At 41.0% G+C, this 144,179-nt stretch overlaps 1 protein-coding gene across 1 annotated transcript; it reads left to right on the top strand.

The window, feature by feature from the left end:
- Nucleotides 1-33,051: 33,051 nt before the first annotated feature.
- iglon5 (IgLON family member 5) lies at nucleotides 33,052-136,380 on the top strand. The gene is made up of 8 exons (XM_063485755.1): nucleotides 33,052-33,662; nucleotides 117,168-117,246; nucleotides 122,965-123,197; nucleotides 124,896-125,015; nucleotides 130,614-130,745; nucleotides 130,980-131,100; nucleotides 132,477-132,628; nucleotides 136,069-136,380. The coding sequence occupies exons 1-8, from the start codon at nucleotides 33,602-33,604 to the stop codon at nucleotides 136,170-136,172; spliced, it is 1,002 nt and encodes a 333-aa protein (XP_063341825.1). The 5' UTR covers nucleotides 33,052-33,601; the 3' UTR covers nucleotides 136,173-136,380.
- The last annotated feature ends 7,799 nt before the right edge of the window (nucleotides 136,381-144,179 follow it).

Raw genomic sequence — 144,179 nt, 5'->3', positions numbered from 1 at the left:
CAGGGATTCTACAAGGAAGGTACATGACTTGGGTGTGAGCAGGTCTGCAAGTGCCCTGTCTTTGTCTTGTGTGTGCTTTTCTATTTTTGTGTGTGCAAAGAAAGAAAAGCGGTGAGAAATACATCAAACACCATCAGCATGCTGCTGTGATGGAGCCTGCATTCAGTTTGCTTGGCCACCTGCAGTTAAGTGCATTGGTCTCGCTTTGGTTTCCGCAGCCTCTTGGAATGGAAATCACCACAACTTCTGTTTACCCAACGCTGCTGTTAGATGAGAAATCATCAGCCCTAATAGATAATCTGCAGGAAGAGATACAGGCTGTATTTCAGTCAGAAACACTTACCTACAAAAGAACTGAAATGGTTATGTAATTTTGTTGTTGGAAACCAGCTCATGGTTTTGAGGATGCTCTTGATGAATATGAGCAAAAAAGATTAATCAAGAAGAGAGCTGATCAGCTAATAAAAACATTCACTAACATATTATCAAACAAACAAAATGCAATTTATGAAACGGTTTTCAGTGGTTGAATGTTATGTTAGGTGACTAAAACTGATTGAAGGGTTAAAGAAAGCTAACCCAACACATGCTGGTCTTGGATATTATCTGGATCTTGAAAGTACGTCTAATCACCAAAGTGACCTCTTATTTTTTTTTTTTAATCTGGTCCTCACTGAAGCAAGGAAAAGAAAAAAATGCAGGGTTGTGATGGATTGGATGTAAAGGAAAGCTTGAAATTTGGGAGACATGTAACTTATAGGTGTTTGAGCACAGGCCTCTTCTGAGCCATAAAACATGTATCATTTTCAAACCAGAGGCTCAAATAAACCAGAACACAATGCAGTGCTGTGGTATGGAGGTCATTTTTGGATGTGTGATTTGTTTTCCTGTGCTACCTGAGATCAAATTCTTTTTTTTTCCCAGATTGTGACAAATTTGCTTTTGGCTATTGTTGTTACTCTTTACACCCACTTGTTCAGATGTGGGTTTTATGTACAGTGTGTATCTCTGGCTCTAGTACCTTTCTGTTTGCATACCTGAGGGGTGTGTGTATGTGTGTGCGTGCATGTGTGTACATGTGTGTCTGAGTGAGTATGTGAGCCTCATGAGTGTACTGTATAAATGTCACTAGATCATCTCTTTGTGGATGCGGCTGAGTAAGTATAGCTCAGAAAAATCAATTTTGTGGCCCATAGGGGAAACATAAAACCACATTTTTTCATCATTTCAAGGCATGTTAGATAAGCTTTAGTCTTAAAGCGTGGCCCCTAAATCATGTGGCCATTTTTTTTAGAATAACGCTGTTGATATAAAAATAAAAATCCATGTACACTGCATTTTTTAGATTTTGAGCAGGTGACTGCTAAGTTAATTTAGGAAATTTGACAGATGGTGCCACTCTCGCTCCTCCCAGCTACTTTAATCAACTTTCCTTTTACATGTCATATGATTTGTGTTGGGATGCTGTATTTATAGCAAACAATCTCTTGCTTGGGGACATGTGGGGCCTCTTGAGCTTTCCAACTTCCAGTAATTATGTTTTTCTGATGTGCAGTCCAACATAGAGCCTCCTTATTTCATCAGCCCACACTTCACCCCTGTGCCTTTCACTTTTGCTCTTAACTTATTTCCCTCTCCTCTCTCTTCCACCATGCCCGCACCCCCTTGTTCAATCTCTGCACTGTCAGTTTGTGGCTCTCGCCTCTCCTTCAGTCATTGATCATGGTGGCAATAGTGTAGTGTTTGCTGGTCTGGAAATGTGTGGCTCAGCAGGGAAGGAAAGGAGATCAAACACTTTAATTACAGCAGACTTGTAGGTGGTGCCAGCTACAGGCAGCAGTCATGTAACAAGGACAGGTAGAAGAGAAACGCCTGGGAAAACATGGCAGCATCAGAGCAAATACCTCCTTAATCCAGATGCACTCACTCTCGCGCCTGCACACATACATTGACAAACATCATAAATACTTTGCCATTCTTGTGCTCATATATCGTGCTGACATTGATGTGCCCTGAATATGTATCAAATATGAATGCTAGTGAAAGCTCTGCTGAACATATTTATAGGAGAGGGGATCAGTCACTCATGTGTGCAAACACCGCAAGTGCATTAGCATACATCAAGAGTCAAAAACCAGCATGTGCATAGCGTACAATACATAAACATTCATGCAGTTCATCCATAGCTCACCTACTAATCAAACTAACAAGCTTCATTAGCCAGTCTTCCACTAAAGATTCATCATCCTGTAAGACCTAAAAACCTATTGTCATCCAGCTTTTATCGCACCGCTGATTCATTTGTACGACCTGCGTCGATTCTGCAGAGAACTACATAGAACGGAGAGAAAGCCTGACACACACTGGCACTGTGATTGATGTCCTGTCTCGCTCATCCCAATGCTGATTCAGAGCTCCAGGCACTGTGGGAACCAACTCTCTACTTGACTGGTTTTTATTCCTACCAGGTAGTGCCTCGCTGTCACTCAGGACCCAGTCATGACTGCACACGGTGTCAACCAGCTGATCGGGCGGGTTGAGACACCAGGACGTGTCAGTAATACAGTGCTTTGAAGACAGGCTCAAATGGTTGAATGAGGTCAAGAGATGGGGCTGTGTGACCTAAAGGTTAAGAAATCAATATGGAATTGTAATCAGCTTTGGCAATGTGGTAACAGAGTGGGAGAGAGGAATAAGTAAGAGACTGATGAAATATAACAGATAGGATCAAAGAATAGGTAAATCATGAAAAGTCAACGGAGAAAGAGCGAGATAAAGAATGGGCACTCTAATTAAGATAGCTACACAAAGCCTTTTGCTGTTAGGATTAGGTTATAATTGTTTGGGCTGCTTTGTGGGTGTCTGCCTTAGAAAGCAAATTAACTCAATACTGATTTTAGTTCAGCCTGAGCAAAGTGTTTTCATTTTTCCTTGTGAAAAAAAGAAGTGCAATAAAACAAGTTGGCACAATGTAATCAAGAAGCCCAATCCTGCGTTATTGTTTGTGAACATAATTGATATTTTAATTCAGATTCTCCACATATGTATTGCCCCTGACAAAGACATTGAGGACAAATTTAGAAAGATATGTGAAATAATACATGACAACTGACGGTTGTATTAATTTTGGTGTTTCATCATTTCACATTCTGCAATATTACTTTTTATCTGCTTAAATGTAGTGTTTCAACCATTCCCACAGAGACTGCCGAACACATATCAGCTTTATGGTTGTTTGGTCTGGCTTGCACCACAGAAATTGATTTTTTTTTTTCATAAAGAAGCGAGGTCTTTGATATGGAGGATCAATTTTTCAGAAGTGTTTTTCTTTGATAAACAAGGGCCTTTTCCTCACCGGCTGAACACAGGCGCAGGTTTGGACCTAACCCAGCGCAGGCTGGAACGAGAGCAGTCAAAGAAATTATGGAGAAAATAGAGAGAGTGAGACAGAAAGATGGAGGAAGGGGGGTCTTGGAGGGGAACAGCTGAAGATGGAGGCAGCAGCGATGAAGAGTAGAGAATAAATATTTATTTCCTGTAATGTTTTTGCATGACAGATTCTATATTATATTTCAATGTGGTGCTGCACCTCAACCATGAGAAATGTGCTGGCAATGAATTGCACACGCCAATAAAGCACATTGGGGGATTTGGAAAGAAAGAGGAAGGGTAAACAGATAGTAGAGCTGTGCAAGAGGGAGAAAGCTGTAAAAGATAAGTGAGAGAGGAAGCGAAGGAATAGGAAAGAAAGAAGAAAATAACTGATATGAAAGGAGGAGCCGAGGGAGGAGATACAAACAAAGCGCCGACATCAGAAATTGACATCACGGGCACGGCAAATGGGACAACGTACATCAAGCAGATCACGATAGTGTACACAGGGAAAGATGGCAAAAGAATGAAAGAGAGATTTGTGGCCTGCGGAGTGAAGGGCATGAAATGAATTGATCCAGGGGCCCACTGGAGTGTGCCCTGGAGGATATGTGCGGCTGGGTCATGGAGAGGAGTGGGCTGTGGGAGCAGGGACGGTTTGGGGCTCTATAGAGCCAGCTAAAAGAAAGAAGAAGGAACAGACAAGGCCCATTAACTTGGGAATAGTAAGATCACCCAGGGAGGGGTGGCAATTTACATCTGCACTGACATGGGGAGGGGAATGAGGATGTTTTAAATGGGAATCTGTAAAATCTTCTGTTTTCTGTATTTATGCCGTATCGCTTTTGGTGAGCTGCACAGTTTTGCACCATACTTACACCAACTTTAAGACACAATCTAGAGTTTCTTTTTAATATATGTAATTATAACAATATTTACTTTACACTTTGAGCCATGCTTAACAACTAAACTACAGAAATATATAAAGAAAGAGAGGGCAGAAAGATTTTTAACAGTATCTGACTGAATGTAGTGTAAAGCGCTTTGGGGTCCTTAGGGACTGAGTAAAGCGCTATACAAATGCAGGCCATTTACCATTTATTTACCATTTAACAGTATCTCATCATGTGAAACTAAGGATTGTTGGAATATTTTGCCATTGTTGGGGATTGTGTTCATTCATTTATGGTTTAATGACATTATTTAGCATCGTAACGTTGGTCTGCTGGCGGAAAAAAACATAGAAAACAGGAAATAAATGTATGGAAACTACATGTGCAAATTTGGGGAAGAGTGAAGGGGTGGTCAAGGGCAGCAGTATGCAAATACTCATATAGAACTGTAGTGGCCATGATTTTCACACCAGCAAATTTTAACAGCATAGCCAAACCTGCACAGTTTAACAAACTTATGTGCTTTAGCAACGATTAAAAGAAATGATCATATACAACCTTTAAAACCTACATTACAGTAAAGGCATAAAATCAGCCATGTGGGGCCACAAACCAGAGTATTCCTGTGGTAGGTACATAGGGTTACGTAAAAGAGTGGAGGAAAATGTACACTGCTGGATTTATCCTCTAGAAAAGTTGCCATCTGAAGGAGAGAAGAGAGTGCAAGGTGGTCTCAGGGGAGAGTATAGCAAGGCAGTATCGAACGCTAGTCTGTAGGATGACTTTGGAAATCAAGAAGGAAGAGGGTGAAGGCAGAGGCAAGGATTTAGTGGTGAAAGTTGAAGAAGAAGAAGAACGTTGTGCTGAATTCAGAGAAGAGTTGAGGAAGACTGTGTGGTAGGGAAGAGTTACCAGACGACTGCGAAGGTACAGCTGTACTGCTTAGGGTAACTGCCAAGAAGGCGTTTGGTGCCTTTGAAAAAAGACAAGAAGAGTCAGTGGTGAAATGAGGAAATACAGGAAAGTATTCAAAGAAAGAGGTTAACAAAGAAAAATGAGATAGTCAGGGAAATGACGAAAGTAGACAAGAGTGCTAGAAGGCTAGGTGTACAGCAAAGAGAGAAGTGGCAAAGGAAAAGGCTTGCAGTGAAGAAAGGAGAAAAGCGTGACCTCTTCTGTACATGCTGAATTTAAGTCAAACTGACTCCATAAGACCTCTTGTCACTGATTTTCAGTCCAGTTTTTTATAATACGACGTAGCTCAATCTTTTCCATTTTTCCATGCCTAAGAATAGCTTCAACAGCAAACTATAAAGTAGTGAGTGGCGGCTCGATACTTGTACCAGCACTGTATGTTCCACCATTGTTTGTTTGTTTTTGTTTGTTTTAATAAATCATCTGAATGGTCTCAGCTTGGCTACTCCTCTAAACAGCATACAAAGCAACAGTTTAATTTGTTATTTTGCTTTGTTTTTTGTTCAATACATGGATTGGTCCTGTGGCTGCAACGATGCGGATGCTATACCCAACCTTTGTGGTGAAAAGAGAGCTGAGTGTAAAAGCAACGCTCTCGATATACCAGTCACAGTTTCAAGTGGCCTCTCCCTTAGAAATAGGATGAGGAGCTCAGAGTAGAGCCGCTACTCCTCCACATCGAAAGGAGCCAGTCGAGGTGATTCGGGCATCTGACAAGGATGCCTCTTGGGTGAGTTGTTCTGGGCATGTCCCACCGGGAGGAAGCCCCGGGGCAGACCCAGGACACGCTAGAGAGATTATATCTCTCTGCTGGCCTGGGAACACAGACAAGTGGAGGAGGGGAGAGGGAGGTCTGGTTTTCTCTTCTTAGGCTGCTGGCCCCACGACTCGGCCCCGGATAAACAAAGGAAAATGGATGGTTAGCTGGATGGATGCTTTTTTTGTTGATTTTTGTTTAAATATCTGTAAATCAGTTTGTATTAAAATCATAACAAATCTTATATTTTCAATACAAAAAAAACATACATTCAGATACACAGTGTGTTTTTTTTTTGTTTTTGTTTTTTACATGGACATCATATATTTTATCTGTCTGTATTTTACATATAGCTGGGACCTTACACCAGATTGTGTTCACTCATCAATTAATAGAACATAACATTTGTGTGCAGTTATCAGCTGGTAATAGGTTCTCTAGTGTGTGAGATAAACTGTGAGTAATAACACATACATTTGTATTTTTACATAATTATATTAACATAATATTGCCAGAGTTTAGCGATTTAAGACTTTGGCTGGTTCCTAGCTTCAGACTTTTAATGCAGACAGAAAATATGTGGATGGTACACCACAAGGAGCACATGTTTCAAACTGAGTTACAAATGTGATAATGCATGAATAATAAGAAATAATGAAATATATAACAAAGACAGACTGGAATAGGGGAAAAAATCCAATTCACAAAAGATTAATTTAACTGGGGTGTATCAAGTGGTTTGTAATAATTGCAGTGCTCGATTTTAGTTTAATCCACAGGGAATCTGTCACGTCTACTCTTTCAATATTCCTTGTGCCAGGAAAAGTGGTGGCAAATGGTGGTGAAATCAGTGAAGGCATTTGTGTTTTGCTGAATCAGACAGATGTGAACCTGCAGAAACCTGCATTCAGACTTACAGTTAAAGAGAAAGAGTTATAACTGTGGCGTTATCGCCAATATACGATAACTACAGTTTTAGATTCCTTTTAGCCACTTCTACTTACTGTTTTAGTTTGCTGTTCTATATTGTTAAGTCACTTCAGACTCAACAACTCCATGTTTAACTGTGGGCAGCCACACTCATGCACACACAATCTGATTGTAGGCTTCCTGCCCAGTGTGAAATGATGGCAAGCCAAATTATTTGAGTGGCTAGTGAACACATCCGAACACCCAGGAAGCCAGAGGGAGGCAGCTGTTTTACTGAGGAGTTGGCTGACTAAAGTGTGGCAAAAGTGCCAGTGAATATTGGACTTCATTCAACAGGTGGTGAGAAAGAGACATCCAACTGAATGCTTATGTTGCTCTGTTTCTTCTGTATGTGTAAGCAATGCTTGCTAAATGTTTTCTAACACATTAACACTTTGATAAATGAACTCTTTATGAGGACTGTTGCTCTGAGCTTGATTTAGAGTCTGATTTCTGTGTACTACCCATCAAACTAATTCGCACACCATTAATTTTGCCATCCAAGTTGAAGGTGTCTAACAAAATGCACTGATTAGAATGTAATAGTAATAGCAAGGACAAACTCAGTCCAAAGCCTTTGCAGTTTGTTCACATTTCAGCCTTGCACTATATATGCACACGAGTTTGCCCATGCACTTTAATGCCGTACAACACTGAGAGGAAGCACTGATGTGTGACAGACTTGCCTGATGGCTGGCAATGTGCTTTGCAGGCCATATCAATGGAAGTGTCTTCCTTGCTTCCCCTAAATGCACTCAGACAGTGACAAAGACAGAGGCTGCAGTCTGAATCACTGAAATGGACAGCCTTAGGACGCTGAGTGAAAGTCAGACAGTTTAGTGGAAAGTAGTTAGAGACTGAAGCCCAGTCTCCCGGATCCTGGTGAAACAGGTGAGTGTTGCAGTGGTGCAGAGGCTGACATATGCCAAGGTGGAGGAATGAGACCTCCTGGCTTCAATGTCATCTGTCACCATTGGAAAATATGTGCCCATCAAAAGAAAGAAAAATTATAGAGAAAGAAAAGGGCAGAAAACCTAGGGAAGAAGGAAATGCAGCTCTGTATTCAGAAAGATAGGCTGGTATATTTCATAATCCAGAGCTGACAATCTAAACTATCAGTAGTACTCAACATAAAAGTGAAAACTTACTTAAAAATCCAGCTTGACATTTAAAATTGGCTTTATAGCTGTGGATGTTGGATCTATTTATCAGAAAAACTAAAGAGACTCAATGTTATTTAATTTCAAAGTCTTAAAAGGTCTCAACCACTGTGCAGTGTCAAGGTACATTATTGTGAGGTCAAGCTGGCACTTAATTGATATATATATTTGATAGAAATGCTGCCTATTCCTTCCCTACCAAGATTAAAAATAAGCCATGCATTAAAGAAACTTGATTCATTAGACATTTGTACTAACAAAGACACAGATATTTTACCAGACTGCAGTTATATTCAATATACCCAATTCTCTATGTCCCTTCAACTTTGCTGTTTTGGTACACTCTCACTGCTGTGATATAAATTTCAGATGGTGCACTCAACTGTAGTCTAAAAACAACTGGCCCTTATCTGCCCACTATCAAATGTCCAGCAAACACGATTAGGAACTGGCAGGTGAATATAGCGGTGCATTCAGCAGCTAAGTGGCTAGGTATTTCCCTCAGCACCTGGTGGCAACCAAAACCAGGAGTAAATGAGAACTATTACTTCATGCTCACGAGACCTCTGTATCAAATTATAAATATTGTTGTGTTCAAAGGTTGTTCTCCTGTCCCCAAATGTCCCCAGAATCAGTTCAATAAGGACAGATCATTCAAAAGAATTGAACATGATTTATAGAAGAACAGAGTTTGAGTAAAAAGTTGTTTGGTGATTACACCAAGTTACACAGCAGAGTGGAGTCCAAAGTGGTAGAAGTAGGTCAGGACCCCCCGGAATCTCGACACTGGTTGTAGTGGAAGAAATGAGGCAGGTGGAGACTTGGATGAGGATCTCTAACTGGCCAGAATGAGCTGGAGGCGGGAAGGATACAGGTTGCACGAATGAGACCTGACAGGGGGAATGACACTGCCTCTGAGGTGTGGAAAATGCAATTAGAAAGACAGTAACGATAGCTGGTAACTTGGTGGGAATTGCATTACCAAGCTTAGAAAACATTTATAGGGACCAGGCAAATAACATTGTGAGTGATTCGAGACACCCATTTGCCTCCTCCTTTGAATTTCTACCATCTGCACAGTGCTATTGCTCACCCATTGTTCACCAAAAACAGGTCCAAACGGTCTTTTATTCCTCAAGCCATCAAACTTCTGAACACGAGCAACACATAGGCTGCCAAGCTGGCCAAAATCGTCCTTAAAATACAAGGAGAGTGAAAGCCTCAGTACATCATGTGCTTTATGTTTTTTGTTGATTCATTTTTTTCTTTTCTTTTTTTCCTGTCCTGTCCATGTAGCAATCAGAATTCTTGCCTGAAGGCCAAAAAATTCCCAACAGATTAACTTTTCCAAGTGGACCATTATGGCATTTGCTATAATGGTCCACTTGATAGTTATTAGATCTTTATTAGGAGTTTTTTATTTTGAGTTTTTACAATTACAACGGACAAGACTGGGAGATGGAAAAGAAAAAGAATAATGAAAGAGAAGTTGGAGAGAAAGTTAACAGAAGGGGAGGGAGAGGGAAAATGGAGAAGAAGATGGATGGGGGGGGAGCAAGAAAAAAAAGCAGAATCTGCATCAATACCTGCTAAAAACAACAACAACAACAAGACAGTTGACAAACCACAGCAACAACCAACATATGCATAAGTAACAGTAAATAATAAATATTAAATGTTACTGAACAGAATACTTGTTTTACTCATTTAGTGAGTAAATGAGCCTCAGTCATTTGGCATTGTAACAGATGAGGTTCCTCTTGCTAAACACCTTGGCCAGCATAGACTATGAAAAAGTCAGTTTCTTCTATAGTAGATTAACAAGAAATGGCGTAACCATGATGGAGAGGAGACAGCAGCTCTGACCATGTCCGGTCTAATAAAACAGGCAAGTTGAGCAGGTGCAGGCTCACCAGCACTTTCAGGTTAGCATCTATGAGAATGTCTGAATCTAGCAAATGTTGACAGTTAACCATGTCACCCAATGCGCAAGCCTTTTTAATTCAGTTCGTTTTTTGTTATTGTTATATTTTAATATACTTAAAAAAAAATCCATTTGTAGATCAGTGTTTCTGAGCTCATAAGCAACAATTTTTTTCAGGACAGCCGCTATAAACGTATGATTTATAGGATATGATGCTGGACATTAAACAGAATATAAAGCACTTAAAATGAGATTAATCTTAAACATATACTGAAGCAGTAATGCTAATCCATTTAACACCGATTTAAGTCTTCAGCCAGGATGGAGTGCAGAAAGGTGAAGACGTCCTGGTGGGGTACTGACAGGCAGCACAACGGGGGTCGTTTCTGCTTGCCTTTGTGTAAAAGTCACTGCACGCCACTGACATGGTGTATACAAATGTGTAATGATTTCCGCTGTAATCAAATTTCTTGACGGGAACAAATAAACTGATCTAGCTATCATTAGAAACACATGAAACAGAGACTGATTGGTTCACAGAACACAGGCCAGAAAATGATTGGGCCAGAGTGATGACGACAGAATTACGTTGTTATTATTATTGTAGATAATAAAGAGTTAGACTTCTGCTAATTAAATCAAAATGTATTTCAACATTTGGTAGATTTAAAATATTCCACAAATTACAGAGCAAGCTTAGCTTCAACTTTACAGATGCAATATGTAAACTTTTTTGTGTGTGTTTTTCCATCCTTTGGGGGCCTATGCAACGTTCTTCAGTGGCTTAAAAAAGTAATTTTCACTAAATCTAAAATATTCTGTCATCAGCAAAGACTTCCCTTGCAGAGCCTGAAATAAAGCTGGATGAGTAAAAGAAAAAGTTCATTCAGCAGAGCCAAACTTCAAGAAATCACACACACTTGAACACATAGGCACCATACTTTATCATTCAAGTAATACAAGCAATTTCTCATTTTATTTGTACTCCCCCCCCTTTTTGATGACAAGCTGCAAACCCAGGCCCTTACATGACACACTTTCTTTTTGAGCCTATAACACCTTATAACCCCTCTTGAGTTCCAATTTATTATCAGGCAGCCGAATGAATAGTAGTTGAGGGACTTACAACCTATGATGTTCCCTTTCTTCCTTTTGTAGTCAAGGTAAAAAGGACACAGCTCAGCAATAAAGCTGTAAAGCTAATCACAGCTCAATGTGTGCCCAGCATGCATTTAATACTTTAATACATTTACTGCGCAATCTACATTGTGCCTCTACCCATCCATGCACTTTTATAGGTGGACTTAATAATTAAAACAAATTTGAGGACGTTGTTCTTTAGTATAACACAATTTAATTTACTGACTAGAATTTCCAATTAACTTCACCCACATCAAAACAAAATGTTTAATCATTTGTGAATTAAATAACATGTTTAGTCTTCTTTTCTTTTATACCACAATATGTATCTGTTTGGAGAGTTTGGCCTGTCAAAAATGCTACTTAATCCACCTCCCTCTCGATTTAGCAAAGACCTCGCTTCACCTCCATCACTGCACTGTGAAACATTTTGTTCTGAATACAGAGCCTTCTGCTTCTGCCCAATGTCTGCCTATTTTTCTTTTTTCATTTACTTCTTTTCTTCTCTTTTGCCGCAGGGCACAGCATGTCATTGTGCATAGCCGGTATTGCTGACAGAGTGTGACGTTTAGGTGAGAATGCACAATGGCCTTGCAGGTCACTTTTATTCATTATCAAACTTAGATCACAGTGAAATATTCAGCACAGCTCTTAATACGCGTCACCTGCATTGTCACTGTTGAGCTTGAGTCAAATCTCCTGAGTGTAATATCTGCCAATAGCCAGATGAGCTGATCACTTATTCTGAAATTACTTTCCACCTTCCCCAGAGCTCTCCTGTTGTGCTTTGAAATTATCTCTCTGGGTTCTAATATGCTGCTTTCAGAGGTAATCTAACAACATTACAATGTTAAATTGCTTTTGCTTAAGACTTGTGGAAGTGGTCACTATAATAAATCATTTTCTTTATGCAATGAAGTCAAATGGATGCTTTTGTTGTTAGCACAGTTACTTTACAATCACTGCTGAGAAGGTGCAGGTGTTTGCTTTGACTTATTTATTCCGTATGAATATATGAAATGTAATCACTCAAAATAAATATTCTGTTTGTTGACAGCCACTGCGTCTCCTACATTAATATTCTCGAATGTGACCAAATTTAGATCCAAATAGTCAGCAATTTGATTGGTGCAAAAATTCAGTGGGCGTGGCTTTTCGCCGTGCTGGGTTAGGTGGCAGTTTTAGTGGTGTAGCTATATCCTATTAATTATTTTGCTCATCACATGGATTACATTGGAGCAATATATATATATATATATATATATATATATATATATATATATATATATATTTGAGTGTTTTCATTTACAGAATTTGATCCATTCAGTTCATTAGGACTAGAAGACTGTTTTCTCCTATTCATGTGTGTGCAGGAGGCTTGGTTACAAATGAAGGACACTAATGCGTATGCTCTACAGGCCTTAAATTGAAGAGTCCAGCATCCGGTATTCATTTCTGCATAATACATTAATAATGAGTCCTTGCAGGCAGTGAGGGTGATGGTGTTAGCTTTTGGTTAGACCAATCTATAATGTAGCTACTCCTTATATTATTCTGATTTGATCTGAATCACTAGGTGTGTGAGCATTGAGAATGACTCAGGAGGTTTTGAAATAACAAAAATGAATAGGCCTAATAATGTTATACATGAGATGATTAAGTTTAGATGTTATTAAATACAAACTGTAATTTAGGCTGATGATAAGCATTTGAGTTTATTTTAAATCCATGTGATTTGAAATTTTATTGTTTTTAAGAATCTGTTCTGTACACATGTACTTTTGAATATAAGAATATGAAGGACGGATGTGACCACCATGACATTTGTGATCTTTAAAACTTTTCAGTTGAGACTTATGGCATTGAGAGACCATATTTAAATGAGAGGATGGAGTGCTAAGTTATCAACTATTACTATCGAGTCCGGTTAGCAAGCTGCAGCTATAAAGTGTATTATGGGTACAATGCAGACTATTAAAATTTCATTTTCACACACCAAAACATGACCACAGTCACTCTTTGTGAGAGTATACTTCACAGCAAGTTGCATTACTTCCATTAAAAAGCCATCAGCACCACAAACACAGTGGAGAGGTCCAGCTCAATTGCTTAAATTAGAGGACTTAGAGCTCAGCAGACAGCTGTTGGCTACATTTACTCGTGTCAGCACACCTGACATTTTAACACACCTAACTATAAACCTTGAAAAATTCCAAATATAGGGATTTACAGAAAAAAAATTAACTCACCCACTATACATTTGTTGTGAAGGGCCAAACCAGCTATAGATGAAGTTCTTCCCTGGAGTTGGACTTTTTAGAGGCAGTATCAAATCATCATTTCATGTTGAATTGCTGCTTTTGGGACTTCTGCACTGGCTTCATATTCATTCATTCAGCCATCCAGTCATCCATTACTGTCTGCCACTGGTCTATCTGTGTTTTGATCCTCTGTGTTGGAAGTGCAGAAGCTCTCCACCCCTTTAGGGTGGAATTGGAGCCTTTTCCACTCCCTGGCTGGACCACCTGTGCCTCATCAGTTTAATCAGCTGCAGTGCAAAGGGACGAGCTCAGCCACTCAGACCTTGTCAGATTATCACTTAACTCAGTGTGCTAAACAGGCCAGTCTCTTTGCTGATCCTTTTGTAAAAATTTCCTTTAAGAACAAACAATGTGTTCATTATCTCTAGTGTCTGCCTCTGCCGGTGGTTTAGCCATCATACTCACCTTTCTCCACAGAACGTTGGTTATCTCTCTTTCCTTAACCAATCGGACACTCAACTGTTGGCTTCCTTCACTGATCGTCCTCCTCAAACTAACACTTGCCTGCTTACTCTCTGATGGCTCCTTCTTTTTCACCGATGACAGTACTCCTCGCTGGCGCGCTGGCGATGCACTTTGCTTGGCGCAGTGGAAACCGTTATTGCGTGGCGCAAGCAATCGACCCTTATCCCCTCTCCACCATAAGACCCATGTTTGTGTGTTTGTGTGTGTGTGTGAACCACAAGGACCACACTGCTGTCCTTGTGCGGTTCTTGCGCTTGAGTCCATTAGCCTCCGGTTTAGCCGGTCATGACACCATCCATCCATCTTCTTCCGCTTATCTATGACCTACCCCAGCTGTCATAGAGCGTGAGATAAGGTAGACTCTGGACAGGTCGACAGTCTATTGCAGGGCTAACACAGGGAGATAGACAACCACTCATACTTATAGCCAGCTAAATGCCTTCTTACTGTACCAGAGAGAAGCCACACAGACACAAGGACAACATTGACCCCATATTGCTAATATGAGGAATTTGGAGATATAATAACTAAATTTGTTTAATTCAGTTTGATTTATTTTACAGTTGCATTAAGACAACTGAAAAGAGCCACATTTTGTGAACAGCCTTTGACCTCTGATGGGTGAGTATGTCTGATGAATGAATAATAAGCACACCCGAATTGGTCAGATGTCTTTTTGAGTTTGCCTTTGAACTCATTTGTGTAACAATAGCTAGAAGATATGTTCCTGCTTTATGACTTCTGTATTTCAAACCTATAATTACTTGATATCTTTTTCTCTTGTGTATGAAGACGTTGCCTGTGATTCTATAGTTTGTGGTTCAAGTCAGACCCTAACTTGTATCAGATCCCTTGTGACCTCATATTAATTTGAACTCCTTCCTAAGGTTACTTACAGCTAGTTAAAAATACTTATTATAAAAAAAAGAAACTAAAATATTTATTCAGCTGACAGTTAGATTGTGCAACTGGACCTCATAGTCAAGCTAATTTTGCCACATGGATGTTAATGAGTTAAACATATTTTTCTCTGGCAGTAAATTATAAGGGTTCAAGACTGTGTGACTCACAAACCATTTGGAGCAGACTGAAGCCACACTCTTAGTCAGAAATATGAGGGAACTGAGTTCAGCGGGGAAATGCATCCTACTTGGATGGAAGACCAGCAGTGCATCTTGAAGCTAAGCTTTTGGAAGCAGCCACCCAGAAGTGGTGCCTGAAGCTAGAATTATACTGCTCCACTCGCAGAGTCAATCTTTGCTGTGGGGAAATTGGCACTTTTGGCCTCCTTAAGCAGGCTCAGCATCCAACACCTGCTGCAGTCTTGGGTTACAGGTGCATTTCTGTCCCTTTAGGGCACTAGTTAGCAGCTCAGACCATCTTCCCAAGACAGGAATGATGCAAACTGATGTCAAATGTTATCTGAAAGACAACAGAATCCATATCATGAGATTAGTGATTATTTGAAAATGCATTTGACATGTACAAGCATGCAAGCTCTTGAGAATATAATGAGCTATTTTGCATATAAAATACTTTTTGTCACCCACATTTTTCATTTAGTGTATCCTGGGAGTATATCCCCATTTGAATTTTGTGATTTTTATCACAACGCAATCAGCAGAGCAATGTGCTTATGCAACTGCCTTAAAAAAAACATCTCTATCTGGAAAACCTTGAGAGAAATGTTTTTTTCAAGGCAGCTTTTTCATTGCCTTCACAGTGAGAAACCTTTCACAGCAAGCCTTAAATGCTTGGGCCTGAACATGAGGGCCATCACTCACTGACGCCTTCTGCCAAAGCCACTTTCTACCGATGAAGCTTGGCACATCTTCTTTTTTTAAAAAGTCAAATTCTAAGCAGTGTTTTTAGAGTGTCAAGACCTCGTGTCACGTCGGTTCAAAGACAAAGGACCAGAGGAGTCCCGGAGAATCAGATTCTCCACTTTTATTCTGTCACTCACAAGACAGCGTCACAAGCATTTCTGCTGTGGAAGGATTTTTTTGAAGGCACTGGAGGGAAGAAAAAGGGGACACAGAACGAGATCAGTGAACACTTCTCCACTTTCCCAGGGAGGACTTCTCCAAAGGTCACAGTGCCCATTCACACACCAATTTACATTGAGTAGCACTCTCCACAGTTCTTCTGCGCCAAGAGTTTTGCCCAGAAAGCCCGCCATAAATCAGTCATGGACTGAATCCAGCATCAAGTAAAATCTAAAATCTCTTCTTCCATATAGGCAGTAGCTGCAAAGGAAGGATTTTTTTCTTGAGATATTTCTTTGTGATGTTAGATATCGTTTGGTTTTTCTTCCCTAAGTTTAGTTTGCAATTGATGTAGATCAAAGCACAGAACATTTCACGAAGAATCAGGCTGTGAATCCCAGCGGTCACTTGAAAGCACTGACAAAATCAGTAAATAAAGAGTAATGATAAATTCTCCTGACATTTATTCAGTTAATCTGTGTTTCAACATTGTTGAGCTGTTTGTATGATTAATATATCACTACACGCTTGTCTTAATTAAGGTAAAGTGAACAATTATTATGATGATCAAGTCAGAGTTAACCCTCTATTTTGCTGTGTCTTCTTTTTGTTGCTCTGCACCTTCAGTTGTTTTCCCAGGACACCAGATATTAGACTTGCATGTGCATCTCAGCCAGCTGAATATATGCATACTACAACACATGCAAGCCCATGAATATGAAAACTGAGCACACCAGGTGGTGAGAGCCTAACAGCGACGTATGATTTTTCTTGGTATATATGTAACAAATGTGTAGTCATGTGGAACTCAGCACCAGAGCAACTGCTTCAGCATCACCACACAGACAAGCAGCATACAGAAAAGCCATTATCGCCTGTCATCACTCTCATAGTTATTGTTTAGACGTTTTTGTTGCCAATCCAGAAGGTGTGTTATCTTGCTGTGATAAACAGAAAACAACAAGTATGTAGTACACTTCAACCTTTTCAAGTGAATAAGTCAGTGAAGAGTTTCTGTGTAGTTATTAAATGCTATCCTTGAAAATGTTTGTAGAATGAAGTTGATATTGTGAAAAGCTGATGTTTTTCCAACTCCAATCAAGTCATTGTTAGTACTTATTAAGTACCTTAGTACTTATTTAGTACCTTATTAAGTAGTTCTGTTCTCCAAACCTAACCAAAAGACTGACATTGTGAAACATTCATTTTAAAATCAGGTGTCAAAGTCATGTCACTGTCATTATACTGATTAGTTGTGGTAGAGGTTTTCGTCTAACTAGAGCTATAGAAGTAATATCAACTGATAATAGCTATATGACACAAAAAGCTATAGGCCGATACAGTTAGCAATTTATGAGATTATTTAATAGGAAAACAACAAATACATGTGTTATCACAAGTTCATATACTTTTATGTATGTAGATAGAGAGTAGCAACATACTTACCTTATGTCACTTCTAATGTAAAAATCACAGACAACTCTTTCAAGCTATAAATGCCCATATAACATGTCTTTCTTGTACTGCTCTCTCCCTCTTCCCTTTCCACCTCATCATCTTCCTCCTCTTCTCAAGCCTCACTTCCTGAGCTGAAGTCAGGGCTCTAACACATGAAAACGTGTATAAACACTTTAATTTATTCTTGATATTATCGCAGTTACTTACTGTCAGCAGATTAGACACGCGACTCTCCCGCCTCCCGTCAGCAGGCTAGCTACAGAACAACAGTTGATTATAAGCTAACTCATGCCAAGCAATGTAAGGCTTGAGTGTCTTATAAATTCGCATTTTTCCTCTAATAAACAGTTCAATTACATTCTCACATCATATGAGTTTATTTGCTAACCATCCAAGCAATTTTAAATCTACTCTGAAGAAAGTTTGACTAATGCTGACTAACAGCAGCTAATAGCGGCAAAAACAACAGCACTTACTGACAGACAGCCGCCTCCAGAGTTAATGGACATCAACACCAGACATATTGCTAAGGTAAATGGTGGGCTGGCAGTCTACACTCACTACAGATGAATGGTCTCCATAGCTAGGATAATACACTTGATTTAGGAAGGGTAAAGTCGGCTGGTTTCAGTCATTATGCAAATGTACTGTTTATAAGATTGGGGAAACCTTGGTCACTTGAGTGAGTGACAAAATGTTTCTCCCACTGAAAACGCTACGTCCAGATGAACACAATCAACATTTGGAGATTTACTTACCTGGATGATTGAGCATGCATCAAGACAGTATCCAATAGATTGAAGTATACAATCTATTGATATCTAGTGTTGACATTTTACACACCATACCTTTAAAAAATCATCTGATACAGCCTAATTTTGATTAATATGATGAACTGACAAAAAATATATAACTAAACTAAACTAAAGACAAACTGTGAGAGCAGGATCGCAAAGGAGAGAACCAGGAGAACACAGGAGGTAGACTCAGGAAGGCGAGCAGACAATCTGACAAAGACAGAGTGAAAGACAAAACTAAAGGCTTTTCTCATATCTCTAATTTGTGCCTTATTGTCTCCTCTGTCCTCTGTCCTGTGACCCAGAAATCAATCTCAGTGTGCCATGCTGAAGAGTGTCTCAGTGATATTGCAATTCCTAAAATGCATCTGGAGGACAGAGGAGATTTGAGAGAGCAGGCTTGCTAGTTGTAATCGAGGATGCACAGGTGTGTCCTTTGCAGAAATGTTCTTACCTTTGATGACAGCATGACACACAGCTGCAATAAACACAACACAGTGGGAGGAGGAGTCTTCTGAAAATCAGTCCTGTGTATTTATAGCTCGTTTCAGTTAGTTGATCAACTGCATGACTGAAATGACTGAACTGCATTTCACTGTACGTCTGTGTGGGTGATTAAAATTGGCCTCATATCGTGTCATATTATACCGTATTGGGAACTTAATCAGAAGTAGTCCCATATATAAAAAATGTCATGAATGCTCTGAGATCATAAAATACAGCAGTAGTTTATTGATTTGTTGGGCTAGAACAATTTATGATGCAGCTGAGCCTACGGTCATATTTAATTGACATGGCTTTAAAATGACAGCTCAGAAGCAAAGATGTCTCATTCAGTTAAACAACGCTGTTGCCACAGCTTCTCTCTCCTCGTGTATATTCCTCACCTCCCCCTCTTGCATCTTTGGTGAGAGACACTAAGGATGTGCTCACAAATTTCCCTCAGAAAGTTCTTAACTGAGTGAAGTAACCCAGAAGTTTCTGCTTAGCCGACTATTTGGAAAGGTGCTTCAGTGCTTTCTTATCTTAGCACAGGATACACTGGCACATCCTTTATGAAAGGAAAAGCGATAAGGCCATCCCATAATTCTTAGCAACACATCATCAAACAAATCAACTTGTGGCAGTAATGGCATGTGAGTGTTCATTTTTATTTGATGCCATAAGCTGCTGATATGTTTTTGCCTTGTGGTGTTTTCAGTCGAGGTCAAGGAAAAGCGATTAGGAAATGGAGGCAGGGAGTGATTTTTTTTTGTGAAAGAAACAAGGAGATAAATCTAGGATATATAACTGAGAAAGAGGTTAAATATCCACAGAGGGTTGATTGAGATAGAGGTGGGAACAAATCACATGTGAAAGCACTTAAGGTGGGGCAGATGGTCAGTAAACGAGGGAAAGGAACAAAGGCACAAAGTAAACACCATAACAAGAAACAGGGAAACCTTGTAGCACAAAAACAAGTAAAAGTATTAAAGGGACATGTCAAAACCATCATATAATAACATTTGAAGCAGGTGAATAAGACCTTGATTTCCCCCACTTATTCTATATTGCATTATAGTCATGAAAATAACAAAACTGATATTTTAGAGCCAAAGCCTTTAGCATCTTTATCTGCCATTGTCCATGAACACGTAAGTAAGCCACACCTTCCGCTGCAATTCTTAAATTGTTATAAGTAAAAGTATCAAGATGGCATATCTGATATGTTAACATGTAACACGTTTATATGTTACTTGTCTAGGTATGCTCTGCTTGTTTTTATATATATTGCTGGCCTTTTATGACTACTGCACTAAACACTCTGTCTCCCTCCTATAGCACAAATGCATGCTTTTTAATATGCAATTCAAAATTGGCTGTAGGTGTTAATGCGTGGGTTGATAATTGTCTATTTTCAGTGTTATCCCAGCTCTCACCTTATGACAGCTCCATCTGCTACACAACCCTAAGCTGGATAAATGGTTCAATAGGTGGATGGATGCATGGATGGATGGACTACTTTGATTGTGGCTGCTGTTTGTAAATTGTTCCTTAGAAGTCCCATTCTAACTATTTGTTTAACTTTCCTACAGTGTGCGAGTAGTATGGGTGCTGTGTTGGTGTGGCTTAAAAAACACTTCAGTATTCTGTAATGAGCCGTGCACTGGCACTTTACGCTACACATCATATTTGCACCAAAATGTCTCCTTCAGATGCCTCAGGACATTTCAGTAGAACCTGAGGAATTCTACTTGAACTGGCTATTAGTGTGCAAAAAAAGATGACCAAGCAAATGTTTGTGCTCCCGCTGCCTGATGCCTCACCTCGTAGTTATATTCTGCAGCGTCATCCAATGAAAACTGCTGTTTGGTCTCTGGGAAATAGCCGGAAGCCCCCTGGTGATGATCCTTGACAAGAACACTCAGACAGTTATACACAGAAGTTGATGTTTGCTTTCTCTGCAAGTCTGAGGTCCATTGTGAAATGTCATACATGGAGGTGACCAAAATAGGACATCTAGGGGTCTAAAAATAGTAACTGGTCTGGGAAGAGGTCAACATAACATGACCTGAAGAAGATCAAGAAGAAATCTGTCAGTTATAAATCAGGTATGTTTATGATTTTTCATGACCTGCCTTGTAACATCTTTACAGTATATAGCACACTTATGTTTACGCATTAACACAAAGTGTGGACATGTAATTATTCTGGTATTTGGCCATAAACAAGTGTGAACTATGGGAAAACAAGATAACGTTATAATTTAATGTGAGTTCTTTCAACAGTTGCTCTTTTCAGTCTGAGTCAGCATGGTTGACAAACCAGCTAATATTCCCATTCTAAGAATCACACAAGTCATTAGCATGGCTGCAGAGCAAAGTGCCCATCTATTTTAGAAAATTGAATTATATATTTGGATGCATTTTTAAAGATTTATACTTGGAGCTGAGTGGCAGACACAATATTGCTTTTAGACTTTATAAGACAAATGTAATAGTAACACCTCCATTATCCTTTTATTCAATAATTTTGTCTCATAAAAAATGATTTTCAGAGTTGGTGGCCTCCTAACAGGTGGCGTGCTGCCATGGTCTCAATGCCAAAATAGATTATCCTAAAGGTGATGCTATTTTGCAAATGCATGATAATGAGATTCTCACTGAGTTGCAAATCTGTTAGCTTCAGAAATTTCAGCGAACGGCATTATAGCAACATCTGCCGTCCTGTCATGACAACTCTATCAAAGAAGACAAAGCATTCAGTCTCAGTGTTCATTTCCACTCCAAATTGTCCTGTATCATTTCACTAAGAACATTACAGTTCAAAAATAACACCCAAAACTTGGACACGACATCTGGTTAAACTTGATCAATGTGAATCCAGAAAAGAGATTTTGAGGGAGGTCAAAAGCAATGGAAGAAAAAGTTGCAGGGGCTGAGAGATAGATGGATATCAGCTGGGTGATTGAAATGCAGAGCAACACGGACGGACAAGTTGAGAAGCCGGTGATGCATCATTGATTGGCACCGTCTCAGAGCCAGGACAGATAGTGCATCACCGCTGAGGTGTTCGATTCAAATTGACAAATGTTCAATCATGTTTTGGAAGGGTAGAATGTGTTTAATTATTGGGTGAAATGAGGGGTATATGTGACCAGTAAGCAGGGCAGAGGGGAAGGGCAAAACTGTAACTCCTTTACACAAACTGCAGAGAAGCTTGGCGCTGTCTACAATCAATACATTAATTACGGTAGTGTGTGATAATCAAGGAGCAATGCTGATGACAGTCCTACTTTGATTAATGATTTCACTGGGAATCGGTCCAAGCTCAAAGCAAATGTGCCAGAACCGTAACATTAACAGTATAGCATATCCGGTATACGACTGTTTAAATGTCTCTTGATAGACCATGGTAAATGGGTTAAGGCACAGCCAAGAAATGAATGGCAGCACCATAAACAATCAAACATTTAATGGCACATTCCATTCCACTTAGCGTATTCAGTTCTGTGCAGTAATTGATTTTAAAAGCCAACTAGTTTGGTATCAAGAGTGCTGAATCTGTGTCTGGATAGAATTGAATGCACTGTAGGCATATCAAAGTCATGTTGAAACCTTTAATACTTCAGCTCACACAGTGCTTTATCTTCCTTCATCTCACAATTCCAGCCCTTGTTTTTTTTCCTCTCTTCCTCTAAATCTTTTTTCTTTGCAAGCATTACAAACACAGCAGAAACCTTCTGAGAAAATACAGCGTGGCACAGATTGATTATAGGTCTCTGTTAATACATTGGAGACCATCACAGTGTGGGGATGCTGCCGAGTTTTCAGGGGAAATGAATAAATCTAGCAGTAAATGCTTGTCTGATTGAACTGCACAAACAGCTGACTTTAGCTTCTTTTAGAATTTCGGTAAGTCTACAAACTGATGAGAAGTTTATAGTGATGATGAGAGTAAATACTTTTGTATACATTTCTGTTTGTCAGTTGAAACCTGCTTATCAATTCTCTTTCATTTCCCCCCATCAATCACACGTCCCACACTGCGGTACTTCTCGAGGCAAAAAAAAAAAAATGTTTCCAAGCAACTGCTGAACAGCTGAGACACAACTATCAAAGACAAGAATAAAAACACAGCACAGTCGTGTGCAAGGCCATTTAGCTGCTTCTTCAAAATAGTTTGGGGGTTAAGCTGAAAGAATCGATAGCTGCCCTCTCTGGTTCTTGTAAAAACATTTGTTATACTATGAGGCAGCACTGAAGTTAATACTACAAAACAACTTGCATGTTTAGCATGCTTTTGTAGGTTTAAGGGTCTCATTCATCATTCAGTGGATTATTTTTTTTTTATCTGACTTCCACAGTTGCATTTATTTTTCAGTGTCAGAAATCATCTCTTTGGTTTGTTTAAACACAGGCAGGAGGCATATTTAAAATCCAGGCACTCATTATTTTGAAAGGCAACGAGACATAGCTGTATATTGCTTCTGAGAGGAATGTACTGGATTTTTCATTAAGCCATGAACAGAAGTCAATATGGTACTTACATGTTTGGCAATTTTTCCTTCTGCTTTGAAAACTTGCTCCATGTGTTGCTGCTAAAGGCTTGGCAAATGATGGATTCACTCTGTCGCTTCACTTGAGCATCTCTTATTATCAGTATACAGACTTTGAAACAAACATTCTCACTTGGTAATCTTTCTTGCAAAACTGTACGGCAGCCACATCAGCACTCTGCTGATAATGAACTAATGGCTGCCAACATATTGCATGCGCAGCACCAGTTCTGCAGCACAGAATGCTTAGCAATGCCAGCCACATCCAATCAAGACATTGCTCCAGAACTCTGTGGAGGTTACCAAGTAAGAGGACAGAGCAAAGGAAGCACATATGTAATGAGTTGCAGTGGAAACTGGAGCAGGGAATATAGAGAATGCGATAGAGGAGTAGAAAAAGAGTGAAACATATAAGGCGAATGGACTGGATGAGCTGGCGAGAGCGGATTGCAGAATTGTGTCAATGATAAGAAATGGTGAAATCAATTCTGCACAAATTGAGGCAGATTGATTTGTGAGTGAAAAAAAGGAAATAGTGATGAGAGAAGTTACGGGAGAAAGGAGGGAGCGATGGAAGGATGGTAGCGAAATGGATGTCACCCTATAGGTGACTAGACGCCAGTGGAGAAGTTTATTTTTAGGTTAGTTTAATGTTCTTACTTTGGACTAATTTGTACTTTGATAAAAGCATCATCAATAACACCATCATCATTTATTAACTCTTTTGTTTATTTATTCTCTTTTATTCATAATTCATTTCCTCTCTTCATTAAAGCCATGGTAATATCAGTCCCTAGTGATCTTTAAGATAAATGAGAATATCTACAGTACCATTATTCTTTCACCTCGTCTTGGCAGAGTTGCTGGACTGTGTGGGTTGCCTTGTGTGTCTGACAGCGTGTATCATCATTCGATTTTTACTTTTCTTAACTAGGGGAACCTTGGAGAAGCAATTAACAGATAATAATAAATCTGATGATTCCCAGTGGCTTAATTGTTTATTGTACTCAAATTATAGATACTGTGATAATAATCACAGATGATTTATGGATCATTACGACTCTAAAAGAGCTGCACATGCTCACATGGTCCTAAAAAGCAACTATTCATTTAAACATATAGTTCTCATTTTGCACACAGCCCACTGCCAGTCTTGCTTGACTACAGTCACACTGAGAGGCAGGAGTGCATTTGTGCATCTGCTAAATTCATTACTGCAAATGTAAGAACTACCTGTCTGTTTGTCTGTGTCCCTGGCCTTGCTCTCTCTCTTTTTCACTCATCCACTTATTCCCTTTTTACACCTCAGGCAAAAAGCGAGGTTCCTCTCCTCATTAACCTCCCTGCCTCTCTCTAGCTCACCTCAGGCCAGCCCCACCTTAAGCTGCACTCATTACTGCTGAATGGACTCAAGCTGGGTAGACGGAAACTGAACTGAAGTTGGGAAGCAGAGAGAAGGTAAAACGGGGCGAGACAAATAGTCGGTTGAAGAGGGAAGACAGTCATAATGGGTGAGAGACGGGATAAAAAAAAGAAAGAAAGTGAGACAACAACTGGGGGGGGGAGAGAAAGGTGCTTTAGTTGTGGTTAAAGGAAAGAAGAATAAAAGAGACCGAGCGACCAAGACTTCCAGGGCAGAGAATCCATTAGAGAACTCATGAGCGGCTAAGATGATATGTGAGCAAGTCATAAGCAGACATGCTCAAAGCTTAAAACTGTGGCACTTGGCGTGGTTATCCTTGATAGATACCTACCTTCAGAAACCCGTTATTCATCAATGCCACATTTCTGTTGGAACGAGACCACCAATTCAGGCTCTGAGCAAAGTGTTTCACGGTGTGGACCTATCTTTTCTAACATTTTCACAAGACTGAACTGCTTTTATGGACCTGTCTGCAGCGCCTTTATTGCTGAGTCAGAGTTCAGTAATCCCAACAGATTTATCATTGATTAATGAGTTGCTGCTTTAAGTACAACAATTATGGATAGAAATGGATACAAAAGTACTCTTGATGATAATGAAGCAAACTGTTTTGTTTTTGCCACTGCTAAATGTTCTGCTTTTTGCTACCCAGATCTATAGGATATGTAGGTGATTAATGGCTTAAGGAATGCTCTTTAAGTGCTATCATTAAGATTTTCATCTTCTTTTTTTTAATTAGAAGGGGATCGTTTGCGGAGTGAGAGGCAGAACTTGTTCTCATAGAGAGGAAAATTAACAGCGCTCAGCATCAAAAGCCTCCTCAAGGCCACAAGGCAAACAGCGGACGCTAACTAAGGCAATGATGTGACATGAAACATGACTGGCCGTTCTGACATCAGTCTTCTCGAATAAAGTAATTATGCTGATGTTTTTTTGTCATTATACTTCAATAACACCAGTGACTTGGATCTAGAAAGTAAGAATGCTGCGATGATGGAAAAATTTGATAGAGTGGAGAATTAAAACGAATGAAAAATAGCAGTTGCATTTTAAAAGCCATAAAACAGAGTGAGTGCAAAAGAAGGAGAGAGTGTTAAGCAGCAGACATGATTAAATTCCATCATCTATTACGGCTCGGCTCGACGCTTTGATCTGGTTTCAAGGCCGAACTCTCTGACGCGCTCGGGCTCCGTTCTCAAAAGGTGACTCTTCCTGTGCCTTGTTTTGTCATTTATTATTACTATTACTCCATGCCTATGAGGAAAGACATCTATGTATATATGCCCATGTATGCCCACACACACTTGCCCAGACACTCATCATTAGCAGGGGTAAGATCATTTCAATTTGACCTTCAAAGGGAGAAACTTTTAGTCTCCCTCTATTCACTTCTTATTTTTTTTTCTTTCCATTAAACATTTTTTGTTCCTCTTTTCTCTTGTCGAGCTTTTCTTTGTCATCTTCTCTTCAGATTCTAATGCACTTTCTCTATTTCAAGGTACTTTGCAAGCATGGAACGTTGTGGCAGCAGCAATCGGCTGTATAAAGGATGTTATAACGTTAACTAGTGAGGCTCTAGCAGCAAAGGTTGTGTCAGCGGTGGAAATGAACTAAATGAGCAGGTTCTGGTTAAAGAATCCATTTTTTAAAATTAAAATCTAAAGCTGATCTATCCCAACATTTTTTCTCAATTTTAAAAGTTTGCACAGGATGAAAACCAATTAAATTACAGGCGAAGTGTTAACGTCAATCGACCTCTCTCGTCTTCTTCTGACCTACCACTCCCAGCTTTTTCCATCTCATCTTTTTCACATCAATCAAATATCCTAACACCCCCTCCACACACACACACCTCCCACCACACCTAGTCCCACAGATCCAGCTATCAATCTTCGTCCGTAATCCCCCATATGAATCTCCTACTTTTCCCCCATTCTTGCCTTCTTCCATCTGCAGTCCTCTATTTTCCTGGGAACAGGGAGCTCATATCACAATTTCCTCTTCAGCTTCTTTCTTTCTTATCCCTCCTTGTTCCATATCATCCTTTCTTGCTTTTCCCCTCCCTGTCTGTATGCTTCCTTGCACCTCTTGGGATGACATAATTCAGAGGACAAGCCTTTCAAGACCAAAGACTCTCACTCGCTCTGCCTGTGTCCCGCTTCCCTTCAATCCTTCTCTGTGGGGTTCTCAGAGGGACAGTGATTACAACCAAGTGACTGATGCCTCTGCCATGCCAATTAATGTGGGGGGCTTAAAGATGGAGCAAAGGGAAAGAAGGAAAATGTGCCTGTGCCCGCATCTCCACACATTACCATACTAAACAGGCTGGTGGGGCATCTCAGCCCAACTGGTAGCTCTACAGCAGACACTTCAGGGACAGGTTTCCCCAGCCAGACGTACTCCAAGTCAGACATGTTTGCATAAACTGCCCCACTCTCTCCAGACAAGCTTGGCGACGTGTCCTTCTGTGTTTGTCCTTACAGTCAAGGTGCCAACATTTGACATTATAGTATGGGTCTGCTTTGTACTCTATTAATTGGGTGTGAAATTACTGTCATTCCAGCCTAGGCACTAACATTGTCTGAGTGACTCTGCCTGTGGGTGATAGAGTCGGGCATATTTTTTATTTTATTTTTATTTAACCTTTATTTAACCAGGAAAAAGATCCCATTGACATTAAAAACCTCTTTTTCAAGGGAGACCTGGCCAAGATAGGTAGCAGCAAGTGTCTCACAGTTACAGAAATTACTCAATTAAACACAGGCAGCAACAACACACATGCAAAAATAAATGAAATAATAAAATAAAATAAATGAAAAAATAAAAAATAAAATAAAATAAAATTCAATAAAATTCAGTAAACTGCACATTTGAGCACAGACAAACCTGCACACACACAGGCCATGCTACAATGCATCATACACGAACGTGTTTTAAAGTTATAATCCATCAAACTAACTTCAATGTTCCTCCTCCTGTTGAGTAATGATGCACTCAATCCCACTGTGGCCATTCATACTCAGCCATGCATCATGACCCCCTTCGTACATTAGTTATACTGAGCAAAAAACCCAAAAAAACAAAACATAGTGACTCTAACAGTTTGCCACAAGAACACCAGGAAAGAATCTAAGAAGCATGCTAGCTCTGTTTAATTGCACCGCGACAGCACCGTGACGCTTGTTAGCCAAGTACAAGAAGAACTACAAGAAAATGGTCACTCACTGAAGTCACAAAACATGGGAATGGTGATAGGGTAACATTTTTGCAGTGAGAATTGGATTATTAAGACAAAAGTTAGTTGCAGTAATTGGTTACTGCGGCTAAAAGAACCTTCACTTACAGAGAAATTAAAGACTGAAGCTAAAAACAGAAAATCTACTAAAGGTCAGAGCTCTGATATGACTACTCTAATTAGTGTTACTTTGGAACAAGATGAGGTCTTTCTCCTCGGCAGTGTCTCCTGCTCCACTGTCAGTAAGAGGGCCTTTTCATTCTGCTAGTATATTAAAAATTTCTTTTTCTAAAAAAGGTGCCCAGTCCCTCTTTAAGCTTTAGCCCCGCACAACCACTTCGCCTCAGCAGGTCTTTTGCATTACTTTGCCTTCAGCCAACATTTATAATTACTGCTGAAGTACACGCTCATGCTCATTCCTTACCTTAAACATGTACTTTGCAACTTGTATTATGTACTTATCTTTTCGTGCTATTATGTTGATTTTTGTTTCCTATTCCATTTTCTACTTGTTCATCACAAACATGTGCCCTCCATCAACACAGTTTGAGATGAAAAGGAGTCTTATTGAGCCGTTGTTTAGTGCAGCCTCTCCAAGTCTGCAGGAGCCCTCAATCCCAGCTCAATTCTCAATGCTGCACACTGATGCAGGATTAATATGATTGCTTGTGTTCTTCTCTGCAGTTTCGCCCTCCGTGGGACTAAAACCAGACACTGGACCATTAATGCCTTCAGATAAAAAATAATAATAATATTTAATATAGTAGAAAACATCAAACCAGACTTAACAGCCATAATGACTCTAAAGTGAATAATCAGAACCTATGACGAGATAATAACGCTCTTTCATTCATTCCTGTATATTTCACCCTCAAATGATAAGAGAACCCCTATTCAGTAAATGATTATTTATCTTTGTAGCTCCAACATGAAATATCTGTCGTGTGTTCAAATTGGCACCTCTCAAAAGATGAAGCACAAAATAGGAGAAAATGATGGTCGGGCTCGTGCTGCTTTATCATCACATGCCATAAACACTAGTTGATTGTGTACAGTTTTTCAGTTGTTTATATGTAGCAAGTACATTAAAAAGATAGATTTATATTTCACCGAACATCCATCCTCTACTGTTGTTTTCTTTTCATCGTGATTTTTTTATACTTATGTATTAATTTATGTTTTTGTATTTATATTTTTGGGAGCTTTGATTTTCTTTGACTTCCCATTAGAGCTGGGCGATAGAACGATAACGATATGTATTGCGAAATAACTTTTTCTCGATAGAAAAATGAAACTATTGCGATAGACCTCATCTTCCTCTCTTATTAAAAAAAAAAAAAATAAATAGCCAATACAAATTAAGTAGCGCAGAGCCGAACCAATCACAGCCGCAGCGTCACGTCACATAACTTGTTACGTACAGCACAAGTGCCAAGCCGCACATGTGTATTTGTTTGGGAAGCAGCCAGCCGCCGGGTAATGGAGGAAATGAGTGTGCCGACTAGAGAAAAATCAACCGAGAGCTTGGGTGACCAGGTTACCGAAGAGAACAGATGACGGTTCCAATGCCGGAGAGATTGTCGAAAGGAAGGGCCAGAGAAGTTCCGTAGTGTGGAGGTATTTCGGCTATTTGAAGTCTGACAAAAACACTGAAAAAGCGCGCACTGTAAATTGTGCCGAAAGCATGTTCCCACAAAGTCTGGAAATACAACAAACCTTTTTTTTATCACCTGAAGCAGTGCCACCCACTAGAGCACGCTCAATCTCTGACTGAAAGCGCTAATTCGTCATCGAAAACAACCAGAGGAATCCCTGTGAAGCAGCAACAGTCAATTGAGTCGGCTTTCTCCAGCGTCTTACCATATGACAAAAAAGCTAAGAGACATAGCGACATAACGAATGCCATAGCCTACTGTCTTGCTAAAGACATGCTACCAATAAACACGGTCGAAAATGAAGGATTCAAGCAGCTAATTAGGGTAATGGATCCTCGTTACCAACTCCCTGGACATAAACATTTCTCTCAGACAGCGCTTCCAAAGCAATATTATATAAGTTAGTCAATTTTGTCTGTTATTCTGTAAAACAAACTAAGATTTATTTTTAGAATTAATATTTTGTTTCTAAGTGGAACTGACAATTTAGTAGTCTGTTTTGTTTGTTCTATTTTGAAACTTAAACGCTTTAGCGGCTGCCTTTTGTGTAGTTTGCAATATTTGCCTTTATTTATCTGAAACTGAAGTCTCATGTTCCTTAAGTACATCTACCCTGTTGAACTTATTATGGGAAATAAATATTTAAATCAAAACAAGCTGCTGATTATTTCACATTTTACTTGTGAGCAACGGCACATTTGAATCTTACAAATATAGTTATTTGGCTTATATCGTGATATATATCGTTATCGCCTGAAATGAAAAAAACATATCGTGATATGAAAAAATCTTATATCGCCCAGCTCTACTTCCCATCGATGTCACTTGAGGTCCTGCTGGGTAGAGGTGGGTTTATGCTGTATTGCTTGTGCTGTTTCATTGTAAGACTGCAGCCTTGCCAATTTTTTAAAAAAGCCTACTGATAAATTTATATTTGCAGTGTAATACTTGTTAACCCACTTCCTGTGTGTCCTTCTGACTCATGTTTTTATTTCACTTACAGCCCACAATTTGCAAAGCTAACTTGTGTAATTTTGAGGAAAAAAATAAAGAAACCTAAAAACAAAATGGGACAAATGATGTTTCCACTGATTCACAGGCCTCTAGTGCTCAGCAAGAATATCTAGTACCTTGCCATACTTTGGCCTCACTTTTTCATCGTGGGAGGAAGCAGAAATTTACATATGATGATGCATGTCACTCTTTGTAAAAATTAAGAAATATTCCTCTGGCTCAGCTCCGCTTTCCTGCTTACACTGTGCTCAAGGTGTCACGCAGTTTGATGGGAGCTGACGAGGTCTGAGGGTAATTGGCTGTGTAAAGTCTGCGTCAAAATGCAAATTTATGTCAACATTTTCTCAGGTGTTTCTACTTTTATCGCAAAACTTGGAACAACAGAGTACAAACAAACTGCAATTTGTGACAGGTCTATAAATAATATTTGTGAGTACACAGGAACTCAGTTGAATTACTGATTGCAATCATGAATACCATTAATGAAGCTTCCCAAGTGCAAATACTGTATCTCTTGTTTGGATCAGAGTTTTTAACGTCACACAGAGCCAATCCTTCTATGCTAATGCGGACGCCGTAAAATGGCTGTCCTGCGGCATTTACTGAACGTCCAACTGAAGAGCAGGAGGAGGATATGCTGATTAGAGGAACAGTATACCATGCTGTGCTTGGCTGAGTTGTTTTGTGCAAACAACAGCATATAGTAAAAGGTGTATAAGCCCTTTTTAAAAATAAAAAATAACATAATTCAGGCCAAAGACCAGACCTAGACGGCATTTATCAAGCTCTTTTGTAGCGTTACTGACCACTCAAAGCACTTCATGCTATGAGCAATCTACACAGTGCTTCGCTCTATACACTTAAGTGCTTTGTTTCACATCTAAACCTATGGGCAATTTAGAAACACCAATTAACCCTGCATGAAGGTCTCTTTAATGTGGAAGGAAACCCAGGCAGGCATAGGCAGAACATTTAACTCACGCAGAAAGGCTTCTGGAAAGACCTGTTGTCTTTATGCTGGTGCTCCTGTGATCTTTATACCTTTGGCAAAATAAAAAGAGGACTTGTATTGATTGTATGTCTCTGTCGGATCGTTTTCCTCATCACAAATAATGAAATCAGACAGTAGGATTTTAAAACAGCAGCTAGTGGTTAATATCATAAACATTATTGGCTCCTGATTCACTCTACTTTATTAGATCTAATTAATATTAAATAATATTTATAAACAAATCACCCTCTATACATAAACTAATGCTGAGCTTTGATTAGCTAATTCATTAATCAGAGTTTTCTTAGTGCTTGTCCGTTCACCTTCCTCCATTTTTCATCTGAGGGAGATATGTAGTCCATTTATCCCCAGCATTATTTATTCTAACTCTCTATTATAAATTACCAAGCAAAGCTTTATTACTTATGCACTTAGGGGTAATAAAGCATTAATTGGTTATCCTGGGAATAAAGAAACAAATGGAACAGTTAATCAGCTAATATGAAAATAATAGTCTCAAGGATATGATCAATTCTGCAAAAAAAGAATGTACTCCAGGGCACTGAATAAGCTGTATGTTTCTAACTGAAAAGGCCAGTCGATGTGATGCAATATGACTGTAATGAATTGCCAAATGTTGGGAAAGTATGCAAAAAAAATGTTATCAAAGTTTCCTGAGATTCACAGCTGCCTATCTGTGTCTCTTTTTTAGCTTTATAGCAAGATGATTAACTCACAGCGTGAATGGCCCTTTAGATCTTTACAATAGGCAACTGCTTTTTCCGCTTTTAGTACCAGATGCAGCACAGACACTAACATGTTTACAAATGGCTCATTAGGACTCCTGCATAAATATAAAGTGTCTCTCTAAATGGGTTTATGTTGCCTACCATTAAGTCAGGAGCGTAATCAGATGGGGAATTTTCTGCAGCGCCACAGACATCAATCAGTCCAGCGCAAAACTTTAAAGTGTGCAGTTTTCTCGTGCTCTTCACAAACTTCACCCCTTTCTGTATCCCCTGACATATATTTACATCAACTGGGCAATATATTCCCACGACAAGATAACCTGTCATTCTCCCTCATTTCGTTTTCATACATCATGTCCAAAGCCTACCAGCAGAGCCGATGTGGCTTCACCTGTCCCTTAGCCTTCACCTGTGTGCCCCTGTAGTTAAAAAGCCTGCGTGTCCGCCCTCTGGACTGTTTTCTCTGAGTACTGCAGCATCACCAAACCGGCTATAAATCACATTGCATTATCACCGCGCCGTGCTTTGCCTCTCGCTGTGCCCGCCCACCGCACGGTTTCGATTGGCCGGTGCAGGTCCTTGGTCGGCCTCTCTGAGCGGGACATCGGCGCAATCGTAAATCCCGCCTCCTGTTTCGGGACCGGTGATTGGAAGAAGGGGTTCTCTGCGAACTGTCAGTCAGGCTCTTTTCTTTTCGTGAGTCTCGCATTCAGTGCAGCTGCCTGCGACGCGCTGAGTGCGGAGCGAGGAGACGCGCTGCATACCAACAGAGACATACGGAGAAGGCTAATTTTTGGCCAGGACGCACACAGACCCCATCCCGCTCTGTGCCAAAAACAAATTTATATCTGGTCATTGGACAGTTTACATTTTAACCTTTCTTCTCATGCGTTTTCTGAAATATTTTTTCTGTCCTTCAGTGAACTAAAAAGCCAATCAAGTGTCTGGGATATTTGTTCTTTCTGCTGTAATTTTTTTTCTGGTTGAGAGATTTTGCTCCGAAGAAGATAAACAGCCTACCCACCCCTCTCTCTCCAACGGGAGTCACCAAAAGGAAAAGTCAAGACTGATGTTTTCATCCACTCACATGTAGAAGCGTTTGGACTATTACTGTTGACACTCGTTCACTGGGTCTTTGTTTTTAAAAAAAAAAAAAATATATATATATATATATATATTTAATCAGATTTCCCGCAACTGCACCCTAAGGGAGGAATACCGAGACATTTGGCTGCAAAAAAGGGAAAAAAAACAAGCATAAAATCAATCAGAACTCCATCATGGGCTGCCCCCTCTTGCGGAACGTGTTTGCTGCTCTGATTCTGGTTCTGCTGTCTAAAGGTAAGTTCCTTATGAGCTACTTTAGTGATGTGCTGACGGTTCTGTGCTGCTGCGCCTCTACGCATGCATCTTTCATTTTCTGAAAAGCGGTTGTGGAGGTGAATACTAATGATGATGATGAGGAGGGGGGTGTTCTACCTGCTTGTGAATCACGCGTGTCTGCCGTGTACTACGCTCCAGCCTTCTATTTGCTTACACACGGAGATGTGGAGAAATGCTGTGTGTTTTTGTGCGGGCGCACACCAGTATGCGCGTACACGTGAGCGCAGCGCCAGGTTCATCTCTAAGCCAACCTCGTGGTTGGGTGTATAAGCACGAGTGATGCATATTAAGATGTTTACTAAGGAAAGAATAGACTCGCATCCGCGGTCTTCTGTTAACATTCCTTTACGTGGCATGGACGGCCCGGTACCCCCGCGCGCACGACGCAGCATCAGTGCGGGTGGGGGTTGTGAAGTTAACGTGAGTAAGGGTAGTAGCAATGCAGAGAGACTCGGGAGATAGCCTGTGTTTTGTTCTCTCACTTCAAAACCAAGGTCGAGAAAGACAGAGGGCTACATGTTGAAGGATGGACAGTTGGGAAGGCTTAGGGTTTCCAATATGCGCTTGCTGGGTAGTCAAGCTTTAATTTCCTGTTTTATTACTGCCATAAAACATCCTCCCCACAGCTCTACAAAAGAGACAAACACACTTCATTCATCTCCTCTGAAATTCCTCCACTTAAAACTGTTTAGTGCTCAGATAACTTTCACAGCCCACAAGATGTGGAGGGTATTTAGGCTTCTTTATTATGAGGAACACAAACTTTTGTTGTCACGGAGTGCTGATTTTCAAAAATCTTCTAATATCTTCCTCTAATAATCTCTCCATGCTATGGGATGTCCCACCATATATTAACCTGTGCAGCAGATTCTCACCATGCACTGTAATTTCCCCCTGCCCATCCATCATGGAAAAACACACACACACGCACACACACATGAACACACAAATATACACACCTGGCTCAATTAGTCCTGCCTTAGTCCTGTGGGAAATCAGTATATAAATAAATTACTCTGGCCCTTAATAACAATAATTGATGTGTCAGTGCAATAAGATGTGAGGTTAACAACCTGCAGATGCAGACGGGCCCAAGCCCCCTTCGCCTGGGCTCCTTGTGGGCAGGAGAGCCCAGCTGGTCATGGTTGGCTTGACACAGCAAGCCCCTTCTCCACACCAGGCAGCGAGCAGACGGACTGCCCTGCAGGATGTACACAGCACATAAACACAATAGACTCAGCACCTCACAAAACGAGCCCTGCAATCCCATTGAGTCTCATTTCAGTTTTAAGCCGTTTGCGTTTGGAACCATGGGGTTTTGTGATGTGAAGGTGTGACCGATAATTTAAGCCACAGTTGCGGAATGATTGAGTATTGATGGGAATTGTGCACACCAGATTCATCTTGGAGAGAGTTCTTGCCTGCTCCTATGAGTTTCTGTAGGTCCACAGTGTGTCCATCTTTTGAGGTGAAGAGCATGCATTATAAAGGAAGAACAAGACTGTTAAAAGGGCACCGTTCCCTGGTTGATAAATCATGCAGCAGTGGAATAATCTTTTGAATCTGTGCCCCTGACATGCAAGCAAGTGTCGTGTGCGTGGTTTAAATGGTTGACCAAAACTGTTTAGTAGATTTGGAGTTGTTATTTCCTGTTTAATGATGTACAAGATGAAAATCTCTAAATGGTTGTACGGCTTTTACGGTATGTTATTCATTTGAAGACATTTCTTCCTCTGGAGATATTTCATCCCCTTATTAATACTCATTTAGTCATTCATATCATGAATGACAAATATTTTTTAAGAGAGCAGCATTGTACTTTACAGTGCCATACCAACCAGGTCAACAAAGGTCTTTTCTGTGCTGCATAACACCATTAGGCTATTCAAAGGTTTCCTACTGCCTTGGCGTGTGAATGCACAAACCTCTCCATGGGTGTTACAGCCAGACCCTGGCTTGACATCATACCTTTCTCTTCCTCATTAATTTTCTCTTTTTTCTTAAAATGCATGAGTACCATTAGGCTAGAATGGTGGATGGCCACTCATACGTGCAGTAAAATATCTGCATATTTCTTACACAAAAGCTGCCTGCAATTACCAAAAAACTGTTTCATCAGTGAACCAGGCCAGTGATGAAAGATTAAGGCTGGAGTCCATCTCCACACACCTCCACACAAAATTAAACAATTTACCCTCTGTTCAGATGATTTCTGTTATGACAGAAACCTGAAATATCTAATAATGAGAATAACAGCCTCGCTGATTCAGTGAAAAGTGAAGATGACAAGAGAAATTGCTCCAGCTTAAAGGTCACAGCAGAGGACATTTAAGGTTATTTCAAAGGATATTATGTTAATGCTGTATTTGGATGTTGAAAGATTTCTACCTTACAGACATGGATCGGAACCATTGCAAGAAATTCAACTTTGACAATGTACTGAATACAAAACATAGTAAGTTACTAACGTTTAAATAGCCCAACAGATGGATCTTCCCACCAACATGATAGAGGTTGTGGTAAGAGGAAGTGTGCAGGGCAGGATCACAGGTGAAAACAAGCGGGGTCGCTTTGTAGCCCGCCATCCTTCTTGTTTCAGCAACATATGGGGGCCAAGTGGGGTCAATGCACATTGCACATGTTAGCACGTAAGCACCTCCTTCTTCCCTGTCTCCTCTCTCTCTCTCTCTCTCTCTCTCTCACACACACACACACATTCAACTGGATCACCAGTCTTGGCTTGGAGATGAAGAGAAGGGAGATGCCAGCATCAACAGATGCCTAGTGCTCCTATTCTGGAGGGGTCTCTGCTTTTTCTCCCTCCCTTTGAAATCCACGGTCTCTCTGTGCTGTTGTTCTCCATGTTTGGCTTACAAATGCTTTGCCATTTTGGCAGGTTTTATGTATCTGCAAATGTTGGAGTAAGAGGGCCTGGATTTGGACTGAAGAGCCTTGGGGACTAAGGTTGGAGGTATAACCAGCCTTGAGAGGGCCTGTGGTCTGAATACTTTCCCTGAAGGTTTTGCTTTTTTATTTCACTTGCTGTTGTGTGGTCGACTTTAGTGCAGAGCATTGAGCGTCATAAACTGAATCATTTCCTCACATGTAGTGAAGCAGACCTAAAGAACACTCAGCTGTGACTGGGGCGGCTGTGGCTCAGGAGGTAGAGTGGGGCGTCTACCATTTGGAGGGTCAGATGTTTGCTCCCTGGCTCCTTCGGTCTGCACATTAAAGTATCCCTGGGCAAGATACCGAATCAGGAGTTGCCCCTGTTTGTTGCTGTGCTTTATTTCAAACCTCATATTAAAAAAGTGGAATAGAGGGGAGAATAAAGTTGAGATTTTTCCAGTCTTAAAGCACAAGAAGAATTTTGCAAATGTACCAAAAGTTATTACTTCTGACTTAAGACGGTGTGAAATCACTTGAATTGTCTAAATTAAGTACTACTACCAGAAATGAAATGGCTATTGTAACTTTACTTGAATTGTGAATGCAGCACGATGAATTATGATTCATGGCAACCACTAGCAGTATTTGTATTGAATCAAGGTTTTAAGGATGCATCTCAGGGACTGTAAAATGCAACCAGTTCATTTTAATCTTTATTGTCTGCAGTAGGGAGCCTCTGCTTCCGGCATACAAGAACAGAACACTCCAAAGTTGATTGATGGGTGCATAAAACAGATTAAAAGTGCAGTTGCGGTAGCAATAGCATTAAATGACCAAAAGACCAAAACAGAAAATGACTTCTGCTGTGTTGGTTTTTGTTGCCTTGTTGTGAGGTTTTCCAGCCGTTTTCCAGCATATCCAATTAGTTTATCAGGGATGAATAACCCCTCAAGCAATGACCGTTTGATCTGTCATGCTGAAGCTGAAATCTGCGTCTCATAGAGTTTGAAGCTATCTGACCCCTCGGTCATGAGCAGTGACCGAGAGGTCATGGGTTCAAGTCCTTTGAGGATGGTTACCTAGAGTACTGGTGTGGTTGGTAGGTGGGTTCAGCATCACCTTACTGGCCTTGAGATTGTTCCTGTCAGTCATGATTAACACTTTCATGGGCCTCACGTATTGGTTTGGCAGGACTGGCAATTACATGTGATGTCACTGTTATAAATAATAATTACTGCGAGGCTTATTTACACTTATAATTATAGTTAAAATATAGGATATGGAGTTCAGCGTAATGGAAAGTAACCAGACTGCTTTCAACCTGGGACACGTGGTTATACAGACTAAAATTACCACTGTAATTCATTTTGTTACAACCTCCCCTCATCTTCCTCTTCTCCCACTCCCAGCCTGAATATGAACTTTATTGGTGGTTTCTCAGTGTTATGAATCCTAAAGGCTTATGTTTTATTTATTCCAAGTGAAGGATCATTCAAAAGGTAGCTGAGTGGGTGTATAAGCAGTAGTAAGCAGTGGCTTGCGTATTCATGTGGACCTGTGCCCACAGAGGGACATATGGACTATTGAACATATGTGTGCACACACCGTGGAATAGTCCCTTTACTTGGGCCATTGGGAAGATGAATTTCAGCAATTTTCCCACTAAAGGTGTTAGCAGTAAAATCAATGGAAAGTCAGTGAAAACGTGACATCTTTTTATATACATCAGTGTGTCTATTAATAACTCTCAATGTTCTTCTCAATAGCATTCACATAGAGAAATCAAATAAGTCTCTGAACAGTGCAAATTTCTTCCATTTGGGCTGCGAGACTTCAGTCCACAGTGCAGATTTAGCTATCTGCAGGGAAAAGGAGAAACAAGAAACAGATGTTTTCTTGTTTGGTTATGTGGAGATGTTATACATTTAGGAGGAATGAATACTGTTGGAAACAGAGAGAGAGAATGGCTTGTGATTTTCTTGCCTCTATTCCTCTTCCTTCTAGTCTTTTTTTGTGCCACAGAGTTAGTGTCACTGGAAACACAATTCAGATTAGTGCAGGCGGCTTGTCCTCAGGGAGCCGGGAGGGACGAGGGTCCCGCTTTTCTCCCTGTCCTCATTACCAAAAGACAAGGAGCTCGCCGGCAAATCAATGGAAAAGGCTTAGGCACTAATGCAGGCCATGTCTGGCGATGGGACTTAGCTTTGTGTGCATTTTTGTGCCTCGGTGTGTTCATGTCCCGTTTTGTGTGTGTGTGAAAGTTTAATCATTTGTGCTACAACAGAAGGCTGGAGAAAAACATTAGTTTCAAACGACTGCTGAATTGCTCGCTGTTGGAGTAACCTCAAAAGTCCTGGTTAACTGCGCTGATATTTACCATGGGGGCGTATGATAGCACAGAAGCCCTTTAATTATGCGGAGATAACGTAAGATTCATCTGTGAATCCATTTAGTCCAGTATTAACGCCGTTCCCACTGCAATTATAATGGCTCCGGGCATTGTTGCCATGGCTACTACTACTACTTCAATAGCCAGCAGTTGTGTACAACTTCCTTTACACAGACAAAAAAAAAAAAGTGAAAAAAAGAGCAGCACCTTGGTCTTTCCCATCAACAGCCCCCTGCAGTGTATGTTGGTATAAAAATATGTTGAACGATCCACGTGTCTCACCGCTCAATCTGTTCTTGCTCTGCTTGATGCGGCTGTCTGTCTGTTGTTCTTACATTTGCCTTCATCCCTCGCGTCTCTTATTTTGTTTACACAGGTAAAACTACTGGGTGCAACAAATGCTAAATAATGGTTTTATGTTGTGGATTTTCAGCCGCGCTGCTGCCTCTGACATCTCGTGGCGCTGGAGGTGTTCCCGGGTCTGCGCGAAGGGGAAGGGAGAGCAAGAAGGAAAGGGGAGAAATAAATAAAACTGAGGAAAACAGATCAATAAATATTTCAGCAGCTGCTCCCTTCACAGACTTCTCCTGAAGCCATAAGAGATGGAAAGAGAGACAGGGAATGGGGAGGGATGGATAAAGTGGAAGAAAGACAGGGGGAGAACAAGGGTAATTGTGTTCCAGACACTCATTCGCAGTGAACAAGAAAGATGGAGAGTGAACGAAAGCATCAGAAAATGGGGATAATTGTGTCCCAGACTTTTATAGACAGAGAGAAGAGGCATGAGTGAGGGGTGGAGAAGCGACACAGGGCGTGCTAACGAGCACCACATACCAACATTGTCTTCCATGGGAACAAAAAAAAGCCATCTGAGAGCAAGAGAGAGAGGCACTCTATAATAGTGACTATAATAGTAAGAGTCTCTCTCTTCCTGACTTTCACGTAATTTTAATTCCTGTCAGGAGTTAGCAGCAGACCGTGTGGGTGTTTGCAGTTTGTGCAGCGAGTATCTCTAAATGATAATGAGCCGGTCAACAGCTGAGACGGCCAACATGTTGCTCCGAATCAGGCGTGGCCACTGTCATTGTCACTGTGCACCCACTCATCAGCTGATCTCTTCTCACATTTCCATGAAATCCTGGTGCCCGGGATGCATATTACATGCAGCTTTTGGAGCACGCAATGTATGTTTAATGCCGAGAGCAGAAAAGCAGAGGAAAAAGACAGAGGGAGCTTATGAGGATGGACAGGCCAGAGAGATAGAGGAGTTATGAAAAAATGATTGAAGGAGGGCTGTTGGGAGGGAGCTAGAGAAGAGAGACAGATGGTGTGAGGGAGGAAGGGGAGGAGGAATTCAAAGACCCGCAACAGGCAGTGATCGAGATGGATTGATTCTGCAGCCAGATGATTAGGTGGAATAAAAAACATGGCAGGTTTATCCTGCCAATGAAAACTGTGTTTGGGTGATATTGCTGTGAGTGGGAGTAGTAAAATTGTTTCAGGGTCACTTGTTGTGTGATATTGCAGCATTAAGGAGCTGGTGCTAATGCGATATGCCACTGATTAGGGAGTCATTCCAGTGAGGCAGCACACCTCTAATAAGACGCTCATGCAGTGTGCCCACATAATAACAAGTGGATTGGTGCTTGTCAAGAATCCAGACTACATAAAATATCATATTTAGATAGCCTTTTAAGTTGCCAACATAGCAATCAAATGTCAGCGCTACGTGTTTCGTTGTTGCTGTTTGGAAAGCTACATAATTAGGAAAACAAATCATGTTGATGCCCAGTTGCAGACAGTACTTGGTGCCATCCACCCAAGCTTGCGCTGCTATTTAGAGATATGCCACAATTCTCTTGTAGTTTGCGGCTGGCATGTGGCTCTGGCTCCAGCTGTGAAGGTGCCGGTGGGATTTCTTGTATTAAAGTGTCTATGTTAGCATGACATACTGACAGTAAAGACTCAGTTAGCCAGAATTTCACTAAGGATTTGTCTGTGACAGCCCATAAATTGACTTGCAGGAAATGTTCCACAGCGTCTGATTCCTTTCTCCAAGCACAGTGTGTTTGATGCTTAAAAATTGCTGCAAAATCATTTTGAATCAGAAGATCAAAGAAAATATCGTATTCGTGATATCGTGGTCCTATTGTGCTAATTGGGATGTTAGGTGAGATTTCATTAAACATTCGTGCGCTATAGAATCTTAATTGGGTTTGGGAGAAGAGGCTTCCTGTATTATTGTGTTATGATATTTCACTAATTAAACGTGGAGTTGGATAACACTGAAAGCCCTTGCAGCTTTTCCCAGTTTTTGTAATGCACTGAGCAAAATTCCATTAGTGTTTGGACCAGCATCGGAACAAATAGGGGCACATTTTTCGACTCCAATTATTTAAGTCATTTCAAGGATATAGCATGCTTTTAAATTGCGCTTCAATCACATTTTTCTTCCTGTATTTACTGAGGGATGCGGATGAATAGGGCTTACCTAATTTGTTGTGTAATATCATTCCTGGGGTGCCACTGTGACTTTCTAATTTCTTCTGAAGAATCAGCTTCTTTTTAACATTTCAAGGCTGTGCTACAACACATATCAATTACTTTATTTCTTGTCTTCTGCGCTTTGAGAATGAATATTAAATATATAAAGGGTTTTGCCCAAATTATGCTCAGTGCAATATATAATATAATTCTGGGGACGCAAATAAAATTCTCTTATCTTCCCGTCCTCATTCGGTTGCTGTTCACTCCTAGTTGCAGCAGTTATTGCAAAAGTAGAGCACACGGAAATGTATCAATAAAAATGATTGCCAGAGCCTGTCATCCAAAGTCTTCTGGGTTAATATAATGTTTGATATGCAGATTAAATATAGTGCTTGAAGCCACACATAGCTTTAAAAATCAAGTTTTTTAGCAACTCTCCCTTTAGAAATGACTTTGTGAAATCGTTTTGTCACAGCACCAAAACATCTCACTCTCCTCCCATCAAGGGGGCACAGGCTGTATCGATGTGACCTTTATCCGGCCAGCAGACCTTCAGTTCCATTAAGAAATAATGAAGGTGTCAGAAAAGGGCAATTAGCTGCTTAATGTTGGGCAACAGTACTCTAATACAACACAGTGTTTTTGCTGACAAGTCAATATCTATCTGACAACAAGCACTGTATTTTAGGACAGAGTAAAATCTTATTGGAATAGCTGGCATTTGAGAAATGACTTGGATGAAATGGGCTTCTCTGCCTCTTTAAAAAGAAGGCTATTTCTGCTGCGGTAGGTTGGAAAAACAACTATTATAGACTTTGTGATAATGTGATGATGAGATGCAAACAAAAGAAAATGTGGGAAGCATCAAGACAAACGCACGCAGACGCGCGTACATCTTTGCAAAACAACAAAACAAATTTAGTATCAGGGTGATATCAAAGCGAGACCCATAGTATTGAAGAATGAGATATTCAGATATCTGAACCGCTGGAAATAAAAAGAAACCCTTATTATGCCTCATGCTGGCCTGTTTACTGTAAATATCTGCTTGATCAAACCTTCAGTTAGCTTTGTTTGTTATTTTGAGTTTGACATCTGTAATCAGAATTGATCCGTATGCTACAGGGAGGCAGCTAAATCAGACATGACAAATGCAGGGCAGACAGTGCAGGTGCTTTCTCAATCAGGCCGACGTGATTGATCCTCTCTTGAATCCATCATGATCAAGCTTTATTGACATCGGGCTTCTATTAAGATTTCTTTTGACAGTAGAGAGAAAAGAAAGATGGCAGCTTATCAAAAATGAAAAAGAAAAAAGTTTGAGTAAAAGATTGTATTTCACTTCAGCTCTACAGAGCATTTATAAAGCCCCAAAAAATGTTGAAGGACTTGTTCTAGTGCTATTGATTTTCCTTTAATTAGATTTTCTTTTTTCTTTTTTTTTACGATCAGACCAGTTTAGTGTGCTGAATTAATGTGAGTTATGATGGTGAGACCCCACTTGTGTTAAGGCGCTGACTTCATACATGCAGAATTCTGGATGTAACTGAAACATATAAATTTGGTATAGAGCAGAGAATATGATTCACTTGAGAAAATCAGATTGATATCATGTACTCAATAAGAAGCACTTTAGCCAATGTCCATCATTTAATGCCTCATTTCTGCTCCCTGAATCACAGCAAAGCTTTTATTCTAAAAACGTCTGTTGTCAGCATTTTGACAATAGAGTTTGATGTAGCGCAATGATTTTTTTTCCTTCCCCCCCCCCTCCTTAAAGATGGGACTTCTAAATGAGCAAAGATTCCCTTTCATATGAGTGTGCTGCACGGGCTGAAAGCAGAGATGGCACAACAGAAGCTGTCAAGCCATATAGACTAAATGGCTTTGAAATGCTGCCTCTTTGAAACTGCAACATTTCAATTCAGAGGACAGCAATTATGCAGTCAAACGTGGAAGTGGATAGAATTGCATTACAGTAGCGCCACATTTAATATAATGTAAAACCCAGCCAGTTTGTGCTTCACAAGTTATGCTTTAGTGCTTAGCCTAGGGGACCCCGCAGCCCTTCTAACTCTGCCCGCACTGCCAGAGCCCGCTCTCATCTCGTACTTAAAGACACGAGTGCATAACCTAAGGACATCTGCTTGCCTTTTCTCAGGTTCCTTTATTTCTGCAGGGATGCGGACATATGTGATAAAAGTACCATCAGCGTTGTTAAGCCACTGTCTGCTCTTATTACCTGGGGAACACCACATCTTCACAACTGCTAATAAAAGCTGTCCCACCCTTGCTGTGGGGCCCCGGTAACATACTCCCTTTGCAGCAAGCTTAATGAGATATTAATTACTTTATTCATGCCATGTTCGGTCCAACAAAGAGAGATATATCCATTGGTGAATATACTCCCCTGGCGGGCTGTTCACCTTAAATGGTAATATGGCTTTTGTCAATATCACAGTAATACAAATAGTTTTACAAAAGCTATACACAGATGGGCGACAAGTCAACGGAAAACCAAGAAGCAATGTGTTACTAAGTCTCGGGCCTCCATGTACCTCTATAACGGCTTTCAGCTTTTCTTTTAGTGTGTGATTGGGCACAAAGGATCTCTGAATCCTTTGATGAGTATGGAAATTATGTGAGTCATATGCTGTGACCTTTGCAGTCACAACATCTCAACACAATTGAAAACCTGTGGGAGATTTTGGACTGACATATCAGATCGCACTCTTTAACCGTCATCCTAGATGAGAACACTCCCGTCTGGATAGAAATGTTTCATCATGTAATAAAGGTGATCCCTCAGAACAACCTGGTATTGATTTGCAGTGAATCTTCCCTCTAGCTGGACACGAGGACCTCAGACCTGCCAGAAAGTACCCCCCCCACCGCCCACCCCACAGAATAATAATGCCACTTTCATGGCAGAAGACAAGAGTTTAGGTTTTTCCTTAACTTTGTTAGTCGTCTTCTTCATTATTGTGGCACGTTTATGTAAAATTGGCAGTTCCCAACTATGCTATTAAAATTAAAATCAGGATGTTTTGTTAAGTAGTTTAGTTTCTTTACACAATTTTTTTTGTAAACAATAGCACAGCACGGACATACAGGTTTGTCCAAATTGTACATAGGACATCAGTGCTATGATTTTTATCTCAGTCTCTAGTTTCTTTATGAAGCACTTTTCACAGGCACGTAGTCACAAAGCGATGTACGACAAAATAGAATAAAATAAATAAAAGAAGCAGGAAGAGACACAATAAAAAAGTAGGCCTATAACAGACGAGTACAGTTAGTAGCAATTCAAAACCAAGACATGGAATAAAACAGAATAAAAGGAAATTGATTATTTAAAAAGCAGTCTCAACAGAAAGCTTGGTTGAACAAAAAAGTTTTTATCTGTTTCTTAAAGGAGTCCTTAGAGTCAGCTAAATGTAGCTGTATTGGGAGACTATTCTAAAACGCTGGTGCCAGTGTGTGAAAGACTCTGCCTTCCCCCCAAGTTTTCAATCTAGTATAAAGAACAACTAACAAATTCTGAGCCTGCAATTGAAGAGTACAAGCAGCAGTGTGTTTAAGGAGAAGATGGGCTAGACAGACTGGAGCTTGTCCATTTAGTGCTCTATATGTAATTTTAAGCATCTTATAACCATTTGTAAAATCCACCAGGGGACAATTTAGAGAATATAAAATAGGGATAATATGAGGCCACTTACTAGAATGCAATCGTAGTCTGGTTTCAGAATTTTATATTGCTTGTAGGCGTGAAAGAGAACTTTTTATCTATGCATTTAAAAAGTGCTATGCAAAATATTAACAATTGGTACCATGTTTATTTTCTGTCTTTTACACATTATTTGTATTTTTTTCTTCTTATTATTATATACTAAAAATATTGTGCTTAGCAGTTTGGATAAAGCTAATCTAAAAACAGATCTATTAATAAAATAGGTGCAAACATACACATTTATGGAAATTTAAATGCATATATGGTCTTGATGCATGCTCAATCATCCAGGTAAGTAAATCCCCAAAAGTTGATTCTGTTCATCTGGACGTAGCGTTTTCAGTAAACTGAAAGTGTAACTGAAAATGCTACGTCCAGGTGAACAGAATCAACTTTTGGGGAAATGCATATATGATTACATTTTAGTTCAAAGAAGTGTGAGCCACAGCTAAATTTAAAGGATAAATCCCCTGAATACACTAACACCGGTATAAAAGGCTAGAAAAACTACAACCTATTAAACTGTGTTTTCAGCTCACATTTAAAACAACAAACCAATGATTGAACCTACCCGACTGAGGAAGGCTTTTCCAAATGATGTCAAAACAAGATTGGCATGGCAAAGAATAAAAGCAGCTGCCCATCGTGTCAACAGCAAAGTTTAGCGTTAGATGTTGGGAAGTTTGCAAGACAAAGGGTACTGGTGTGACGTTTGAATTACATGGAAAAAATATTACTTGGGAACAGTTGATCGTGACAGAGCAACACTAAGGCAGTTACATTTCAGGGATACCAGGCTGTCCAGTTAAGAAGCACAAACTGTTATGAATCTGTTTCACCTGCTTTGATACAAATGAAAGTGACAAGAGAAGCACTGGAGAGGCAAAAGCTGAGTAGTCGTGCAGGTGGTGGTCACAGACCATTGCTCTCTCCTTATCCTTGCAAAACCATTATATTTTGGGGGGGTTGTCTTGTTGTTGGCTCTCCCGTGCACCTGTTGTCACTTTCATTTGCACCAAAGTAGGTTAAATGGATTCACAATGGTTCATGCCTGATGGTTAACTGAATTTGTGTTGTACTGTGATTGAGCGTTCCCTTATTTATTTATTTATTTTACCAGTGTATGGAAACTGTGTCCCAAAAAGTAATGTTTCACATTCAAAGACGGGGTTGGCAGTGACCTTTACAACAATCCCAGAGACAAAAAAAAAACTGCATAAATGATCATTTTTCATTTGACTGACATTTTTTTGGTAAATAGATTCATGCACAACACACAGAGGCCCTGGGCGCCTGTAAAATAACTGACTTTAGGGTGACACTGAATCGAGCCCCGGTGTAATCCTTTTTGCATTCAGGTCAGCAGAAAGCATCACCTGTAATGGTTCCTGCATGTAAAAAAGTGGAAGGTGAGGACAAAACTAGAAGGTTAGTGGTTTCACTGGAAAGTGTAAGGCCACTTCTGAGATGGACTGTGCTTTGTCCAAAGAATAATTGAGGCAGATAGAGTTAGCTGAGATCGAAACACAGCAGATGGAGGGTTGTGTTTGGCTGCGGTTGGTTGTTTTATTTATTAGCTCTGCCAGGTTGGTTGCTGCATTCATTTCATGCCTGTGTTACCCCACCTGCATCTTCAGTTGACTTCAAGTAGCTCAATAACAATGGAATACAAGGTTTTCCTCAAAAATAATAATTAAGCAGTGCCAAACTGTGCATTTATTGTAATTATAAATGATTAATGTGTTTAATTTGTATGTATTAGCCTTAAGCCTTTGATCGCGTGCACACACTGGCCTTTTGATCTCTTATATTCCCTTTTCAGTTATAGGTTGTATTAGTGAATGCTGATTGCCTTTGATATAAATGCAAAGTCCTGATTTGAGCAGCAGCTTAACTGTGGGTGAAAAATCAACTCAGCTGTCGTGCATTGACTAATATTTACTCTTATCATGTTCCCTGGCATGTTAGCTTTATTTCGTTTAATTTCACAGTTGTTCATCATAAGGTTAATTATGAATGATTTGAGGAGATTTTTTTGCCGGGTTCAAATTAAATGAAATATTTAGAGATTAAACAGTCCTCAATAGCCCCCGTTTCCAAAATGAGATGGTAAATCTGTGTTAAATTTGAGTTGCTTAAAAATCAGACTTGCACATCTGCTGTGTCACGGATTGGGTCTGTGTATTTAGATTTAGCCCTGGCCAGAAAGGCAGGTTGCTTGTGAACTGGTAAATTGGCAGTGGCAGACCAAACTGAAAGGTGGTCGAGTCTGACCTCGTGGTCAATTAATCATGATTAGTTTTCAGAGTAGAGGCTGTCAGTGGCATACTTTTTCTATCACACTAAAAATAATTCCTGGAAAAAAAAGCAAGCACAGCCTCAAGAATCCATAAAATACTTTCTGACATGCATAATATTTATTTATTTCATATCATCTATTCATCTCCTCTGCAGGTTTCCCATAACTAGTATAATAGGGAACAAGTGTGTCTGAGAACTGTACCCCCACTTGGCTTCTTTTGTGTCTGTAACAGGATGACCTACCTGTCTAAAAGATTGTCTGAGACCGTGATCGAGGAAACCAACCCGAGAGTTGTCTCATGGTTCATCAAAACCTAAAGGGAAACCATTCTCCCTTTCCTTTTTTCTCATATTCCCTCCACATATCAAACAGGCAGCCACTGCTAAAAGATTCATGCATATGGACTTTAGGGTCATTAAAGAATGATCCACAGCAAAGCTGTTTTTTTCACCCTCATAATGAAATCCAATATTCATGAAATAGATTTTCCTCTCTGCTTGCCCACTCACTCCAGTCACAGATGTGCGTTTACTGTGTATTTAGTCCATGTGTGCACAGGCTTGTTAGGCTAGCATGGGTTAATGGTATCCTAAAGGCGCATTTTCAGGCTACCCAGTTAATTACACAGGGTTGACGGATGACCTTGCCACACGTAACTTGTGTAAAGCAATGTAGAGTTGGGTCGTATCTAAGCTCTTCGAAGATTGGGGTCAGAGTAGAAAAATACGTGCCCAGTGCTTCCAGTCGGAGGCGGCAAGATAACTTAATCAGATAAGCAAATATTTATCTAAAAAATATGGTATGCAAATGTAAAAATTAATATTATTATTCCATCTCGTCCTAACCCAAGTGTCCTGCCACAGAGAAGATTCATGCATGTAATGAGGGAGGAGATGCAGAGTGCTGGTGTGACAGAGGAGGATGCTAGGGTTAGGGTGAGGTGGAGGCAGATGATTCGCTGAGATCATATCCATCAGTCTATTTTTAATAATGTAAAATTCAACATATGTTGGGCTGTATACCCTTTGCTGTGCATTTATCAATCATGTGGGCGTAGTACTTAAAGATCTTTACCTGTAGCATCATTTTGCTCAAGGAATTTGATTTGCTGCATGTATGATTATCAATTAATCATACAGCATGACTCGGATGTTAAGGCATAATTCTTTTATGACGTGATACTCTCAACTGTGACAGCGCAATGTAATAACTCCTGAAACATAAAGGGAACCACGTCACAACCCTATCTCTAATCAATCTGTAAAAGAGGATCTGATTTTTCAGGATCTGACCACCAGGTGGCATTTTCATATTGTTTGGTTTAACCATACCTCGATGGAACTCCTTAAAAACATGCAATTTATCCAATTTAAATTCTTTAATTTCTTCCAGACATGTACTGGGCCTGAATGCTGGTTACCTCAGCCACAGGTTATTTATTGGACAGCTCATCAGTATGGGTGACAGGACTTAGGGTTGGACCTTCACTGTCTGAGGGGAAAGGGGGTGGAAAAGCTTAAAAGCTTAAAGTAATAACTCACTTCTGTATAAAATGGCCATGTAGGCTTAATTTAATTTTAGGGTTAGCAGTCGGATTAGATTTTAAATAAAAGAAAGCCAGTGACACCAGTGTTGATACCCCAGGGCAGTAATTGTGGTTGAATATTCATGAAGTCATATGGAGGATTGCGTTTTACAATGAGGAGGGAAGATAAAAAAACAAAGAACATGTAAAATCTGGAATCTCTGTGATTAAAATTGTGCCAGTAAAATACCACTATCATCACTTGCATCAGTAGCAATTTTAATCAAGTCATCTTTTTTGTCATATCATCAAGACATTATGCCACGTTTGATCCTCACCACCTTCATTATGATAACCACCAACACTGTTATCATCAACACTGATAATCAGCTGAATCTTTTCTCGCCATCTTCTTACTGTTATCTCCATCTTTATCACCATCTTTATAATTCCCAGCATCACACTCAGAGCTCTGTGTTTTGTTGTCGCAGCAAGTCACGGTGTTTTTTACTACAATTACATACTCCACTGAAGCAAAGGAGGTAATCCTTTCTCTCACTTTGATTATATTTTATTATACTCGTTCTTCAATCCACCATCACTCTGGTCATCACCCCTTCTCAATTCCATGCACTCTCTCCTGGAATTTCCTGGAATATGACCCCTTTTTGCTCCTCTGAATTTTGACTCGTTTCGCTTTCATTAACACTTTTTCTGTCCGTATGGGTCTTCTTTAAAACTCATTTCCTCGTTTTACTTGAAATGTCTCTTTCTGTGCCTTTGGGTGTTCCTCTCTCAACCCATCTGCTCATCATTTCTGTTTCATTTAACCCACCCTCCTGTTTCCTCACTCTTATGTGATGGACCTCTGTTTCCCTTGCACTCATTCTGCGAGATTGCTGTGTAGCACCAGGCATTCTGCTCTGTGTGGAGATGTTTGGGCTGCAGATGGTATGCAACAGGGGTGCAGGCTCTTCAATTGGAAGGGCAGAGTGTGTTTGTGCACATTTGTATGTGTGCATGACCAGCATGCACGCATGTACATGAGCACATTTGCTAACCAGGCCTGTTCACAGTGTGAATCTAAGTGAATCCAGAATCCTGGAAGAAGTACTCATATCAGGAGATCCGTATCTGTGTGCACACATCAGAATGTTCACGTATGTGTGCAGCTTGCGTGCATGGCTCCATCTTTGCGTGCGTGTGTGTGACGACAGAGCGATGGGTCACGTCAGTGACGCCTGAGGCTTTGAACACACAAGGAGGCTGTTGAAAAGGTCAACACAGGGTAATCCCTCCTCCTCCTATGAATGAGTCATCACAGAAAGTGAAGGACAGCGGAGGGTCCAGTGCAATGCGTACCACACGACCCTCTGAGAGCATGGCCACCCATGGGGACAAATGTCATGTTATCTCAGCGACTGTGTCGTTCACACCTCCATTGCCCCTCACCAATACACACACACAGCGGCTGGAAGAAGAGCATTTGCTTCATTAGCAGGTGTTTTCAAATTGGCTCTGAGCATTGACAGACAGCCATGCAATGAACAAGAGCTTTCTATAAATACAATCTAACAGGCTCGCTTCATCCCATCATGAGGTGCAGTAAAAGGAACGCTCGCATGCACACTGAATCATGCACACACACCTGGCTTCACACAGGCACACGTGTACACGCGTGTTCGACAAACAAGTGAATAAATCAAGGCTTGAATAAATCAGGAGATCTGGATTTTTTTTTTTTCGTTCTTTCCTGTTGCCTCATCCATTCCTACCTACTGCTTCATCTTTCAGCCCCAACAGGAAAAGAGAAATTGAATTAAAAAGTGCTTTTGATATCTCTTCCTTGCTGCAGATAAATAAAATGATCAGACCCTGTCAACGGGATGACTTCCGCTCCTGTTTCACCCTCCTCCTAGTCTTTTCAGCACACCCTCATCCTTCCATCTCTTTACCCCCTGCCTCACATCCCACTCCTTTTCTCTGATTGGAATCTGGAAACCCATTTGCTGTCTTGCTCTCAGACCCAACTCAGGCCGTGTCAGGTAGTCTGCACACGTCCCCTTCAGTGCTTGTTCCCTCATTCCCCTCCCTCTCTCCTCCCTTTCCCTTTTTTCTCTCTTTTGCTCTCCGCTTTCGTCTTTATCCCCTCGCCGTCTGCTGCAGACTCTGTGGAGAATTTGCCCAAATTACCTGTCATACTGGCAGCTACGTGTAAATAAGCCCGGAAAGTATGTCGCTTTTTCTGTGTCCCACTCCCTCCCTCCTTCTCTCTCCCCTTTCCTCTCCCCACCTCTACGCTATCTTGTCTCACTTCAAACCAGCCTTCCCCTTCGTTTCAATCCATCACATCTTTCCCCGATTCCTTTTTCTTTCTGTGGCCTCAACCTCAATCTTCCCTTCTTTCTTTTTTTGCATCTCCGCTCTCTCAGTTCTCCAACAGAACTATGGGGAGGCCGGGGAAGTCTTTGTGGTTCTTTCTAGTGGTGAAAATTAGTTTGTTGCTGGCTCTGTGGGAGGAATTGCATGCAGAGAAGCAGGCCATTGACTACCTGTCATTTAGCCTCTGGGCTTAGAGAATTAGAAATTTCAGCTTTTGGTCTGCTGTCCTGCTCCAAGCTGCTTTGGATGGTGGGGAGCTGGGGAGCAGAATGTCTTGTCTGTACTCACCAAAGAAAAACCAGAGTTTTGTGTTATTTCACTTTCATGTGCTAAATTTATATGTACCTTATCCAATAAATCCCCATGCTCGTTACTTTCCTTTTTAACTATACCCATATACTTCGATATGTAATAGTGCTTTCAGCAAATCCCCATAATAGTCAAGATGGATGGAGGTGGAGGTGTGCCAGTGAGGCCAACCTCTAAGTTCAATTTTTGCGTTGGAAGGTGTAATCATCTTTCACCCAGGGGTTACAGGTGCAAAGACTGTGATTTGGAGTGAGGGAAGTGGAGGATGTTCCAGAGAAGTGGAAAGAGTGATAAGGGAGAGGACATGAAGAGAAGAGAAGCAAGCCATTTTTTAAAAGTTTATGGAGACCCTCCCCCCACCACATACATACACACATACAAATGCAGGCACACGTGCACACACTAAATATAAGCATGTATAGATGTTTGCTCTTGATAAATTAACAGAGTTCTTGGTTATTTCTGGGCTTTTCAGAGTCTGATGGGAGCAAACACTTTTAAAGCCTGTTCTAATTCCAGGACAGTGGTTTTAAAACCTGGGCTACTTCTTTCATCACAGTGTACTGTGGGTTTAACATCTTTAGATTGATTTAATACTGGCCGGCAGAGCTGGAACTCACTGGGGTTTGCCTACACAAATCCAGGAAACCACCTCTGTTGCAGAAATTGAACACCTTTTTTTTTAGCTCTTATCCTGAAGTCCAAAAGCCCAATTTCAGTGTTCATTCAGTCTGGGATTTCACGCTGCGCCTCTCTTTGTCATCAGATAATTTATACATTTGTTCATCTTTTACACCTTTTGTGGAGGGCTATGAGTGTGAGGTGCTGGCAAAGGTTTGCAGAGATGATAGCACCTGTTAGCTAAAGGGGGCTCAATCATGAGCAGTCACGCACCACCTCACTATGATCCTGCCATGTGGGAAAGAGGGCAAGATATGCACACTGAGCCCAAGCTGTAATGGGGATGGAGTATAAGTCCCCTAATTGGGGATGGCCTGCAGGAGGAGGTGATAAAACATGGGCATTTTTGTTTGTTTTTTGCCTGTACATGAATCTCAAAGGATATAAAACACCTTCTGAAGAAGCATACCAATACAAAATAACATATAATTTTCCATAACATCTTGCTAATCAATCTACAGTAGTATAATATGTGTATGGCTCACATTTATTAGGGAAGAAAACTAATGCTTCCTTTGAGTAAACTTTGAGTAAACTATTAACATGCCTGGTGTTATATGCACCTCAGGCTGTTTTTTCCACATGCGGAGAAAAAACAGAACATGTAAGAGATAAAGGTGGATGAGCAAGTGTGGGGGGACATTCAAAGAAAACAACAGGTGCTATTTCTCTGGTGCACCACCTTTTATCTCTGCAGCTTTTTCTCAAAACCTTAAAAGATGACAGCAAATCTTAAAGGTAACACAATGTATCAGGTGTTGTGAATTCCAACCTTCTGCACCTCCAGACTCACACACGCTGATAAAATCAGTGTGTTCCAGGCAGTGTCTTCAGATTTTTCTTTTGAGGCTAGCCTCTACCCATATTAGTCCAGTCCCTCTACTAGTTAGTCAGTCAGGAAGCCAGAGCCAGGAAAGCAACAGAGAAGACGTTAAAAACTGACAGCAAACTGAGAGAGACCCCTTTGATCAGGGCAGCTCTGTGACTCCACACAGCCCTATTTACTCTGGTCTCCCTGACACACAGGACCCTCTTCCTCACTTCCTCTATGGCCCACTGTTAGTCTGACAAGCTGACGCCAGGTTTGATTTCTCCCACGGTTACTATGCCAAAGAATATCCTTAGAATAAAAACCCAAACAAACATTCGCAAATTAAAAAAGAATACATGAAAATGTGGGAGCCCGTGAGGAAAAAAAAAAATCTATCGGCATATTGTGCACCATTACGAGCGAAGAAGGAAACATGCTTTTCCTAATGAGCTCAGGATAAAATTCCCCTCCATGCCATGTTGGCTTTTCATGGCTTGATTTCACATCCATTTATCCGCCCCCTCACAGCAAATGGGCTTGAGAATTTATGCTTTTCTACGACAGTGGTGCTATCAAAGCGAAAGGCTGCCTTTGGATGGAAGAAGAGATAATAAAAGGGGGTATACGACTGGATCAATACCACAGCACTCGTTTGTGTTCAGGCAGCAGCATAAAGGTGTAACAGAGATTGAGCCAGATGGCGAAAAGACATGCTCTAGTAAAGAAGTTTTGTGGGTTTAATTTTGTTTCCATTTCCTGAAAGAGTAATTCATGTCCAAACTGCCAGGACATCCTTGGCTTTTTTGAAAAAGCGCTGCATTATGTTTTACGCTCTGCTGGTGTTTGGTTCAGTGTCTCCTTTTTTTCCCCTCTCTGTTTGATCTTTTTTGTTTGTTTGTTTGTTTGTTTTCTTTTCATTCTTGTACGCAGGACACAGACAGTAAGGCGGAGCTGGATCACATACAGTTTTGGCTCTCCAAAGATGATTGAATTCCTAAGCCCATTTCCCTTCAGAAAGCGAACGAGGGACGGCAAAAATTATGCATCTCCCAGGCGCTGCAACAGTATCTTCTGCCTTTTCATTCTCTTTCCAATTTAACTGCGTAACAAAATCCCAAGTTCAGATTGAGTGATATGACCTGCTTATTCACTCTTCCGTTGTACTTAATACAAGCAGAAGCATTTTTTTTCCCAAGCAGTGACACTAAAAACAAAACTTTTATTGGATTTTCTCCATAAATTAAATTTAAACTTTTTAAAACGAAAGGGCTAAGAGACACAGGGGTTTTGAGACATTGATTTCTGCACATTTCCTTGATGGGAATGCTTTGCAGCTGTACAAATGAGAACATAATGCTATCCTCATGATGCATTCTTATTGGATTACTCCAGTTTACAGGAATGTGTCTGCAGTCAGAAGAGAGTAACTGAACGTTCTCGGACTGGGATTGATTTAGCACCTTGCATCACTACAGCGCTTGTTACTCATCAGCATTTCCCCAACCACTAAATTATCTGGAAAACCCAGAGCAAATTAGCCCTAATATCCACTTTAAGAGCTAGCCTGAGTGTTTGTTCAACAATGTCCAAGAAACGTGTCTTCCATTGTGACTCAAGGTTGAATTCTCAGAATTGTTGCAGCTGGCTACACCATTTAATGACAGTGAGTCTCCTAAGGAAAGTACATCTGCAAGGACTATTACTCGTACTCTTTTTTTGTTTGTTTTTTACAAATGACATTAGAGCAATGTGAGTTGATGTGATTCCTGAAGTTTGTGGATTTGTGCTGTAGCTCACTTGGAGACAGACCATAGCTTTCCTTTACTATTAAGAGGAACTCTGAATGTGCCACAGAGAATAGCTGGGGTCCTGTCAGCTTCTCTACATTTTATTGGAAACAGAACTGAGTGCAAGTAAGAAGGGAGAAAGAGTGAAGGCATAAAGTGGGGTAAGATAGATGGGGAATAATACGAGTATTTGTTGTAATGGAGACAAGAAGTCATGGCAGTGTCGAGAGAAAACACTTTGCTGATGACAGCAATGCTGAAGAGTATCGTTAGCCGTGGTGGGAAGTCGTGCAAATGAAAGTGAAAGGTGAAAAATGATTGGTGAAGGTAGATGGTCAGAGCAGCTGCACATTTTACAGTGACGATGAGAAAAAAGAGACTGGGAGAAGGTGACATACAGACACAGAGACATAAACCCGGCTCATGTATTATTGCTGAACATATTGACTAAGCTCGGAAGACAGAAAAAAAGAGAATGACTGACTGCTGTGAAACCAGGTACTGATGGATGGGAGCAATGGATGGCAGAATGACAATAGTGTTATTTAGACGAATGAGGCATTCAATCTTCTTAGTGAACAACATTGTTGAGACTAGTGAGCATTGAGTGCATTGCATATAGTTCATCCTAACTCTGTAAACAACGCCCTTTCAGAAATTTATAAGGGAGGATTTGTTACCCTTCTAGGTTAGAGGCAGATGATCTGTCGACAGAATGATTGCCGCCAACACTCCCAGGGAGGGCAAAACGCATGTTTACCATTGCTGATTGTTTTTTGAATGACTAATACAGGCAAATACAAAATGGTTGTTGTCTGTACCACTTTCTCCCCACGGGCCACAACCTCTTACAGAGGCAATTAGAAACTGAGCAAAGACATAGACGTGCGAACGGAGGGAGCGGTACGTCTGGCTCCTTCTCCCCTTGGGGGAAAACCAGTGTCTGTGACCTTGAGCAAGGTATGCAATTTTCAGTGAGTGAGCATGTGACAAGTGCAGCAGTTGCACTGAACAGAGTCTTATCAATGTGGGAGTCATCTCATCAAGCTGACATGCAGATAATAATATGACTGAAAGAGGAGAAAGACAAAATGTTTAGGGGGAACTGCTTTCGGCTCAGCACGTCTTTCTGCGAACAAGCTCTCGTCCTTGGCCTCAGCCCGGGTTTGCTTGTTCTCTGGGACTGTGTGTGTGTGCGTGCAACATACCCAGCAATGTGTTTTCATTCTGTTTGCGTGCATCCCCATGTGAGTCTGTGCATGAGTGATCTGTGGTTAGGGCCATCCCTCAGGTGTCTGATATCTGATCGTCTGGATTGATCGGCCCAAGGAGAGCGTGACATTCAGCTCGTACTATCATGCCACACGCTCACCCAACAAGAAGTCTGTGGAACAACACAGGTGGTACAGCCCTTTGTTAAAGGGAGTTAATTAAGTCTTTTCGAATCACATGTGAAAAAAGGGGAAAAGGACAGAGTAACTACTAGGAGTTATGTTAATTTCCCAGAAGAGGAGACCCTGTGGTGGGGCTTTCCACAGCTATGATGCAGTGTTGGGGGGGGGGTTCCCCTCATACTGCTGTAAGGTGAGTCCCCGGGGATGTCAGCTCCATCTTTAGACGAGACATAGAGGCTTTTAGTGCGGCTCCAGGCAGCAGAGGTAGTACCCCTGCATGCACTGATCTCTCAACTCTTTATAAGGAATTGTCATCCATGACAATGAAATGCACCCAGGCATGTCTATAAGACATGGTGCCCTAAAGCATAAACGTCAGAATGTCTATATGTCAAATGAAAGTTTCAGCATGTGTGGATTGTTGCTAATGGACTAATGGAATTTAATGGCCACGGTAAAGAGTGCATAGTACCTTTTAAATTCAGTGAATGTGCAACAGCTCTGACATCTCTGTATTTGCTTCCAGTATGTTGAGAGCTTACAGTGCATATGCATTTCTTTCGATGTTTGAGTCAAGAATTCAATCTGTGTTGCATCCTGCTTTCCATCTCTTATATTACTTTTTATTTTTTGTTTTATATGCTGTCTCTCTTTTGTTTTGTTTGTTTGTTTTTTTCTTTCTCATCTATGTAAAAAACTTTAAAGGAAATCTTCTTTACTTATTTTATTTATTTAAAAAAAAAAATCCCCTCAAGCTACCAGAGGCCTGGTAGCTTTTGGGACCTGTGCAATAACGTAGCTGTTTCTAGTACAGGAACAAGGATCTGGACAGGGATGCCATTCCTGGGATCTGCTTGTGCCACTCACCCAGTTTGAAGGTCACTGCCCCAAATGTTGCAGTTCTCAGTGGAACGACTGTTACCTTCTCCCTCCACATTTTCTACCAACCCTCACCTGGCCTTTGGCATTCCTCAGGCTTCTTGTGTTCCTTCTTTCTGATGTTGCTGTTATATTTGGTATAGCTGCATCTATCATTACAGCCTTCTTCTGCTTGTCCACCACTACTATGTCCAGTTGGTTAACCATCATTAGTTTGTCTGTATCACAGGATCTTAACTCAGTCATTCTCAACTATCCTAGGAGGGGTGTCCTATTTTGACCTTGGGACTTCCAGGCCATACATTATTCCTGTATACTATGCCAACCACTTGGCGTTCCATGTATTTCCTGCCTGCTAGCATCTTGCACCCTGCTGTTATGTGCTGGATTGTCTCAGGGGCATCTTTACACAGCCTACATCTGGGGTTTTGCCTGGTGTGTTAGATCCCAGCCACTAACAGTCTTGTGCTCAGGGCTTGTTCCTGTGCTGCCATGATTGTTGCCTCCAGGCTGTCTTTCAGTCCAGCTTTGTCCGAACTGATGTTTTGTCCACTCCTGGCATGCTTGATGTCATCCATGTAGAGGAGGTGGCTCCTGATTCCTCCTTTCCGTAGTCGGTATCTGTAGCCAGTCTTGTTAATGATCTGGCTGAGGGGTTCTGGCCTATTTAGAACAGTAAGGGGGACAGAGCATCTGCTTGGTAAGTCCCACACTTCATGGTGACTTGTGCAATTGGCTAGAAATTGGCCTCTAATGTTGTCTTGTACATTCCCACCTCAATTCATGATGAAGGTTCTTAGGGTCCTCTTGATCTTGTATAGTTCTAAGCATTCCAGGATGTTTGAGGCACTGAGTCATAGTTTACTTGTAGTCAATCCAGGCAGTGTACAGGTTGGTAAGTTTGGTCTTGGAATCTCAAGTTTGTTTATCTCTGTTTACTAATAGCTGTGGGGTTTGTTTGTGTTTTGCCTCTCTGGTATTTCTGCCAAATCCTTTCAAAGCCCTTGTATTGGGCCATGTGCCTTTTCATTTTAGCATCTATGATGCCTTACAGGACCTTCTAGGCTGTGCTGATGTAGGTTTTTGGTCGGTAGTTAGACGGAACTGGGCCTTCTGAGGTCCTTGGGAATCAGAATTGTGTGGCCTTTGTTGCGGCCATTATGGGTGTGTTTCATCCATTAGTAGATGGTTCATTTGTGCTGCCAGACGGTCATGGAGTGCAGTTAGCTTCTTTACCCAGTAGGTGTGAATCAGCTACTGGGTAAGGAAGGTGATGGTTACTGGATCAGGGGTTAGTTTTTCCATTCAATTAAAGGTGTTGTGGGCAATAATTTAAACAAAATCTTGTGGTAAAACCTCAACACAAAACATATTATTCCATTAGTGATCAAATATATAGAATATCATTTTAAGACTCACAGTGCATTAATGCTGAATGACATATCAAAGTTTGAAGCAACGCACAGTGCCAACATCTTTTTTCAGCAACACGGTGTCAAACTATATTCTGCACCCTAGTAAAAAATCCACTTGCTTTCACACACTGGGGAAACTTATTTCAAACTGAAAATTATGACAACTACAGGGGCAATGAAATTCTATATTAAGCTAAAAAGGGAAACCGTTTCACTTTCAGGACTAGAATAGTTAAACTTTCTTCATCAAGGTCTGTTGTCAAAAGAAAAGGTGGTGCAGCACAGTGCCAAATCTGCCCATGTCATGAAATGTGCCACTGGCTTCAAATCAATCAGAGTAAATAAATACATAAAACAACTGAAATGTGGTCTTCAGTTTTTGGATAGTTGTCCTTTAAGTCTCGGGCATACATTATTTGCAAATAATTACATGTATTTTAAATGTACATTTTTATGGAGCATACTCTTTTGAAAATAAGGATGTGCGCTTAGAAGTCCAAGACATTCTTGGACTTCTTATAGTGCAGTGGAGGCCAAATAAACATAAATATTGTTTACCTGTCTCTACAATTTATAACAAGGCTTTAAATACTCCAGGAGCTTGCTTATTGGGATGGAGCTAATTAGAAAGACGTGACATTTTAATGGAAAACAGTTACTGTCAAATAAAAGATCTGAGGATTTGTTTGTTTGATGGATCAATTCATCAGTTTTGTTGCCGGATTATAGTTTAAGCTTGCCTCAAAGTAATTCTGCAGATGATTTCCTTACATTTAGTTGTTCGTCCACAATTAATGTTATATTACCTTTAAATTTCCTCAAATTTGATCAGAATGTTTAGGAGAGAATTAAAGAGAGGTGAAAAAGAAGATAAACTGAGACCAAAAATAAATAAATAAAAAGAAAAGAAAACCGATTAAAGATTTAAAGGACAGGTTAAGTCAGAAAAGAGAAAACTGATTAAAAATCAGTCTCTGACCTCACTGACAGGTAGAAAAGCAGGCTGGAAATAATGAGAAGGCAGAAAAACTTTTATGGTCTAACCTAATGATTTTTTAAGACCTAATCTAAGTCTAATCAAGTTCTAGACACAGCATTGAAACACCATAAAATACTTAACAAATGTGTTGGCAAAGGGCACAGCTCTATGTAACAACTGCTATTTATTTATTGCTGAGGTTAGAGGGTATTTACATTAAAAGCTGATTAGTTACAGGAATAAAAGTAACCAGTCCTAATAGTTTCACAAATCGGTTTGTGTATTTTAATTAAAAACACTGAAAATGACTATTGACAGTAAACTGTGTTTGAATTAAGTATGTTATTTTTTTCACCACAGCTCTGATTATGGGCTGAAGTGATATAATGTTCCTTTATGTGTAGTCTTTTCTGACGACAGATCTAACCCAGGCCATCAATTCAGTGAATAGTCTTTTCTTATGTGATCCACAGGGCCACTTTCTCAAAGCAGAGCAGTGGGACAAGCACGACAGCTCTCCCCATTCAGTCTTTTTTTTTCTTCTTCTGTAAGTTCCCTCTTATAAAGCTTTCTCAGTAGCTGCCAATGGCGGAAAAGTTCTGCATCTGCATACACACGAAGACCTGTGCTCACATAGCATGACACTATAGATAATCGTCTTATGAAGATTTTTTTTTTTAATGAAGAGTCTAATTCTGTAAAAAAAAAAAAAAAAGAAGATGAAGAATTATTAGCTGTTATCAGAGAGCTCCAGTGGTGCTAGAAGTCACAGTGGATCCCTTTGGATCTAGATCAAGACTCCTTCTAGTCGATGATCCCACAAGACATCATTAACATTAGCTTGGATATCTGGCTGCAGGGACAAATACTGTCTCTCATTCCATTTCCTGAGTAATTCCAAGTCATGAAAACCTATTTAAAATGTGCAACCTAAGCGTGGTCATTATGGACTAAATTAGGTAATTCAAGGTTAGTAAAAGCAGACAAAGGATTTCATGGACAACTAATGAGACATTATTCAGTTTTTGTGTTCAGTTTTCCGTGTGCTTGTGCTGTTGTTGCTGCAGTGCCAATAGTATTTTTGTAGCTGGCATTGTCTTGATAGAGCTGACATCGTAGTCTGCATTGTGCATTTCATCTGGCCAGCAGCCATGGTCATCAGTAGCAGTTATGCCTGTCTTTGATCATCAGCTGGGAGGGCAGTGCATCACACTTCACAGCACCTGGTTGCCTCACGCCCCCAGATACGATACACCTACCACTCTTCCCTGCAGTCTGTTGTGTCCTTCCAAACTCCTTTAGCTAGTCCTGTACTCCAGATGTCCACCACAGCAAACAGGATGGAAGCGGGGGTGGGGGTATGGAAAAGGAATATTTTATAAACTGGAATTTGCTGAAAGAACCGATCAAAGACTCCCTTGCCTTTCTATTTAAATAATTCCCACTGTTTGTATTACTAAAAGCAGCAATGTTGCAAGGATGCACACTATGTATTTGTTGCAATTCTAATTAGTGACTCGAAGAAGGAGCCGAAGAAGCAGCAGGTTCAGAATGAGGTGAATAATTTTTGTGGCGAGGCAAACAGTTTGTCACACTATTAGACATGTGGCCTTTAGATGTACCCTTGCTGATGTAATTGCATATGTTTAAGTCACTACTTGTTTAGCTCCCAGAGATCAAATGGCTTGACCAACAGTTTCTTAATGCGTGTATTTTCTGAGGTCAGTGCCCCCTTTCTTCACCAGTCATTATATGCACGGCATCTTCTAAACCTTTCATAATTTGCTAATGTAGCATTTCAGCTCTGAGGTCTGCTGTAATAACACATTTCTCTGAACGTTTAGCCTTATCCGGCGTTTTGCTCAGAAAGCACTATTAATGTTCCATTCCAATTTGTTATTGGTAAACACTGTGAAATTGCATGAGTCAACAGCTTCACTGAAGACCTGATTTGCATGAGTTTGCCTTTTGAAACAACATCCTCCCTCTTAAAGTATGTTTTAGTCGGTACCATCTGGTCCTTAGTTCAGTGCTGTATCAAGCACTGAATAGTCAATCTTGCACCAAGAACGGAAGGTTTCAATTTTCTTCTCAATATATCCATTTGTAGCATTGAGTGTCAAAAAAACAGAGTAAATTATATGATGTAGGACTGCATGTCATTTGCCGTGCTGAGTAAACCCTAATGACTATTTTGTGGATGGACTAACATTCGTCTTCCCTGTAGATCTCTGATTCCCGTCTTTAAGTTTTTCCTGTGAAGAGTGTTTATTTTTCTCATCTTGAAATGCCAGACAGTACAGACCATAAAATTCTGTGCTGCATAGCAGTTGCAGTGAATGTACCTAATGTGTATTTTTATCACGCCTTTGAAAATGGGTGACTGCCAAGTGGAAGGATAATAAGATGTGGAACGTGCGGGTGAATTTTAAAACAATTCCAATTTTGCCCTCCGTTTCCATTATCATAATCTTCAAAGATGCTTGTCTTGTTCATTTTGCTCATGACCCCGGCAAGTAAGTCATTGAATTTCCTGAAATAACTGCAAATAAGAGAGCCATCATTAAGATCCCCAGTGTGTAGGAGTGATAGGACAGCAGAGACTTCAGATATGAAAGGACATCCAGTTGATGGCTTTGCAAATGATCTGAACTCCACTCATGACATGAATGCAAATCTGTCAAGTTTTCCACTTCCTTCTGCAGTGCTGACTGACCCCCATAATTAGATGAGTGCTGAGAGATGTGTTCGGCTTGTGGCAGAGCTGATGTGAACGAGAATGTTTTTTACATAGTTTAAAGGTTGTAATACACAGGGCGACTCTGATAGTAACACTGTACCTTGAATAGACTCGCCACAGTGGTTTTAGTCTCGTAAGACTGCTTTACTGGGCTCTTTCTTTCCTGCTTGTTGCCAGCGCACTGCTGCCAAAAAATGGCTCCAGTAGGTATAGAGGATTTTTCCATATCAGTGGTAACAATGTAACAGAGAGCCCTTTTTGATCATTAGATAAATATATCAGCCTTTTCAAAGCATCCGTGTTTAATGTCATCTTTAGGCAGGCAGCCATACAAAAGCTTTACATAAGCTAACACTATCCAAAGATCCAAAGACTGCTTGCATCATACTAATGCAAACACCTGCTAATTAGTGCCACATAACATAATAAGAAAAATAAGCTCCTAGAAATTCACTCTCCAAAAAAGGGAAAATAGGAGCATACATTTCTTAGAAATCCTGTTAGTGCAGTAAACCACACAGCAAACAAATTTATTTGCCAGGTAATTCGATTAAAAATGCTCCAAAAGGCACCAACACCTCAAACACAGTTTGAGAGGTCCAGTTCAGTGACTTGAATTGATACGGGTGACGCCAGGCAGACAGCTGCCGGCTACAGCTGCATCCTGTTCACACTGCCCATAACTTTAAAATCACACCCCATACAGCTGAAGGAGTAAATTAGCTATAAAGCCTAAATCATTTTGGTACCGTGCTTTAAATGTATTTATATCTGCTGTAAAGTTGGGCGACATGGAAATCTATTTCAAGATTTACTCACTTTTAGAGCCAACATCAGGAGGCCACTCGAGGAACTGCGATTTCTGGGATATCTGCAAAGAGTTGGAAGGCTGGACTGTGGTGAGCACAAAGAAAACCTAGGAGAGGTTAAGGAAAATAGAAAAGTGCATCTATACACAGAGTTTACTGTGCGTGAAAGCCAGGGGCAGGGGCATGAGGCATGACTATGGGAAGGTGAACAGATGACACCAAAACAAAGGATGCAAGACAAATAGAAATTGGTACACACAAGGTACAGAATTCACAAAATCATAAAAAGAACCTCAAGCCATTACAATTTTCAAACTTCTAGATATAAATCGGAAAATATATGTGATCGCAGCATAATTAGATTAGATTAAAAAAGGATTGTGATTCTGACATTCAACATTCACGCTGTACCGATTCTGAAGCACCTCGAAGCAAACTTGTGATACGTGATGTACGCTTATATAAATAAAACTGATGTGAGCTGACTTCTTACCCACAGCTGTAGTGACCCAAAGCAAGAGCAATTATGAGACAGCCACAGAGGCCAAACAATACCAAAAAAAAGGGAAGCATGCAAACAGGAAAATCACAGATGAGACAGAGATCATGAACAGACAGATAGCACTGAAAAGGACAACTGCTGGCCAGTATTGTTGCGTAAAAGGCAGCCAGGCCTGCAGTAAACATGGGCAGAGGAGGGCTCAGTCTATCCAAATCAGACGGAGCTCTGAGGAGCTTTCTCACAGGCAGCCACGTAACTTTGGAACAAATCACACCTGCTCCAAACCGTGTGTAAAAACGTTTTAGTCTTCCTCATATTTAAAGATAGTTGGATTTTGTTTTGTCTATTAAAGGTTTATGGTATAAAAAAGTTTAAGAACAGGAAGAAATTTTAGCACAGTTCTCCCTCTTTGCCTTTTTTGGCTCCTATGACATTCACTTTTTAGTTTTCTTTTCCTATTTAGAGTTTCCAATATTACTCAGGTTTTTTCCCCATCTGACATTTCTGCTACCTGGGGAAAACACAAGCGCCATACTCTTACTGTCTCTTTTGCACAATTCAGCCTTCATTTCCCCTTTGAGATTTTCCTCCCAGTGGTATTAAAGTGTTGCATAATCAAAGTAGTGTATTATTCCCTAAAAGCAAGCCTTATGCCTATTCAGTAGCCAGCACATCCTTCATAATAATTCTAGCATTACCAGTTAAAATTTTGGAAAACACTTTCTCCATCTAGAGGAGACAGTCTGTGATTGCTTTTGTCTTTCAGAACATTATGAGGAGATCATTAGGAAAGGATCATTTCAGACATCAAGTGGAACTGGCCAATGAACCAAACTAAAGCCATCCCACTTGGAGATGAATTAATGATAATAACCAATTCTAATTTTATATTTTTCAGTCTAATTTGCTGATTGTGTTGTTGTAGTCTATACACATGGCTTAAAACCTTTAGATGAACGAGACTGATTCAAAATCTATTTGATCAATCCCATGTTTTTATATTGACTCATTAGATTTAGTTATTTTCCTTGTGTAATGACATCTTTAGAGAATATAATCAGAAAAGTCAATATTGAGATAAAACAGGATAGTAAAAACCTCTACAGATGCATTCCAGTGGGAGTATGTTAATGATAATTGCATTGTTCAATTGCATTTGAACTAGTTTTTTCCACCGCATGTCTTTTTTCTCATGCTTAATAGCTGCGTGGTATCAGTCATTATTCATTTACATCATGACTTGTACATGTTACATATGAATTAGGACTACAGAGTTTTGTTTCTGTGGATAGGGAATTTTTGGTTGGCCCAGGGCTTCCATTGCACCGTTTTATGAGCTTCCATTGAAGTACACAAAGCCCCAAGGTGAGCTGGAGCATCCAATACTTGGCCTACTTTACTGAAGCATCCTTATTCTCCATTCCTCTACCAAACATTTCTCTTCTCTTAATACAATATTATCAAAAATGTATTAAAATATACTCCTTATAGCTTCGTGTTTGAATAATTCTTGTGTTTTACCATTCGGTGAAAATTATCCTTGAGCTAACTTTTAAAAAAGTGTCTGTACCACTTTGATTTGCTGTTTAATGGGAAAGAAAAACCCTCTGAAATTTATATTTAAATACTTTTTTTTTTTTTTCTAAAATGAGCCGCTGACCATACTAATCATTTTCTGAGAAGTTTTCCCTGAATATGGGAGCTGCTCTACAAAAGTTTGCTGCACTATGATGGTTAAAAAAAAGAAGAAACAGCAAATTGTGATAAGCTGCGCAATAAATTATGCTTCTGGGTCTTTACTCTAATTAGCTACCATACTAGTTTCTGTTTTGAGAGTTGACTTTATTAGTCTTGTGAGTTATGGGTTGCTATTTTTTCACCATTTTAGTCTCAGTTAGAGATCATTCCAAATGATGCGAGTGAGAAATGTGTGCACACACCGTGCCACTGTGTAATACAGTATTCTCTCAATGTGTACATTTGATCTTTTTGAGAAACTATTTAATTGTGAAATGCAGCGATGAATGTCTAATTGTGTACATTACAGAACCGCATGGTGCTGCTCTAGGTCAGATGTGAGGTGCGCAGGGTTGAGGACACACATAATGGGAAATACGACTGTGCTGAGAAGCAGCTGCTGCACTTACACACAAAGTTCTGCTATAAGGCGTGCTGAATAGTAGTTTGGGATCAAGGGACACAGCAGGGGACAAAGAAAACTCTTGATTTGCTGTGTTAGAGAGCTTTACCAAGCACATTTCTACGTGGCACTGGAAAAAAGAAAAAAAAACAAACCTGAAAGTGGTGGAAAGAGAAATGCAGTGCAGCACTTTGATCCATTTTCAGGTTTGTCGCGGCCACATGGCGCTACGGTAATACAAATTGCCATAGCGTTACAGTAAATAAATAAAATAAATAAAAAAAACAAAGTCGCAAGACCACATTTGAGGTTATAGGATTGTAATTTAACTCAATATTCACACAGAGGACAAGGTAACAAGCATAAAATCCCCTACACCTGGCTGTGGCGCGTGTCCAACTGGCTGTCGGCAGCGTGGAGCCAGCAGCAGGCCTAAGGACTAAAGTGACATGCTACATGCTTTTTTTCCTCTGCTGGTGCTTCTCCCTTTGAGACTTATTGTTTTATTCTGTCACTTATTCGCCTCATGACCGCCCTAATCTAATGCAATTTAAGCCACTTACATTTTTCATACAGTGCGCATTAGCGACTTAGTACTGCCTCAATGGACCAGGTTAAGGACCTTCCTGAAGGGCAATGTCATTGTTACATGCTCCCTCATCTTGGGTTTTATCTGTTGTCTTGTACATTTTTTCTTTACTGTTCTTTCTCCACCCTAGTGTGGAGTGGATGCAAGGGCTCCTTCATGCTGGGGTTCCTCAATGGGTGGCTTAAAACCCATTTGCAGGCTTGAATGGCCTGGTTCTGCTCCAAAACACAACCTTTTGTTTTCGTGACATTTTTTTCCCTTGTTTTGACTGGACAGTATATAACACTGCATGAGAGGAAAGGCCCAGAGTGTGGTGGTATGGGAAAATAAAGAAGAAACATAAATCTCTCAGTGGCTCCCCTAAGCCAGAGCATAGTGAGTAAATGACAGAGTTGTGGCTTAACATTAACATGACATGCACGGATAGAACAGAGACATTAAATTTTACGCGTGTTAGCCTTTATTTGTGTGTTTTTATGAACGTGTTCAGCCCTGATGTGCATATTCAACCTTGTAAGGAGACCCTCCCTTTGCTCACCTAATACAGCTTGTTAACTTATGCTGTGGCAGTCCAAGGGCAGAGCTTATTTTGCATTCAATATTCTCGATTACATAATAGTTATGTTTTACTTATGAAGCTGTGTACAGCCCAGGTGAGATAAATCCATCAGGGACAAGACATGGAGCAGAAAACAGATGTTATCTGGGGCTTTAAACATTAATAAATAAAAGAGTGCACTTGTTAATGTTGGTTGCAACGATGTTAATGGCCTTGCACTCCACCACTCTTTTGCCCTCTTGCTTTGGTGCATTTCTGCTTTGCTTCCTTCATCTTCCATCCTATTGGTCTATCACACCATCGTGGAGGTTGTCAGAGATGGAGGAGAGTAGTCTGGCTATAGAAACTCACATCGATCTGCTTGCCTGCAGTCCACACCCAAAACTGCTGACTCCCAGCAGAAAATAAAGGGAGACAAAAAAAAGTCAACCTTCAGCTCTTTTTATCCTTCTCCACCCTTCCATTATCACAACCATCGACAATACAGGTCACTCTCACACTTTTTTGGTCCTTCTTCCTTCCCTGTGATCATACCATGCCATTTTCTGTCACAACAACATCATCCTTACATCAGGTGTGATTTTCCCCTCTGTTTGCTCTCCTGTTAAGCTTTTTTTTCTCATTCTAAGATCCAATTTTCCAATTCTCCTAACCGGCTCTCATATTTCTACCTCTCATCCAACTATCTTTCACCCTCTCTTTGCATCCTCTCTGTTCTGCTTCCCCCTGCACATCTATTGCTCTGAGTACACAAACACAGATGATGAAACACACACATATGCTTGCATGTACACACACACACACACACACACTTCCATTTCTCTCCGCTTCTGCCCCCCCCTCCACACCCCTGCTGTTTGCAGCCCATATTGGAGGCTCAGTCATAGGGGATTAGCCACAGACTTGATCAGAGTCTCAGTGGTTGCCAAGGTTGAATCTGTGTGGCATGAAGATTTACACCAGACACTTAATAACACACATGTTAAGGCCTTGATCTTGATGTCTGTTTCTTAGCTTTACAGGGCAGGCTGGACTGCTCATTGTGTGCTTTGAAATTAGCTTTCTGAAGACAAGAAAGGTCCATGCTGTACAAATTATCTCTACACCACCAAATACAGCATTTCAACCTGAATACGTTTTGGCGTGCATCATCTATCTGATCCCATCAGTTTTACCTTCTGCCCTCTAGGTGTCACATTATCCCAAAGAGAAGATGGAAGTTCCAAAAATATTCACTACAAACGAAATTCCTGTAATAAAAAAAGAGACGCATATCTAACAGATTTATTAATGGATTAAAATGAAACAAATGAAGGTGTTTTTTGAAGATCATAACACTTTGTACCCTTGGATCTTTGGACATACTAAATGACAAGTTTCGAATAATTATTTTTTTCATTCAAAATGGATAACACTTTGGAAAAGAACTCTTCAAATATTAACCGATCGAGGATTTCAAAGAGAAAGCGCAAAATTTCTTTTTCATGAGCCCACTGCTGTGCAATCGTGTGCACGTGTTCCCTAGAAGATCTCTCATTTGTTTTCTTTCTCAGAAAAAAAGGTATAGTATGAAATTCTTTGAAAATAACTTTTACTGAAATTTTCTTGATTGGTGAAATGAAATGCTGTTTTTTTTTAATCAGTCACCATCTAGAGCTGTTAAAAGACTGTCAAAATACCTCGATGACAGCTGCTCTGTCCAGTGCCTGAGCATTAATTCAGAGCCTCTGTGATTTAACACATTGCATATTCACTATCCAATAAGCATGGCAGGAGTACATTATATATTCAGTTTTCCATCATACAGCTCTAATTTATAGAACATTTTCATCAAAGCCTGAGCCAAGCTGCTGGATCAATGGGCGTCATGTCTCCTGATTTAGATTGATACTGAACGACAGGAGAATCAGTAACAATTCAGCTCGCGTCTGTTTACAGTTTGGTATGCGGCCATGCTATTACGATACAGCGGCTGCCAATGAGTTGACAGTCAGGAGGCTAAGAGCTTTCCCTCTCTCTACTGTGATAAGACAGATCTGATCCGCTCCTTCGCTTGGCTGATGTCAGCAGTATCATTAGAATAAATGAATCACCATATTGCACTGTCTCCGCTTCTTCGCTTCATGCATACAAGAGGAGGAGGCTATTGGCAGAAACCTGTGTACACGCTCTGCTATTTTGCTTTTCATTTATTGACCTCTGTGCAAGAACACATGCGTTTGAGCTGTCCAAATCCAGTCAAAAAAAACCCTGTTTATTTACACAAATGAGTGTCCATGTTCCTCGTTAGTTCTCCAAACGAGGACTTAATTAGTTAATTGGCTTGTTACGCCGATTGCTCCCAGGGCAGCCGGTGTGGGTTGGCTGTCATTCATAGGAGTCTTCAACACGCAGTAATAGAGGAGGAGCTCTCCAGACCAATGTGAGACAAGGAGGCAAGCAACAGGGGGAAGCACCGTGAGAAAAATGTGGTAGTTGCTGGCTGATTTAATAAAGTGTGGCAGTTCAGTGGCTCGACATTCCAGAGTGGGATGCTTGCAATCTCTCAGTCTGCTCTCAATTTCACAGCAGAACAGTGGGTGAGGGGTGACTTTCAATTAGCAGAATGAGCTTAATTAATCAGTGAGGAGGTGATCTGTAATGGGGACCAGCGGCACGGCGTGCTCATCACCGTGACAGGGTGAGAGGTTTTGCTGGGTCTGTCGACATGTTGTGGTGACCTTTACTGCTGCAGATGGGGACCCGCAAAGTGCACACATGACAGCCTAGAATCACTCTCATCCTCATTACTGAGCAATATGGTTGAAGTTCCGTTCCTTGTCATACATATTGCAAGTAACCTATGCATGACGCCATTGTCAGCTACAAGGTTTGGCATGTGACAGCAATACTCTGCGTAGATTTTGACTCATCATCATGTACTTGCTGTATACCTCATATATCGGAGGAGAGAGCTGTAAACATTTCTGATTAAATGAAGAGTGGTCATTTCAAGGGACCAGAGAACCAGTTTTATTATAAAAGCAGTTATTTAACTTAAATGTGTGAAATTATGTTCAGTCACAATAAAGGAAGCATAATATTAGCATAATGGTGATATTTTACCACAAGAAGTGGGTTCAGGTACTCTTCTCCTATGTCACATCAAGTTGACTTAGAATTACATAAACATAATTCACGAATATGGCTGACATAGAAGAAAATGATAATGGTTTTTGAAAAGTCTGTAGATTTTTGTGATGCCCTAAATTATTTTGGCTGTGAGTAGGTCAATAATAAAGGCAAGCAAAGTTGACTGTGTTACGACTGCTGTCGTAATGTTGTCTCATATGCAAATCTCAGTGTGCAGGTGCCTCTCCATGATTGGTGGATCCAGAGGACGGATCATACGGATTGGCTAACTAACTGAAGATGACTTATATGATGACACCGCCGTGGACGGGCAGCCTTTTGTTTGATTATAGTTTTCTCCTGTTTTTCTTAATTAGGGAGGCAAGTTCTGTCATTTGGTTTGATTCTTTTGGTTCGGTAAGTCTGGTAAATCCTTGAGCTCCTTTTGTTTGTTGTTTTGGCGTTAGGTCCACCCCGAAGTTATAACCAGCTCCTTCTTTTGTGTCAAATAACCTAACAAAGTAACATATTGCAAATAAATCACTATCAAACTTTACCAATTGTGTGATGTGGCTGCTTGGGGTCTGACGAGGATGGATCACCCTTATGTTGTGGACTGGCCTCCCATAGACAGGCCATTACAGCTGATTTTGATAACAGCCCATGCAAGTCAAAGACTACACCTCATTTTAATTTCTCCAATTTCACCTTCAAACCATCTTCTCATGTATCTCCAGACCACTGACAGCACAGCTGCTGTTTTATATCACTCTTTAGAAATCTCATCACGGCCACTTTTACTGTGCTCTCGGCAACTTCACTATGAACATCAAAACTGAGGAAACAGAGCAAGCAACAACTTTTCAAAGTGACCTGAAGTAGGCATGATCAGTGGGAACAAGAGCCTGCTCATTAAAGCACTGTGAATTCATCCCCCAGGACTTGCCGATGCAAGTTTTACTGTTGTGTCCTGAGGTGTCTAGAGGAGAACAGTGCCTTTATTTTGTGGCTCACAGCACACTGAAGATGTTGGAGGATACAGCCACACCAACACAAGCGCCACCTGGCTAAAATGGATAAAATCACAGGAGGCAAGACTTGCTTACCCGCAAGTCTTGCCTCCTGTGATTTTATCCATTTCCTCATGGCTAAAATCGAGTTGTAGGGTTGCTGTTTTGACTCACTGGTGTTGATCTGGAAGCATAAGTGCAAGGGGAGCAAACAAGACTTCCAGGGAGCAATCTGAAAAGTAAGAGGGAAAAAGAGGAAGTTGTCCAAAATCGCATATGGCCTTTGATTTTTATGGGCCAATTAATTCCTGTAATATTTTCGCCTCTCAAGTTAAGTAGTCTAATGCAGTAAAGGAGTTTTTTTTGGCTTTAGATGATACAGTGGGCCTCAGCTGTGAAAATTTCAACTCAGATGAGTTTCATAATACCTTCTGTGCTCCTCACTGTGCTGTGACGCAACAGACTAATTGGCCTGATGTGTGAATTTGCAAGGTCACATTAATACAATGTAGAGGTATGCTGGAGCATGAACCTATTTACGCATGAGTAAATATACGTGGAGAGCTCGTTTGCTGCGTGAGTTTGCTTGCTTCATATGTATGAGGTGTGTACATGAGTTACGGGGAATGGCGTGGGTGTTGATGGTGCATTCGTATTGGCAGTGGACTCGACAGATCTTCCTCTTAAGGCTAAAATGTTTGCACTTGACTAAAAGCAGAACACCCACATGCAACCAGGCTTTTCATAACTAGCTGGCTGTTATACAAGTTGAATGCTGATGCTACATCTCCATGGGATCTTTCCTTTTTTTTCTTTTTTCTGCCTTTTCTCTGTCATGATAACTGCATCATAGATCGCTTCAGAAGCAAAGTTTCACAAATGATGTTACAAGGGTGCAAATTATTGTCAAATCCATTTGCTTTCTATTCATCACCGTAGCATTGTGTTTTGTTTAATTGACTGTGAACCTGCTGGTGTGCATCCAGCTCGTGTTCAACAGACGCCAGGCCTTACAAATGAGTCTGGGGGGAAATAAGAGGAGGCAGCAAATTAGCCAATTCGCATGCATGTCAGAGTGTTGAATTTAGGGTGACGGTGGTGTGATGGACTTGATAGACAGCAGGAACAATGTGAAAACACCAACAACTGTGAGAAGGTCTACTGCTGCATATTTTCTTCTTCACTGGCACAGAAGAGCATTGTAAAGAGGTTTGTGCTCCTCTTCTCCATGTTCTGCACAGTCGCTCTCATGCTGAATAGACTACTAATTACTGAGGTACATGCACATAAAAACATTATTTTCTCCTCATTCCTGTTGCATTTAAATTTATGCCTTTGTACCAGATCCATTCACTGGAGGTGAACATTCGTGACACTGAAATTAATTTGCAAGACTACTGCATGGTGAATAAATGCTGAGCCAGAAACAAGCAAATGAAAACACACCATATGAGCCAGTTCGGATGTATATGATTTCCTTGATTTGCCAGACGAAGTCTCTGTATGACTTTGAAAAGTCAACCAGTGACATGGAGTGGCAAAGAGATCACAGATCACAGGATTTAATTGCCACTGAAGGGTCAATATGAGCTTGTGGAGTGTGTCTGTGTGGGTGTGTGTGTGAAAGAGAAGGACAGTAAGATGGAGACTAACGGAAAGTGAGTGGCATCTTCCTCCTACTTGCTTTCTGTTTTAGCTCTTATCACATCAAATGTCCTATCACTTTAACATCAATTTGTCACTCTCTCCACAACACAACTCCAGGGCCTCTTTCATTAGCTGCTATTTTCAGTTGCGGCCCTTGTTTTTTTCTTTTTTTAAATTATACTTATTTATGTATTATGAAGCTGTCAACTTTAAGAATTCTGTCAGGATCTCAGCTACATTTGACCCTTTCTCCAGAAGGTCTTTAGTGGTGTGCAATCATGCGTCGGCTTGGTCTTACCGGCTGTCGCTCATATTGACTTCCTTTTTTTAATATCCTCACTCTAACCATTGGGCCACCAGGCATTTTTAGGCCTCCATCAAATGAAAGTGAGAGTTGATATTCCTGTCTGAGTGACATTTAAACTTGTGCAACTTGATATGCTAGCATTGGACCTCTTGTTACAGTGAGGGCTGCAGCCTACCACTTCAGGACTCATGTTTTCTGGAAGTCATATAAGTAGCCTAGGCTGTTCAGATAATTAGCAAATTGAGTGGTTTCTCTATATAAGTCAGTAAGCCCATCATGTTTGCCTCCTAGCAGGCTGACACTGACAGGCATGCATTTAATAACTATAATTAGCGATATCCCCTATTCCCTCATTCTGACAAGAGTTCATCTGTATGCAGAAAGGATTGTTGTGTCAAGATTTATGTCCAAGCTAATGTATTTCTTTGCTGTATAGGAAATCCTCATTATCCATATAACTATGGTGATTCTTATCATAGCAACACTGCTTCCATTCAGTTTTGTCACAGATTAGCTAATAATTACACAGCAGGGGTAATTATCTACTGTAATTGTTATGAATATTGTAGTATCAATAACTTTTAACTCCCGACTTTTGACTTTCAGAAACCCATGTGTACACCACAGCTGTTACTGCAACAAATCAATACAATGAAATTTTTTTTTAGACCTGCTGTAAGAAAATGTGAAGTTGACCTTGATTTTTGTCATAACATTTTAAACCATTCACTAGGCCAGTATGGGAAATCCACCCCATAAAGCTTACGTCAAGTGAATGTTGAGTGGGGATTCCCCTCCTAAGTAGAAAGTTAATGTAGGAAAATGTTAAAATTTTGTCCATAAAAGTCAATTTTCAGCATTTTAGGGGCTCATTTTAATTATACAGCTAAAATGCACGGTATATTAATAGGCTACATTTGTTGATACAGCTGGATAGGTTTCTTCTGAGGACAATTACTGGATATTACTGGTATTTTTTTTCTACAGAGCAATTCACCACCTGGCATCAAAGTCTACTCCAGTATCAGCGCCTCCTGCATCAACCCAAGCTGTGCCAAGAACTCATTAGAACTTCCACTGAGTAAAAATGAGCATCTTGGGACAGAGGGAATGGGGAGTAAGCAATACCACTGACTTTCAAAAATTTCAGCAAGTGCATCCCACCAATCCATACTTAATAAGGATTTTCAGCACAGGTGGAACTGGATCAGTCACTTTGGATTGGAAGAACAATTCACAAGGGAAAATGTGCTGACCTGTATGGTGGTATAGGCTTAATGCATTGATTAGCAGAAACGAAAAGGGAGCATCAAAGACAGGGACAGCGTCATGCACCAGTCTTGATGTGTGAGCTTTAGACCTCATAGCTTTATAGTAATAAAAAAAAATTGGACAGAATCAAAATTAAGCTCACCAACCATGTTTTTGTAGCTATCTTGCAAATCAGTTATTCATATAATTTTTTTTAAGTTGCGTATGCTTTTCCTTCTATATATCCTTCTATATATATTTACTGTTTCCAAAGCGTGATGCTCAACATGGCCAGAGTTCTAAATAATGAGATCAGTGGATGTATAAATAATCTCTGTGAGCCAAAGGTTCAGGCTTCACATTGCTCCAAAAGTTCAGTTTCCAGCTTGCTTTTGAATCTATATAATATCAAAAAGAGGGTATCGCAATATCAATAACCTGACCTCATTATGACCGTGTCATGATTATCTCAGGCTGTGAGCTGAGATTGGAGCTCCACCCACCAACTCTGGCTGACTCAGAAAGTTTTTCCACCACTCTGCAGCGGATTACTCGATAACTCTTGGAGGTTGGCCAAAAATGCTTTTTCGATGGTGTAGAAAAGTTCAATTTGATTGCGTCGCTTAAAAATGAATATATTGAATGAAGGCAATGGTTGTATTTGCAATTTAGCTAACATAATTTCTTTTTAATTATGTTGGGTTTTTTGCACATTGAAGTCTACAGCAAAGTTTGAACATGAATATGTAAAAACTATTAAACATAAAACCCTAAAATTTTCACTGGTCTTTCTTGCTATCAAAGTAAATGAGAATATGTAATATGGGACATATACATGAAAAAACTGATGAGTATTGGGTAGTTCAACTATAGAAAAAAAGTCCAGCATCCCCGCAAAGTCCAATATTTGAGCACACACTAATAAAAACAAAGCTGACTATTTAGATTTACATACCAATTATTTTTCATGATATATATTTAAAAAATAATAATAGTGGGTTAGGGTTAATTAAACAAAAGGTCAATCGACAGGTCAATCTGGACAGTCCAGAATTTTGTTCTATTGGGGTTAAATTATCTACTGATATTTTTGCTCTTATGGTACAGCTTGTGATATTTGTTCAATCCAACATGGAAGTTAAATGAAAATTTCATTTTCTTCATTTTTGTGACTACGAATTTACTGCTAAATAGTATCCAGTGTTTTAGTTTAGCAATATTGTAAAATATCAGTATATATTATTCAGAAATGGCCACTATTTGCTTGTCGCAATGTAACTTTTTTTTATTTTATTAGTGTGTGCTCAAATATGTGACTTTACAGGCCTGCCTGAATGTTTTTTCACATCTTAACTACCTATGCGCAGGCATCTTTTGATGGATCTGTCCCAAATTATTAATCCCCATTCTATATGATGGTAATAATGGACAGAGAAAATGTCAGGCTTTTATCTTTAATAGTCTTTGAGATAGTAGTGTTCAAACATTGCCATAGATTTCAATGTGCAAAAAAAAGAGGCATGAAAGTAGGTTGATGGACCATTTTTCCCCAAAAAAATATGTTCTGAAAAGTAGTTGATATGTGATGCTAAAATTTCACAGCGATCATTATAAATGTTCAGATTTTCTACCATAAATTTCTTAGGCAACTCAGACACGGTCGACCACAAGGCTCGGTTGATTTGAGAAGGAATGACTCATGTGTAAAAGTTGTTGTTCATGGACTTAATACACAGACATTCAACAACAGCAGAATAATACTTTCCTGGCTATGTTATCTTTGGTTTTTCTTGACAGAAGATGGCTTCAGTCATCATTTCTTTGCATTTCCCTCATAGACACCTTTTAACAATAAAAAGAGCTAGAAACATGTCTTTACAGTCTTAGGTTTGTTTTCAGAAACTCCACAAAAACAAATGTTGGCTTAAAGGGAGGGTGGACTTCAGGGAAAGGCAGCTAAACAGCTTGGTTCAGACACTGGATAAACTAAGTGGCTGCGTCGAAGACCAAAATAAGTTAAATACGGATTTTCTTTTTTGACTGTGAATCATGCAAAGGTACTCTAAATGAGGATATATGGTGCTATGATAGTCCGTCCACTTTAATTAATGCACTAATACCAAAATATGAAAACAAAAGTATGAAATGAAATTCTTAGTTGATAATGGAAATTTTGTAAGCAATATGTAGTTAAAGTATAAAAAACCCTTTGACTTCTCAGAAGTGCATCATATTCTATAAAATCATGTTTGTAGCATAGCTGTCCTGTGAGAACCACATATCTCTAAAGAGTCAGCTTTTCACGAGCTCAGACAGCTCAGCCCTTTTTTAATCTTTGTGACAATGCGTTTTCCAGCTAATCCAAGAGGGTTATTAAATAGTTTATTTAGCTTAAGAAGTAGGGCAATTTTCTCAGCCCATAAAGGAACATTTAATCCTTCAGTTTATCACAAACATTCAGCATCACCACATTTGGAGATACAAGGTTTTCACCTGACAGGAAAGGTATGAAAAGGAAAAGCAGTTGTATACATGTGGGTTTTTTTTATTCATATTATATAGTCAACATTTATTTCAGAGGAGAATTGGTCAAGAAGACACCTTTACAAGGTTAGAAAAATTATAAAATTAACTTAATAAAGTTGAGTAAGACATATAGCATTTGCCTTTGGAATTTTGTGGCATACAGCCATCAGGTAGCACAAGTGCCTCAACTTTGGGCTAAAGTTCAGTACTTGAGTGCTTACATTCCACCACAGAGTGCAGTTAATCAGTGTTGCCTGTCCAGTGCATGTGTAATAAGGCAGCTCCGGTCTGCAAAGCAGGAGTATTAACACGCTTGAACGGACTAATTAAAGGGATCACTGTAAATCATTTCTGTGGCTGCTTAGCGGTCAAAGCGTGTCCTACGCTCTGACCTTTAGCCTTTGCCAGCCAACTCTGCTCACTACACCCGCCTGCTGGACCTGTCCGTTGGATTCAGGCTAACAAGCTATTAGACCATCCAGATGGTAACAGTGGCTGGGGAAACAGGCTTAAACAAGGCTGATCCATTGTCTGCTGCAACTCTGTGTGCGGCTGAAGCCATTTTGTCTCCCTGGAAGCCGTCTCAAGCTCATGGTTGCAGGCTGATATGAAGGGGAAAAAAATAATTCTATGCGTTTTTCATTGAAGTCATTTCACAAGCACTTATAATCTCTTTAGAGGGAAGAAGAAGAAAGCTACTGCTGCGGTTCCTTTTGTTTCCCCTCTTTCCCATCAGAAGCACTCTGGAAAGGAAGCAAACTGGAACAAAGAGACAACAGGGACCAACCACAGAAAAAATATATAAATCTGCTGATTTAATCAGGTTGCCATGCCTGTCTCTCACCAAGTGGGTTTACTCCCTGCCTCCAGAACAGGAGGGGGCTCCGGCAGCGACAGCAAGCATCTCACTGATCTAGTGTAACCATGAAAAGAGATAGTGTCACTCTTCTGGGGGGCATGCAAGTTCAGGTACTGTTTAATTATCATCTCATTAATGCATGTCTTCTAGACTTAAAAACTAAATGAAACAGCCAGTGTGAATTATTATCCAAATGACCGGTTGAATTTGGTAATTAAGGCTAGGAGTGAAAAGGAAATGAGCAAGCCAGTTGGACTCTCAGGAGGAAATCAGACCACACCTGGTGCTGGCTAACCTTCTCCTGCGTGATGCTCCAGCCCACGGAGCCTCAACATGCTCCCACAGCTGCAGGCCCACTAGGAGATCCCAGCACTGGAAGACCAATTTAGAGCCAAGTTGGACGATGAAATCATGGAAATAAGACTGGCTGTGCATATGAAACACATAATTTCTTGCCAGTCCTACTCACTGAGCTAATCATGAAATCCTGCAGGAGTGAAACTGGGTCTCGATGTGCTATGCAAGCATTCCAGCAGCACCTCGACGTAAATATGTGTTAGGTAATAAGGAGGAGGAATACAACGGAGGCAAAGTACGAGTCAGGTTTTGCAGCCTCCGGGGAAATCACAGTTCCAAACAGCGCCGTCACACGACAGACTGAGGTCCTCATATTAAGAACCAAAGCTAAGGTTCTTAGGTGTCAAAAGAAAGCAGGGGGCTTTGATTTAATGTGCGTCAATGTCAGGCACCTTGTGACAGCTGATGGGGAGATATACAGTGGACTGTGTACCATTTAACCCACATGACACACTCCCTGATTCACTCTGGCTGCCTGACAGATCCGCAGCCTCAACTGGGTGAGTTGACTGACATAGTAACTCACAGAAACATGAAGTCTCATTACAGGTAGAGGGGGAAACGGAGACCCACGAGGCTGTTCCAAGAGCATCTCACCCTCCCCGTGCTTCTGGAGGTGATGGGCAGGATGCTAAAAGGGCAGAGGTTGTGTTTAAAGATTGCTCTTCTTAGATCACGCGGTGAAAAAAATTATAATGAAAGAGTGAGTGGATGTTAACATCATCAATGGAGGCAACAAGCAGCCGTCTAGCCAGATCTGAGGGGGTGTGTTTGTCTTTTTCAGATCAATAACTCCTAAAATGATGCCCTGAAAGACAATTTATGAGGCATAAAGGACAGACACATTGGGCCATTTCCAAGTACCCAACCTTGGATTCTGAGATTCCTTTGTCTGATTCTCTCATTTATTTTTTACCCCTTCACACACTTTCACATCTGATTATCCATTATTGTCATTTTATTTGTGCTCTCTTTGCCAATCTCTAGATTTGGCAGCCAAATTATCCAACCACTCTTTCATCTTTTAGTGTTTTTTGTCACCCTTCTTCATCTTTCTCTGGCTTCCCTTTATCTTGCCACAGCTACATCTCTTTCACTATCCTTCCCTCTTTCATTAACTCCTCCTCTCTTTCGTCTCTGCCCCCCATTCCTCCCTCCCACCCCGCTCTGCCGCTGTGCCAGCTGTGTGATGAGCCAGGGGCTGATAAGCGGTGGTCAGCCTCTCTCCAGATGGCAGCCTGAGCAGCAGCTGCCTGGGGGGTGGGCCTGTGGGTGGTGATGGTGAGGGGGGTGATTACAGTGTTGTTGCATTTCCAGGTGAAAATGGGCACGCACAAAAGAAAATCAATTGTCGGCAGCATGCTACGTTTTGCCTGTTTGAGCCACAGTTTGACACACACAGGCAGCCTCTCTGCTGTGTGGTTTCTCCTCTGTTGCCTTGGGTGCTGTGTGTGTGTGTGTGAGATGGTTCAGATTTGTGGAATCTCCACTCGAGAACACCACCGCCTCTAGTTCCGGAAATGACATCCTTGCCTTCCCATCTGACATACTTCTACCACTGCAGCCTGGAGGAAACTGTCTCAGCGGGGATTGCCGCCATATGTGGAAGAGACAGCAATCTAAGTGTGTGCAGTGTCGGGTTAAGCGGACTTGTTATGCAACCACATGAATTTGTTGAGCGATATCTGGAAAAGGAAACACAACCTCCCACAATATTTGCTTTTGAAGCAAGTCACTGCTTTGACATAATCCTAATTTACTTTGTCTGCATAGCTGGATATGAAGCAGGGCCCTTCGATTCACATCCTGGTTTTTCTCTGTGTGCATTCACAGTGTGGCTCTGAGCGAGAGGCCATCGCAAGGAAAGAACTCTTAAAACAGAAACTAGTTTTAGACAAAGTGAAATTTCTCACAAAACCAACTTTTACAACTATCATACGATACTCAAATCTTTAAAATCAAAGTGACATCTGGTACAAAACACACACACAAACAAACACGTACTGTAGCCCTGGCACATACCACTGAGCACCCACTTATATTTATGTTCACCTGACTTGCTCCGTCGATTTCCCCAGAATGTTTCTACAATTTCCTCCAGTTTCTCCCCTCTCTTAAGCCCCCCTTGTCTTAAATTTGGATCCTAACAAGGGCTAAACTCTCTCAGCAGCTCATACATCCACTTCAAACAAGGCCTGTTTTCTTAGAGCTGTCGGTGGGAAAAGCCAGCGCCAGCAATAGAGGGTCTCCAAGGGACTTGTATGAGAGGCATACAAGAGAAAAGGGAGTGGGAGAGTCAGAGTGGAAAGAGAAGGATTGGGAGAGAAAGGGAGTGAGGAGAGATACCCCATGTGCATGACAATGAGGAGACCATTCAATTAGCATCGCTTTATGGCCCCTGATGTTGATTACCTCAGACAGGCCAGCAAGTACCATCCTTTTACTGATTAAAACCAAGAGGAGCACAGCAATGAGACACTTGGAGGGATTGGTCAGACAGTGGAGGCTTTCTAATTTCTATTTCATAAGTAAGGAGAAACAAGGTCAATATATTCTTGGAAACAGAGCCCACTTGTGTTTGTCACTCCTACCACCAGGTAATTGGATGTAAATGAAACACAAGCTGGGAAAAGCAGTCAGAAGTTGTCTTTTTTGAAATGGCCTTAGTATGTATGCCTTGCATGATTCTCATCCACCAAGGAAAGTGGTGCTCCACATGTGATTAATTACACTCAGAAATGTCATTACCCCTCACTGAGTAATCAGGATGGCTTCCAGAGGTGTTCTGCACTGATTGCCAAAATGTGTCAACAGTGTCAGGCTTTAAAGATTGTCCAGTTCCGCGTGCGTTAAGGTAGATGATTTTCAGTTTCTAGAGTGGACACAGCTTGACGCTCTCCGACTTCTTTTTAATAAAACAATCATCTAATCACAGAAAGTTTATGCAATCACTAGTGTATACAGTCTTCCAGACATCCCTCATGTGAATGCACGGTGAGTTGATAATTGACTCTGCTATATTATGTTCAGCAGGAAAAACTCTGTCAGAGGCTGTAAAAGCTTAAGATATTTTGGTGTTTGAAAAGCAAGACCTCCCCCTGCCCTGTCTTGTGTGAGTTTTGCACCATCAGTTAAGAGCCATCCAGTGCCATCAGGCAAAATCAGGAAGACATGCCGTTCACCCAAATGGCTTGCGAGTTCCTAAAAATATTCGTTGTGTGTTTGAGTTCTCACCTGCTTTCATGTTTGTCCTCCTCTGTTTTCATGGCTTCAGTCAAGGTGACACTGTCATCAAATGTCAAGCGGCGTAATTGTGGGCACTGGAAAATAAACACTGACATCAGAGCCTCAAAGGCCACTTGCAGCAAAAATCTGTGTCTTATCTGCCTTCTAAAAAGGACTGTGACAGACAGCTTTGACATCCAGTATGGGGGCTGATGTAAGAAGAAGAGCAGAAAGAGGAGGGATGGATGCGAGGGGGCAGCTCGAGCGTGTATGGGTTTTTGTGTGTGTGTGTGTGTGTGTGTGTGTTGGTTGTTTTTTTTTTATTCTCACTGCCACTGCCTGCCTGCATGTCACTGATGGTTGTTGCTTATTTAATAATTGATCCCAAAGCCACTGACCCACTCAATTAAATCCTCCGCAATTCCATCTTACATTTTCCCTTTTCGCAGAGAATATAGAGAAGACAAATAAATAAAGCAATTTCAATGTTCAAACAGTTGCGGGGAGGGATAAACAAGCGGAGGGAATTGGTAAATATGATTGCCTCGGTAATTAAAGAAAGAAGGCGAAAAAGGAGTGGAATAAAAGGAAAGGGGAACGGACGGGAGGATGTGTTAGTCATATCTGAGACGCGTTTGTGAGGAGATTACATGAAGAAAAATAGAAGCGGATTACAATGGGGCAAGAGGGGAGGAGACATGAGAGAGGGAGTGCACTGAGGCAAGAATTGGATGAGGTCTCGGAGGCCCCGAGGTGTAGACTTAGACCTACACTGTGAAAGGCCAGTGGATGCGATGTGTGTGTGTGTGTGTGTTTATGTGTAACCATACAAAAAAAGCATATGGGACAAAGAGAGATAAGGAGAAATAAGGGTCTGATATAAATCAAATATACAGAAAATGTTTATAGTAAAACTACGTAGCGAGTGAGAGCTGCTGTTTGTGCACGTGAGTTTGTCACTCCACTTTTTTTTTCTTTTTCCTTTTTTTCGGGACAAGGATACCCATCAAGCTCCCCATTGAGTTCCTTATGGCCTTTGCTGCCACAGCTTTGATGGGGGGGGCACATGCCAGTGCACGCGTGTGTGTATTTCTGTCTTTCTGCATACAGTGTGTGGTTGCGCGAACATTTTGTGTGGCTTTGTGAGTGCACTATGGTTCACCGCTCCTCTGAACCTCATTCACTCAAAAGTGCAGGCAGCAATGGAAAGTGAACAGCGGGTGGACGTGCAGTGGGGTGGAGAGAGGGGAGAGAGGTATGAGTCGCAGCGGTGTTGGCGGGCTGGGAGTGGTGTTTTTTTTTTTACGTGGGGTTGGCGGCTGGCAACAGGAGGTGACGCTGGAAGCAGTGCTATGATGGCAGAACTTGGAGGAGGGGATATGGCCAGTGAGTAAGCGGCAGACTAGATCAATGACACTGCGGGTGCGGCTAGAACAAAGTGCCCCAGCCCTGTGTGTTGATGTGGTGGAAATTGCATCTTCAAGGAAACATGCTTGATGAGATTGTGGGATCAATAGAGGACGAGGGCTGCCAGGCTGCTGAGCGGCTAGAGAGGTAAGGGAGCCGAGTCTGGGGCTGAATGAGAATGGGGAGCACAGACCAGGGCTCCATAACCTTCCTCTGATGGTCTAATACAATATGTCACCTCACCCACCAGAGGGGTTCAGCCAGAGAAGTGGGAGGAACGGGCCTGCCAACAGTAACGGCTGTTAAGGTCTTCGGAATCCAGGAGTAAATTGAACAGATTAAATTCCACCACAGCAATCTGGGGATTGGCGGAGAGGTTTTAAACAGGCTGTGGTGCTTAATGGGCCCGCTATGCATGCAGCAAATGTTAGCGATGTCAACAATCTAGCATCCTATCTCGTTTACAATAATGATATGGATTAATGAGCACAAAATGTAATCAGTATCTTCACATGTCAGTGGATGGCCATGGCCACACGCAGCAGGATGATGGACGGTTTATGTTTGCATTTACTTTCTGGAAGACATTCAAAAATAATTAACAAGTACACAGCTTCTTTTTTTTGTCCTTGTGTTCTTCTCTCTCTCTTTCAAAATGAACATAAAGACACAAAAAAATTTTCCTCAACAAGTACTTGATCACAAACTCATTCATGAGGTCTCTATGAGACAAGCGCACACATACACACACTCACACATACAAAACACTCATCTAAGTCGAGCAATGCGGCAGAGATTTTTCCCCCTCCCCTCCTATACAAGGCTGTTTCTATGGCAACAAGATCCAGTTTCTGGCACTGAAGAGGGGAAAGTTACAGGAAGTATGAGCGGCCTCCAAGAGGCGGGCATGGGTATTGTTGGAGGACTGAGTTGGAGAGTTTGGGGTTCAAGAGGATGGCTGCTGTGTGGGGGCAGATTTCCGCTGAATGCTCAATTCAATGCATGGTCTTAATCAATAGCTGCTAATTATTCAGTCTATTCTTTCAAGCTTTATATTTAATCTCTTATGATCTGTTTATCTGTCTTCGTGGTCTGTCCTTTAGTTTATTTAGATTCATCAGTGGCTCCAGATTGACATCAAGGAATCTGCAGCCAAAATTTATATGCAAATAGAGGGCCTTTGTGGTTCCACCTCAAGGCCTGACATGTAGGTCAAGGGTGCCTGGAGACAGACAGCTTGTTGCTCATTTCTTTCAGCATGTCAGTTTTCCGTCTTTCTCTTCCCCATTAAGATTCTCCCGCCAGTACTTTTCTCTCCTCCTTCTGGGCTTATTGAATTATTCTGTTCACTTTTGAGCTGGTTTCGTGGAAGATTTATCAATGCCTCACCTATAATCTCGGCAGCGGAGTGACCAAGGCTTTGTGATTGCTTGAGAATCCTTCAGTCCTGAATTATAACACTAAGCATGGATAAACATATTACAAATGCAGCACCATGCAAGTGTAGCTTCATTATTTGCCTTGAGAATGTTCTTTTTCTTCCCGTGAATATGAGCGTCTGTTTGTGCTGTGGAATATTTGCCTGAAGGGGACAAACTGATAGCTTGGCAGTTGTACTGGTGAACAAACTGGAGGCCATTTTCACACCTAAGTCTTGCTTGACTTAGTGCAATATTAATATCTGTCTTCATCACCAGCCTCACCTCTCCCATCACCTCACTTCCTCTCCAGAGAGATTTGCAATGTGACTGCGACAAACATCTAAGCTTTACTTTTCTATCTTTTTGTTGCTCTTGGTTGCTTCGGCTTACATTCACGGTGTCTTTTTCTCTCACCTTCCTTTTTGTTCCTTTTTTTTTCAACTCATTGTCATTTCATTTCCTTTCTTTTTTTTTTATTGTGGTGTCTTTCTTCCTTCAGCTCTTTTTCAGCATATGCTTCAAAATGACTGTGATTGACATACCTAAAGAGAATCCCATAGCTTTCATGACTTTTTAAAAATGATTTTTATATATATATATATTAAGGCAAGACATACACACGTATTTTAATACATTTCATTCACAGCATTCCCCTCTACTTGATCCCAGTGGATTTAAAGGTTTGCACACTTAACAGCTGGTTTACAAGGTGAAATGTAGAGTGTAGTTGCAAAATGACAGTATTTATAAAGGTTGAACTCAAACATTGTACTTGCATCAAAGGCAGACATATGGGGTACTTGATCGTGCTGTTCACTGACAAGACTTATGCCCAGGGTTAAGTGGAAGAGTATTTTATAAATCATGGACTTGCAACTCGATCTTCATCACATAGTAAGTTCTATTGCTGCTCTTCAATTCATCTGCCCCTCCAGGGGAAAGCCCAAGAAAAAGAACTTGACAAGTTTCCTGCCTTCTCTGTTAAACATGTCAAAGTAGTGCTGAACTATTCAGAGTTATAATTTAAACAGGAAAGATTGGGGTGAGCTGGGCTTGGACATATAGTGTTTGCAAGTACATAAACTGCCTCCACTGCCTTTGCCGCCTGAATAGAGATATCGTGCTCTCTTGGTGAACCAGTATTCAGAGTGATTTAGCTGGAATCTATCTGCCCAACTTAAAATTCTGTGATCAACTCCAAAACTTTGAAGATGCCTCTGACTGGCTTCTGTAAATGAGTTTTTCTTATTTTTTTTCTCCACTGCTTTTGGTTCATAATCCTCCCATGAGTCAGTGTTTCTTTTTCTCTCTATGTTCTCTTGGCTTCTTTCCCTCCTTGCGTTTCATCTCCACACTCCCTCTACCACTTTTTCTGCCTCTCTTGCTCCATGTCTCCCTTGTTTACCTTTGTTCTCCCTTGAACAGACTTAGAAAAGCCCAATTCTTCTGACCCTTGGTACCCTGTCCTGCCTCCAGCCTTTCCACGGGAATGAACAAATCTGATGATCAATCCTGTCTCCCTTATTGCACACACAATCTGACAAACACACACACACCAAACTGTCTAGCTGCCTGCCAGCCAATTACCACACCACATCTCCAACACCGCTACCTGTCCCTACTCCCCACCTGTGTGCCTCCATGCTTTAATCTGTTCTCAGCCACTTCCTTCTTCCATTACAATCCACACTTAGATGAGTCTACTTTTATCACATTTAATTACTCACTGTGCCAAAGTTCGGCCTCCTACAGGGCATGGACCTCAGATTGTCTTCCACCTTCACCTCCTCCATGAATCCTCTGACAGCTCTTGCCCTGTCTTCAACTTGTTCACAATTATCACCTTAGTTTCTTTCTCTTTTTTTTCAGCTGATTGTTTGTTGCTATCTTTTCTCTCTCCCAAGATGGCCAACTGAGATCCCTGCTGAGCAAGCACCCCGGTCTTCTAGATGTTTTTTTTTTCTGCTCAGCTCTAATTGAAGGCTCTTTGACACGAGCACCCATTTTGTACAACTCCTCCTTGAGTGTGTAACAGACATGTAGTGTGATCTCATTAAATACGCATCTGTTACATAATGAATGCCTAACACTTGCTAATGGGTATCTCTGTCATTTAGCCTCATGTCATCTTGTGTTGTAGGAGAGTGAAGGCAGTGAATGTTTCCTAGATCAGCTCAAAGACTTGAATTGTAGTTTTGCCATCAACTGTTTGCACATGATGTCAAATTTTTTTTTTTTTTTCTTTTGTATGTTTGGGTTAAAGCTTGGCAGTTTAGTGAACTGTGGGTTGTTTGATTTGCAGGCTCATGAGCTTATTGTTCTGCAAGCTTGACTAGACAGACCCAGTGAGTCTTAGATTTTCTACAAATGGTCTTCCATCACACTTCAGCACTTCATTATACTAGATATATTTTAGGATGAGGCCCCAGCTGCTTCTCTAGCACCTCCACTGCAGTGTGGGTGTGGTGGCAATGAAAAATTGAATGTCCGACAAAAGCTATTGTGGCTTCTTTCTTTGCCCTTTTATTGCCTAATTTGTTTGGCCAAGTGTAGTTGGATTAGACATGTCATCCTACTAACAGGCACTGGTAGCCACAAGGTCAGTGGTTAACAGCTCACTTGAACTATCCTGCTCCCGAAAAGCACATTTTTTCAGTTGAAAGGTACTTTAAAAGTGAGAGCAAGGAGACCCAAGGGCTGGAAGGTTAGAGGCCGTGTCATCCAGTTAAAGCTGTTTACATTTAAGCAAGCCTTAAGGAGGGAAGGTAGGTCTATTGCTGCTGTAAAACAAGATCATCAAGATTGCTGTTATATTTCCAAGAAGAGAGATGCTTGTTTTGCCTTATTGTATTCATTATAAGTCAAAACTGCTAGTCTAGAGCCCTCAAACCTCTTTGATAGCCCTTTTCCAGCAAATAGAAACAACCACATTGAAGAAGGATTAGCCTTTCTGTACAGGTGTCAGGTTGTGTTAACAGCAGAGCACTTATTTGTCCCATTCATCTGTAGTGTTTTTGACCTCTTATCCTCCATCTGAGCAGCCGGCATCCTCCTTCTGACTCTTCACCTCAATTTGCTGCTTCACATCCACAAGGCCCAGGCTTCAAAGTTCTTGTGACTGATGTGCCTGTCTCTCCTCGTGTTTCAGAAGTTCCTTTTGAAGTAAAAGTTCAGTCTGGAACATTTCACGACCAACTTATTTTCTAGCTGTTTCCTTGATTTTCTATTGATTCCCATCTGCCTTGGTCGGGTGGGAAAGGAGATGAAAAAGAGAAAAAGGAGGGAAAAAAAGGCAACACCCTCGAGGATGGTGGTGGATCGATGTTAGCTTGACCTCCCATGGGGGGTAAGGTTGGGTGTATTTCTGGTGAAAGTAATTAACCATTTCTGGCTTGACAGTCTGATGTAAAGCAACATTATAATTATAATAATAAGGGTTTTATTCAAATTCCCAAAGCTACCTCAACATTTCCATGCAGCCCCCTCTGCCATCTGCCTTCATATTGAACTCACAAATTGTGTGACCGCGAGACGTTGGTTGTTATTGAAAATCATTAAAGAACATCAAGTTGTGAGCTCAAGGCCAACTTCGAGGATGATTAAGGCAAATATCTGTATCCAAAGTAAGCACAGACAATGTAATGCACTGCATTACTAAATCTTGCCTTGCAGCAGTTTCTCTACTTTTATTGCATCTCTGAATCTGCTGTCACCAGCCTGACACTATGATCGGGAACTCGGAGCACTTTGTGCTACAGCCGTGAACTACAGCGCAGGGGGGAGAGTTGCGTGGAGAAACAGAATGATACTAATCACAATCCCAGATGCTTTCCCTTAAAAATACAAATGAAATTGACATGTTTTTGGCAAGCCACTTATTAATTATGGTAATGTCAAAACCAAAACCTCAAAACCTCAATTCACAAACTGCACAGCTGCACGCAGGAGTCTCCTCTGTGTACTCTGTATCCCTGCGCTGTATTCCTAGAGACTCCTTACAGCGCTCCCTCACCAGTCGTCCTCCATGGCTTTGGCCAAGCGTGCAAATGGCAAATGGACAGTGGGCGCCCCAGTGGCCCTTTCAGTCCATGTCTTATTCATGAGCATGGGTCGGCGCGATGCCCCTCGTCACACACCATGTCAGCAACACACTCTGTCCTGTGCACTGAAGCCTCTTACCACACTCCCCCTCAAAACCTCTTTCTACCCACTAAAACTCCCGTGACATTTTCACTTTATATGCTGCTCTGCCGCTATCCTGCCTAGCAAAGAAGGTGATAATAGTAATAGCGAGCCGTAACGGCATGAAACACTCAGATGAAAAGTAATCCAATGCAGCATTCAACTCGCTTCTAGTCACTACTCCACTCTAAGTCACACAGATGCTGCATAAATATGATAATGTGATTACTGGTGGTGGTTTTCTTATATCGCAGCACATCAGTGAGGAAAATGAAATGTTGTGGTCAGGCTTCAGGCAAGAATGCAGCCTGCCCATCCCATCAAGCATCTCATAAAGAGCAGAGAGGGGTTAGATGATTACATGGCTCTGTGGTTTCATGAAGATGGGTCCAGTTTCCCGGGAACCATGACATCAGTAGTCTGACATTCAGGATAAAATGTCTACTGTGCGGCACTGGCACTGCTAAGCCAGTGAAGTCAATAAAGTAATAAAGTTGTATTGAGTACCGGGCTTTGTTTAAAGGTCGGGTCTCTTTTGGTGGCCAAGTGAAGGTGCTGGCTGTAGAGGAGGCAGTCGCATTGTCAACAATAATATGTGAGCTTCAGAGAACTGCAGCATTAATTGTGTTCAATCTAAGAGCAAAAAAATTGAAAAAAAGTCCTTTGTCATTTTGACCCGATGTTGCAACAGTGTTTCTCAAAGTTATTCTGCCGTGCTCCTTTTCCAAGGCAAAAACAGTTACAGCCTACACCCCACAATTTCTGTCAGTCACTAACAATAAAGCGTCCATGTTGAATCTTTGTGAAATAAACATCAGAATGATAGCATCGATTGGGCTTTTTTTGTTCTTTTTGTTTTCATTTGTGTGCTTCATGTTCTGTATACATATATAATTTAAAAAAACATTAAGTGCTGGTGCCATGCCCTATCAGTGGGGCACACCCTGCATTTTGAGAAACACTTTGTAAAAGCAACAATACTGACAAGAAGTTTCCCCCTAGAGACTTTCTTTTAGAGGGTGTGCATAGGTGAGTAGAATGAAGCCAAATTAAGAAACTTCACCTTTATAGTAGCTTCATCTTTTTTTTCTTCTTTTCCCTAAGTTCTGGCAGCTTCATTGAGAATCAATTGATCGATTAAATTTTAATAAGACACCAGTGATGGGCTCTCTGCAGGGTTTAAACATCCAATCTATCATGGCCATGGCACTCCTTCTTTCGCCTTGTACTCAGCTCTATCCGTCTCTTTCTTCTAAATGGTTTGGGGAAGGGAAAATTATCTCTTGATTAAAATTTAATTAAAAGCCATTTAAAATGTTCCCTCCTCCTTCAATGCCCTTAACAGAAACAACTTTCCCCTCTAGGTGGGGAGCATCCCACTTTGGTGACCACTCAACTATCCCCGGGACAATGATTATTTCGCAGCTTCTTTTATTGCACCTATAGATCAGTGCAATTAAGGTCCAAAAAGAAGGTTAATGAAAATGCCTTTTTCCTCTTGCTATAGTAAATAAGCACTCTCCAGGGGGTCTGCATGGAGATCCCACTAACTGTTCACGACTATCAATCCTGTTTCTTCCCCAAGTCTAGTTTAAATTTTAGTTGAAGAAAGCAGAAATCAACTCTAATCCACTCTCATTTTATTGATTATAGTGGCTCTGACCTCTCTTGCTCTAACTCGGCTTTGGCTGGAGATCATATCTTGGGCTCTGTCCCCATGCTGTCCCGCTTGGGTCGAGTGAGATGCAGTGGCAAGGGTCAGGATGCACAGCCACACAGAGGTTGCAGCGAGGATCCCATCTTCTCAATTAGCCTCCTCCTGAGTCTTCTGGACCTTTGGGGGCTCAGGATTTAATTAAGCAATTGAATCGATGATTCCCATTTGGCTGGCTCAGGCTACACTGGCTCCCCCTGTGGAAAGTAGCAGAAAGTAATGTGCATTTATGTGGACAGCGTGCCATATCTCTCTCTCAGTCCCCTTTAACCACCCTGGTGGCATCGAAGCAGTACTGCTTCTTTCTAGTAAGTCACATTTGAGTGTCTGTGAGCTTATGGATCAGTGTGCCTTTGTCTGTTCATGTGTGTGTGGTCATCCTCCGGCTGTGCTGCTGCGCCTTAATGACCCGTGCAGTGCCTGGGAACTGGGGGTGTCACGGCATCGTGACTAACAGCCTGGGCAGATTGGCTGTTGCCAAAGCCACAGCCAAGCCCCCATGCACATCGCACTCCTGGCACACACACAGACAGGCACACCCACGCAAACACACATTTCTACAGTGTGTATCCTGCTGCTTAGATTCCTCTAAATGTGTTTATGTTGCTGTGGATGGCTGCCTTAAGACCTTATTATGAATTTATGTGTCTCCAGGCTAAAGATGTGTGTGCGAGGGCAGAAACGTGTATGCGTTGAGTGCATCAGTATGGAAGGATGAGATTGATTGTGCAGTTGTGACAGACTGCAGCAGGAGGGAACATGTATGTGTATAGCTTAACAAAACATCAAACCAGAGCTGAATTAACCTGCTAGGGGTTCCTGGGGCAAAATAGCGTCCCCTTTATAACTTCCTGTTTTTTCTTTCACCAGGTAAAATGCGCATGTTGAAGCAGAGATTTGTGAATCATTCTTGCTGATTTATATTTATATAAATGTAGACAATTACAATCGTATTCAGTAATACTGCCCTAACTTTAAGGCATCAGTCACTGGGTCATTTTAATAATCAGAAATTTTTATTTTGGAATGGACACTATAAGCTTGAATGATTAGGATTTGTTATTAAGATTCACTGTGCATTCCGGCGCTACACTTGTGAGAGTACAGACGGCTCCCAAGGCATTATTTGTTTTTCTACTTTAGTTGTTTATTTAAAAAACAGCCTCAGCACATCTCTAAAGCATAAACATTTTCAAAAAACAAAAAGAATTTTACCCTAAAACGAGGTCTTGAACTAACAGATGTTGTTGTTATTAGAAAAAGTTTGATCAGATATTGCACTGCTGAACTATTATTCTTCAGTCTTTGTCATTAAGTTTTCCAGATGACACTAAGAGAATAATAATCCACCATTAAGCTGTTTTTGGACTTGCTTAGGAGCCCTGAACTTACTAGATGTGATAATAATAATAATGATAATCTGTCCATCCATTTTCTTTTCCGGTTATCCTGCTTACGGTCACACATTAGTTGCAGCTGACATTGGGTGAAAGGCAGGGTACTCACTAGACAAGCTGCCATTCCTTCTAGGTCTTACACAGACAACCACACGCATCACATCTTTACCGATTTAGAGTCATAAGTTAAGCTAACCAGTTTGTCTTTGGCCTGTGAGAAGAAAATGGGAGTAGATGAAGGAAATCTATGCAAGCACAGACAGAACAAAGTAACTCCATTGTGCTGCCCCAAATGACATGTTGTTATAATAATAATAACTTTAAAAACATTAGTAGACCTCTCTCAACAAACTTTGTTTTGACAGTTAAAAGTCATGATCATCTACACAAGGAGAAGTCACATGGTGGTGAAATAAGTGTGACCAAGGATAAGCAGACTAACAGCTGGCAGGGTACATAAGGTTTTTAATGCAAAACGTAAACAGTGTTTAGCGCACCACCTTGAAATACTCTAGCAGAAAGAACTCCAAGGCTCACTTTTCCCCCACAGACGCTCACATGGACGAACCATCGCCCTGAGGCACTTTTTTAAAAATCCCTAACAGTGCTTAAAACTATCTTTTTGCGACAAAGCTTGACTCCATGGGTGAAGGCATAAACCTTTGCACATTTAGTCCTCTGGCACTTTTGTGGCATCAGGTAATTTCTTCATAGACGATCACAGGCATCTCACTAATCGACAAGGTGGAAGTCTATGGCTTGGCGTTGAGTTTTGGCTCCCTAACTCTTCTTTGTTGTCAGTGTGTTCAGTTTTCCTGAACACACAGAAGTGAATCAGTTTAAAATACAGATTTCAAAACAGGTTAGCATACCAGTGAGCTTGACAGTTGAGCTAGATGGAAGGCTTTTAAATGCAGTTGCCGATCGAAAACCCTTACCAGCAGTAGTCCTTGAGTAGCGGATGATGATGTTTTAGTACATGAAGCTAATGTTGGCTAGCATACCACTGTTGACAGATATTTATGTCTCCCAACCATTTTCTTTTCCAGAATCATTCAGCCTGTAGCGTTTGGTTTTCTCCCTGTAAAATATTGCTAACATTTCTGCAAGTTGCTGCGCGGGAGCTTGTTTTTCTTTACATCTGCTTTCACTTTAAATCAGTTGAGGTCCCTCTGGCACATTAATTTTAATAATATCCTGCAGTGTGTGTTGAGCTATTATCTCCAAATCCTGTAGCATGTACATGATTTAGATCTGAGAGAAAGAAATTCTCTGAAGTTTCCCCTTTTGTGTGCATGATGCAACCTGATTTCAAAACTGAATGGGATTTTAAAACTCCTGTCGTTTGAGCCCAGCATTAGTTCTATTCTAGGTAACATTTAAGAGACCAGAGATAGAGGATCTTAGGGATCTGAAAGGAGCATACTTAACAATCAGATAATTAATCACGAGTTAGTCCATTTAAGTACTAAAAGGAAATCGTAACATAAATTCTAAAATACTGAAGAGCCTTTGAAATGTGTTTAGTTTTGGTGCATCATGAATCACATGTTTGCATGAGGAACTCTCAGGTAGGACTATCCACGTGGATCCACGTAATGATGAAATACAAGTTCTGGGAGCTTCACAGAGAAGAAAGGTTGAGGCAAGGATTCAAATTTTATTTTCAATTACAAGGTTGGCTTCCACATATGTGCTGCATTCTGTTTCACAGTGATTCTCAATGTAAGCTTTGCGTTTCCCTGAAAGTATGCAAGAACTCACTTCCTGCCAGGCTGTTGTGGGTTTTCCTTATTGTGAGGCAAGATAAAAGGACCTTTGGTCAACAACAATAGAAAAATCAATTAAGCTATTTGGAAAAACATTACTTTCAAGGAGTTATTAAAGTTCAACGAATATAAGATGACAAAAATAACCGTTTCTGGTTTTGCCATAATCAAGGAAACTTCTAAGGAAACTCTTGTGACGTATGCTGCCACCACCTCATAATAGAGATTGTTAAGGTTGCTTTGTCTACAAAGAATAAAAAAGCTGACAGTCATATATACGCTAATAGAGAAGAAAGTATCTGACATAATTGTCTCCTGATATTACAGTCCCTCAAGACTAAGTAAAAAGTAAAGGAGGCCACTGGTCCATTTGTTGATGTTACACTTGTGCACATTTTATGTGTATTGTTTAGTTATTTAATTTAAGAATAAATATCCTTGATAATCACCTCTGTTCAAGAAAGAGGTAAGCCACGGAACCACAAGTCAGTATGTGTGTGTTTGCCTGGAGTTATTCCTTTACCTTTTAAATCTAAAATAAATCTGTTAGAACAGGAGCATTATAAAAGCATCTTGGTTATTCTAAGGCTTAAAGTTGGGCATCAGTCACACAGGGCTACAAACCAGTCACTGATCTCATGGTAACCACCAATTGCTAAGTATAAAAAGAAAAATTAATACTCAGACACTATTCGATTATATTAGATACTCATTTGCAACTGTATTGATCCCAGCAGTGCCATCTTCACCTCCTGACTCAGTCCATGAACAGAGATCGTTCACCTTCAGCCCAAAGATTGTGCCTTACAGCTAAAGCCAGCATGATTCAGAAGGCGCAACTTCTAATTTAAAGACGAACACTCTTCAGTTACAGGTCACACTTCACAGTCTCACAACTGCTAAGCGAGTAGTTGGTTAGTGTTTGCAGGCAAGCTGGTATTTACCATATAATCTGTGGGTGACTGTGGCAATGGCAAGGAGGTTTTCAGTGTAGCATTGTATATGTTGCTAACAACTTCAAGCAAACCCTCGGCAACCAATCAGGCCATAAACATTTTTCCCTAGTGACTGGTGGTTACCATGGGGTCAGTGACCAATCTTTAGGCCTGCATGACCGGAACTTAGCAATCTATTTCACAGTGACCACCAGCAACCACTCACAACCTGTTGGGGAATGCTCATTTTTCCCTAGCGACTGGTGGTTGCCAGGCAGTCGCCTGTGTGAGTGAGGCCTTTGTCAAAAATACTTGAGCTTAGGAATATAATACAATGTCACTAAAATAAAGTAGAGGGCATATTATTAGATCTTTTGGTTAGTCTTTGTTTGTGCTATTAAAATAATCATAAAAAATGGTAACGTTGTTTTTTTTTATGTTTTTGTCAAATAAAGTGCGAGAAGGTGGTGGAATCCTTTATTTACCATATCATGCATGCAGTTGTAACATTTACTTATGTTCAGTGTCATTTAGTCTACATGGCAGTTCACATTAACAATCTTTATATAGTAAGGTGGAGCCCCTGAAAAAGAGAGAGTGAATGATAATCAAGCAATCCTAAAACAGTAGGCAGGAAAAACTTATTTTTAACACGAAGAGAGGCATAACCAGGCTCAGGGAGTGTCAGGAGTGAGGGGAGAAAATACAGATAACAAACAACAAACATTTCAAACGTGACATCAATCTTTTACTTGTTATCTTCAATATACGATGCACAGAAACACCCTGGTGTGCATGCTTTCATTGGCTTGTGCTGGCCTGCATGTGTGTTCACATGTACAGTATGCTGAGCAGCTGAGTGATGACCACTGCAGTGTTTTGGTCAAAGAGCTTTTGGTTAGAAATCACAGGGGACTGAAGGGACTTGATTCACCCTTTGCTTCGTATAGATACAACCCCTTCTCACAACACACACATGCTCACTCGCACACACAAACACGCGCACACCCACAACTCTTGGAGATATGAGGAGAGCGAGGAAGAGAGACCGAGAGGTGAGGGGAAGACGGAACCCACATCCTTTTAACTGGGTCTCATAAATCACAGACAGCAGCATGGCAGGATTACGTTGTCAAGTAAAAAATTGTGTGTGTGTATGTGTGTGTGTGTGTGTGTGTAGGTGTGTACGGGTTCGTACTATCCTGGTGGGGACCAAAATCTGACTTTTACTATCCTGGTGGGGACTTTCTGCACCGTGGGGACCAAAATCCAGGTCCCCTCGGGGTTGAAAGCAATTTTCACACTCAAAATGCGGTTTTACTGTCAGGGTTACAATTAGGTTATGGTTAGGTTTAGGGTAAGGGTTAGGGTTAGGCATTCATTTTTAATGGTTAGGGTTAGGGTAAGGGGCTAGGGAAAGCATTATGTCAATGGGATGTCCCCACGAGGATAGCAAACCAGACATGTGTGTGTGTGTGTGTGTGTGTGTGTGTGTGTGTGTGTGTGCTATATAGGTCCTTTTGGTGGTTCTGCCTATGGTAGGACAGGTGGCATTGGTGCAGCATTGTTCTGTTGTTGTTTGTTGGGGAAAGAGTACATAAAGCCGCCTCACAAGGTAGAGACAGCTGAACAACTTGAAAAGACTCAAATGAAAAGCTGAACAGGTGGAGAAGAAGCTGAGAAGGAGTTGTAAAGGTTTCACGGTGAGGCAGAGGGGGGCACCCAGTGTGTTTGTATATGTATGAGAGAAACTGAGAGTGTGAGAAAAGAATTAGGATGGTTCAGTTGATTCATCACGAGAGAGAGAATGAAGAAAAACGCTTGAAAATGCATTTTGATAGCATGGGGGAAGTGAAGTGGGAGTATATTTAGAGGCGGAGGAGAAAAGATGGAACGAATGAGAGTGAGAGAGATGGCGGGGGAGAGAGTCCATCATAGATCTGTGGTTGCAGCCTTCAATCAATTATTAACGCCATGCAGATTAGCAGCCGAGCCGACAAACGATGCAATGATGGCTGTCAGTTTCCCCCGCACCGCCGCCTACCTCAGGGAATGATGGAGAATGAGAAAACGACAGAGGGAAAAAGGCAGAGGGGGTGAGCAATGATGAGAGATGAGATGGAAAAAAAAAGTTGGAGCAGACTTGTTCTGTGGTGTGCTTGTTCCTCTCAGAGAAAGACTGAAGGAGTTACAACGTATCTGCATGTGAGGAGTGTGATATGTTAATAAGGCAAGCTGAGCAATGAAGTACAGTCATCTGCTCTCAGCGCTGGATACGGTACAGTTTAGTTCAGTAGATAGTGATCCCGAGGCCATAGTCTAGGAAGTCGTTTGGGAACATGCTGTAAAAGCTTTCTAAGGTACTTATTGTGTTAAAAACTCTGCTCTTCATTTTGGGGCAATATTGTAAATCAGTAAGTTTCATAGCTTTTTGTGCTTTGGCAGATTTGATAATCAGTGAATAATTTAAGCCATCTTTCAAAAAAAAAGTGCAAAAAATAATCTTTTGGCTTTTTAAAAATGTAAAAATATGCATGTTTTATGTCAAGGCAGAGTGACTATTGATGGCTTAATAGAGCATGGACTTCAAATGTGCTGTTCAATCAATTTTTTTAAACAGAATAAATCACTGTCAACTGATTAAAAAAAGGACATCGGCTGTTAATAAAGTAATCGCTAGTTTTATCTCTAGACTGCTCCATGTTGTAGAGATTATACATTTACAGCATGTAGATCTAATGCATTGATTTTAATTATTTAATGCACTCAAATAAGCAAAAGAGAGGCATTGCCACTGTGCTATTTTTGCTACTTAGTCTCACAAGCCAAATCAGTTCACATCTTTATGAAACCTCTTAAAGCTCATTTTAGTTTCTGTTGTTTTATTTTGTGGCTGATAGTCTCCCTGTATTTTGTTCTTCATGTCTTTTATCTTTTCTAAACAATGTCACTGCCATTTGCTTTAAAATGATGTAAAGCACTTTACAGACTTTTTCAAAATGATCTTTTCTCCTGTTTTTAGAGTCACACTAATAAATTTCCTTTGCTTATTTATTGTTTTAAGCTGTTTCTAAATTGTATTTCCAGACTTAGAGATTTGTGAATATAATTCACAAATCTCTAAGTCTGTAATAGAAGATTACATCTGTGCCTATCTACTGTTTTAGTTTAAGAAATAGTCATTGCAAGAGGGATTTTGTAATAAATAAATAAATAATATTATAAATAAATAGAAAACATAGTGCCAAATTATAAAGGAAATTTGGTTATGTTACATAATATGGTCTACTAATAACTGAGGATGTAGCACAGTATAGGTGTGAAATTTTAAATAGAGTGCAGAAGCCACAAAGAAAATCATGTAACACCAAGGAGAACAAATATAACTTCAAGTCTGCATCAGTAGACTTGAAGAGACTGTTTCCCTGCTGAAAACCCCAGTGTCTGGGATTTTCTTCCCATTTTTTCCCCCCACGGGTACTTTGTCTATAAATGTCAGTAGTAGTATAAAAACACAGCAAGGTGATGTTGCCCACTTTTCCAGAAAGTTGGGAAATATATAAAAAGACTTGAACTTCAGACCTCTGCTTGGGAGAACGGTTTTCAGGTGCTGCATTGCAAGCAACCAGCATTGTCAAGGGAAATGATGATGATGACGATGCAATCTGCAAAGGTAAGATCGTGCAAAGGTAAGAGAGAGAGAGACAGGAGAAAACGGGGGATAAGAGAAGTAGGTGAAAAGAGGAGAGCAAAGCTTTAGACTGCAGGTTTGTTTGGCCCTAAAATATATAACATAAGGTCTATCAAGGTCACCACAGCTTGGATGCCCTTCATTTGGCACAATTAACCCATATGCCCATTAGTGCTATATATAGCTATGTATAGAGCATAGAATAGTGTTGAGCGATGCCCTTTCAGCATGTTAAATATCTCAAAATTTAAAAGTCACTTTGTATTACCCCAGGATGTACTGACCATATAGTACATAATGTTCCCTCCTATATTTACATTATTATCTTTATTCACACAATTATGTTACACTTGGCTAAAGGAAATAAAACACACTTACCTGGTGATTACACAAAGGCTCAGTATAACTGGTAGACATTTTACATATCACCAAATCTGAGCTCTATCTGGAAATGAAAAGCTCACATGAAATGTACATTTTGTCCTGCTCATTTTCTGTTTTTAATGTTAATGTTTAAACTTTTACATCAGTGGTTCCTAACTTTTGTACATTATAATCTCTCAATATGAAGTAAAGTTCACTGGTAATTACTGCTTTCAGTGTTGTAAATGGCATCAAGCTGTAAGCAGATCTTACACTGAGGCATTTTCAGCCTTCTTTTTTCTTTTTTTTCTTCTAATGTTGTTTCAGTTGAGTTGTTTTTGGAGGCCTGAGGCAAGAAGAACAAGTAAAAGTTTCCAGATTTTGGAGCAAAATGCAAAAGTCAAGAAAAACACATAATTTTTTGTAGCCTTCTCTGTAATATAGTGTTATCATCTTAGGTTTGTCACAAACCACTGATAGAGACGATCTGGAAGATCTAAACACTGATTTTCTGCCACACCTAATTTAGTTATAACCAGGGATTAAGGTATGATCTGGCAGGTGAGGGTACCCCAGGATCCGATTTAGTAGTGCAACAGAGAAAAATGTCTTGCCTCAGTGCTTGTATTGTAGTTGGTTAGCACTGTTACCTGACAGTAAGAAGGTTCCCAGATCAAACCTTCTTGCTGGCTGCTGGCTCTGTGCTAGCTGGATTTTTCTGGGGGTTTTCTGGTTTATTCCACCACCCAACTTTTTTCCTTTTTCCTCAAAAATCTGTTGTACAAAAGCAGACACATACATGCTGCTGTGAGATATAAACTGCTCAAAAATGCCTGAAATGATATAAATTAAAAGTCAGATTTGCAAATGAATGTTCATTTCAGTTTTTCCCAGTTTCCAAAACATTTAGAATTGTATTTCAGTTATTTCATTGTACAGGGCTAGGTTTGAATAAGGCAATACATGCACCTGTACTCCACAATATATAACCAGCTACCACTATTTTGCTTCCTTTCCTACGGCTTGCCATAGTGAAAAACTTGAGTTTGGAAAGTTTTACTAATGAGCGCTATCAGCTTGAATTCAAATTGATGATGCCACCCTTGACCTAACCCAACAGTGAGCATAGAAACATCAGTCTGACCTGCACCAGGCAAATTTTACCAGGCAATAGTCCAATACTGTAAACTTTAGAGGATCGCTAACCACCCAGTTCATGGCCTGCACCTACTGCCCTGCACATCTCACACAGACTTTGAATAACTTGAATAATTATCATTTCATTTATTGTCAAATTCATTTCAGGTTGTGAAACCAAAAAATCCAGCAACACATCAACTGCAAAGCCCCCGGGTGGTTCAATGCGTTCTGAATGAATGATTTTTACACACTTTTAATTTCATCTGGTTTATCAAAATGTCAGTTGCTGGCCACTCTTTATTTCGGAATATTTTTTCCATCTTACCCTTTGTCCTCTCATTCTTACATCTCCAACACTGCCATCTGATAAGTACCAAGGCAGCGAGCCAAGTTTCACATTAAACAGATTGCATGTTTGGTGCCATTTGTATTTCTTTTAAAAACAGCCAAAATTATCAGTTTTAGCCTGTTTCCCTTCTGTGGCTCTAGTTAGATGTATATGATATGATCTACAGCATGTGTCTGCATGGGATATAATCTGCAATAAACAGGAAATGGGCTTTTGAAGGTATTGTAATAAGGCTTCGAAGCATTTTGTAGATCAAATAGTTGTTACAAATCTGTCTTCGTCCAACACTTCACGCATGCTTTCATTACTGATGCCTTTACCCATTCCTTAATACGTTTGTAGGCTCTCAGAGACCAAGGGCAAAATAAATTAAGCATGGAGTGTGTGCAAGGTGCAAGCAAGGTGTGTAAGCAAGGTGTGTAAGCTGAATTCTAAAAAATATATAGATAAGGGTGTGGTGCTGGTTGAAAAGTTAGAGTGTGAAACACAAGTTAAGGGTTGCTTTCCTTGCCCGAAGGCTCCCTTGCAGGAAAAGAGGTTTCAGGCTTCCCAGAAAGGAACAAGGCTTTGCAATTAACCAGAGTGCCACTGATGGAAAAAAAAGATGATGAGAGAGTGCTGGTGAAAAAGAGCGAAATGAGAAACTTCTCAGGAAGAAAGTATGGGGTATTTGTGGTCACACTGACCATCTGACTGAAGTGTGTATATCAGTATCTCCACGGACTGGATGAAGTGAGGTTTAAGTAAGGTCACATTCTCCAATGTGTTGGTTTCTATCAACTTTTGAAAGGAGGTGATGGCAGACTGTCTAGTGCTGCACCGCTCTGTCTGTCTTTCTTTCTCTCTGCCTTTCCCTCTTGTCAAGCTAGGGCCCTGCCGCCAGTGGCTGCCTGCTGCACCATCTGTAGCTGCAAAGTGCCCAAAATTCATTAGTGAAGAGAGGCAAGGGAGACGAAAAGCAAAAATCCACCAGGAGAGTGACACAGAGGGAGAGAAAAAATCAAGCAGGGAAAAGAGGGGACTGAGAGGGCAGGGGCAAGCAGGGTAACAGAAACTGAGTTTTGAAGCTTTTTAATGAAACATCTCTTTCAAAGGAATGCAGAAGAGTTATAACAAGGAAAAGGAAGAGCAGAAGGGAAGGGACAAACTTAGAGAAAATAGAGTCAAGTAGGCGCTCTGAGAAAATGAGAGGAGAGAGAGATGAGGCAGAGTAAAAAAGAAAAATGAGAGGAATGGAGTGAAGCAAATGGAGAAATGAGGCGGAGACGAAGTGACAACAGAGAGAAAAGCTTGAGGATAGGGGAGCCAAAGAGGGGAGAAGATGAGGAGGACTAACGGTGGTGGTGGTGGTGGTGGTGGTAGGGGGGGGCCTCTGCGTGGCAGCAAGATGTTCCTTGAGCCTGTCAGAGTTTGACTAAAGATCAGGATTTGTGTGACACATCTGTACTAAATCTCCAACAACGACATTCTGCCTGCCTCTGTCTTTATCTGGGGAGCTGTGTCTCTCACTCATTTTTATCTCATTTCTCTGTGTTTTTTGGGGGCATTTAGTTGTTTTTGATCTATTATCCCTGCTCTGTTTCTGTCCTGCTTCCGTTTAAAATTACGTCATGGTATTTCTGCTTTGTTTGACATAATCTGCAGCGGTAGGTGACACAGAGCATAAGAGAGCAGATTAAATGCCGTAAAGATTCTGAACCTGAAGACTCACGGGTAGCTGGATTTATTCTGGCCATTCAAAAGCAAGTCTCTTTCATTTCCCTTGTACATTATTTATTTTTTGACTCCTCAGATTTCTATTATCTTTGCCCTCTTTTCTGCACTTCATTGCATTTCATTTTTTTCCTTCGCCCCATTCTCTGACTACCTCAGCATTCCCAGGCAGTGCTTCCTCCCCCTCCACCTCGCTTTCTGTCACCTCCCTGAACCTCCCGCCTCCCCGCCTCCCCAACCCTTCCCCTCCCCCAGGCAGCTCTTACGCCGTCATCTATCTGCAGCACTGACTCATGATTCCCACGAGGGCTGCGAGGTGACAGGGATCATAGAGCTTTGTGGAACTTGTATGCTCAGATAAGCAGCTGAATTAGACGTAGGAGAAGATCAGCTGTGGCATTGCAGGGGAGAAGAGATGAGCAAGGGGTTGAGAAGATAAGAAAGTAGTGAGGGAGAAAAAGGAGGTTGAAGAGACATAGCAAAAGGAGGAAAAAGGGACATTATGGCTGGATATAGCAAAGTATTTGCTAAGATGTTTTACAAAGATTTTACATCATTGCAAATGCAAACACAGACAGATGCAGACATCACAAATGTGGAGTTGTTCTAGCCAAGCGGAACTGCTGCACAGACAAGTATGCAGCAAACGCACAGAGCCTTTGGCACAACTGTGATAAATGAACAGTTCGGGTTAGTTGGGAGTTTGTAAATAGAAAAAGTAACTGGTGAGGAGAGTTTCAGCGGTTAAACCTGCTGAGGTCTACACTACTTTTGGCAGAGTCATTCCGACTCTCTATTTGAATTTGCTGGTTAGCCTTGTTTCAACATTTTCCAGTGGCCACATGAGGCGCATTGTTATTCATTCTTACTGGTGATGTATAGAGTACCGTTTTTTTCTTTGTTTTTTTAAGTCAGTACCAGGACAGGTCTGTCTATATTAGCATAAATTCTGTTCATATCCAGGACCAGCTCCTCACACAGGAAAACCACCATGTCATGACGGTTCTTGTTTGGTAGGTTTATTTATTAGTTTTGCTTCTGAAATCAGAAGTATTTGGATCAGACAGTGGAGTTACTGTAATACTGGTAATCTTTCCTACACAAACTGAGATAACCTACTAATTACTGCAAAGTAGAAATATTTGAATTCCTCCCATCAAAACTGGAACACAGACTTCTTGGACTTTGGACATTTTGGAGGGAGTCAGGTTGGGATTTTTTCCACATTTAACCTGTCATGTGTCATAAAGCAAGAAATTGTCTGCTTTAGACACGTTTACACTGCTGGAAATGCTTTTGGTTCTTTTGGGAGTGACCTGGTTGGTGTGAGCAGAATGCAGCACACAAGATGACCACTTGTTAATGGCAAATGCACTGATCTGTTTGCTACACCGTTCACATGTCAGCACAATCCTACATTACCCAGAGTTTGCTCTAGGAAGCTGGCAGGTTAAAGAAATGTCTATTCCAGTTGCATTCTTACATGCAGCTCTGCCAGGTGATGTCCAGAAAGGTTCAGGACTGCAGCCTATGTGTGAAAACTGCTTTTTCAATATCACAAGCTATATTATTTGCAAGGAAATTGTATTAAAAATTCTCCAAAAAGACCCAGAAATGCTGTCAAATTCAGTTACTCTAAGTAGCTGAGGTAATGACCAGTAGATGCAGACTGTCGGCATCCAGCTGTCAATTCAAGTGGCTACGCAATAATGCAAATAATAGTGCAAGCTTTCAGCCATGATATCATTTAAGCTAGTGAGTTGTAAAAAAAGAAAATGTCAGGTTTCAAGGACATAAGTAATGTTTCCTGGATCTGACTTTCTGCTCTCTTGCTCTAAGAATGCAATTTTAGGGAACTACATGAAATGACTAGCTTTGAAATAAAGTCCAACAGCCATATCACTACAAGGTAGATATACTAAGGAAGTAAATAACCTTGCTGTAAAAAAAAAAAAAAAAACCCTACAAGACCTGAAAACTACAGACTTGTTGATGAAATTGCACAACAGCATAAAACAATTATTGAGTTTTCTTGAAAAATATTAATCTGATCTTGTTTCTCGTTATTGTTTTTGTTGAAAAATGTCTTTTTATTCAGGCCTAAATGTACTGATTCAAGTCGATTCACATCGTGCAGGTGGTTAACTTATCTCAAGGGTTCGATTTTAATCCTTTGCTCTACACTCATGTGCAAATTTGGGAAGAAAAACATCTGGCTAATGTGTTGTCGGGTTCATTTTCGAATCAAGTCCGTGCCGATTCAATTATGAGTGAGTAAATAAATGAGACACCTTGGAAAAAAGGTTTGAACCACAATAACACTATAGCCCCTTAGTCACTAGCTTAATAGCTGTAATAAATGCAATTTAGAGTTAGTCTCGAGTCTTGATTTTTATGTTAAGCTAAACCTATAAAAACATTTTGATTAGCAGCATTCAACTTTAAAACTTTTAATCTGTTTTTTGTAAACATTCCTTATAGTAAAGAATATGCTTTCAGCAGTCATTGCCATACACACCAATTTTAACACAGTTTTTTGACATTTGCAATACACCCTGGTGGCTGTGCGTGTTTTATTATTAATATTTCAATTTATGTCTCAGGAAGATGGTTACGTCTTGATGTCCCATTGTTCCCTGGCGCATTTTACGCAGGAAATTGTAACGCACTTGAAAAAAACTAATTATTCTTCAGTTCCTTTTGCTGTGGTTGTCAACAACTGTCAAGGCGATAGAACAAATAAATTGTATGCGTGTATCTAAATTTAATACCTGCTATTATATTGTCATATCAGTATATGCATTTGAATAAGGGACGTCTGCAGCCTTCACATGCTTGTGCGTGCTTTTGGGCATGCAGTAGTAAAATTGTTTTGCAGCTCATTCACACATGAGGGAGAAGGGAGCCAGAGATCATTTTCAGTGCTCCACATGAAGGAGCATTAATCCAATTCAAACAGCTCCAAGGAGACGGCCCTCTAATAACTTATGGTGACTTAGGAATTTGTTTATATTTGTAACTGTGCACTGAAAGATTAATAACGTCCACAATAGGAGTTATACGGCAATATCTGCAAGAAAACACAAAAACAAAATGCAGAAACCCATGTGTAGAGATAAATGAAAGGCAAATTAGCCAGTGGCGTTGTATTTAATTACACATTACTTCTGTCACAGCTGTAGTTATGCTACTGATTTCCTCCTATTCCTCGGTAGCCTCGGGCTTTGGTAAAACAGCTTCATCAGGAGCATGAGCCAGCAGATTCATAAGTGGCTCAGTCCACCAGGGTTGACATAAACGCACAGCTTAGTTTCGCCCCAAGTAACTGGCTGCATGCTTGTTTCCCCCTCAAACAGACTATGACACATTAATTCACCTTTACCTCTCTTTTCATCTCTTAGTTTTTCAGTATTTTCTGGATGCCAAACACAAACCCCTCTCAGTTTTGCTCAGCCGCAAAGATTAAATGGACTCTCTATTGATTGCTCTTTTCAAATGCACTGGCCTTTCTAAAGGAATATCAAAAGCATACCATCACCTAGTGAAAGAAGGGGCTGGAGGGTGAAATGGGTGGAGGTGTGGGGGGCCAGACTTTTCTTCAAAGTCTGAAATGTTTTTTTTAAACTCAGTGGGCCTCTTTGCTCAGCAAAATGAAGAGGCCAACCAGTTATCATGTGAGCGAGACTATCATGCTGTCGAGAGAATGGATAAGGGCTTTTCTGCAATTGAGCAGTGGCAGTACGCTGGCGATGCCAAAAGCTAGCCGGGGTGTCATCCGGCTCCCATCTGGTGTGCAACAAGGATGCTGAGAGTAAGACAAGGGAGCCCCCGTGATTTGGTTAAGGAGAATACATTCTAGCCAAGAAAGCCAGGTAGCTCATAGAAGAAAATGACGTCAACCAAGCTCCCTCCAACTTACAGGCCTGAGCTTGTGCTGGTGGCTTGAATGTCTGCCACGTGCTCTCCAACACAGCTGTAGCCAGACAAAACTGGCACAGCGACTATGTGTGCAGGATCTAGTGGTGACAACTCACAGCACTGGAGCAACAATGGTGAAAGCTGCTGCGATTCCGAATGCAAATGAACCCCATCCACAGCTGTAAGGATAGCTGTGGGCACAGCCAGGCGGGATCTAACTGCACACAAACAGGGAGAAGTGTGCAAACACTTGCACAAAAACACACACTTAAAATACACACACACAAATATTCACAAACATGCGCGTAGCAAACAGATTTATACAATTTTGCAAATGCACAAATTCACATTCATTATCTCTTTGCCCCTCTCCCACTCACAGGCACACACACACACACACACACACACTGATGCTTACTTCATCTATACTTGCCAGCATCTTCGTGCACTGCAGCATGCCTACCTTCCTTTTCTCTACCTCTCCCATTCGGTCCCTCTGGAGCTCCCTGCTAAGCAGGTGTTAGCTGATTTCTGTTCCCTCAGGTAATTCTGTTTTGTTCTTCGCAGCAAGTACTACTGCTGTGAATTATTCTGACAGCACCTTACTCTTGGGCTCTGGCCCTCACCTTCTCCGCCCTCCTGCCCCAGACTATTTTCCTTTTCTTTCCCCGAACTCTGCGCCTCCATCCGTTCTTCCCTGCTTGGATCTCCTCCCTTACCATCCCCTGTGGTGTGGATAGCAAAACCTATGGACAAGCAGCCCAGCGGTCCAGAACACATTAGCCTGCACACACAAACACCCGTGGCTGCCACAGTGAGTATACACATCCTCAAAAATGTTAACTCAAACACACATGTCGAGAAATATACACACATACATCAATTCACGAACACACACGTCCTTAAATGTAATTCAGGGGCACTTGAAACCATCACATTCCAGCAGCACACGCAGTTATTTTTGCATTCATTGAGCTTCAAGTGTGTTGATGGAAAAATGTTGCTGGTTTTCGGTAGCCAAAATTTGGTTCCCTCTTGTTTTGCTGTTTGCAAAAGGCAGAGACAAAGAATTACTTATTTTAGATTGCTCATTACCACGGCAGTTTCAGACACCAGCTAATTGCCCTCCATTCAGTCATTACAATTAACTGGTCTTTTTGCTCTGTTTGAGTATATTACATATTTTGCATATTTCAACAAAAATATGTCATTATCAGAATGAAATGAATGGAAGTGGGAAAATTAATAAGCTAAGTCAGTAGTTGTGCTGTAAAGGCTTATGCATGCAAAAAAAAAATCTAAACAAAAGCTAAATTAAATCTTTTATTCTGCTCCACAATGACTCCAGACTTTGTTCGAAATTCACTGAATGTATTTGCAGCGTATCTTTTGTCTTTCATGGAAATTGCATGATTTCACTGTAAGTTAATGTCCAGATTAACAGAAGTGGCAGTAATTTTCAGGCTTTTGTCAAACTCTGTTTTTCTCATTATTCCTACTTTTCAAGTCTATCATAAATGACCATTGGCAGCTTATATTGCCGTGGTCATCCATTTCACACGCATATGGCCCAAACACTCGACAGACTTTTTGATGCCTCATTCCTTTTGACTCCACTTTACAGCCAATGGTCCTATCAAAAATAACTGTGTCCATGCTATTACACTTCTTTGTTTCCTGTCACTATCGGCCGGTAATTGCTGTTTTTATTGTAGCCTCTTAAAGGCTGGAGTGTAAACTATAGGGCAAGCCTCGCCACTGTGCTGTAAGCTTAATCGCGTGGCTGGAAATATTTGCTCGGTCTCTCAGCGTTGCATGAGTAGATGTGCCGTAAAGATGAAAAATATGGAAAATCAGAACATAGTGAGAGTTTTATTGCATATTTTATTGTGAAATGTGGCTAACTTTTATCTTTATTTACCTTATAAAAATGACTCACTGTTTTGTTTTACATGTAAGCTTTGTGTTCGGTAATTTGTAACAGTAGAGGAAAGTTAACAGAGTTAAAAATGAACATTGTGTGACATTGAAATGTCCTAGCAAGAAAAATGACAGGATCAGCCATTTCAGCAACTGACGAAAACAAATGACAAAGCCCCCGAGCAGATGTAGAAATTATGACTCTTGCCCATCGGGAAATCGACTCCTGTTCATTTCCAAGTTCCCTGCCAAGACTCAATGCTACTTGAAGGATAACTTTGGTGTTTTATACGTTTTTCTTATTGTCGACAGATATCAAGAAAAGATAAAAACTAGTATTGTTTATGTACTCCAAAAGCCTGATTTAACTATTTTCTTGGTGCTATAGAACCTCGCTATTATCCCCAAATTAATCAAAACACATAACTCACTCACACTACTATACAGCATGCTGTATTTGTGCAGTATAAAAAATGTCAGTACTATTTGGAAAATGCTTCACAGTCTAATAACAGTAATCATTTTTGCAGTTGGAGAGCCTGTAAAGTGTATAGTCAGATTCATGTCTCTTTTCTTAGCCTATTGTGTCCATATGTTTACTTTGGGCTACATTTCCTTTAAAGGTGTACATGTGTTCACTCCAACAAGCATGAATATATTGTATGCACTCATCAGCCGCTAATTTAGTTATAGCTTGCTAGTATTTGATTGGACCATCTTTTGCTTTCAGAACCACTTCAGTTCTTTGTGACACAAATTCAATAAGGAAACGTTACTCGGAGATTTTGGTCCATATTGACATGATAGCATCAAACAGTTGCTGCAGATTTGTCAGCTGCTGACTAACCAATGATGTGCATCTCCTGTTCCACCACATCCCAGTGGTGCCCTATTAGATTCAGATCTGGTAACTGTGAAGGTCATTTGAGGCATCCAGTGAACTTACTCAAATGTTCAAGAAGCCAGTTTGAGATGATTTGAGCTTTTGACATGGGGCATTGACCTGCTGGAAGCAGCCGTTGGAAGATGGGTACACTATGGTCATAGAGGAATGGACGTGGTCTGGAGGCTGTGATATTTAAAGGATGCTCAGCTTGTACTAAGTGGTCCAGAGTCTTCTAAGAAATGTCCCCTACACCATTACACCACCATCACTAGTCTGAACCAGTGATAGAAGGCAGGATGGATCTAGGTTTTCTTATTGATTGTGCTAAATTCTGACTCTACCAGGCAACATTTTTCCAGTTGTCTATTTTGGAAATTCAAATTGTAGCCTCAGTTTCCCGTTCTTAGATGACAGGAGTACGGACTTCTGCTTCAGGGTTTAACATGTTTTGTGTTCTACTGCATACATTGGTTGTAACAAGTGGTTATTTAAGTTATTGCTGCCTTCCTGTCACCTCGAAGCAGTCTGGCCATTCTTCCCTGACTTCTGGTATTAACAAGGCATTTTTGCTCAAAGAACTGCCACTTACTGGATGCTTTTTCTGGGTTTTTTTCCTGTTCTTTTTCTGTAAATCCTAGAGATGGTGAGCAGTTTCAAAAATTGCACATCTACCTGAACCAGTTGCTTCAGTCCCCTTTCTGCCCTACCTTTACGATCGGTTTGAACTTCAGCAGGTTGTCTTGACCTCATCTAAATGTCTAAATACAATGAGTTGCAGCAATGCAAGTCAGGCTGCTTAGATATTTACATTTACAAGCAGGTGAATAAGTGCACCAAAAACGTGGTGTTTTGGTGAGGTAATACAGGCATGCTGAAAGGGAGAGCATTCAGGAAACAGTTGAAACTTACATTGTCTCGTCTTTTTTGATAAGACAGCTCTTACCAGTCTTAATGGAGCTTTGAGAGACTGTTGGTACAACTTTATTCAGTGCCTCAGTAATTCCCTAAACACAGCCCGAAATTGGGTATTATTTTTATTTGCACAACTGTTTGGTCACTTTGTTAACCACATGTTAAAAGGCAAGCATGACCCACATGCAAAAAGCTTTCCCTCCCCTTTTTGTTTAGTAGGATGATGATTCCCACACCCTGTGGCGTGATGGAAACACCGAATTCTACTTTACTTGGACTGTGATGGCTTACAAGAGCCTCACAAGAACTACACTTTGGACACTGTGTTTGTAGTAGATTCAGATGTAGTAGAGCTCAATGGAAACCATCATTAAGCTAAGAAATGTCAAAAGAAAATTTATAACGATCGGTACTAAGAGGATCAGAGTTCACTTTGTGAAGTGTCAGGGATTTGTAATATCCAGCAGTCCATTTTCTTATCCATATTAGGGTCTGGAGGTTATCCAAGCTGTCATATGGTCACCAGTTAATCATAGCGTAAACACAGAGAGACAGACATTCACGCCTAATAATGGCCACTGTTGCTTATGTAAACTGCAGCAAGCGCCAAAAGAAACATCACGCGCTGTGCTTTGATGTCGTTTTGGCTTTGGCTCTCGATTTTTGTTACTTTGGTACGCTCAGCCAGGTTGGAGACATGAGTGTACGAGTGGGTTGGTCTTTGGTTTCATTTCAATGATCAATGTTGAAGCGCACAAATCCCCAGATTGAAGAGAGAGAGATGCAGCAACAACTTGAAAAGTGAAATATTCTGGAGAAACCTTTGAAACGCTTAAGTTAATGATATCAAGTGTATCTACAGAGTATCTCTCTTAGAAGACCCACTGTAAAATAGAAAACATACACACAAAATAAACTGAATGTAACACCAAGGTGCAGATCTGCAGCTTTGATTTACTTGGCGCCATAGAAGGCATCATGCTGCTGTTAGGTTGTCTTGCTGTAGGTATGATATTCCTTTTGTTGCCAATAAAGTATGTTATTGTCAGAGGAAGTTGGATGGAGAGCTAGTTGCAGTGAATCAGTATTTTAAGCTTCTCTTTTAAAGCTGTGACAGCACTTAACCACAAATCTGTCAAATTACCAGTGCACTGGGTGTATTTAGGGGGCTCTACAGGGCCTTGTGTACGGCAGGCAGGAAGGCAGGCCGGCGTGCGCCTGTGTGCGCTCGCTGAAATAGGAAGTAACAGTTTAACTGCTATATTGATCTCAAGAGTGCTAAGGGGTTTAGGCGCCAGTCCAAGGAAAATAGGGGGTAAAAGAAAGCGGTGTGGGGCTCGTCCCTGGTTTTAGCACGCTCGGCTTTTCTCCCCAGCCACGCTTGATTCAATGGTAAAGATCTGTGGCTGCCCATTGAAGTTGTACAACTGGTGCATTGAGTACTGTATGGCTCTGTGCACTCTGCAGTGCTCTATTGATTGATGTGTGAAGAGGGATTAGTAGGTGGGAGGGAGCTGAGGGAAGGGAGACGCTGGGTCTCAATGAGCGATCAGAGGCGGAATTGTGGATGCAGCATGTGTACAATAAAAAGGGGCAGATGTCACATCTTTGGTGAGGCCAAGCTAGACACCCGGGGGTGATGACCTGCTTTTCTGTACATGTTGATGGTTTTCATCCTTGTGAGTTCAAGCACTGTTAGCAATTGCATATGTGTTGGAATATATCTGGTCCCTGCAACAGCAGAAAAATACACGACCTTGAGTGACGAGCAGCTAAAAGTCCATCCTGTCCTCTCAATGCCTGAGAATGAGCTTACTAGTGCACTTAATGCCAAAATAAGCTTCAGTCACGTAAACACTCATTTTAGTCATTCCACTGCGTTGCTTCAGCAGGAAAAAACATATTTGGTCTGAAAGGGGAAAAAATGACATTACCAGACAGATTCAAAACAATTCATTCACCGTGACTTCCCTGACATTTCTTAGATTTCCTGTCAAGTGGAATCCCGCCGACATCCATTTTGCTTCACCAGCAATTGTGAAAAGCAAGCGACCTGCATATCCATCTTGTTGTGCTGTTTGAGTGAGGGATCCAGGTGGTTTCTCACTGCTTGCCCATCACTCTCTCTCTGCTCTCCTGTTGCTCTGTCCCTGACAGGTGGTGCTGAGGGTGGAAACAGCCAGGAGGGGAGTCGGGGATTTCATTGATAGGGTGTAGACGGTTTGAATGAGCAGTGAAGTGAAGGAGAAGAGGACAAGGAGGAAGTAGGTAGGAAAGGGGTTAGTGGTTGGGGAGCTCCAAAGAGGTGGACATGAGGTTGAATTCGGGCCGTCCAGAGTTAATGGGATCAGACGAGGTAGAGAAAGGGATATCGGTGCTGGTTAATGTTTAATCCCCCCATCCCCAACCCCTTGTCTCTTGCCTGCAGTTCCCTGCATCTGATAATCCTTGGGCTGCCTCTCTTCATCATCAAGGTGTCGAAGGGAAGTGCCTCTGTAAATATTTAATTGGCTGCAGCATGCCGGTGTTAATTATGCGGGTGTGTTTTTCCTTTGCTTTGCTCTCTGCCCCAGCATTTCTGACTGTGTCCTTGCACTTTTCTCCCCTTTGATATTAATATTTCCCTATTGCTCCCGCTTTTATGGTTACTACTAAGGCCAATACTGGTATTATCACGCAAAACTACTGCTACAAAACTGCTATATCTGCTTCTCTTGATGTAGTTACTGTCAGTACATGCTGTAATTCTGTATTCCACTACAGCTTTTTCTCTTTCTCAGTAACTTTCTTTCACCTCGCCCCGGTTATCAATCTTCAGCTTTCCCCTTCCACCTTGTGCTATACCTCTCTCCTTCTCTTTTCAATTTCAAAACCACAGCAGCCCCCTTTAAAATGGATTATTGTTATGGGTTTCATTATAGCCTCTGCTGTTATCCGTCTTGACGCCAATCATGCTTTCAGAAGTAGCTTTCCCTCCTCTCTGTGTTTATTTGATCGTCAAGGGCAATGCGAAATAGATGAACAGTACAAAGACAGCCTTTCAAGGACTTTGCAGGCTAAAGTTGTACAGCTCAATAGGGCTATACTCATAAGTGTCTGCCAGTAGCAAGTGCAATTACAAACAGGCGCATGTAAAAGTCAAGAGAATACAAATCACATAATAGATGTCTCGTGGGTACTGAGCAAGCAGCCTTGCAATGCTTTTACAGACAAAAAGACACAATATAGGGGAGCACAGAGACAAAAACACTGGACCACAAGTGGAGGGAATTATGACCATGTCTACATATGGGCAGCAACAGATAAAGTGTTATCCACAGATGAGCAAAAGAGGTTTCTGCTTCTGCAGGGTGTATAAAAACAGAATTGAGTAGCAATGCAGTAGTATTGTGTAATCCCCCAGGCATCCCCGTACAATTTTATTCTCTTAAAATGTCAAATCCAGACTTGAGGCTCAATGCTATGTGCAGACAAAGGCTTAAGGGGGTCATCTGGACAGGATTCAAGGATGCATTTGTGTCTATGCATGTGCATGTATGATTCTGGAGGAAGGAGGTTCCATTTGTGTGCTAAGCAGGTCGTAGCAAGGACGAGAGATACCAGTAGGCATGACAAGACTGTATCTGGCGTTGACAGCAGCGAGCAGGGAAATTCAATATGCCGGTGGCCACACCAACACCAGGGCTGGCTCTGTTCTTTATTATTCATTCTCATCAACGTTTTTCCCCATCCTTGTTTCAGTGTAGTAAAACAAAGTGAAGATAAAATATTTGTGTGTGTGTGTGTGTGTGTGTGTATGTGTGTGTGTGTGTGTGTGTGTGTGTGTGTGTGTGTGTGTGTGTGTGTGTGTGTGTGTGTGTGTGTGTGTGTGTGTGTTAGGTAAGCTAGGTAGCTGATCGTTCAAGATTCCCCGTTGGCAAGCACACTCCTTAGCTGGGTGTCAAGATTTCTGAATCATCCAGGTGGGTGCAGTTTATCATCCTATATGCTGAGAGCCCCAGGAGGGAGAAGAGAAAATGGAGGATTTGAGTTAGGGATCAATAAAGCTGAATGCAACAGAGAAATCGAAAGTGACATCTGAAGATTCTGTTTTGGCCATGAAACAGCACAATAGTGGTTCCACACAGGCCTCATTATTGTTTTGTTTGGCCGCGTCTGTTGTGTTTGACCAGCGACATGCTGTCATTCAGTAAGATGATGTTTACGTTTTGTTTTACACTCAACACTCCCAGTTCACACTGTGGAGCCACTCTTTTTGTTCCTTCGTCAGTAGAAGCAGGTACTGACTAATTTCCATCAGAAAACATTGTTTTATCAGGTAGTTTAGACACCTGTACTGCTGCGTGTAGAACACAAATTCAGATCAGGTAATGCATGTTTGTGTTCATGACTGGATGACTTGGATGGTCATTTCAAAAAAGGAGTACAGTGAACCCAAAGCACATATATTTCTATTTACAAATTAGGGCTGCCAGAAACAATTATTTTGATAGTCGACAGTGTCACTGATTATTTTTGCGATTAGTCGACTAATCAGATCATGCATCCATGCGCACATGTGAAAACTATAACTTTAATCTCAGCCAAACTGATTTACTCAGGAACAAATAAAACACTGAAAAAAGCCAAACAATAACATTTTTAAGTTTTCTAAGTGACTTATATATCATGACCTGAGTAGCGAAAGACCGCGGGGGTTCTGAAAACGATTTGCCGGCAGTCCGGTGTTCTCACCGGCTCTAGTGAGCCTTGACCTTCCGGTCAGCTCGTCTCCAAAAACGTCGGAGCACTTTTGCAAATATGTGATGTCCTGATAAACTGAGCAGATATTTGAAGTTTACACAGCTACATTCTCGCCTGAAAATATCCTAAAAGTTTATTTTGTGACCCAGAAAGAGTAATAAGAGTAATATTAAAACTAAGTAGCTGTCGCCATTGTTGGAAATTGGAATTGGCTGGGCTGTGCTATGAATCCTGGGATAGGTTGGGCCACGAAGGATACACCCGACCCATCTTTCAAATCTGGGGAAAAGGAGGACGCATTTGTCGGAGTCTTCGAATTTGGACAGCCTTCGTCGCATCGCTGTCACGTAATCAGCCTGTAAATGCGAAGGATGCAGCCCCTGAATTTGGACACAGCTACGATACCGAAGACTGCTCCTTCTTCTTCTTTGGCGTTTAACGGCAGCGGGCATCCTTGTAGATGCATTGCTGCCATCTTCTGTTTCAGTCCATTATTACACTCTTAAATCCTACTGCTTATTCCTGCGTCCTTCAGGATCTTACAAAGCTTCAAACGACGTGTCAGCTATTAAATTAGTCATCAACGATGATGTAGTCATGACTAGTCGACTAGTCGTGGCAGCCGTATTACACACACACACACACACACACACACACATATACATGTATAGATAGATAGATAGATAGATAGATAGATAGATAGATAGATAGATAGATAGATAGATAGATAGATAGATAGATAGATAATATATAAATGCATGTTGACATCATTGTTTCAACCTCTTTTCTTCACCTTTCCTTACAAAGCACCATGTAATTTTGGGCATATAGCCCATCCCTGTGGACTTGGTTTGTATGCTTTGCCGTCTGTATTTTTATCAACACGGAGTCGTCCACCTGTCAGGCTCATAATATTATGACTGCTTTTTACAGAATGCTTTTCAGGAAAGTGTATGGTCCCCGCACTGCTCCGAGGGCACCTTTGTCTCAGGACAGAAGTGTTTTCTCAAATACAAATGCTGGTCCCGTTGCATTGATGCATTCGAAGTGACAGGGGTCAAAAAGGGTTATACAGTGGTGAGCGTGTGCTTGAGTCAGGTAGATATTATGCTAAATGTTTGTGTAAGTGTGTTCCTCTGTGTCATTTTTTTGACTCCCGTGTGCCTACATGAAGTCACATTTGTATTTTCCTCAGGGAATGCGAAGGGAATCTTTTCTATTTTTGCTGTCACGGTGGCCTCCTTTATCTCGATGGGTTTGGTTCATAGAAGAGCGTGTGGGTGTACTCCCAGACTTGCTCGTCTGTGATTTGTCCTGTGATTCACTGTGGGAGAGGAAGCGTGTGGTGAATGTGTTGACCTGGTTATCATGTTTTGCGGCGCTTAGGAGCGCAGGCAGGGTGATACAGGTTTTAGAATGCAAGGTGCCAATCGAGCTGTGAAAATGGGAATTGAGTAGGGAAATGGGAATAGCTCCCTGCTGGTTTGTAACCTTCGCAATGTTGTGTGGAGCATTCAGCGTATGCACACATCTTTTATTCAATCAATGTGAGTGCATGTGTGTGCTGCATGCGTGTCTCTGTGTTTACATTATTTGATAGAGTGCGCCTTTTCTCTGCATGTGCGTCTGTAATTGTGTCTGTGGGGTAGCGTATTCATGACATCATGTCACACAACAGAATTGAATTAACCTAAATATAGTCTAGTGGGTAGAGAGTATAGAGCACTTGAAAGGGAACAGCTGAGGGCTTGAGCTGAGGACCATCTAAGTCTTAGATGGAAAGCATAAGCACTGCAGCGGTATGCAATATTACTCCAGAGTAAAAACCACAGACAGCTTTTAAACACTGGACATGATGGCTAATGCGCCCCTCCTTTAAGCTGTTCTGAGAGGAAGGGAGAGATGAAGCCAGTTCTGGGATCCTTGGCCAGCCTAGATAGCGTAGCAGCAGCACCCATTAATGCGATTACAGCTTTTAGTGGGAGATTTTCAGGGCCAGTTTTATTCTGAGACGTCATTAGTTTATCCTCCTTTCTTGTTCCCTGTCGGTGTGTCAGCAAACAAATATACACATTCACATCGAGGAGCAACCTAAACCCAGACGCTCTGGTTGCTTATACGCAAAATGAGCCGCATATGCACTGGTTCACATGCATGTAACCAACGCATGACTTAATGAACACTTATGCGTGATTATAGCCTATATTTGCCATTGTGCAGGCACACAAGTCATTCCACACTTACATTTACAAAAAGTCCAAAAAGAACAGGCACAATTAGTCTTTATTTAAGAGATGATAAATTAGTCTGTAGTGCAGTTAGCACAACTGTCTGCTATGCAGTTTGAAAACCTTTTGATTAGCGGTCCAAAATGTGCATTATAATTCAGAAGCCTTTGTCATTATTCTTTGTAATCAAAACATGATTTCACAAAGACCCTCCTTTAATTTAAAACTCCTATTTCCCATTTATTTAGTGGTGCACTGCCATTCATTTTGGGTCTCATCTGTTCGAAAATTCTTATACGGCATGCTTAACATGTCTTGGAATTTGTGTGGCTGCTTAACAAACCGTGAGGTTCTTCTTAGCAACTCAGTGCAGCAGGTTCATTTCATAAAGTCACCATTTATTAAACCTCTAGGCTAGACAGCAGCAAAAGCCTATATTGAGGTCATCTTTCAGGCAGTGGGAAGAAAAGATTGTCAGAGATGGAGGGAGGACACAAGCCGCGATATCTAGTGTCATGCTGTGTTTTGGCAGAGTTTAGATGGACAGAGCCAGGCGTCTTACTGGGGAGCGGCTTGCCTCAGTAGGCAATATCACTGCCAGCATATAAGGTCTTTGAGTGCGGTCCAAAAAAGTTTGCGAAATGACTTCAAACTGTTTACTTTTTTTTCTTCGTACCTGAGTGTGTCGGACACTCAGGTAAGCACTCAGGTGCTCTCAGGATTTGTGTCTGTTCTTGTGTCAGTTTGTAATATATTTTTGTGCTATTGCAAGCATGTGCCTGTTTTCTGTGTGGGTGTGTGTGTGTGTGTATTGGTAGGCAGGATGAGCATCCCTTCTGTTACCGTTGCTGTCCCTTCATTTCACGCTCCGGCAGCTCCGCGTGAATCCTCTTCCCTTTGCTCATTATCAGTGCTGTTCAATGAACGAGCAGCCCACCAGAATGCGGGGTAAAACCAAATCATTATTCAAGTATGGGGGTCAGTGCAGACATTGTGACTCTTTTGTTTAGTATATTTATTACTTTCCCTTCAGAGCAAGCAGGATGCAGGACACATCTCTGGCCTGAATGATTTTGTGAGGTGGTCGATCTTTAAGTATCTTACCTGAGATAGATGAACACTAGCGGAGTGTCTGGTGTTTTTATTGGATGCTGATTGCACTCTTCTCTCATTTTTCTTGGCAGGGTCCAGCGTGCACGGAGCAGAATTCGGGCACCTGCCGGACAACATTACAGTGCTGGAAGGCGAAAGCGTTACTTTGAGGTAACTCTTGATCCTACACCTGCACCGACTGATTACATGAAAAACATGTTTGCCTTCCCACCACCTGTCACACTGGTATAATTGCCAATCCTCTGTCACATAACTTCAATTAGGCATCCTATCCTGTGCCATATCTTCCATCTCTGTTTATTGTAGCTAACTGACTAATATCTGTCAAATGTCACTGGAGTCATCCAGTCCTTCTGCAGTCATATTTTCTTTTAACTTAGATGTAACAGTAATGAAGTCCAGTCCTGCTCGGTTGGTGGACCGTCTCTGCATCCAACCACAACTACCTAGCTGTGAGTGATAAATCAAAAATCACAGCTTTTCCCTGCTCCCAACCAAGCAAGAAAAAAAAAACAAAAAAAAAACCAGCCAACTTGCTTTTTTTTCTCCTTGCATAGATGTGACCTGGCTTGGCAGTACACTCAGCAGTGCTAGAAAAATAGTACCCCCCAAAAAAATTCAAGTCAACATTACTTCCATCACCTTTAAACCTACATATCTCCAACAGCTCTGAGCAAATTCTCAAGTTCCCTTTTCCTTTAAAAGAAGACTGGCCTTCCACAAAGATCAAAGCTATTATTCTGAAGCCAAGTACATTCTGTCAATTTTCATTAACATGAAAATGTCTCTCTAAAAAATTTAAATTAAAAACGCTGGAAACTCCATTCTTTTCAGGAAATTTAACTTTAATGGTTCTATTAATAAATGAAGTAATGTGTATAGGATTGTTTTGACACCCCCCCCCCCCACCCCCCTTCATTTCCTTCATACAAGGTCTTTTAAAGTTTTTCTTTAGACACTGGCTACTTTTTTGCAGTCCTTGTACTTGAACATTTTCAAAGAAAGGTTTTATTGTTTGTTTGTTTTTAATGTATTTATATATTTATCATATATTTATTTGTTAAGTCAGTTAATGACCTATGAATCAGTTATCTGTAGAAGAAGAACCTACCTCAAAGGATAAACCAGTATTGTGTCTTTACAGAACAACAGAGAACCAATTTTGGGGCACTTTGTTACTAGCAGCCTGTTGCAACAACACATAATTTGTTCTCATTTCTTAGTTGAAACTATGAAAAATGCCACAGAAAGCAGAGTTTGACAGGCGTAAAATAGTTTTTTTGCACCAACAAAGTGATTCTCACAGAGCTATTAGCCAAACAATATGACATATCTCAGCCTAGTGTGCAGTGTGTCTTTAAAAAATTAAGGAAACTGGACGAGTAGAGGACAAAAGCGGCAGGCCTAAAATACTATGTGCAGCAGATAACCAGTATCTGAAAGTCATGTCCTTAAGAAATTAGAACAAATTCAGCAAAGACCTGACACAGGACCTGAGAGATGCATTTGGCAACTGGTTGATCCATCTTCTGTTCACTGAAGCCTCATCAAAAATGGTCTCGGTGGAAAGGTGGCTGCCAAAAAGCCATTCTTAAGGAATGGAAACAAGGGGAAAAGGCTGAGAGAGAAACATCTGAGGTGTGCCAAATTACTCAAGAACTGGACTGAAAATAAGTGGCAACAGGTTTGACGCAGTGATAAATCCAAATTGGAAATTTTTTGGTTCAAGTTACTGTTAATATGTACAGAGGACGTCAGGAGAGGGACACACGCGATGAATGTTGAAAGCCATCTGTAAAACACAGTGGATGTTCAGTCATAGTTTGGGGCTACATTTCAGTCAGTGGTGTTGGGTATCATGTCAAAATTGATGGAAATATAAACTCAGGAAAATGCCATCAGATTTTGATTAACCATGCAATACCATTGGAAGGCGTTTAATTGGGAGCACCTCCATTTTTGAGGATGATAATAATCACGAACACACAGCCAGTGGAGTGAATACCTGGATAAAAAAAACACACAATGGAACACTATCATTCATGGATTGGACTCCCAAGAGCCCAGACCTTAACATTATATTTCATTTCAAGCAGTATGGGATCATCTTGACACAGTGCGGAACAAAAGACAGCCAACAGCCAAAGAAGAGTTTTGGAAAGTCCTTCAAGAAGCCTGGTGAACTATTCCTGAAGACTAGTTAAAGAAATTACTTGAAAGCTTGCCTGAGAGACTTCAGGATGTGTTAAAGAATAAAGGTGGTCATACCAAATATTGACTTTAAAGCTCATTAGAAGTTCCTTATACAGTATACTGTATTTCCATTTATATTTTCACGTTTCCCAATGTCTTAGAAAAGTATAAACAAATAAGGGGTGGCTCACTTTTGGCTTATTCTAATAGATAACATTCAAACTCTGCTCTCAGTGTGACTGAGAGCAGAGCTGTGCAGTAGTGTGGCTTTACGAGAATCATCTTATTTCTGGCTATAAACCGTGTTCTCTATCACATCGAGACTATCTCTCCACTCCGTTACATATTCCACATGTACGATGAATGACTCCGCCCTTTGTCATGGTGCGTGGACACTTCTTTAAGACACTTTAGCTAGGCTAGCCAGAGTGTCTTACGTATAAAACACAGCTTACGTATAAAACAGCTGTGTTCAGCGCCCTCCTTTCGAACCCCTGGACAACACTGACCTAAAATGGCTGTCCCTGAAAATGGTCTTCTTGCTAGCCCAACCCAGCATTCCTGCCGAAGGCCCTGTCCAAATTCCACCTGTCCCAGTCAGTTGAGCTATGAAGGCAGCTTAGTGCCAGGCTGCCGTGTGCTCTGTCCGTGCTTTGGCTGTGTGCTTCAGGCATACCTGGCTGATTAGGAGGACAGACCAGCGCTTTGTTACCTTCCACTCCGGGATCCTGTGCAGACCCCTGTCTAATTCCTGGTTGTCCCGCTGCATCATGGAGGCTATTCGGCAGGCGTATGCCTCTTCAGGGGTGGCCACATTGTGGACCTTGAGGAGAAGTGCCAGGCTCTCAGCGATTTGTGCAGTGGCAATGTGGTCATCTGGATTGACCTTTACTAGGTTTTACTGCCTGAATGTGACAGCCAGCCCCTGTTTCGAGGAGTGTGACTGGATATCCCTGTGTGGCAACCTTTGTCTAGACGATCATCCGGTAGAGCGGCTTGCTCCATTGCGATCCTTGCATCTTGCAGGACTCGCTGATGCAGACTGATGCCTTCCCCACACCAGCTCAGGCTTTGCGTCTGGAGGGGTCTTGACTGGGTCGGCATGTAAATATGTATATTTGTAAATAGTTTGTTTGCAACACCTCAGTGATTGGGTGTGGGTTGCACTGTCACTTCACAGGGTATCTTAAAGAGTAATAGCAGAGTGTCTTAAAGAAGTTTCAACGAGCCATGGCTGGGGGGGCCGAGGTAATTCCCTGTACATATGGAATATGTAAGGAAGTGGAGAAATAGAATCTCAATCAGAGAACCAAGGTTTCAAAGTAACCGAATGGTCCCACTGTTAATTAGAGTGTGATTTTAGAACGGTTTAAAAGCTTCGACCGGGCTGTGAAGGCATGTTTCTTACTGAAATGTGTGTACAAGTTTAGTCTGTGCCGGTCAGCAGATATCTGTCATACAAAAGACTAAAGAGCTTTATAAATAAACTACATTTTAATGTAAAATCACTTGTGCCCAAGTGGCACAAATACTTGTGTTATGCTTGAGACAATGCTGTTTTGTTAGCTTTGATGCGGGCCATTAAGATGAAGCGCATTTGATGCTATTATGGTGCTCATTTCCTCTGGGCTTGCAGTCCTCTAGCAACATCATCAGTGCAGAAGTGATTAATTTTAAAAATAGATTAATAGAGCGTTTGTACACAGATAATGAATTTTTATGATGTATTCTTTCTCAATTCAAGCACACAATGCACAAACAGAAAACTAAGCATAATTTAATCTTAATTATTAAAGAGTATTCTCTTCCTTTATTCCTCTACCTGCTAGGAACACGAACATTCGCACATGCCTTCTAGGGCATTTGTTAATAGTTTTCAGGTTTACCTGTTTTATGGGGTTTTTTCTATTATGGTGCTACTATTGCTGGCCTATCAAGTGATCTAAGATTTACTTTAGTTAAAATTTATCCAGATCAAGTCAGTTAAACATAAAGACAACAGTTGAAGCTGGGTAAGGACATCTAGTGGCCAAGCCAGGAATTAAAGTCTCACCTTTGGCACCTTACACCTCTTCTGCACCATGCCTCAGACTTTCAGCCACTTTTACTCAAACATGCCAACAGGCTTACATCAAGACTTAAAGTGTGTGTATTTTAGACTGTATTTAAAGTTTTCTTCCAGATAAAAACAATGTAACTAAACTGTAACTAATAATTTACAACCGCTTTTTGTAGTAATGTTTTGCTAAGCTGCTTTATTTATAACACCATTAAATGTCAAAGACTTTACAGACAAATCCAATACAAGTACAAGTAAAAGAAGCCTGTGGTATTGAATGGAGAGACATAACAAATACAGTTACATGGCCTAGGGTTACTGAATGGATTGATGAGTATGATAATGAGGTGACTCATAGGCTATAGCCTTGGCAGTCACAGTCTTTCCACCTAATTGAACAATCAACGCTCACTATCATTATGAAAACACCAGAAGAGGTACTATTTTAGGAGACTGCTGTTTCTTTTACTGAAACTCAAAGACTGAAGCACACATTCAGCTGTAATGTGCAGGCTGCTCTGGTGGCTCGTTGATGCTTAACACTGTACTAAAAGAGAGGATATGCCTAATATGGTCATCAGGGGCATAACTCTTTGAGCACATAAGTCCCACCCATCTCCCATTTGAACCGTTTGCAAGGGGCAGCCAGTCAGAAGAAATGGGTCTAAAGGGAGGGAACATGAGCTAAAACAACTCTGTTTACAAGGATGAAGTGAAGGGCAGCAGCCAGAGCAGATAAGTAAGGATCTGTTATAGTCCAGGATTAAACATGTGGAGCTTGAAATGAGCATGTGTTTTATATAGATAGATAGATATAGATAGATATATGTGTGTGTGTGTGTGTGTGTGTGTGTGTGTGTGTGTGTGTGTGTGTGTGTGTGTGTGTGTGTGTGTGTGTGTGTGTGTGCGCGCGTGCGTGTGTGTGTGTGTGTGTTATTTGTAAATTTACCAGCTTTCACCTAGACCAATGAAATATTTCAGCAGGTTTAAATATCTGGGATCAGCCATCCAAGGCAAGTGACGGTGGACAAGAGAGGTGAAGAAGAGAGTGCAGGCAAGGTGGAGTGGGTGGAGACAAATGTCTTGGTGATTTGTGACAGAAGGATAGCAGCAAAAGCGAAAGGTGAGGTTTACAAGCTGGTAGTCAGACCTGCTATGATGTATGGTTTGGAGACGGTGCCACTTACAAAAAGACAGGAGGCCAAGCTGGAGGTGGCAGAGCTGAAGATGTTAAAATTTTTTGTTAAGCGTGACCAGGATGGACAGGGTTAGAAATGGGTACATCAAAAGGACAGCTTAGGTTGAGCAGTTTGGAAACAAAGCATCGCAAAAGCAAGGCTGAGATGGTTTGGACATGTGCAGGGGAGAGATAGTGGATGGGACAAACAATCCTGAATATGGAGCTGCCAGGCAGGAAAAAAGAGCACGACCACAGAGAAAGTTCATGGATGTTTTGAAGGAGGACGTGTGGACGGCTGGTGTGATGGAAGAGGATGCTAGGGGTAGGGTGAGATGGAGATGATTCGCTGTGGTGACCCCTAAAGAGAGCAGCCGCGAGAAGAAGAAGATATACTGTTTATATTACACTTGTTAATTACTTCCTGTTTTCCCCGCAGATGCCGTATTGACGAGGAGGTGACCCACAAGGCCTGGCTGAACCGCTCTAATATCCTTTTCACGGGGACTGATAAGTGGTCTCTGGATAGGCGTGTGACGCTGGTCAATAGCAACAACAGCGACTTCTCCATTCATATTGACAAGGTGCAAGTAACCGACGAGGGGCCCTACACCTGCACCTTCCAGGCCAATAACAAGCCGCGCATCGTTCATGTCTACCTCATTGTTCAAGGTCAGCAGCTGGGTTCAGTCAGAACAGGAATCTATTATAAGTGGCTGTTTATTGCATCCGGTACTCTTGGATAATTTCCCTAATATATCCAGTGTGCAGATTTGATTGCCAGTGATGCCGCAAAAAAGTATATATTACACCCATGGTACTGTAAACTGCCCTGGATCTGATTAAAAAGTTTAATTAGGCTTTTTGCTATTCATCCAAACATAGTGCTGTCAAGAGGGTGTGATTGAAGTCTGACTTCCATGGAAGCAATTAAGATGGTTTCTATGGCAGTGTGTGTCAGCATTAGTTTTCTGTAAAATCATGATTGAATGTATACCTAAAATGTATGATAGACAACTTAGTCATTAATGTTTATGATGTCTTGGTGTTTAAGGTATTTATATTTATATGAATGTGAAATTACTCGTGTCTTCAAAGCTCAGCTGGCCTGTGTATGTGTGTGTGGCTACAGTGACGGAAGACTAGTGCAGTGACAGATGAGCCCATTTGTTATTTTCATGTGGGCTGTTAAGATTACTTGTCTTTATAAACAGAAAGTTAGGCAGATCAGATGGATGAGCCTGTATGTTGAGTAGATGAGGTACGCAGGAGGCTGTCCAAGTGCCTGACTAAATAACTGACAGTACTGGACCTCGACTGGAGCTCAGTCATCAAGTCAGCAGCTAAGTGAGTGAGTGTGTGACTGATCCTTAGTGACATGATGTATCGATGCAGGACTGCCTGGAGGATGGATCTAAGACCTTTTCCCCCTGCATGTGTCAGTTTTTATGCATATTTTGGGGCTACGGAGTGCAAAATGTAGCCATACATCACCAGCAGATTGAGACCAAAAACTTTTAATAGGATATATTAGGTAAAAATTACAGGGATAAAAACATGAGGTCTGGCTCAAAGCTCACAGGTGGCAGAGACAATGTCATCTGCTTTGCTGGAGATTTCTCATCACACTGCAGCCAAGTAACACTCTTGTCTGCAGGGTCCAAAGCTTGGCACAGATGACCATATATACCCAATTAAATGCTCAATTCCAAGTCGCCCACATTTCCCACCCTTGCTTGATAACACACAAAATAATTACACCCTCAAGTCAGTGTATCAAGCAGGAGCAGCTTTACCACCACTCCAATCTGTACTTTATTGCTGCAAGGATTCAGCTCCAGCAAGATAGAGAAAAGTATCTTCGGTAGATGTCTCACAAAAAAGCAATCTCAGGGCCAGGCTCATTAAAAACAATGATAATGGGCTATTTAAATTCAAGGGCCACCTCGTTATCAAACTAACTACATGCACAGCATCCCCAACACTTTGAGTTAGGGCCAAAATGGTTTTCAGGGGTGGTCATACTCACTGAAACAGTAGAAGTAAAAATTCCTCCAATGCCACTTTTGCAAGTGCCCTTTCTTTTTCAAGACAAAACTAGAGTCAGTGTCAAGAGAGGGAAATGGTAATATCCATTTGCAGGAATTTAGGATTGCTGCAAATGGAATGAAGGAAGAATATTGTTGCACAGTTCAGTAAACACTCAAGCATAGATCATTAATCAGTGGATTGTGTGTCTGTCTAAGTTGCAGAGATTTGCATCATATGTTAAACACCTTAATAGGATGTAAAGCTGTACCTTATCAATAATGTATGCAATATCATTTTGATTTCGAGGTCATATTTTAATGGTGCGATCCTGTTTTTCAGTGCCAGCCAGAATCGTCAACATCTCAAAAAATGTGTCAGTGAACGAGGGAGAGAATGTAAACCTCTATTGTCTGGCAGTCGGCCGGCCTGAGCCCACTGTCACCTGGAAAGAACAGAAATGTAAGCTACCCCTTCGTGCTTGCTTGCCTTAACATACAGAGATCTAATGTTCACAGCTTCACCTTTATCTCCCTGTCTTTACATTCATCCCTGACACTCATTCGCCTGTTAAAGCCTTTTTTTTCTCCCAGCCTATAAGCTTATCAGCATTCAGCTCATGTTCACGTCTTTATCCCTGGCTTCTGTGTCATCATTCTTAAACCCAGCTGTTTAGTTTGTCCCCATCTTAAATTCATACTCCCGCATTTCCCCATGTCCCAATGTTTTGTCCCAAATAACCACACATTATACGTAATTATCCCCACCGCGCCGCCCGTAATCATCAGCATCTGTCTTCATCCACCCTGTCAACCAGCATCGGGATGCCAACAGCCACTTTTGGCACCAAATCAGCTATTTTAAACCTCTTCTGGTGTGAGGAATTGGAGCTTGTTCAGGGTGGTCAGGAAGCGCATCTTGATAGATGAAGTCAGTCAGTCCATTTGATCTAATCAGCGCAGCATTATTCCATGTTAGCTCCCGTCTTCGTCATCGCCGATGTCCAAAGTCAAGCAAATAACCTTTACATGGTCTCTAGAGATTGAAGAGTTCATTTTTTTGGTCTTTTACTTTTTTGCCAAATTGTAATTTGTAGTTTCTGTCTCATCTGTTTGACACATAAAGAAAATTGCTATGTACTGAATATACCACTGTGCTATGACTCAGAGTTTCAGCTGTTTGTTTTCAGAGAAAAGGTTGGGATGTTAATTTATTTTCTTGCTGTTTCTGTTTTGTGGGATAAACTGGAAGCTTAAGAGCTCTGTGACAATGGGTGAATTATCAGAATTGAACTTTTTTGTTTATAATATCAGCATGTGTGCTAGAAAGTTTCATAATATCTTTTGCAACTGACAGATGAATATAATAGGAAGCCACGAAGCAATAAGGATCATTATTTTACAGTTTTTCATTTTTTATTGTTGGTTTCAGCACTTTTTTGCAGACTTTTTTTTCACACAACAGAATTGGCTAACTTGTAGCCTGACTACAGCAGTAGCAACACAGATCAAATGCAGTAGCAAGCAGCAGTAATAAATAGGTCAGTGTGAACAACTACTCAACACGATGTAATTATACTGACGATAAATGCACAACCTACTGTAGTGCTGCACTTACAGACAGCTTTGGGCTTACTCAGAGGCCTGTTCCTTCTCTCTTTCTGTTTGTGACTGGGTTATCATGCTGTGAACAGTATGTCCTTCGCTGTACAGTTAGTGCTTATGAACCTACACAGTACACTACAGTACCTCAGGGAGGGACAAACCCAGGAGTGATCACACACACCCAAAGACACACAAAAAGATAGAGGAGAAAAGGAAAGCATGCATGAATGCACACCTGCAGCAAACACGCACACAACCTCACATCACAAACTCTGTGCAGTTGTCCTCTCTTGAAAGTCTACAGCATTTCTCCTCTCTCAGCAATAATCCTCCCTCTCTAACCACCCCACCAACTCAAACTGCTTCCCCACCCCCCCTATAACCCCTCTGCTTGCAGAGAAAGAGATAGGGCCCACATTGCTATTCCGTAGGAGTCTCTGCAACCAAGCCATCAGTTGCAGAGGACCAGGGGTGGTAGAGAAAGGGGGGGGTCGAGCCCAAAGAAACAGCAAGAAGCTGCCGGCCATCTGTCCCCATTACTCAGAGACTGCATAGAGAAACTGCAGGGAGGGGAGAAGAGGAGTTGAAAGTTGAGCAGAAAATGCGTATGCAGTACACCAAGACGTGGTAGAATAGGAGGAGGAGAACCACCCGAAAGGTGAGGGGGATGAGGGGGATATAAGTCTTTGACCCCTTTGCGTCCTGTCTGCAGCTACCAGACTTCTTATTCACATACAGATAGTAATACCGCCTCCTTCATCTTCACCACAAGCACAGATACAATCTTTTGCACCCATTCACTCTCTCTGGCATCCATCAGTTGACCCACACAGAGGCATACAGGCATTTTGTCTTATCCAGTTAAATACACCAGCACAGCCCAGGCTTGTCATTTGACGTACCATCCATTAAACCCTGCAGTAACACAGTCTTAGAATAGATGCTTATGGCTGTGGAAGGAAGGTGATATTCTTTTGGTGCCAACTAAAACTCTCGGACAGGATGATGAGTATAATGGTTGCGTATGCTTATAGAATATATAAATAGGTTAGTTACAGTTGATGGCAGTAGATTGGGCTTTGATATTTCTGGTAGGTGTTCTATGGGCTGGGATGCTAAACTCAACAGCAGTGCCATTATAATTAAAATATGGTTTGTTTGGCTCCAGTTCAGTTCAAAGGCTGGCAACAGGAAGGTGGTAAGCAGAGGGAAACAAATCCAAATGGGCGACAGGCTTAAACACTACATGGGCACAATAAAGGATAGATGACTAGATGATAGATGACTGTCAGATGACCTGTGTATGTTGGCAAGAACACTGAATACTGAGTACAATTTATCATGCACATGTAATTTGGGAATAAGGAGCATGTGTGCAGGTGGGTGGGGAAATTAGGTAACTGGAAAGGAGGAAAGAAGTCTGATGGCTTCCAGTCAACAGGTGGTCAAACAGTGTTCCCAGAAACACCTTTATTTTTTCAACTGTGAAGTGTTTCCACTAAGCACATATGTCGATCACTGTGCTTTCATAAACAAATGTCAGAGATGTTTATGGATTTGTGTTAATGTGCAAGACTTGGACTGCGTTATATCTTGATTTAACAATCTGTTCCTCAAATTATAATACTTTCCCAGCTATGAGCACATTTGTTCATTCTAAACACAGTAAAACTTTAAAAAATTGCTTCCAAATATTTAATGAGTCCCCCAAAAGACCTGGGAACTGTGAAATGTAGCAAATGTTAATAGGTTGTTCCTTGTTTTTACATCCCACGATCAAAAAGGAGCTTGAAATTTAAGTCCAGTACTGATCAAGCAACATTTCACAGATCCGAAGTGCAGGAAAAAACATAGGAAAAACAATTTGAAGTGTTCTTGAGGAATTTTAGTCATACACGTGTAAAGCACTGGGGTGCACTGGCCTTGAAATTCTACTGTATCATTTAGATCAATTGACACACATTACAGCTGCTGTATGCTACCGGAATGACTGGTTTTATCATTTGTTAGACTGCCCACCCATCTCTGTTTTAACCTCACATCAGACCACTCTGCCTTGACTGTAGTTTTTGTAATGGAAATGGATAAGAGGAGCCGAGAAATCAAGTGCCTTGATAGTCTAGTCAAGCTCAAAGTGCTGCCGGGGAAATAGAGCACGGTTTCACTGTTGCGGTCCAGAACTCTTGATCCTTTTCCCCCCTCTTATTCACAAACCCTGTCTCTTCCAAGGTGCAATCCAACTATCTCTGGTGGTCAGGAGTCAGGCTCCTTCAAAAGCCATAAGTGGTTCATGGAGCTGTATTTTACAGACCATTGTGGGAGTGCCAAGGGCCGGCTCTGCTCAGATATGATCTCCCACCAAAGTGGAGAGAGGTGTGCAATGCAGGTCCAGAGATCTCAGGGGATGGAGAGGGAGGGGAATAAAGGGAGAGTGCAAGGACTGCTTGGCGATATTACATCATACATAGATGCTATGGATGAAAAGTCCATGAAAAAAACCTAATATCAAATAACCAACCTGACATCTGTCACTGTTTCTCTCGTTATGTTGCCATTTCTCTCCTTTTTTCTTTATCTGTACATCTGTGTATCTCTTTCAGTCTCTTACACGGTATCGCTGTCAAATTACCACACTCTGTGTCTGTAATTCTCAATTTATAACTCGATTGCTCTCGGGGTTTTTTATTCTTTGCTTTGTCCTTTTGATTTCTTTCGTCACCTGTAACAGCCTCGTGTGTAATTTCTCCAGTGTTAGTTGTCTGATTCTATCTCTTCTCCTTCTTCCCTCTACGCTGCCACGGCTCCCTCCTCCTTGCAAAGCTGGGTGCTCTGCCTGCTTGACAGAGATGTCACAAGAGAGCAATATTTATTAGACTAATCGAATGAGTGAATAACATCTCACCCACCCCACCCCATCAACCACGGCTCACCCGGGTGGCACAAGCAGCCATCACGGCGGTTGTCGCTCGCTGCTCAGCCTCTGCTGCAGCAGCTGCAAATAATCGTCTCCAGCTCAGTAGCCGCACTAATAATCCTCCAGTATAATCTTCAATTAGAACCGCCACGCTAATCTCTGACAGGAATAATCGTGGCGTTTAGCGTCTTTTTTATGTGTGCGTGTTTGCGTTGGTGTTCCTCTCAAACGTACTCAGGAGCTGTTTGTGTGTTTGTTAAGGGAAGTAAAGGTCTGCTGATTGACAGTGGCTTGGTTTGTGTGTTTTGGGAACTGGGTGGGGGCTTTGAAAGGGGAAAGTGTGCAGCAATTTAAGAGCTGGATTTCCTTGTTAGTGGTGAGATTATATATTATGTCGTGTTCCACAGTCTGACTTCTTTAATGGGGTAAAGGCAAAAAAAAAAAGGCCTAATGGTTTCGGAGGCTGCGAGACAGCTGGCTGCTGTGCTTACAGGAGGAGGGGGTGCACACTCGCTATCATTCTTCTTCTCCTTGCACTCTTTCTGTCTCGCTCTCTTTTCCACTGTCGAACCAATAACACCCACAGCATCCATTCCCTCACATGAAGGAGCAATAACTTGTAGCCTGTCCCCTCGACTCTCCTCTCTGAAGAGATTCTGTGGCTGTTTTGTCGCCCAAGGAAAAAGACTGAAAGTGTGAGACTGACTAATTTGTTTTTTGTTCACCTGGGAGTTTGTCAACATCAAATAACCGCCAAATATTCTACTCGCCGCGTAATGTGGTGAATGAGCAGTCACCCCCCCCAGTGTGTCCAACGCTTAGAAAGCAAAGCTTACAATTTCCCCCGACACTATAAAAGTAGTAAAAGAGTCACTGCTGTCACATTGTGTTTACTTACTTTGCATGTGCGAAAACATCAACTGAAGAAACGAGCATTTGGGCCATGAGATAAAAATTGAATTATAATATTTTTTTCTTAATTATACACACCTTAATGCTCATAATAAGTATCATCATGCACTGTATTGTGGCATTGTTAACTATTTAAGGTTTTAATATTCCTAAATTGCGATACAATTTAGAAATATTATAACAATAAATACATGAGGAAGTTGCCATTTGAGTATTGATAATAAAAGAATGTACATTCAGCTGTTCCTTTATTTGCCATGGGGTCAGATTTCACACCAGGTGCCCTTCCTGATACAGACCTCCCATTTATCCAAGCTTGGGCCCAGCGCTTGGTTTTGACCCCCTGAGGCTGTTTTTGTGTCTCATCTTGGTCTCAAACTGTGAGTCTTTCACATGTAGGGCGAATGTGTTAACCGCAACTTAAGTAGTAACCAAGGTCAGCCCAACTTCAGTTCTTGAAAATGTTCTTGAATAATGCATTATATGTTGTCATCTAATATGTGCATCTTGGCCTCTTAAATGACATTAGCCACAATAAGCCGTACCTCAGCTAAAAACGCTTAAATCTGTTGCCTGCATTACCTTGCATATGATTTTTAGTGATCTTTGACTTCTACCTTATGCCAATAGATGGGACGTTGCGTGAGGGGGAGTTCCTGGAGATCACAGAGATCACAAGGCAGCAGGCGCAGGACTACGAATGTATCACCAACAATGGTGTGGCCCCTCCAGACCAGCGTAAGGTCATAGTCACAGTCAACTGTAAGTATCCCACCTGTGCACTGCACAAAATGAACTCCATGTCCATAGTGATGTATTAATAATATATGTTAATGATTTAGATGCTTTATTATGTATACATTTTAAATTTGTTCTCTGCAGGTGCTTTTTAACCTTGTGGGCAGACCTGACTTTTTGGTTGAAGTGAAGCTAAATGTATACACATTACTCATTCCAGTCTCTCTGTTTGTGTTTTCTCCTATCCTTCTCTACCAGACCCTCCCATGATCACAGACATGAAAAACATGCCAGCCCATTTGGGGAAGACAGCCATCTTGCGCTGTGAAGCCATGGCAGTCCCGCCAGCCTCCTTTGAGTGGTACAGGGATGATCATAGGTGAGAACACTGTCAATTTAGGTGCCAATTTGTCTGCTATGAAGCCTCCTGAATCTTTCAGTTATAACATTTGGTACTGTTCTGCTTACACAGAATAGGCAGACTGGGCGAAGATCACGTATACGCTGGTTGAGGCAGGTGTACCTGTTTGAAGCCAAATCAGCATTCCATTTAATATCACAGTGAATTACAGGTGCGCCCTGCTTATCAAGCTAGAAAGACATCGCTAGCGTTGGCTGCAAATGCCCGAGGGGAACTCCAGCTCTCATGCAGATTTAGTCATGTCCTGTTTCAAAACCTAAGCCCACACACGAGTGGGTAAACTCATGGTTGCTCATCTCCATCTTTTACATACGATCTATGATCCACACTTAAAATATCCTTTTTTATATATATACATGAGTTGAAGCTTTATAGAAAATGCTTTTCCCCAAGTGGTTATGTTAAGAAAACAACTTGCAGGTGTCATTAACTCATGTTTTTGTTTTGTGGCATTGATTTGATTGGTTGACATCTCAGTGCAGCGCCACAAAAGTAACAGTTTGTCTGGTTAGAGGGAGTAATTATAAGCCACAGGCAAACCACTGTTTTTTTTTAACCATCTGTCGATAAACAGTAACAAAAAAAACGCAATAATTAAAATGTGACTTGAGGATTATTAAAATCCAACCAGTGCGCAGCAGGTTAGAGAAGAGGGGGGAGAAAGAAAACAGATTTAGTCATTTAAAACTCAATAACGTATTCATCTTCTTTTGCATTTTTGTTTTAAAACCCCCAGAACAAGGAAACATTATTCATAAAATTTGGGTAATTTTGTATCTTTATTCTCATAAGAGAATGGTCCAAATTGAACATTTTCAGACAGAGAATTCATTTTTCAGTCATTTACTGTAGATGCGGTTTTGGCTGCTGCTGATGTACCTAACCTCTGACATTAGTATATATCTGAGATAATCATGTATATATTGCCATCTCCGGAGAAATATTAGCTTGTTGGCAACATATTTCCTCTATATTACAGACACATAAACTGCCCCTCCAAGTTTGTAAAAGGTCCCAGAGAGCGTAGAGGAGTCAGGGTGATTTGGCATCAGGCGAAGCACGACACAGAAGTACTTAGACAAGGCTTTGCTAGCCAGAGAGAGTTGTTAATAAAGTATAATAGGCCCCAATAGGAGGTATCAGTTATTTATGGACTGAGACTACAAGGTGAGACAGAACATAGAGATGAGGGCTATTTTGCACGTTCGTCTCTCTGAGCAAAAAGTTTCTTGTTCACCCTGACTCAAGTGTGGTGTTATTTTCTGTCACCAATTTTCTTGTCTTTCCTTTCTACTTTCTCCCTTTGCTTTTGTTACTGCACGATGGCTACCCAGGCCGGTAGAGAGTGACAACACCCTAAGGATCAAAAATGAGAAGACACGCTCGCTGTTGCTATTCACCAATGTGACAGAGAAACATTTTGGCAACTACACCTGCTTTGCCTCAAACCGTCTGGGGGCTTCCAACGCCAGTATGCTGCTGTTTAGTAAGTTATCACATACGACTAACTAAATGCAGGGGCTTCAGCACACAGCAGGGTATATGTATGCAAAGCTGAGATTTCAAAAATACACTTACGTTTGACATCAATCATCGTGCAAGACTTGAAACAGACATGACCCACTACCACAAAATTATATGCAATGACATACTGTTTTTCCCTCTTCGCCCGCTCTGTTTACGCTCTGCACACAGCACAGCATTTTCACAGCCTTTTCCTGCCTCCCTCTTCCCATTTTCGTTATTCTCCGCCCCATTAAAGCTTTGCTTGCGTATATTACCATCTCTCTCTTCCCCCAGTTCCTTCAAACTCTCCGTCTCTCGTCCGTACACATTCCCGTCTGCACGCACACACACAGACTGTCGCTCGACTCTGTCCCGTTACCCAAGAAGTTGTCATTTCTCTCGGAGCCCAATTCACATTAACCGTCCCCAATGAGCGATTTCCTACCCTTCCATTTCCCGACACCCCCCGCCTCCCCCACCCCCCCTTTGGTGCATTCAGCATTACCATCTTAAGTGAGTCCTTCATCTATCCCCTTTCTTCTTTCATTCCTGTGCCCATTATCTCGGCCAGTCTCCCTTCAATGACTCACTCCTCCGTCAGACCCATATATCTTCCTGCTCTCTTTTTCCACCACCGCTGCCACTTCTGTCAGCCTATCTCTCCATCATCTGTCCTTCTGCCTCCTTTTTCCTTCCTAATCTCCTCCTGCCATCATTAGAACACAACAAACTCCTTTCTGTTCTGGACCGGGCACAGAAAATCGCAGCATAATCGGATACCTTTGTGGCATTTCTATTCATACCCTGTCCCTCACTGTCATTGCCTTCCCTGACTTTCTTTCCCTGCTTTCATACTGATTGTTTCAGCATTTAAAGGTGCCACACGCAGCATTTTAACATCAACAACCACTGTCACATCAAAATTGGCATATTATCATAATTACCCCCTACCAATGAGTCCATTACTGAGACCATTAGCAGTCTGTACTAGGTTTCACTTCACACTTTATAAGCCACCAGGTTAGATTTTTGAAACCTAGTAGACTACATAAAAGCACAAAATAGAAGAGAGTGGGTTAATTAAGGGTTCTTACAGTTGCCCATTCAAGCATTATGCAATGCCTTACTGCAAGTACCATATTCTTGATGGTATGCTGAGTTACATTGAATAAGCTGCTGTATTAACTTTTATTTTACTTTCTTCATAACTGTTCCTAAACTCTTTTAATAAGGTTATGCTGTATCTATAGTGGTTCAGCGTGTAAGCTCCATAGATCCATCTCTAAAATGGGACTACACATCCCATCTCAGGCCCACCTTATCATAAACAACACATGTGCCTAGCAGCACAGAGGTGATACCTGTGGATGAAATCTGACTCTACTAAATTATAAATCAAAACACACCCTGGAGGACCAACAACAGAACTCCTGCTTAGCCTGTCCCTGTACTATTAATCCAGTTTTAGGTTATCACTCCAGCATTTAATGGCTTTGCAACTTCAGATGAACCACTTTAACTTTCTTAAGTTTCACAATAGCTTTTTTTTCCCCTTGCTTTTAACACACAGGTGTAAAAAGAATAATTTATCTGGGTCACACGCCGTGTGGGTTTCCAGCACCAGCAGTGTTGCACTGTTTGGCTGTTTGACGGGCTAAAGGGAGTGAAGCGTGATGAATGTTATTTACATTTAATATGTCAACCCTGAACATGTTTGATGCAAGCTTTTCATGGGTTGTAACTTGACACTGAGTATATTTGTGTTGCTAAATTAAGAAATTTAATCATTTAGACCTCATGGTGATTATTTGGATGTCAAACTGGTAATATTAATAATTGCTAAATATCATTTCAAATGCCCCTTTCATTATGAACGTTATGACATGTCAGAAACAGGCGAAACGTGCATCCATTTCAGGCTTTTCAGTGTCATTTGAATATATTAAATGCTGGTTTAACAGAGTTACTTTCTTTTAAAATTACCTTATTTTTTAGAATTTACTAGAAAAAAATGCAGAAAAGGTACAGTGATTTACTGAAACATACAAATATAAATGTGAATACAGTATATAGGGCACAAACTAGATTGTTAGAGTAAAAGTAACCTTGAAAGTCAGTATTTGATAAAACCACCTTTACTTTTCAACACAGCCTGAAATTCACTTAAGCAAGCCTTTTTTGTCATTTCCTTAAGTAGTCTTAAAGAACAGTTCTCCAGGCTTCTTGAAGGACATTCAAAGCCCTTCTTTGGATGTTGGCTGCTTTTTATTCCATTCTCTGTGAAAATGACCCTTCAGGAACGTCAAGGTCCACAACTGATAGTACTCGATTGTCTGTTTTCTATCCAGGTATTCTTTTACTGTTTTGCCAGTGTGTTTGGTATCATTGCCACGTTGAAAATCAGACACTTTCAAGATGGATTGCATGTTTGCTCAAAATCTGATGGTACTTTTCAGTGTTCATAATTCCATTAGCTTTCACAAGCTCTCCAACACCACTGGCTAACAGTGTGTTTTGAACTCACTGCTGTCCAGCTCTTCTTGCTTCCTGTGTAGATATTAACAACTATTTCAACCAAACATTCTCTCAGTTTCTATGTCGGGTCTTTGTTGGATTTTTCCTATTTCTTGAGGACATGGCTCTCAGTTACTGTTCAGTCACTTGCCCTTTTGTCCTCTACTTTTCCAGTTTCCTCAGATTTTTTAAGAACACACTGCACACTATATCAAGATTTTACTTAATAGCTCTTTGTTAATCACCTTGTTAGTGCAAAAATACTATTTTATGTCTTTCGATCTATGTTGTCTAAAACTTTTTTTTATTGAACTACATAAAGAGGAACACATTATGCTTTATCAACAGGCTGCTACTAACACAGTGCCTAAAGACACAGTTAGGCAGCTTTAGTTGTGCTTGAATGGTTCAGAGGTCAGTGCTCACAGGTGGCTTAACAAAAAAAAACCAACAAAAAAAAAAAACATTCTCCTGAAAATGGCCAAGTAGGGGTCAGAGGGGTGGATCAAAACTTTTGCACAGTACTACATGCTGTCTACCATTTCCCTACTAAGTACACAGTGATATCAAATGAGACCAAAAGCTCGGCTGTTTCATCACAAAAACAAATACACCACCCCCCCGCCTTTTCCTAGCACTTAGAAAATAGGAAATGTAGTTCATATTTCAAGAAACACCATTTCCCTAATGTAAAACACATTGTTTACAGTAATTATGCCAGAGTATCAGAATTAATTCTGTTAATTAACTGTAATATGTTTAAAAATTTATACAGGCTGTCACAGAAATAGACGCCTCATTTCTACCGGTGGTTGTAGCGTTCTTTGTGTTTTTAACAATGTGTTTCCCCGCTGCCCCCCCCCCCCTGTCCTCCCCTCTCCTCTTCTTTCCATTCTCTCTGTCCAGGACCGGGGGCCCTACAGGGGCGAGGGACCGGTTTACACGCAGGGATAAGTGTCATCGTGTGCGTTTGGGTTTCCCTCTCTGCTGCTCTTCTGCTGAAGGTGTAATGATCAAACTCCACCTGGAAACGTCCCTGAGCACCCCACCTCTCCCTCCCCGTCCTCTCTCCCACTCAACGGAAGAAAAACGGAAATGAAATTCTTTAATTGCGAACCCATCACTGTGAACAAAAAGAATATGCATTATTCCAGGAGCCATTGAATCATTGCATCAAACACAAAACTCCCCCCATCACCTCACCCCACCCGCCCAATCCCCCACCCCCACCCCCACCCAGCACCCTCAATTGAATTTTAAGGTCAGCTCACACTCATTATCTCTTTCTCTCACTCTTTCTCCCTCACACACGTACAGTCTTTCCTTTTGTTTCCCAGAATGCCTTGCAGATTTCTCTGACTTGGTATTTAGCCTCTTTGTTTTTCCCATTATTACCACTGGGCTGATGTTAATAGAGAGTGTATATTAAAGATAATTGTGTTAGTGATCAACAACAAAATAGATTATCTAACAAGTGGAAGATCATTTATGTAATATAATACATAGACTATTGACTGACCTACAATGTTTGCCTTATGGAAATTATACGTGAAATCACAATGTTCCGGTGGATATTTAATGAAATGATATGATGATAATGATGCATTATGATATGGCACTGGCGGTCATGTGACCTTTTTAAAAATTGTCCAGTTGGTGGCCGTGTGAATTGTCACCCTTTGATCTCACACCTTACAAACTCACACACACATACGCGTATGGTTTTTTTGATTTTTAACTGTGTAGCAGATAAACTGCTATGAATGATGTCAAAATGTATTTTAAAAAAATGGCTGGGTGGTGATGGCGTCAGTCTTAACTACCCCTCTATGTAATTTGGGGAGTTTATATTAAGGTTTCGCATGTAGACTCCCTCACTACCCAAACCTTTTTAGCTACCCGACTACCCCTCTGTTCAGCGTGCTCTGTCTAGTCCCCCCTCGCATCGCTATAGTGTTCTCTGCTCTATGTCTCCTCCTCCCTCCCTCCCCCCCTCCCTACGCTTCCCACCCAGTGTAAATATATGCAGTACAGAGGCCATGCTGGTGACTTCAAGTTGCCTCGGGAAGAACAACATCTCCCAGAAGCCTCGACTACGCTCCAGTGTTCTGAAGCAGCAAGAGACTGTCCACTGACAACAATATCTTCTGTTTCAAAAGCTGAGGCTCCATCCTCTTTGTCGCTTGTTGATAGCATGTACCGGTTAGAGATGTTCCTGTTGTGAGTCCATACTCCCTCTACACTCCTTTCCTTCCCTCCCTCCTCCCCTTCCTCTCCCTCCTTCCCTGCACTGTGTCTGTTTTTCTCTGCAAGGTTACCTGCTTTTACTTTTTTGGTGTTAATAATACTACAGATGATGACGATGATGATGTTAATAAGTATTTGAATAACTATGAATAGTAATTCCATGTGAGAAAAAAAAATGAACAAAATCTGATGGTAAAGAGTCGTGCGTGGGGAAAAAGAGTTCTTTTGTACTTTACTCACACACATTGAACAAGTACAATGAAAAAACAAAACTACAAAAAAAAGGTGTAAAGTTTTCAAAGTGACGTGCTCTATTTTACCATGACAAGCTTTTTAAAAACACATTTGAAACACTCTGAGGGATCATTTCAACCAGCTCCAGAAGCTGTGAATGATAATGTAATTTATAATTTGTAACAGTTTATGTATTTGACTCTTTTTGTCATGCTGTTAGCTGCATCACACACACATTTACTGCACATTCCTCCACTTATCATAGTGTGTCTTTTTCTGTTTTGACCAGCTAGATAAATGTCATCCTCTGGTCATGGCTGTAAGTCATTCCTAGTTCTGCCAGACCGCACTGAGATAAAGATGTAATTAGCCATTACCTGTGGCTGGCTAAGTGAAGGAGTCCGGGCTCCACCTGTCCTTCCTGCCACCCAGTTATGGCCCCTATAAATCAGCTCAGCCCAGCAACTGACAGGAATCCTCTTCAAGGACAACCTCACCTTGGTGCACCAGTACTCCATCCACTGTGTACCTGTGACATGCAGGCACGGGCACTACCAAACCCCCATGGCACAATTATCCAGCCACTTCCCCCACACGGCACAAACAGTGGGAGGAAGGCATATATTTCAATATGGCAGAGCCCTTTTCTCTCCTAAAGCACTGTTCAACTCACATGCAGAGAGTATATGCAAATTTGCCATAACGAGCCTGAACATCTCCCCGGCTGAGCCCTGACTACACCGACATGAAAGAGGAATTACTCAATATTGAATCAAATGTCTGAATGTGTGTGTGTTTTTTTTCTTTTATTTATTTGTTATTTTACTCAAATTTTTGGTTCAAGCCAGCAATAACCCCTAATTCTACTGTGCAAGAGATGTCAGTCATGGTTAAAGCTGTGGTGTAATATCTGAAAATCTGCCATTAACAAGGTAAATCAAATAAGTCTGTTGTTGTACTTTTATTGTGTACAGTACTCTGAAAATGATTGTGAAGCTCTGTTTAAATGGCCCTTATTCTAAAACATTACAGTACATGTTGTTCTCAAAAGTCTTGCCCGCTGCAATGTATTTGGGTCGTCTGCGTGACAAAACGCCCGTTGTGCATGCATCTTGTTGCTTCATAAACAACGACGGGTTCCATTTCAAGCACAAGAGCAGGTCATTTGGTCAGTGTTTCCTATTTTTTCCTGTCTCCTGTCACTATCTACATGTCTCTTATGCTTTTGTTTTTAGTTTTATCACTTACCGTTTTTGTTCCATGTAAGCGTCCCGCTGGATTTTTCAGTGGCGTATAACATCTCTATGTACATAATCTGTCCTTGATGAAGAAAAAAGAAAAACATAAAAAAAACAAAGAAACAGAAGGAAAAAAAAGTGGATAAAAAATAACATACTGTCATGTTTCTCAGTGTGGGTTTGAAAAAGCACGTCAATATTTGTGTGTGGATGGATTTTGAAAAAAAAAAAGAAAAAGAAAAACAAGCAAATAGTTTGTTTTGTTGAGGTCTGTGGGTAAAGGGTAAACGGAGGGGAAATCGGGGAATATCACCTGCCGTGGAGTGGGTTAAACTGAATGTGAGAATGTGTATAAAAACAATCTGCAAAAGCACACAATTTCATGCCTCATGATGTATGTGCGGTGCTGTGCAAAAGTTTTAAGTGTTCTATTGATCATACAAATTTTAGTTATTAGAAATAACTAAAAAAACAGTGAATATTTCACGAGATCACTGTGTGCTTTTAAGACCCATCAGTTCCTCTACCAGTTAACACTTTTTGCAGTGTTCTTAACATCAAATGAACTGTGGCCTGTGTGTCTGCTGTCGTTTTGTGTAACCTCATTGAAATGTGCAATCGGCGGGAGTCACAGCTTTTCTTACGGGATTTTCTCTGACTCTGGCTGCATCTGAAGCCATCCTGATGGTATGTGATGGATAACAATCAGAACATCTAAAGCACATCTGTTAAAACCTTTGCACAGTACTGTAAACAAGTCACACTTGTAGTGTGACAGAAGGAGAGGGTGTTAGCAAGAACACAGCAGATCCCCTGGGTGCAACAATCTGAGGGTGGATGAGGAGGCTGTTGGGAGAGCACCCGGTCTCATGGACCAGTGGGAGGATAGCCTGACAATGTAAATCCAAAAGCTGAGAGCCAGAGGGAGATGGGATGACACTAACCAGACAGTGAGCTCTCCATTTAGGGAAAGAAGACAGACAGGCGCTCATATTGCATTTCCAAATATGAGAGCTGTGGTCTTTCCCAGGGGAAGGTGTACCACACTATTTATGGTTGCACTATGTAATATGAATAGAATTAACATAGCCTTCATCACAAACACAGCCTGGCCTACTTCAAGTGGATAAATAACACCCAACTGGGGTTCAATGAGTTTACAGTGATATAAACAAGACGTTTCCTGAGCCCCTAATTACATTCACTGCACCCTGATGAGAAAGTGTTGATTGGCTCCTGTAGCTGAAGGTTGTGATGATCTGTTTACAGAATCTTTTTTTTAATTTAATGTGGCGCCATCAAACTGTTCTCACAAACCTGATCTCACAGAACTAGCAACTAGTACCATTTTACAGTATATTATATAGTAGTATCTTATCCGATGGATTTTATGTTTGTAGTTGTGGTTTTTTTTCATCAGTTTTTCAGCTTATTTTTTACAGAGTTGTAAATTTGTTTTAAGAGCAGGGGATTTTAAAATGACTTTGAAGTACATTTCAAAGCACTGTGCTGTTTGCTAAAAGGAATCAGGTAATTAAGCACCAAGCTGGGGTGTAAGGACAGATGCTGCACATGACTCCTGAAATGTTGCAGTGAAATATTAAAATCATAATTGTACTTCAAGACTGAATAGTGAAATAAATGTGAGCCTAAATAAGGTGTACAGGTACCTCTTTCTTTGTTTCAGCTGCAGCCTTTCTGCAGACACCCTCGCTACATAGCACAGATCCCGGACAGACTTTCAATTCAGAACGCAATGGTTAATCAATACATTCGACTGAATGGCTTTGGAATAGAGCAATTTCTCCCTGGCTTGCCTTACCAGGTCCCCAGAAGCTGGATTGATCAAGTGTCTATAGACCAGCCTTAGAACAGAGAGCATAATTTATCATGCCTGATACAAGACACCCCTAATTGCACATTGATTTTAAGCCCTTCTCTGAAACTATTTGCGCAAGTTGTAATGTCAGCTCAGTAAACTATGTGTTCAGGGCTGCGGTTCAGATCTGGGGAATGAAGAATTAATCATTTGTTTTTCTTTTCATGTCTATCCAAGATGGTATTTGTTGTTTCTTTTTCCACCTAAAATACTGTAAACTGTAAAAAATGAGCCTTCCTACACTGTACGTGTAATTTATTGGGTGCAGTAGTGCTGCTGTATTTTATTAGTAATGATGAGATATAACATGGAGATTTTGCAGTTGCCAGTGTCAGCAGCCATTGGTACCGTGTATCTAGAGGCATATGTAATAATAATACACACTTATAAGGTGTCGTTGTGTGCAATACAATAATAAGACATTATGTGTGCTGTAATTTGATAATGTGACAAACTGACGGCATGACAACACTAGAGTCAGTGCACCAGAGGGATACGCTATACAGACTAACAATTATATATGAATGATTTTCATTGTGCTAAATCCCCTGCTCATGTCCTTTACTGCAAAGCACGCCAAATTCCAGTATATTATCCTAATTATCCATTGTTTACCAAATATCTACAGGCTCATTCAGTTCTCATGGGCAAAGTCAATGTTGCAAGTCTATTAGGGCCTAGTACTTTTCCATTAGCACAGTCAATAAATGCATTGGTATACAGCTTGGTACACAGAATTGGTAAGTGAACGCATGAGATAGATAGATAGATAGATAGATAGATAGATAGATAGATAGATAGATAGATAGATAGATAGATAGATAGATAGATAGATAGATAGATAGATAGATAGATAGATAGATAGATAGATAGATAGATAGATAGATAGATAGATAGATAGATAGATAGATAGATAGATTAGGTGTTTTGTTTATATTTTAAACCTCAGCTTGTGGCGAAGATGTTGGGCCACAGAGTGATCAGTTTGCCCTCTTCCTCTCTGTGGCCACAGATGGAGCCTTGTCAATCACTCACCTCTAAGAACTGGAGCGTCTGGCTAATTAACAGCATGCTGCACTCTGCCAGCTGAGCAAAAGCAACATTCGCATGGACTGTGCAACACAATTGAGGCATCTCGCCCACCATGTCTCCCCTAGTCATTAAGTCGCCCACCTCCCATCTCCAGCATAGAAAGAGTCCCATTACTTGGCCTCTCTGAATTACCATCCCACGCCTGGCATTTTCCTTGTCAGTCAACCGAGGGGTAAATATTGGTTGTGGTGCTGAGAACTGACAGGGGAAACTTGGATTTCTTTCACAAGTGACAGCACCAACTGGTGTTTTTGTACTGATTTATACTGCAGTTATGAAACAGAGGGGACGCCAGACTGTGGTGAAGTTACAGATGCACCATACACGAGCGTTTTGTGTAAGGTGAGCTAGAGGCTGGCATACGCGACATGATATCTTGTTGGCACTGGTCAAGTGCTATGTGCATCAAGAGGGAAATAACAGCGTTCAGACTGCAGGAACCTTCCCTGCAATGTAATGGAAAAGTGTCTCATTTAGAAAGTAATAACAACTTTTACCTGGAGAGTCCACCGTGTATAATTGCAGGAATGACCACACTTGGGTTAGTGTCAAATGTGGAACCCATCTCGCCTTCTTTTTCTCTCTGCAGACTCTCAGTTTCTTTTAATCTTGCTTTCCTCATTTCTTTTTGTGTGGCGATAACCTCTAGAAATGCTCTCCCACCCCTCAGTGCTCCAGGTTTGCCCACTCTGCTGTTGTTGAAATAAATGGTGTGTTTGTGTGTATGTAAGTGTGCGTACCCAAGTGTCAGTGTTCAAGTGTGCGTTGTGCTCCACGGTGAGCATGAGTAATTTAAGAGCCTTCGCGAGTAGTATGCAGTGTGTCTGCATCTCGGTGTGTATGTATACGTGCGTTCTCTTAGTTCCACAGGGCAGGTTGTTTGGTTCGTTCAGATTACACACCTGAATTACAAGTGTGTCTTACATTTTTCATGATCTTATCAATGTAAGCACACGAGACAGAATGAAAAGAACAAAACATTTGTCTTCCACCCTGACAGATGTTCAGCGCTGTGAAGCGATGATTATACTTCTTTTTGATTCGTTTACTTGCTGAAGTTGTCTTTTTTTCTTTTCCCTTTCTTCTGCTTTTATTTATTTTTGTATTTCTTTCCTTCTATTTTTTTTTCAAAATCCATGAAGTGGAGTTAAAAATGATATCAAGTGGAGGGAGATAAAAAAAAATAAAAATCATTTTTGTTTTTAACAGAACTTTTCGTGTGTGGTTTGTCGCCGGAAGCGGGGTTCTCTGTCGGCCCCTGTGGTTAGAAAGGAGTTGAGGTCAGACAAGTTTTGCTTCAGCTTGCTTTTTTTCTTCCTGCTGAGTACAAAGCATCTGTTTTTGTTGTGTTTGCAGGTTTGTCTCAGAGGCTTTTTTATTTGTTTGTTTGTTTGTTTTTAGTAAGTTATCTGAATATCTGGTTAGATGGGACACATTTTCCCGCAAATTATACAAATGTTATTAGTGAGTAATAACTTAATGGTCTGTAGCAATTACCAGCCATTAATATGGAAATTATGGCTGTCGCAGTGTGGTTGGAGTGAATTTCTATTTTGCAGCTACAAATTAGAGACTTATGCACAGGTGGAAACTCTTCACTTGTCCTCCCTTTGTCAATGACAATCATCTGAGGCTCTTATCTTCAATGTGAACGCAGCTTAACATATTCAGTAATGAATTATCAAAAAAAAAATGATAATAGCGTTGGGGCTCTAATCTGTTCTAATTACTTTTCAAAAAGCAATATAAGCACCATTCCCTTTGATCTGTTCGGGGAGGAAAACCATCAAGTTATTCAACATATATCCAGTATGTTTTCAAGTAACTCTATGCTTAGAAATGCACATATAGTTTCTGCTTAGTTTTTGTCAGTATTTTTTAAAGAAAGAGCTGGTGAAGCCAGTATTAGAATTTAGAATTGGCAATCTAATACATTAAATAAGTCACTAAGTGTAAAGCGCATACATTATAGAGGTGAGCTCATTCATTAACTGTAGGAGCTCAAAGGTGACACTTTGACTAATATGTTCAAGTTTTTACAATGTGCAGCGCAGCGTTGAGCATCACTGAGTAATAAGAAGTTTCTCACCAACTTTCTGCCTTTCGATGTCGCCGTCTGAGCTGGGCTGTCTAATTTGAAATTCAAATCATATCCATTGCAATTTCTGATGTTCCTTTACTTACGAAAAGCAAAGCAATGCTCCTTTAAGTTACTGTAATGATAGTGTTTTTAGAGTTGACCCTCTAACATTTCGATTAGGTTAATTAAGTTTTAAGCAGGCCTTTTCCCCTCTGCTTGAACTTATATTTTGAACTCTCCCTTTTCC

Source organism: Pelmatolapia mariae, linkage group LG10_11 (assembly GCF_036321145.2).
Source record: "Pelmatolapia mariae isolate MD_Pm_ZW linkage group LG10_11, Pm_UMD_F_2, whole genome shotgun sequence".
Classification (NCBI taxonomy): Eukaryota; Metazoa; Chordata; class Actinopteri; order Cichliformes; family Cichlidae; genus Pelmatolapia; species Pelmatolapia mariae.
This window is presented reverse-complemented; position numbering and strand designations above follow the sequence as displayed.

What these genes read in the sequence shown, in the direction of transcription:
- iglon5 (XM_063485755.1), top strand. Translation starts at nt 33,602, where the DNA reads ATGGGCTGCCCCCTCTTGCGGAACGTGTTTGCTGCTCTGATTCTGGTT. An exon ending in TGTCTACCTCATTGTTCAAG is followed by an intron (nt 123,198 to 124,895) that starts GTCAGCAGCTGG and finishes CCTGTTTTTCAG; the next exon opens with TGCCAGCCAGAATCGTCAAC. An exon ending in GGTCATAGTCACAGTCAACT is followed by an intron (nt 130,746 to 130,979) that starts GTAAGTATCCCA and finishes CTTCTCTACCAG; the next exon opens with ACCCTCCCATGATCACAGAC.